The 144,179-nt window shown below is 45.0% G+C and overlaps 3 protein-coding genes across 4 annotated transcripts; 1 reads left to right on the top strand and 2 right to left on the bottom strand.

Moving 5' to 3' along the window:
- Positions 1–57,528: 57,528 nt before the first annotated feature.
- On the bottom strand, positions 57,529–80,787 carry LOC142184127 (RNA-binding protein Nova-2-like). Its single transcript, XM_075258849.1, has 4 exons — positions 80,243–80,787; positions 71,952–72,095; positions 61,012–61,178; positions 57,529–60,607 (listed from the first exon to the last, which is right to left on the bottom strand). The coding sequence occupies exons 1-4, from the start codon at positions 80,391–80,393 to the stop codon at positions 59,765–59,767; spliced, it is 1,305 nt and encodes a 434-aa protein (XP_075114950.1). The 5' UTR covers positions 80,394–80,787; the 3' UTR covers positions 57,529–59,764.
- On the bottom strand, positions 72,247–74,018 carry LOC142184713 (uncharacterized). The gene is made up of 2 exons (XM_075259764.1): positions 73,297–74,018; positions 72,247–72,689 (listed from the first exon to the last, which is right to left on the bottom strand). The coding sequence occupies exons 1-2, from the start codon at positions 73,946–73,948 to the stop codon at positions 72,247–72,249; spliced, it is 1,095 nt and encodes a 364-aa protein (XP_075115865.1). The 5' UTR covers positions 73,949–74,018.
- Positions 80,788–93,861: 13,074 nt separating the features above from the next.
- Positions 93,862–123,677, top strand: EXOC3L2 (exocyst complex component 3 like 2). Of its 2 annotated transcripts, none has more exons than XM_075259255.1 (12): positions 93,862–94,120; positions 115,416–115,882; positions 116,696–117,129; positions 118,201–118,355; positions 118,443–118,668; positions 118,877–118,977; positions 120,314–120,424; positions 121,714–121,849; positions 122,456–122,578; positions 122,664–122,819; positions 122,933–123,054; positions 123,148–123,677. In XM_075259255.1, the coding sequence occupies exons 2-12, from the start codon at positions 115,426–115,428 to the stop codon at positions 123,446–123,448; spliced, it is 2,322 nt and encodes a 773-aa protein (XP_075115356.1). In that variant the 5' UTR covers positions 93,862–94,120; positions 115,416–115,425; the 3' UTR covers positions 123,449–123,677. The 2 variants fall into 2 exon arrangements, with proteins under 2 accessions (XP_075115356.1, XP_075115355.1); XM_075259254.1 differs by lacking the exon at positions 93,862–94,120 and adding an exon at positions 102,572–102,611.
- Positions 123,678–144,179: the final 20,502 nt, after the last annotated feature.

Here is a 144,179-nt window from a genome sequence, read left to right as displayed (position 1 = left end):
TGAGAGGTCAGAGCCAGAATTAGTATGAGAGGTCAGAGCCGGAATCAGTATGAGAGGTCACAGCCAGAATCAGTATGAGAGGTCAGAGCCAGAAGCAGTAACAAAGGTCAGAGCCAAAATCAGTCTGAGAGATCAGAGCAAGAATCAGTCTGAGAGGTCAGAGCCAGAATCAGTATGAGAGGTCAGAGCCAGAATCAGTATGAGAGGTCAGAGCCAGAATCAGTATGAGAGGTCAGAGCCAGAATCAGTATGAGAGGTCAGAGCCAGAATCAGTATGAGAGTTCAGAGCCAGAATCAGTCTGAGAGGTCAGAGCCAGAATCAGTATGAGAGGTCAGAGCCAGAATCAGTATGAGAGTTCAGAGCCAGAATCAGTCTGAGAGGTAAGAGCCAGACGTAGTCTGAGAAGTCAGAGCCAAAATCAGTCTGAGAGGTCAGAGCCAGAAGTATGAGATGTCAGAGCCAGAAGCAGTCTGAAAGGTCAGAGCCAGAATCAGTATGAGAGGTCAGAGCCAGAATCAGTCTGAGAGATCAGAGCCAGAATCAATCTGAGATGTCAGAGCCAGAAGCAGTATGAGAGGTCAGAGCCGGAATCAGACTGAGAGGTCAGAGCCGGAATCAGACTGAGAGGTCAGAGCCAGAAGCAGTATGAGAGGTCAGAGCCAGAATCAGTCTGAGAGGTCAGAGCCAGAATTAGTTTGAGAGGTTAGAGCAAGGATCAGTCTGAGAGGTCAGAGCCAGAATCAGTCTGAGAGGTCAGAGCCAGAATCAGTCTGAGAGGTCAGAGCCGGAATCAGTATGAGAGATCAGAGCCAGAATCAGTCTGAGCGGTCAGAGCCAGAATCAGTCTGAGAGGTCAGAACCGGAATCAGTATGAGAGATCAGAGCCAGAATCAGTCTGAGAGGTCAGAGCCAGAATCAGTCTGAGAGGTCAGAGCCGGAATCAGTATGAGAGATCAGAGCCAGAATCAGTCTGAGAGGTCAGAGCCAGAATCAGTATGAGAGGTTAGAGCCAGGATTAGTCTGAGAGTTCAGAGCCAGAATCAGTATGAGAGGTCAGAGCAAGAATCAGTCTGAGAGTTCAGAGCCAGAATCAGTCTGAGAGGTGAGAGCCAGAATCAGTATGAGAGGTCAGAGCCAGAATCAGTCTGAGAAGTCAGAGCCAGAATCAGTCTGAGAGGTCAGAGCCAGAATCAGTATGAGAGGTCAGAGTCTGAATTAGTATGAGGTCAGAGCCAGAATCAGTCTGAGACGTCAGAGCCAGAATCAGTATGAAAGGTATCAGTATGAGAGGTCAGAGCCAGAATCAGTCTGAGAGGTCAGAGCCAGAAACAGTCTGAGAGGTCAGAGCCAGAATCAGTATGAGAGGTCAGAGCCAGAATCAGTCTGAAAGGTCAGAGCCAGAAACAGTCTGAGAGGTCAGAGCCAGAATCAGTATGAGAGGTCAGAGCCAGAATCAGTATGAAAGGTCAGAGCCAGAATCAGACTGAGAGGTCAGAGCCAGAGTCAGTCTGAGAGGTCAGAGCCAGACTCAGTATGAGAGGTCAGAGCCAGAATAAGTCTGAGAAGTCAGAGCCAGAATCAGTCTGAGAGGTCAGAGCCAGAATCAGTCTGAGAGGTCAGATCCAGAATCGGTATGAGAGGTCATAGCCAGAACCAGTATGAGAGGTCAGAGCCAGAATCAGTATGAGAGGTCAGAGCCAGAATTAGTATGAGAGGTCAGAGCCGGAATCAGTATGAGAGGTCACAGCCAGAATCAGTATGAGAGGTCAGAGCCAGAAGCAGTAACAAAGGTCAGAGCCAAAATCAGTCTGAGAGATCAGAGCAAGAATCAGTCTGAGAGGTCAGAGCCAGAATCAGTATGAGAGGTCAGAGCAAGAATCAGTATGAGAGGTCAGAGCCAGAATCAGTATGAGAGGTCAGAGCCAGAATCAGTATGAGAGTTCAGAGCCAGAATCAGTCTGAGAGGTAAGAGCCAGACGTAGTCTGAGAAGTCAGAGCCAAAATCAGTCTGAGAGGTCAGAGCCAGAAGTATGAGATGTCAGAGCCAGAAGCAGTCTGAAAGGTCAGAGCCAGAATCAGTATGAGAGGTCAGAGCCAGAATCAGTCTGAGAGATCAGAGCCAGAATCAATCTGAGAGGTCAGAGCCAGAAGCAGTATGAGAGGTCAGAGCCGGAATCAGACTGAGAGGTCAGAGCCGGAATCAGACTGAGAGGTCAGAGCCAGAAGCAGTATGAGAGGTCAGAGCCAGAATCAGTCTGAGAGGTCAGAGCCAGAATTAGTATGAGAGGTTAGAGCCAGGATCAGTCTGAGAGGTCAGAGCCAGAATCAGTCTGAGAGGTCAGAGCCAGAATCAGTCTGAGAGGTCAGAGCCGGAATCAGTATGAGAGATCAGAGCCAGAATCAGTCTGAGAGGTCAGAGCCAGAATCAGTCTGAGAGGTCAGAGCCAGAATCAGTCTGAGAGGTCGGAACCGGAATCAGCATGTGAGATCAGAGCCAGAATCAGTCTGAGAGGTCAGAGCCAGAATCAGTCTGAGAGGTCAGAGCCAGAATCAGTATGAGAGATCAGAGCCAGAATCAGTCTGAGAGGTCAGAGCCAGAATCAGTATGAGAGGTTAGAGCCAAGATTAGTCTGAGAGTTCAGAGCCAGAATCAGTATGAGAGGTTAGAGCAAGAATCAGTCTGAGAGTTCAGAGCCAGAATCAGTCTGAGAGGTCAGAGCCAGAATCAGTATGAGAGGTCAGAGCCAGAATCAGTCTGAGAGGTCAGAGCCAGAATCAGTCTGAGAGGTCAGAGCCAGAATCAGTATGAGAGGTCAGAGGAAGAATTAGTATGAGGTCAGAGCCCGAATCAGTCTGAGAGGTCAGAGCCAGAATCAGTATGAAAAGTATCAGTATGAGAGGTCAGAGCCAGAATCAGTCTGAGAGGTCAGAGCCAGAATCAGTCTGAGAGGTCAGAGCCAGAATCAGTATGAGAGGTCAGAGCCAGAATCAGTCTAAAAGGTCAGAGCCAGAAACAGTCTGAGAGGTCAGAGCCAGAATCAGTATGAGAGGTCAGAGTCAGAATCAGTATGAAAGGTCAGAGCCAGAATCAGACTGAGAGATCAGAGCCAGAGTCAGTCTGAGAGGTCAGAGCCAGACTCAGTATGAGAGGTCAAAGCCAGAATAAGTCTGAGAGGTCAGAGCCAGAATCAGTCTGAGAGGTCAGAGCCAGAATCAGTCTGAGAGGTCAGAGCCAGAATCGGTATGAGAGGTCATAGCCAGAAGCAGTATGAGAGGTCAGAGCCAGAATCAGTATGAGAGGTCAGAGCCAGAATTAGTATGAGAGGTAAGAGCCGGAATCAGTATGAGAGGTCACAGCCAGAATCAGTATGAGAGGTCAGAGCCAGAAGCAGTAACAAAGGTCAGAGCCAAAATCAGTCTGAGAGATCAGAGCCAGAATCAGTCTGAGAGGTCAGAGCCAGAATCAGTATGAGAGGTCAGAGCCAGAATCAGTCTGAGAGGTCAGAGCCAGAATCAGTCTGAGAGGTCAGAGCTAGAATTAGTCTGAGAGGTCAGAGCCAGAATCAGTCTGAGATGTCAGAGCCAGAATCAGTCTGAGAGGTCAGAGCTAGAATTAGTATGAGAGGTCAGAGCCAGAATCAGTCTGAGAGGTCAGAGCTAGAATCAGTCTGAGAGGTCAGTGCCAGAATCAGTATGAGAGATCAGAGCCAGAATCAGTATGAAAGGTCAGAGCCAGAATCAGTTTGAGAGGTCAGAGCCAGAATCAGTCTAAGAGGTCAGAGCCAGAATCAGTATGAGAAGTCAGAGCCGGAATCAGTCTGAGAGGTCAGAGCCAGAAGCAGTATGAGATGTCAGAGCGAGAATCAGTCTGAGAGGTCAGAGCTAGAATTAGTATGAGATGTCAGAGCCAGAGTCAGTCTGAGAGGTCAGAGCCAGAATCAGTCTGAGAGGTCAGATCCAGAATCAGTCTGAAAGGTCAGAGCCAGAATCAGTCTGAGAGGTCAGAGCCAGAATCAGACTGAGAGGTCAGAGCCAGAATCAGTATGAGAGGTCAGAGCCAGAATCAGTATGAGAGGTCAGAGCCAGAATCAGTATGAGAGGTCAGAGCCAGAATCAGTCTGAGAGGTCAGAGCCAGAATCAGACTGAGAGGTCAGAGCCAGAATCAGTATGAGAGGTCAGAGCCAGAATCAGTATGAGAGGTCAGAGCTAGAATCAGTATGAGAGGTCAGAGCCAGAATCAGTCTGAGAGGTAAGAGCCAGACGTAGTTTGAGAAGTCAGAGCCAAAATCAGTCTGAGAGGTCAGAGCCAGAAGTATGAGATGTCAGAGCCAGAAGCAGTCTGAAAGGTCAGAGCCAGAATCAGTATGAGAGTTCAGAGCCAGAGTCAGTCTGAGAGATCAGAGCCAGAATCAATCTGAGAGGTCAGAGCCAGAAGCAGTATGAGAGGTCAGAGCCGGAATCAGACTGAGAGGTCAGAGCCGGAATCAGACTGAGAGGTCAGAGCCAGAAGCAGTCTGAGAGGTCAGAGCCAGAATTAGTATGAGAGGTTAGAGCCAGGATCAGTCTGAGAGGTCAGAGCCAGAAACAGTCTGAGAGGTCAGAGCCAGAATCAGTCTGAGAGGTCAGAGCCGGAATCAGTATGAGAGGTCAGAGCCAGAATTAGTATGAGAGGTTAGAGCCAGGATCAGTCTGAGAGGTCAGAGCCAGAATCAGTCTGAGAGGTCAGAGCCAGAATCAGTCTGAGAGGTCAGAGACGGAATCAGTATGAGAGATCAGAGCCAGAATCAGTCTGAGAGGTCAGAGCCAGAATCAGTCTGAGAGGTCAGAGCCAGAATCAGTCTGAGAGGTCAGAGCCGGAATCAGTATGAGAGATCAGAGCCAGAACCAGTCTGAGAGGTCAGAGCCAGAATCAGTCTGAGAGGTCAGAGCCGGAATCAGTATGAGAGGTTAGATCCAGGATTAGTCTGAGAGTTCAGAGCCAGAATCAGTCTGAGAGGTCAGAGCCAGAATCAGTATGAGAGGTCAGAGCCAGAAACGGTATGAGAGGTCAGAGCCAGAAACAGTATGAGATGTCAGAGCCAGAATCAGTCTGAGAGGTCAGAGCTAGAATTAGTATGAGAGGTCAGAGCCAGAATCAGTCTGAGAGGTCAGAGCCAGAATCAGTCTGAGAGGTCAGAGCCAGAATCAGTCTGAGAGGTTAGAGCCAGAATCGGTATGAGAGGTCATAGCCAGAACCAGTATGAGAGGTCAGAGCCAGAATCAGTATGAGAGGTCAGAGCCCGGAATCAGACTGAGAGGTCAGAGCCAGAATCAGACTGAGAGGTCAGAGCCAGAATCAGTATGAGAGGTCAAAGCCAGAATCAGTATGAGAGGTGAGAGCCAGAATCAGTATGAGAGGTGAGAGCCAGAATCAGTCTGAGAGGTCAGAGCCAGAATCAGTATGAGAGGTCAGAGCCATAATCAGTATGAGAGGTCAGAGCCAGAAATAGTATGAAAGGTCAGAGCCAGAATCAGTTTGAGAGGTCAGAGCCATAATCAGTATGAGAAGTCAGAGCCGGAATCAGTCTGAGAGGTCAGAGCCAGAAGCAGTATGAGATGTCAGAGCCAGAATCAGACTGAGAGGTCAGAGCTAGAATTAGTCTGAGAGGTCAGAGCCAGAATCAGTCTGAGAGGTCAGAGCCAGAAACAGTCTGAGAGGTCAGAGCCAGAAACAGTCTGAGAGGTCAGAGCCAGAATCAGTATGAGAGGTCAGAGCCAGAATCAGTCTGAAAGGTCAGAGCCAGAAACAGTCTGAGAGGTCAGAGCCAGAATCAGTATGAGAGGTCAGAGTCAGAATCAGTATGAAAGGTCAGAGCCAGAATCAGACTGAGAGGTCAGAGCCAGAGTAAGTCTGAGAGGTCAGAGCCAGACTCAGTATGAGAGGTCAGAGCCAGAATAAGTCTGAGAGGTCAGAGCCAGAATCAGTCTGAGAGGTCAGAGCCAGAATCAGTCTGAGAGGTCAGAGCCAGAATCGGTATGAGAGGTCATAGCCAGAATCAGTATGAGAAGTCAGAGCCAGAATCAGTATGAGAGGTCAGAGCCAGAATTAGTATGAGAGGTCAGAGCCGGAATCAGTATGAGAGGTCACAGCCAGAATTAGTATGAGAGGTCAGAGCCAGAAGCAGTAACAAAGGTCAGAGCCAAAATCAGTCTGAGAGATCAGAGCAAGAATCAGTCTGAGAGGTCAGAGCCACAATCAGTATGAGAGGTCAGAGCCAGAATCAGTATGAGAGGTCAGAGCCAGAATCAGTATGAGAGGTCAGAGCCAGAATCAGTATGAGAGGTCAGAGCCAGAATCAGTATGAGAGGTCAGAGCCAGAATCAGTCTGAGAGGTAAGAGCCAGACGTAGTCTGAGAAGTCAGAGCCAAAATCAGTCTGAGAGGTCAGAGCCAGAAGTATGAGATGTCAGAGCCAGAAGCAGTCTGAAAGGTCAGAGCCAGAATCAGTATGAGAGGTCAGAGCCAGAATCAGTCTGAGAGATCAGAGCCAGAATCAATCTGAGAGGTCAGAGCCAGAAGCAGTATGAGAGGTCAGAGCCGGAATCAGACTGAGAGGTCAGAGCCGGAATCAGACTGAGAGGTCAGAGCCAGAAGCAGTATGAGAGGTCAGAGCCAGAATCAGTCTGAGAGGTCAGAGCCAGAATTAGTATGAGAGGTTAGAGCCAGGATCAGTCTGAGAGGTCAGAGCCAGAATCAGTCTGAGAGGTCAGAGCCAGAATCAGTCTGAGAGGTCAGAGCCAAAAACAGTCTGAGAGGTCAGAGCCAGAATCAGTCTGAAAGGTCAGAGCCAGAATTAGTATGAGAGGTCAGATCCAGAATCAGTATGAGAGGTCAGAGCCAGAATCAGTCTGAGAGGTCAGAGCCAGAATCAGTCTGAGAGGTCAGAGCCAGAATCAGTATGAGAGATCAGAGCCAGAATCAGTATGAGAGGTCAGAGCCAGAATCAGTCTGAGAGGTCAGAGCCAGAATCGGTCTGAGAGTTCAGAGCCAGAATCAGTCTGAAAGGTCAGAGCCAGAATCAGTATGAGAGGTCAGAGCCAGAATCAGTATGAGAGGTCAGAGCCAGAATCAGTATGAAAGGTCAGAGCCAGAATCAGTCTGAAAGGTCAGAGCCAGAAACAGTATGAAAGGTGAGAGCCAGAATCAGTATGAGAGGTCAGAGCCAGAATCAGTCTGAGAGGTCAGAGCCAGAATCAGTATGAGAGGTCAGAGCCAGAATCAGTCTGAGAGGTCAGAGCCAGAATCAGTCTGAGAGGTCAGAGCCAGAATCGGTATGAGAGGTCAGAGCCAGAAGCAGTATGAGAGGTCAGAGCCAGAATCAGTATGAGAGGTCAGAGCCAGAAGCAGTATGAGATGTCAGAGCCAGAATCAGTCTGAGAGGTCAGAGCTAGAATTAGTATGAGAGGTCAGAGCCAGAATCAGTCTGAGAGGTCAGAGCTAGAATCAGTCTGAGAGGTCAGAGCCAGAATCAGTCTGAGAGGTTAGAGCCAGAAACGGTATGAGAGGTCATAGCCAGAAGCAGTATGAGAGGTCAGAGCCAGAATCAGTATGAGAGGTCAGAGCCCGGAATCAGACTGAGAGGTCAGAGCCAGAATCAGACTCAGAGGTCAAAGCCAGAATCAGTATGATAGGTCAGAGCCAGAATCAGTATGAGAGGTCAGAGCCAGAATCAGTTTAAAAGGTGAGAGCCAGAATCAGTCTGAGAGGTCAGAGCCAGAATCAGTATAAGAGGTCAGAGCCAGAATCAGTATGAGAGGTCAGAGCCAGAATCAGTATGAAAGGTCAGAACCAGAATCAGTTTGAGAGGTCAGAGCCAGAATCAGTCTGAGAGGTCAGAGCCAGAATAAGTATGAGAAGTCAGAGCTGGAATCAGTCTGAGAAGTCAGAGCCAGAAGCAGTATGAGATGTCAGAGCCAGAAGCAGTCTGAGAGGTCAGAGCTAGAATTAGTATGAGATGTCAGAGCCAGAGTCATTCTGAGAGGTCAGAGCCAGAATCAGTCTGAGAGGTCAGAGCCAGAATCAGTCTGAAAGGTCAGAGCCAGAATCAGTCTGAGAGGTCAGAGCCAGAATCAGTCTGAGAGGTCAGAGCCAGAATCAGTCTGAGAGGTCAGAGCCAGAAACAGTCTGAGAGGTCAGAGCCAGAATCAGTATGAGAGGTCAGAGCCAGAATCAGTCTGAAAGGTCAGAGCCAGAAACAGTCTGAGAGGTCAGAGCCAGAAACAGTCTGAGAGGTCAGAGCCAGAATCAGTATGAGAGGTCAAAGTCAAAATCAGTATGAAAGGTCAGAGCCAGAATCAGACTGAGAGGTCAGAGCCGGAGTCAGTCTGAGAGGTCAGAGCCAGACTCAGTATGAGAGGTCAGAGCCAGAATAAGTCTGAGAGGTCAGAGCCAGAATCAGTCTGAGAGGTCAGAACCAGAATCAGTCTGAGAGGTCAGATCCAGAATCTGTATGAGAGGTCATAGCCAGAAGCAGTATGAGAGGTCAGAGCCAGAATCTGTATGAGAGGTCATAGCCAGAAGCAGTATGAGAGGTCAGAGCCAGAATTAGTATGAGAGGTTAGAGCCGGAATCAGTATGAGAGGTCACAGCCAGAATTAGTATGAGAGGTCAGAGCCAGAAGCAGTAACAAAGGTCAGAGCCAAAATCAGTCTGAGAGATCAGAGCAAGAATCAGTCTGAGAGGTCAGAGCCACAATCAGTATGAGAGGTCAGAGCCAGAATCAGTATGAGAGGTCAGAGCCAGAATCAGTATGAGAGGTCAGAGCCAGAATCAGTATGAGAGGTCAGAGCCAGAATCAGTATGAGAGGTCAGAGCCAGAATCAGTCTGAGAGGTAAGAGCCAGACGTAGTCTGAGAAGTCAGAGAAAAAATCAGTCTGAGAGGTCAGAGCCAGAAGTATGAGATGTCAGAGCCAGAAGCAGTCTGAAAGGTCAGAGCCAGAATCAGTATGAGAGGTCAGAGCCAGAATCAGTCTGAGAGATCAGAGCCAGAATCAATCTGAGAGGTCAGAGCCAGAAGCAGTATGAGAGGTCAGAGCCGGAATCAGACTGAGAGGTCAGAGCCGGAATCAGACTGAGAGGTCAGAGCCAGAAGCAGTATGAGAGGTCAGAGCCAGAATCAGTCTGAGAGGTCAGAGCCAGAATTAGTATGAGAGGTTAGAGCCAGGATCAGTCTGAGAGGTCAGAGCCAGAATCAGTCTGAGAGGTCAGAGCCAGAATCAGTCTGAGAGGTCAGAGCCAAAAACAGTCTGAGAGGTCAGAGCCAGAATCAGTCTGAAAGGTCAGAGCCAGAATTAGTATGAGAGGTCAGATCCAGAATCAGTATGAGAGGTCAGAGCCAGAATCAGTCTGAGAGGTCAGAGCCAGAATCAGTCTGAGAGGTCAGAGCCAGAATCAGTATGAGAGATCAGAGCCAGAATCAGTATGAGAGGTCAGAGCCAGAATCAGTCTGAGAGGTCAGAGCCAGAATCGGTCTGAGAGTTCAGAGCCAGAATCAGTCTGAAAGGTCAGAGCCAGAATCAGTATGAGAGGTCAGAGCCAGAATCAGTATGAGAGGTCAGAGCCAGAATCAGTATGAAAGGTCAGAGCCAGAATCAGTCTGAAAGGTCAGAGCCAGAAACAGTATGAAAGGTCAGAGCCAGAATCAGTATGAGAGGTCAGAGCCAGAATCAGTCTGAGAGGTCAGAGCCAGAATCAGTATGAGAGGTCAGAGCCAGAATCAGTCTGAGAGGTCAGAGCCAGAATCAGTCTGAGAGGTCAGAGCCAGAATCGGTATGAGAGGTCAGAGCCAGAAGCAGTATGAGAGGTCAGAGCCAGAATCAGTATGAGAGGTCAGAGCCAGAAGCAGTATGAGATGTCAGAGCCAGAATCAGTCTGAGAGGTCAGAGCTAGAATTAGTATGAGAGGTCAGAGCCAGAATCAGTCTGAGAGGTCAGAGCTAGAATCAGTCTGAGAGGTCAGAGCCAGAATCAGTCTGAGAGGTTAGAGCCAGAAACGGTATGAGAGGTCATAGCCAGAAGCAGTATGAGAGGTCAGAGCCAGAATCAGTATGAGAGGTCAGAGCCCGGAATCAGACTGAGAGGTCAGAGCCAGAATCAGACTCAGAGGTCAAAGCCAGAATCAGTATGATAGGTCAGAGCCAGAATCAGTATGAGAGGTCAGAGCCAGAATCAGTTTAAAAGGTGAGAGCCAGAATCAGTCTGAGAGGTCAGAGCCAGAATCAGTATAAGAGGTCAGAGCCAGAATCAGTATGAGAGGTCAGAGCCAGAATCAGTATGAAAGGTCAGAACCAGAATCAGTTTGAGAGGTCAGAGCCAGAATCAGTCTGAGAGGTCAGAGCCAGAATAAGTATGAGAAGTCAGAGCTGGAATCAGTCTGAGAAGTCAGAGCCAGAAGCAGTATGAGATGTCAGAGCCAGAAGCAGTCTGAGAGGTCAGAGCTAGAATTAGTATGAGATGTCAGAGCCAGAGTCATTCTGAGAGGTCAGAGCCAGAATCAGTCTGAGAGGTCAGAGCCAGAATCAGTCTGAAAGGTCAGAGCCAGAATCAGTCTGAGAGGTCAGAGCCAGAATCAGTCTGAGAGGTCAGAGCCAGAATCAGTCTGAGAGGTCAGAGCCAGAAACAGTCTGAGAGGTCAGAGCCAGAATCAGTATGAGAGGTCAGAGCCAGAATCAGTCTGAAAGGTCAGAGCCAGAAACAGTCTGAGAGGTCAGAGCCAGAAACAGTCTGAGAGGTCAGAGCCAGAATCAGTATGAGAGGTCAAAGTCAAAATCAGTATGAAAGGTCAGAGCCAGAATCAGACTGAGAGGTCAGAGCCGGAGTCAGTCTGAGAGGTCAGAGCCAGACTCAGTATGAGAGGTCAGAGCCAGAATAAGTCTGAGAGGTCAGAGCCAGAATCAGTCTGAGAGGTCAGAACCAGAATCAGTCTGAGAGGTCAGATCCAGAATCTGTATGAGAGGTCATAGCCAGAAGCAGTATGAGAGGTCAGAGCCAGAATCAGTATGAGAGGTCAGAGCCAGAATTAGTATGAGAGGTCAGAGCCGGAATCAGTATGAGAGGTCACAGCCAGAATCAGTATGAGAGGTCAGAGCCAGAAGCAGTAACAAATGTCAGAGCCAAAATCAGTCTGAGAGATCAGAGCAAGAATCAGTCTGAGAGGTCAGAGCCAGAATCAGTATGAGAGGTCAGAGCCAGAATCAGTATGAGAGGTCAGAGCCAGAATCAGTATGAGAGGTCAGAGCCAGAATCAGTATGAGAGTTCAGAGCCAGAATCAGTCTGAGAGGTAAGAGCCAGACGTAGTCTGAGAAGTCAGAGCCAAAATCAGTCTGAGAGGTCAGAGCCAGAAGTATGAGATGTCAGAGCCAGAAGCAGTCTGAAAGGTCAGAGCCAGAATCAGTATGAGAGGTCAGAGCCAGAATCAGTCTGAGAGATCAGAGCCAGAATCAATTTAAGAGGTCAGAGCCGGAATCAGACTGAGAGGTCAGAGCCGGAATCAGACTGAGAGGTCAGAGCCAGAAGCAGTATGAGAGGTCAGAGCCAGAATCAGTGTGAGAGGTCAGAGCCAGAATTAGTATGAGAGATTAGAGCCAGGATCAGTCTGAGAGGTCAGAGCCAGAATCAGTCTGAGAGGTCAGAGCCAGAATCAGTCTGAGAGGTCAGAGCCGGAATCAGTATGAGAGATCAGAGCCAGAATCAGTCTGAGAGGTCAGAGCCAGAATCAGTCTGAGAGGTCAGAGCCAGAAGTATGAGAGGTCAGAGCCAGAAGCAGTCTGAAAGGTCAGAGCCAGAATCAGTATGAGAGGTCAGAGCCAGAATCAGTCTGAGAGATCAGAGCCAGAATCAATTTGAGAGGTCAGAGCCGGAATCAGACTGAGAGGTCAGAGCCGGAATCAGACTGAGAGGTCAGAGCCAGAAGCAGTATGAGAGGTCAGAGCCAGAATCAGTGTGAGAGGTCAGAGCCAGAATTAGTATGAGAGATTAGAGCCAGGATCAGTCTGAGAGGTCAGAGCCAGAATCAGTCTGAGAGGTCAGAGCCAGAATCAGTCTGAGAGGTCAGAGCCGGAATCAGTATGAGAGATCAGAGCCAGAATCAGTCTGAGAGGTCAGAGCCAGAATCAGTCTGAGAGGTCAGAGCCAGAATCAGTCTGAGAGGTCAGAGCCGGAATCAGTATGAGAGATCAGAGCCAGAATCAGTCTGAGAGGTCAGAGCCAGAATCAGTATGAGAGGTTAGAGCCAGGATTAGTCTGAGAGTTCAGAGCCAGAATCAGTATGAGAGGTCAGAGCAAGAATCAGTCTGAGAGTTCAGAGCCAGAATCAGTCTGAGAGGTCAGAGCCAGAATCAGTATGAGGTCAGAGCCAGAATCAGTCTGAGAGGTCAGAGCCAGAATCAGTCTGAGAGGTCAGAGCCAGAATCAGTATGAGAGGTCAGAGGCAGAATTAGTATGAGGTCAGAGCCCGAATCAGTCTGAGAGGTCAGAGCCAGAATCAGTATGAAAGGTATCAGTATGAGAGGTCAGAGCCAGAATCAGTCTGAGAGGTCAGAGCCAGAAACAGTCTGAGATATCAGAGCCAGAATCAGTATGAGAGGTCAGAGCCAGAATCAGTCTGAAAGGTCAGAGCCAGAAACAGTCTGAGAGGTCAGAGCCAGAATCAGTATGAGAGGTCAGAGTCAGAATCAGTATGAAAGGTCAGAGCCAGAATCAGACTGAGAGGTCAGAGCCAGAGTCAGTCTGAGAGGTCAGAGCCAGACTCAGTATGAGAGGTCAAAGCCAGAATCAGTCTGAGAGGTCAGAGCCAGAATCAGTCTGAGAGGTCAGAGCCAGAATCGGTATGAGAGGTCATAGCCAGAAGCAGTATGAGAGGTCAGAGCCAGAATCAGTATGAGAGGTCAGAGCCAGAATTAGTATGAGAGGTCAGAGCCGGAATCAGTATGAGAGGTCACAGCCAGAATCAGTATGAGAGGTCAGAGCCAGAAGCAGTAACAAAGGTCAGAGCCAAAATCAGTCTGAGAGATCAGAGCAAGAATCAGTCTGAGAGGTCAGAGCCAGAATCAGTATGAGAGGTCAGAGCCAGAATCAGTCTGAGAGGTCAGAGCTAGAATTAGTCTGAGAGGTCAGAGCCAGAATCAGTCTGAGATGTCAGAGCCAGAATCAGTCTGAGAGGTCAGAGCTAGAATTAGTATGAGAGGTCAGAGCCAGAATCAGTCTGAGAGGTCAGAGCTAGAATCAGTCTGAGAGGTCAGTGCCAGAATCAGTATGAGAGGTCAGAGCCAGAATCAGTATGAAAGGTCGGAGCCAGAATCAGTTTGAGAGGTCAGAGCCAGAATCAGTCTGAGAGGTCAGAGCCAGAATCAGTATGAGAAGTCAGAGCCGGAATCAGTCTGAGAGGTCAGAGCCAGAAGCAGTATGAGATGTCAGAGCCAGAATCAGTCTGAGAGGTCAGAGCTAGAATTAGTATGAGATGTCAGAGCCAGAGTCACTCTGAGAGGTCAGAGCCAGAATCAGTCTGAGAGGTCAGATCCAGAATCAGTCTGAAAGGTCAGAGCCAGAATCAGTCTGAGAGGTCAGAGCGAGAATCAGACTGAGAGGTCAGAGCCGGAATCAGTATGAGAGGTCAGAGCCAGAATTAGTATGAGAGGTTAGAGCCAGGATCAGTCTGAGAGGTCAGAGCCAGAATCAGTCTGAGAGGTCAGAGCCAGAATCAGTATGAGAGGTCAGAGCCAGAATCAGTCTGAGAGGTCAGAGCTGGAATCAGTATGAGAGATCAGAGACAGAACCAGTCTGAGAGGTCAGAGCCAGAATCAGTCTGAGAGGTCAGAGCCGGAATCAGTATGAGAGATCAGAGCCAGAATCAGTCTGAGAGGTCAGAGCCAGAATCAGTATGAGAGGTTAGATCCAGGATTAGTCTGAGAGTTCAGAGCCAGAATCAGTCTGAGAGGTCAGAGCCAGAATCAGACTGAGAGGTCAGAGCCAGAATCAGTATGAGAGGTCAGAGCCAGAATCAGTATGAGAGGTCAGAGCCAGAATCAGTATGAGAGGTCAGAACCAGAATCAGTCTGAGAGGTAAGAGCTAGACGTAGTCTGAGAAGTCAGAGCCAAAATCAGTCTGAGAGGTCAGAGCCAGAAGTATGAGATGTCAGAGCCAGAAGCAGTCTGAAAGGTCAGAGCCAGAATCAGTATGAGAGGTCAGAGCCAGAATCAGTCTGAGAGGTCAGAGCCAGAATCAGTATGAGAGGTCAGAGTCAGAATCAGTATGAAAGGTCAGAGCCAGAATCAGACTGAGAGGTCAGAGCCAGAGTCAGTCTGAGAGGTCAGAGCCAGACTCAGTATGAGAGGTCAGAGCCAGAATAAGTCTGAGAGGTCAGAGCCAGAATCAGTCTGAGAGGTCAGAGCCAGAATCAGTCTGAGAGGTCAGATCCAGAATCGGTATGAGAGGTCATAGCCAGAAGCAGTATGAGAGGTCAGAGCCAGAATCAGTATGAGAGGTCAGAGCCAGAATTAGTATGAGAGGTCAGAGCCGGAATCAGTATGAGAGGTCACAGCCAGAATCAGTATGAGAGGTCAGAGCCAGAAGCAGTAACAAAGGTCAGAGCCAAAATCAGTCTGAGAGATCAGAGCAAGAATCAGTCTGAGAGGTCAGAGCCAGAATCAGTATGAGAGGTCAGAGCCAGAATCAGTATGAGAGGTCAGAGCCAGAATCAGTATGAGAGGTCAGAGCCAGAATCAGTATGAGAGGTCAGAGCCAGAATCAGTATGAGAGTTCAGAGCCAGAATCAGTCTGAGAGGTAAGAGCCAGACGTAGTCTGAGAAGTCAGAGCCAAAATCAGTCTGAGAGGTCAGAGCCAGAAGTATGAGATGTCAGAGCCAGAAGCAGTCTGAAAGGTCAGAGCCAGAATCAGTATGAGAGGTCAGAGCCAGAATCAGTCTGAGAGATCAGAGCCAGAATCAATCTGAGAGGTCAGAGCCAGAAGCAGTATGAGAGGTCAGAGCCGGAATCAGACTGAGAGGTCAGAGCCGGAATCAGACTGAGAGATCAGAGCCAGAAGCAGTATGAGAGGTCAGAGCCAGAATCAGTCTGAGAGGTCAGAGCCAGAATTAGTATGAGAGGTTAGAGCCAGGATCAGTCTGAGAGGTCAGAGCCAGAATCAGTCTGAGAGATCAGAGCCAGAATCAGTCTGAGAGGTCAGAGCCGGAATCAGTATAAGAGATCAGAGCCAGAATCAGTCTGAGAGGTCAGAGCCAGAATCAGTCTGAGAGGTCAGAACCGGAATCAGTATGAGAGATCAGAGCCAGAATCAGTATGAGAGGTCAGAGCCAGAATCAGTCTGAGAGGTCAGAGCCGGAATCAGTATGAGAGATCAGAGCCAGAATCAGTCTGAGAGGTCAGAGCCAGAATCAGTATGAGAGGTTAGAGCCAGGATTAGTCTGAGAGTTCAGAGCCAGAATCAGTATGAGAGGTCAGAGCAAGAATCAGTCTGAGAGTTCAGAGCCAGAATCAGTCTGAGAGGTCAGAGCCAGAATCAGTATGAGAGGTCAGAGCCAGAATCAGTCTGAGAGGTCAGAGCCAGAATCAGTCTGAGAGGTCAGAGCCAGAATCAGTATGAGTGGTCAGAGGCAGAATTAGTATGAGAGGTCAGAGTCAGAATCAGTATGAAAGGTATCAGTATGAGAGGTCAGAGCCAGAATTAGTCTGAGAGGTCAGAGCCAGAAACAGTCTGAGAGGTCAGAGCCAGAATTAGTATGAGAGGTCAGAGCCAGAATCAGTCTGAAAGGTCAGAGCCAGAAACAGTCTGAGAGGTCAGAGCCTGAATCAGTATGAGAGGTCAGAGTCAGAATCAGTATGAAAGGTCAGAGCCAGAATCAGACTGAGAGGTCAGAGCCAGAGTCAGTCTGAGAGGTCAGAGCCAGACTCAGTATGAGAGGTCAGAGCCAGAATAAGTCTGAGAGGTCAGAGCCAGAATCAGTCTGAGAGGTCAGAGCCAGAATCAGTCTGAGAGGTCAGAGCCAGAATCGGTATGAGAGGTCATAGCCAGAAGCAGTATGAGAGGTCAGAGCCAGAATCAGTATGAGAGGTCAGAGCCAGAATTAGTATGAGAGGTCAGAGCCGGAATCAGTATGAGAGGTCACAGCCAGAATCAGTATGAGAGGTCAGAGCCAGAAGCAGTAAAAAAGGTCAGAGCCAAAATCAGTCTGAGAGATCAGAGCAAGAATCAGTCTGAGAGGTCAGAGCCAGAATCAGTATGAGAGGTCAGAGCCAGAATCAGTATGAGAGGTCAGAGCCAGAATCAGTATGAGAGGTCAGAGCCAGAATCAGTATGAGAGGTCAGAGCCAGAATCAGTGTGAGAGGTCAGAGCCAGAATCAGTCTGAGAGGTAAGAGCCAGACGTAGTCTGAGAAGTCAGAGCCAAAATCAGTCTGAGAGGTCAGAGCCAGAAGTTTGAGATGTCAGAGCCAGAAGCAGTCTGAAAGGTCAGAGCCAGAATCAGTATGAGAGGTCAGAGCCAGAATCAGTCTGAGAGATCAGAGCCAGAATCAATCTGAGAGGTCAGAGCCAGAAGCAGTATGAGAGGTCAGAGCCGGAATCAGACTGAGAGGTCAGAGCCGGAATCAGACTGAGAAGTCAGAGCCAGAAGCAGTATGAGAGGTCAGAGCCAGAATCAGTCTGAGAGGTCAGAGCCTGAATTAGTATGAGAGGTTAGAGCCAGGATCAGTCTGAGAGGTCAGAGCCAGAATCAGTCTGAGAGGTTAGAGCCAGAATCAGTCTGAGAGGTCAGAGCCGGAATCAGTATGAGAGATCAGAGCCAGTATCAGTCTGAGAGGTCAGAGCAAGAATCAGTCTGAGAGGTCAGAGCCAGAATCAGTCTGAGAGGTCAGAGCCGGAATCAGTATGAGAGATCAGAGCCAGAATCAGTCTGAGAGGTCAGAGCCAGAATCAGTCTGAGAGGTCAGAGCCGGAATCAGTATGAGAGATCAGAGCCAGAATCAGTCTGAGAGGTCAGAGCCAGAATCAGTATGAGAGGTTAGAGCCAGGATTAGTCTGAGAGTTCAGAGCCAGAATCAGTATGAGAGGTCAGAGCAAGAATCAGTCTGAGAGTTCAGAGCCAGAATCAGTCTGAGAGGTCAGAGCCAGAATCAGTATGAGAGGTCAGAGCCAGAATCAGTCTGAGAGGTCAGAGCCAGAATCAGTCTGAGAGGTCAGAGCCAGAATCAGTATGAGAGGTCAGAGGCAGAATTAGTATGAGGTCAGAGCCAGAATCAGTCTGAGAGGTCAGAGCCAGAATCAGTATGAAAGGTATCAGTATGAGAGGTCAGAGCCAGAATCAGTCTGAGAGGTCAGAGCCAGAAACAGTCTGAGAGGTCAGAGCCAGAATCAGTATGAGAGGTCAGAGCCAGAATCAGTCTGAAAGGTCAGAGCCAGAAACAGTCTGAGAGGTCAGAGCCAGAATCAGTATGAGAGGTCAGAGTCAGAATCAGTATGAAAGGTCAGAGCCAGAATCAGACTGAGAGGTCAGAGCCAGAGTCAGTCTGAGAGGTCAGAGCCAGACTCAGTATGAGAGGTCAGAGCCAGAATAAGTCTGAGAGGTCAGAGCCAGAATCAGTCTGAGAGGTCAGAGCCAGAATCAGTCTGAGAGGTCAGAGCCAGAATCGGTATGAGAGGTCATAGCCAGAAGCAGTATGAGAGGTCAGAGCCAGAATCAGTATGAGAGGTCAGAGCCAGAATTAGTATGAGAGGTCAGAGCCGGAATCAGTATGAGAGGTCACAGCCAGAATCAGTATGAGAGGTCAGAGCCAGAAGCAGTAAAAAAGGTCAGAGCCAAAATCAGTCTGAGAGATCAGAGCAAGAATCAGTCTGAGAGGTCAGAGCCAGAATCAGTATGAGAGGTCAGAGCCAGAATCAGTATGAGAGGTCAGAGCCAGAATCAGTATGAGAGGTCAGAGCCAGAATCAGTATGAGAGGTCAGAGCCAGAATCAGTGTGAGAGGTCAGAGCCAGAATCAGTCTGAGAGGTAAGAGCCAGACGTAGTCTGAGAAGTCAGAGCCAAAATCAGTCTGAGAGGTCAGAGCCAGAAGTTTGAGATGTCAGAGCCAGAAGCAGTCTGAAAGGTCAGAGCCAGAATCAGTATGAGAGGTCAGAGCCAGAATCAGTCTGAGAGATCAGAGCCAGAATCAATCTGAGAGGTCAGAGCCAGAAGCAGTATGAGAGGTCAGAGCCGGAATCAGACTGAGAGGTCAGAGCCGGAATCAGACTGAGAAGTCAGAGCCAGAAGCAGTATGAGAGGTCAGAGCCAGAATCAGTCTGAGAGGTCAGAGCCTGAATTAGTATGAGAGGTTAGAGCCAGGATCAGTCTGAGAGGTCAGAGCCAGAATCAGTCTGAGAGGTTAGAGCCAGAATCAGTCTGAGAGGTCAGAGCCGGAATCAGTATGAGAGATCAGAGCCAGTATCAGTCTGAGAGGTCAGAGCAAGAATCAGTCTGAGAGGTCAGAGCCAGAATCAGTCTGAGAGGTCAGAGCCGGAATCAGTATGAGAGATCAGAGCCAGAATCAGTCTGAGAGGTCAGAGCCAGAATCAGTCTGAGAGGTCAGAGCCGGAATCAGTATGAGAGATCAGAGCCAGAATCAGTCTGAGAGGTCAGAGCCAGAATCAGTATGAGAGGTTAGAGCCAGGATTAGTCTGAGAGTTCAGAGCCAGAATCAGTATGAGAGGTCAGAGCAAGAATCAGTCTGAGAGTTCAGAGCCAGAATCAGTCTGAGAGGTCAGAGCCAGAATCAGTATGAGAGGTCAGAGCCAGAATCAGTCTGAGAGGTCAGAGCCAGAATCAGTCTGAGAGGTCAGAGCCAGAATCAGTATGAGAGGTCAGAGGCAGAATTAGTATGAGGTCAGAGCCAGAATCAGTCTGAGAGGTCAGAGCCAGAATCAGTATGAAAGGTATCAGTATGAGAGGTCAGAGCCAGAATCAGTCTGAGAGGTCAGAGCCAGAAACAGTCTGAGAGGTCAGAGCCAGAATCAGTATGAGAGGTCAGAGCCAGAATCAGTCTGAAAGGTCAGAGCCAGAAACAGTCTGAGAGGTCAGAGCCAGAATCAGTATGAGAGGTCAGAGTCAGAATCAGTATGAAAGGTCAGAGCCAGAATCAGACTGAGAGGTCAGAGCCAGAGTCAGTCTGAGAGGTCAGAGCCAGACTCAGTATGAGAGGTCAGAGCCAGAATAAGTCTGAGAGGTCAGAGCCAGAATCAGTCTGAGAGGTCAGAGCCAGAATCAGTCTGAGAGGTCAGAGCCAGAATCGGTATGAGAGGTCATAGCCAGAAGCAGTATGAGAGGTCAGAGCCAGAATCAGTATGAGAGGTCAGAGCCAGAATTAGTATGAGAGGTCAGAGCCGGAATCAGTATGAGAGGTCACAGCCAGAATCAGTATGAGAGGTCAGAGCCAGAAGCAGTAACAAAGGTCAGAGCCAAAATCAGTCTGAGAGATCAGAGCAAGAATCAGTCTGAGAGGTCAGAGCCAGAATCAGTATGAGAGGTCAGAGCCAGAATCAGTATGAGAGGTCAGAGCCAGAATCAGTATGAGAGGTCAGAGCCAGAATCAGTATGAGAGGTCAGAGCCAGAATCAGTCTGAGAGGTAAGAGCCAGACGTAGTCTGAGAAGTCAGAGCTAAAATCAGTCTGAGAGGGCAGAGCCAGAAGTATGAGATGTCAGAGCCAGAAGCAGTCTGAAAGGTCAGAGCCAGAATCAGTATGAGAGGTCAGAGCCAGAATCAGTCTGAGAGATCAGAGCCAGAATCAATCTGAGAGGTCAGAGCCAGAAGCAGTATGAGAGGTCAGAGCCGGAATCAGACTGAGAGGTCAGAGCCGGAATCAGACTGAGAGGTCAGAGCCAGAAGCAGTATGAGAGGTCAGAGCCAGAATCAGTCTGAGGGTGCATTCAGACTACGTAACGCCGGGCGTGTATGAGAGCCGTACACGCCGGCATTACGGCAGACTGCCGAACACTTCCCATTCACTTCAATGGGAGCGCTCGTAAACGCCGCTGTTACGAGCGCTCCCATTGAAGTGTATGGGAAGTGTTCGGCAGTCTGCCGTAATGCCGGCGTGTACGGCTCTCATACACGCCCGGCGTTACGTAGTCTGAATGCACCCTGAGAGGTCAGAGCCAGAATTAGTATGAGAGGTTAGAGCCAGGATCAGTCTGAGAGGTCAGAGCCAGAATCAGTCTGAGAGGTCAGAGCCAGAATCAGTCTGAGAGGTCAGAGCCAAAAACAGTCTGAGAGGTCAGAGCCAGAATCAGTCTGAAAGGTCAGAGCCAGAATTAGTATGAGAGGTCAGATCCAGAATCAGTATGAGAGGTCAGAGCCAGAATCAGTCTGAGAGGTCAGAGCCAGAATCAGTCTGAGAGGTCAGAGCCAGAATCAGTCTGAGAGGTCAGAGCCAGAATCAGTCTGAGAGGTCAGAGCCAGAATCAGTCTGAGAGGTCAGAGCCAGAATCGGTCTGAGAGGTCAGAGCCAGAATCGGTCTGAGAGTTCAGAGCCAGAATCAGTCTGAAAGGTCAGAGCCAGAATCAGTATGAGAGGTCAGAGCCAGAATCAGTATGAGAGGTCAGAGCCAGAATCAGTATGAAAGGTCAGAGCCAGAATCAGTCTGAAAGGTCAGAGCCAGAAACAGTATGAAAGGTCAGAGCCAGAATCAGTATGAGAGGTCAGAGCCAGAATCAGTCTGAGAGGTCAGAGCCAGAATCAGTCTGAGAGGTCAGAGCCAGAATCAGTCTGAGAGGTCAGAGCCAGAATCAGTCTGAGAGGTCAGAGCCAGAATCGGTATGAGAGGTCAGAGCCAGAAGCAGTATGAGAGGTCAGAGCCAGAATCAGTATGAGAGGTCAGAGCCAGAAGCAGTATGAGATGTCAGAGCCAGAATGAGTCTGAGAGGTCAGAGCTAGAATTAGTATGAGAGGTCAGAGCCAGAATCAGTCTGAGAGGTCAGAGCTAGAATCAGTCTGAGAGGTCAGAGCCAGAATCAGTCTGAGAGGTCAGAGCCAGAATCGGTATGAGAGGTCATAGCCAGAAGCAGTATGAGAGGTCAGAGCCAGAATCAGTATGAGAGGTAAGAGCCCGGAATCAGACTGAGAGGTCAGAGCCAGAATCAGACTCAGAGGTCAGAGCCAGAATCAGTATGAGAGGTCAGAGCCAGAATCAGTATGAGAGGTCAGAGCCAGAATCAGAATGAGACGTCAGAGCCAGAATCAGTCTGAGAGGTCAGAGCCAGAATCAGTATGAGAGGTCAGAGCCAGAATCAGTATGAGACGTCAGAGCCAGAATCAGTATGAAAGGTCAGAGCCAGAATCAGTCTGAGAGGTCAGAGCCAGAATCGGTCTGAGAGTTCAGAGCCAGAATCAGTCTGAAAGGTCAGAGCCAGAATCAGTATGAGAGGTCAGAGCCAGAATCAGTATGAGAGGTCAGAGCCAGAATCAGTATGAAAGGTCAGAGCCAGAATCAGTCTGAAAGGTCAGAGCCAGAAACAGTATGAAAGGTCAGAGCCAGAATCAGTATGAGAGGTCAGAGCCAGAATCAGTCTGAGAGGTCAGAGCCAGAATCAGTCTGAGAGGTCAGAGCCAGAATCAGTCTGAGAGGTCAGAGCCAGAATCAGTCTGAGAGGTCAGAGCCAGAATCGGTATGAGAGGTCAGAGCCAGAAGCAGTATGAGAGGTCAGAGCCAGAATCAGTATGAGAGGTCAGAGCCAGAAGCAGTATGAGATGTCAGAGCCAGAATGAGTCTGAGAGGTCAGAGCTAGAATTAGTATGAGAGGTCAGAGCCAGAATCAGTCTGAGAGGTCAGAGCTAGAATCAGTCTGAGAGGTCAGAGCCAGAATCAGTCTGAGAGGTCAGAGCCAGAATCGGTATGAGAGGTCATAGCCAGAAGCAGTATGAGAGGTCAGAGCCAGAATCAGTATGAGAGGTAAGAGCCCGGAATCAGACTGAGAGGTCAGAGCCAGAATCAGACTCAGAGGTCAGAGCCAGAATCAGTATGAGAGGTCAGAGCCAGAATCAGTATGAGAGGTCAGAGCCAGAATCAGTATGAGACGTCAGAGCCAGAATCAGTCTGAGAGGTCAGAGCCAGAATCAGTATGAGAGGTCAGAGCCAGAATCAGTCTGAGAGGTCAGAGCCAGAATCAGTATGAGAAGTCAGAGCCGGAATCAGTCTGAGAGGTCAGAGCCAGAAGCAGTATGAGATGTCAGAGCCAGAATCAGTCTGAGAGGTCAGAGATAGAATTAGTATGAGATGTCAGAGCCAGAGTCAGTCTGAGAGGTCAGAGCTAGAATCAGTCTGAGAGGTCAGAGCCAGAATCAGTCTGAAAGGTCAGAGCCAGAATCAGTCTGAGAGGTCAGAGCCAGAATCAGTCTGAGAGGTCAGAGCCAGAATCAGTCTGAGAGGTCAGAGCCAGAAACAGTCTGAGAGGTCAGAGCCAGAATCAGTATAAGAGGTCAGAGCCAGAATCAGTCTGAAAGGTCAGAGCCAGAAACAGTCTGAGAGGTCAGAGCCAGAATCAGTATGAGAGGTCAGAGTCAGAATCAGTATGAAAGGTCAGAGCCAAAATCAGACTGAGAGGTCAGAGCCAGAGTCAGTCTGAGAGGTCAGAGCCAGACTCAGTATGAGAGGTCAGAGCCAGAATAAGTCTGAGAGGTCAGAGCCAGAATCAGTCTGAGAGGTCAGAGCCAGAATCAGTCTGAGAGGTCAGAGCCAGAATCGGTATGAGAGGTCATAGCCAGAAGCAGTATGAGAGGTCAGAGCCAGAATCAGTATGAGAGGTCAGAGCCAGAATCAGTATGAGAGGTCAGAGCCGGAATCAGTATGAGAGGTCACAGCCAGAATCAGTATGAGAGGTCAGAGCCAGAAGCAGTAACAAAGGTCAGAGCCAAAATCAGACTCAGAGGTCAGAGCCAGAATCAGTATGAGAGGTCAGAGCCAGAATCAGTATGAGAGGTCAGAGCCAGAATCAGTATGAGACGTCAGAGCCAGAATCAGTCTGAGAGGTCAGAGCCAGAATCAGTATGAGAGGTCAGAGCCAGAATCAGTATGAGACGTCAGAGCCAGAATCAGTATGAAAGGTCAGAGCCAGAATCAGTTTGAGAGGTCAGAGCCAGAATCAGTCTGAGAGGTCAGAGCCAGAATCAGTATGAGAAGTCAGAGCCGGAATCAGTCTGAGAGGTCAGAGCCAGAAGCAGTATGAGATGTCAGAGCCAGAATCAGTCTGAGAGGTCAGAGATAGAATTAGTATGAGATGTCAGAGCCAGAGTCAGTCTGAGAGGTCAGAGCTAGAATCAGTCTGAGAGGTCAGAGCCAGAATCAGTCTGAAAGGTCAGAGCCAGAATCAGTCTGAGAGGTCAGAGCCAGAATCAGTCTGAGAGGTCAGAGCCAGAATCAGTCTGAGAGGTCAGAGCCAGAAACAGTCTGAGAGGTCAGAGCCAGAATCAGTATAAGAGGTCAGAGCCAGAATCAGTCTGAAAGGTCAGAGCCAGAAACAGTCTGAGAGGTCAGAGCCAGAATCAGTATGAGAGGTCAGAGTCAGAATCAGTATGAAAGGTCAGAGCCAAAATCAGACTGAGAGGTCAGAGCCAGAGTCAGTCTGAGAGGTCAGAGCCAGACTCAGTATGAGAGGTCAGAGCCAGAATAAGTCTGAGAGGTCAGAGCCAGAATCAGTCTGAGAGGTCAGAGCCAGAATCAGTCTGAGAGGTCAGAGCCAGAATCGGTATGAGAGGTCATAGCCAGAAGCAGTATGAGAGGTCAGAGCCAGAATCAGTATGAGAGGTCAGAGCCAGAATCAGTATGAGAGGTCAGAGCCGGAATCAGTATGAGAGGTCACAGCCAGAATCAGTATGAGAGGTCAGAGCCAGAAGCAGTAACAAAGCTCAGAGCCAAAATCAGTCTGAGAGATCAGAGCAAGAATCAGTCTGAGAGGTCAGAGCCAGAATCAGTATGAGAGGTCAGAGCCAGAATCAGTATGAGAGGTCAGAGCCAGAATCAGTCTGAGAGGTCAGAGCCAGAATCAGTATGAGAGGTCAGAGCCAGAATCAGTATGAGACGTCAGAGCCAGAATCAGTATGAAAGGTCAGAGCCAGAATCAGTTTGAGAGGTCAGAGCCAGAATCATTCTGAGAGGTCAGAGCCAGAATCAGTATGAGAAGTCAGAGCCGGAATCAGTCTGAGAGGTCAGAGCCAGAAGCAGTATGAGATGTCAGAGCCAGAATCAGTCTGAGAGGTCAGAGATAGAATTAGTATGAGATGTCAGAGCCAGAGTCAGTCTGAGAGGTCAGAGCCAGAATCAGTCTGAGAGGTCAGAGCCAGAATCAGTCTGAAAGGTCAGAGCCAGAATCAGTCTGAGAGGTCAGAGCCAGAATCAGTCTGAGAGGTCAGAGCCAGAATCAGTCTGAGAGGTCAGAGCCAGAAACAGTCTGAGAGGTCAGAGCCAGAATCAGTCTGAAAGGTCAGAGCCAGAAACAGTCTGAGAGGTCAGAGCCAGAATCAGTATGAGAGGTCAGAGTCAGAATCAGTATGAAAGGTCAGAGCCAGAATCAGACTGAGAGGTCAGAGCCAGAGTCAGTCTGAGAGGTCAGAGCCAGACTCAGTATGAGAGGTCAGAGCCAGAATAAGTCTGAGAGGTCAGAGCCAGAATCAGTCTGAGAGGTCAGAGCCAGAATCAGTCTGAGAGGTCAGAGCCAGAATCGGTATGAGAGGTCATAGCCAGAAGCAGTATGAGAGGTCAGAGCCAGAATCAGTATGAGAGGTCAGAGCCAGAATTAGTATGAGAGGTCAGAGCCGGAATCAGTATGAGAGGTCACAGCCAGAATCAGTATGAGAGGTCAGAGCCAGAAGCAGTAAAAAAGGTCAGAGCCAAAATCAGTCTGAGAGATCAGAGCAAGAATCAGTCTGAGAGGTCAGAGCCAGAATCAGTATGAGAGGTCAGAGCCAGAATCAGTATGAGAGGTCAGAGCCAGAATCAGTATGAGAGGTCAGAGCCAGAATCAGTATGAGAGGTCAGAGCCAGAATCAGTATGAGAGGTCAGAGCCAGAATCAGTCTGAGAGGTAAGAGCCAGACGTAGTCTGAGAAGTCAGAGCCAAAATCAGTCTGAGAGGTCAGAGCCAGAAGTATGAGATGTCAGAGCCAGAAGCAGTCTGAAAGGTCAGAGCCAGAATCAGTATGAGAGGTCAGAGCCAGAATCAGTCTGAGAGATCAGAGCCAGAATCAATCTGAGAGGTCAGAGCCAGAAGCAGTATGAGAGGTCAGAGCCGGAATCAGACTGAGAGGTCAGAGCCGGAATCAGACTGAGAGGTCAGAGCCAGAAGCAGTATGAGAGGTCAGAGCCAGAATCAGTCTGAGAGGTCAGAGCCTGAATTAGTATGAGAGGTTAGAGCCAGGATCAGTCTGAGAGGTCAGAGTCAGAATCAGTCTGAGAGGTCAGAGCCAGAATTAGTATGAGAGGTTAGAGCCAGGATCAGTCTGAGAGGTCAGAGCCAGAATCAGTCTGAGAGGTCAGAGCCAAAATCAGTCTGAGAGGTCAGAGCCGGAATCAGTATGAGAGATCAGAGCCAGTATCAGTCTGAGAGGTCAGAGCAAGAATCAGTCTGAGAGGTCAGAGCCAGAATCAGTCTGAGAGGTCAGAGCCGGAATCAGTATGAGAGATCAGAGCCAGAATCAGTCTGAGAGGTCAGAGCCAGAATCAGTCTGAGAGGTCAGAGCCGGAATCAGTATGAGAGATCAGAGCCAGAATCAGTCTGAGAGGTCAGAGCCAGAAGCAGTAACAAAGGTCAGAGCCAAAATCAGACTCAGAGGTCAGAGCCAGAATCAGTATGAGAGGTCAGAGCCAGAATCAGTATGAGAGGTCAGAGCCAGAATCAGTATGAGACGTCAGAGCCAGAATCAGTCTGAGAGGTCAGAGCCAGAATCAGTATGAGAGGTCAGAGCCAGAATCAGTATGAGACGTCAGAGCCAGAATCAGTATGAAAGGTCAGAGCCAGAATCAGTTTGAGAGGTCAGAGCCAGAATCAGTCTGAGAGGTCAGAGCCAGAATCAGTATGAGAAGTCAGAGCCGGAATCAGTCTGAGAGGTCAGAGCCAGAAGCAGTATGAGATGTCAGAGCCAGAATCAGTCTGAGAGGTCAGAGATAGAATTAGTATGAGATGTCAGAGCCAGAGTCAGTCTGAGAGGTCAGAGCTAGAATCAGTCTGAGAGGTCAGAGCCAGAATCAGTCTGAAAGGTCAGAGCCAGAATCAGTCTGAGAGGTCAGAGCCAGAATCAGTCTGAGAGGTCAGAGCCAGAATCAGTCTGAGAGGTCAGAGCCAGAAACAGTCTGAGAGGTCAGAGCCAGAATCAGTATAAGAGGTCAGAGCCAGAATCAGTCTGAAAGGTCAGAGCCAGAAACAGTCTGAGAGGTCAGAGCCAGAATCAGTATGAGAGGTCAGAGTCAGAATCAGTATGAAAGGTCAGAGCCAAAATCAGACTGAGAGGTCAGAGCCAGAGTCAGTCTGAGAGGTCAGAGCCAGACTCAGTATGAGAGGTCAGAGCCAGAATAAGTCTGAGAGGTCAGAGCCAGAATCAGTCTGAGAGGTCAGAGCCAGAATCAGTCTGAGAGGTCAGAGCCAGAATCGGTATGAGAGGTCATAGCCAGAAGCAGTATGAGAGGTCAGAGCCAGAATCAGTATGAGAGGTCAGAGCCAGAATCAGTATGAGAGGTCAGAGCCGGAATCAGTATGAGAGGTCACAGCCAGAATCAGTATGAGAGGTCAGAGCCAGAAGCAGTAACAAAGGTCAGAGCCAAAATCAGTCTGAGAGATCAGAGCAAGAATCAGTCTGAGAGGTCAGAGCCAGAATCAGTATGAGAGGTCAGAGCCAGAATCAGTATGAGAGGTCAGAGCCAGAATCAGTATGAGAGGTCAGAGCCAGAATCAGTCTGAGAGGTCAGAGCCAGAATCAGTATGAGAGGTCAGAGCCAGAATCAGTATGAGACGTCAGAGCCAGAATCAGTATGAAAGGTCAGAGCCAGAATCAGTTTGAGAGGTCAGAGCCAGAATCATTCTGAGAGGTCAGAGCCAGAATCAGTATGAGAAGTCAGAGCCGGAATCAGTCTGAGAGGTCAGAGCCAGAAGCAGTATGAGATGTCAGAGCCAGAATCAGTCTGAGAGGTCAGAGATAGAATTAGTATGAGATGTCAGAGCCAGAGTCAGTCTGAGAGGTCAGAGCCAGAATCAGTCTGAGAGGTCAGAGCCAGAATCAGTCTGAAAGGTCAGAGCCAGAATCAGTCTGAGAGGTCAGAGCCAGAATCAGTCTGAGAGGTCAGAGCCAGAATCAGTCTGAGAGGTCAGAGCCAGAAACAGTCTGAGAGGTCAGAGCCAGAATCAGTCTGAAAGGTCAGAGCCAGAAACAGTCTGAGAGGTCAGAGCCAGAATCAGTATGAGAGGTCAGAGTCAGAATCAGTATGAAAGGTCAGAGCCAGAATCAGACTGAGAGGTCAGAGCCAGAGTCAGTCTGAGAGGTCAGAGCCAGACTCAGTATGAGAGGTCAGAGCCAGAATAAGTCTGAGAGGTCAGAGCCAGAATCAGTCTGAGAGGTCAGAGCCAGAATCAGTCTGAGAGGTCAGAGCCAGAATCGGTATGAGAGGTCATAGCCAGAAGCAGTATGAGAGGTCAGAGCCAGAATCAGTATGAGAGGTCAGAGCCAGAATTAGTATGAGAGGTCAGAGCCGGAATCAGTATGAGAGGTCACAGCCAGAATCAGTATGAGAGGTCAGAGCCAGAAGCAGTAAAAAAGGTCAGAGCCAAAATCAGTCTGAGAGATCAGAGCAAGAATCAGTCTGAGAGGTCAGAGCCAGAATCAGTATGAGAGGTCAGAGCCAGAATCAGTATGAGAGGTCAGAGCCAGAATCAGTATGAGAGGTCAGAGCCAGAATCAGTATGAGAGGTCAGAGCCAGAATCAGTATGAGAGGTCAGAGCCAGAATCAGTCTGAGAGGTAAGAGCCAAACGTAGTCTGAGAAGTCAGAGCCAAAATCAGTCTGAGAGGTCAGAGCCAGAAGTATGAGATGTCAGAGCCAGAAGCAGTCTGAAAGGTCAGAGCCAGAATCAGTATGAGAGGTCAGAGCCAGAATCAGTCTGAGAGATCAGAGCCAGAATCAATCTGAGAGGTCAGAGCCAGAAGCAGTATGAGAGGTCAGAGCCGGAATCAGACTGAGAGGTCAGAGCCGGAATCAGACTGAGAGGTCAGAGCCAGAAGCAGTATGAGAGGTCAGAGCCAGAATCAGTCTGAGAGGTCAGAGCCTGAATTAGTATGAGAGGTTAGAGCCAGGATCAGTCTGAGAGGTCAGAGTCAGAATCAGTCTGAGAGGTCAGAGCCAGAATTAGTATGAGAGGTTAGAGCCAGGATCAGTCTGAGAGGTCAGAGCCAGAATCAGTCTGAGAGGTCAGAGCCAAAATCAGTCTGAGAGGTCAGAGCCGGAATCAGTATGAGAGATCAGAGCCAGTATCAGTCTGAGAGGTCAGAGCAAGAATCAGTCTGAGAGGTCAGAGCCAGAATCAGTCTGAGAGGTCAGAGCCGGAATCAGTATGAGAGATCAGAGCCAGAATCAGTCTGAGAGGTCAGAGCCAGAATCAGTCTGAGAGGTCAGAGCCGGAATCAGTATGAGAGATCAGAGCCAGAATCAGTCTGAGAGGTCAGAGCCAGAATCAGTATGAGAGGTTAGAGCCAGGATTAGTCTGAGAGTTCAGAGCCAGAATCAGTATGAGAGGTCAGAGCAAGAATCAGTCTGAGAGTTCAGAGCCAGAATCAGTCTGAGAGGTCAGAGCCAGAATCAGTATGAGAGGTCAGAGCCAGAAGCAGTCTGAGAGGTCAGAGCCAGAATCAGTCTGAGAGGTCAGAGCCAGAATCAGTATGAGAGGTCAGAGGCAGAATTAGTATGAGGTCAGAGCCAGAATCAGTCTGAGAGGTCAGAGCCAGAATCAGTCTGAGAGGTCAGAGCCAGAATCGGTATGAGAGGTCATAGCCAGAAGCAGTATGAGAGGTCAGAGCCAGAATCAGTATGAGAGGTCAGAGCCAGAATCAGTATGAGAGGTCAGAGCCGGAATCAGTATGAGAGGTCACAGCCAGAATCAGTATGAGAGGTCAGAGCCAGAAGCAGTAACAAAGGTCAGAGCCAAAATCAGTCTGAGAGATCAGAGCAAGAATCAGTCTGAGAGGTCAGAGCCAGAATCAGTATGAGAGGTCAGAGCCAGAATCAGTATGAGAGGTCAGAGCCAGAATCAGTATGAGAGGTCAGAGCCAGAATCAGTCTGAGAGGTCAGAGCCAGAATCAGTATGAGAGGTCAGAGCCAGAATCAGTATGAGACGTCAGAGCCAGAATCAGTATGAAAGGTCAGAGCCAGAATCAGTTTGAGAGGTCAGAGCCAGAATCATTCTGAGAGGTCAGAGCCAGAATCAGTATGAGAAGTCAGAGCCGGAATCAGTCTGAGAGGTCAGAGCCAGAAGCAGTATGAGATGTCAGAGCCAGAATCAGTCTGAGAGGTCAGAGATAGAATTAGTATGAGATGTCAGAGCCAGAGTCAGTCTGAGAGGTCAGAGCCAGAATCAGTCTGAGAGGTCAGAGCCAGAATCAGTCTGAAAGGTCAGAGCCAGAATCAGTCTGAGAGGTCAGAGCCAGAATCAGTCTGAGAGGTCAGAGCCAGAATCAGTCTGAGAGGTCAGAGCCAGAAACAGTCTGAGAGGTCAGAGCCAGAATCAGTCTGAAAGGTCAGAGCCAGAAACAGTCTGAGAGGTCAGAGCCAGATTCAGTATGAGAGGTCAGAGTCAGAATCAGTATGAAAGGTCAGAGCCAGAATCAGACTGAGAGGTCAGAGCCAGAGTCAGTCTGAGAGGTCAGAGCCAGACTCAGTATGAGAGGTCAGAGCCAGAATAAGTGTGAGAGGTCAGAGCCAGAATCAGTCTGAGAGGTCAGAGCCAGAATCAGTCTGAGAGGTCAGAGCCAGAATCGGTATGAGAGGTCATAGCCAGAAGCAGTATGAGAGGTCAGAGCCAGAATCAGTATGAGAGGTCAGAGCCAGAATCAGTATGAGAGGTCAGAGCCGGAATCAGTATGAGAGGTCACAGCCAGAATCAGTATGAGAGGTCAGATCCAGAAGCAGTAACAAAGGTCAGAGCCAAAATCAGTCTGAGAGATCAGAGCAAGAATCAGTCTGAGAGGTCAGAGCCAGAATCAGTATGAGAGGTCAGAGCCAGAATCAGTATGAGAGGTCAGAGCCAGAATCAGTATGAGGGGTCAGAGCCAGAATCAGTATGAGAGGTCAGAGCCAGAATCAGTCTGAGAGGTAAGAGCCAGACGTAGTCTGAGAAGTCAGAGCCAAAATCAGTCTGAGAGGTCAGAGCCAGAAGTATGAGATGTCAGAGCCAGAAGCAGTCTGAAAGGTCAGAGCCAGAATCAGTATGAGAGGTCAGAGCCAGAATCAGTCTGAGAGATCAGAGCCAGAATCAATCTGAGAGGTCAGAGCCAGAAGCAGTATGAGAGGTCAGAGCCGGAATCAGACTGAGAGGTCAGAGCCGGAATCAGACTGAGAGGTCAGAGCCAGAAGCAGTATGAGAGGTCAGAGCCAGAATCAGTCTGAGAGGTCAGAGCCAGAATTAGTATGAGAGGTTAGAGCCAGGATCAGTCTGAGAGGTCAGAGCCAGAATCAGTATGAGAGGTTAGAGCCAGGATTAGTCTGAGAGTTCAGAGCCAGAATCAGTATGAGAGGTCAGAGCAAGAATCAGTCTGAGAGGTCAGAGCCAGAATCAGTCTGAGAGGTCAGAGCCAGAATCAGTCTGAGAGGTCAGAGCCAGAATCAGTATGAGAGGTCAGAGCCAGAATCAGTCTGAGAGGTCAGAGCCAGAATCAGTCTGAGAGGTCAGAGCTAGAATCTGTATGAGAGGTCAGAGGCAGAATTAGTATGAGGTCAGAGCCAGAATCAGTCTGAGAGGTCAGAGCCAGAATCAGTATGAAAGGTATCAGTATGAGAGGTCAGAGCCAGAATCAGTCTGAGAGGTCAGAGCCAGAATCAGTCTGAGAGGTCAGAGCCAGAATCAGTCTGAGAGGTCAGAGCCAGAATCAGTATGAGAGATCAGAGCCAGAATCAGTCTGAGAGGTCAGAGCCAGAATCAGTATGAGAGGTCAGAGCCAGAATCAGTATGAGAGATCAGAGCCAGAATCAGTCTGAGAGGTCAGAGCCAGAATCAGTATGAGAGGTCAGAGCCAGAATCAGTCTGAGAGGTCAGAGGCAGAATTAGTATGAGGTCAGAGCCAGAATCAGTCTGAGAGGTCAGAGGCAGAATTAGTATGAGGTCAGAGCCAGAATCAGTATGAGAGGTCAGAGCCAGAATCAATATGAGAGGTCAGAGCCAAAATCAGCATGAGAGATCAGAGCCAGAATCAGTCTGAGAGGTCAGAGCCAGAATCAGTATGAGAAGTCAGAGCCAGAATCTGTCTGAGAGGTCAGAGGCAGAATTAGTATGAGGTCAGAGCCAGAATCAGTCTGAGAGGTCAGAGCCAGAATCAGTATGAAAGGTCAGAGCCAGAATCAGTATGAGAGGTCAGAGCCAGAATCAGTATGAGAGATCAGAGCCAGAAGAAGTATGAGATGTCAGAGCCAGAATCAGTCTGAAAGGTCAGAGCCAGAATCAGTATGAGGTCAGAGCCAGAATCAGACTGAGAGGTCAGAGCCGGAATCAGTCTGAGAGGTCAGAGCCGGAATCAGTCTGAGAGGTGAGAGCCAGAAGCAGTCTGAGAAGTCAGAGCCAGAATCAGTCTGAGAGGTGAGAGCCAGAATTAGTACGAGAGGTCAGAGCCAGAATCTGTCTGAGAGGTCAGAGCCAGAATCAGTCTGAGAGGTCAGAGCCAGAATCAGTCTGAGAGGTCAGAGCCAGAATCAGTCTGAGAGGTCAGAGCCAGAATCAGTCTGAGAGGTCAGAGCCAGAATCAGTCTGAGAGGTCAGAGCCAGAATCAGTATGAGAGTTCAGAGCCAGAATCAGTCTGAGAGGTCAGAGCCAGAATCAGTATGAGGTCAGAGCCAGAATCAGTCTGAGAGGTCAGAGGCAGAATTAATATGAGGTCAGAGCCAGAATCAGTCTGAGAGGTCAGAGCCAGAATCAGTATGAGTTAAGAACCAGAATCAGTATGAGAGGTCAGAGCCAAAATCAGTCTGAGAGGTCAGAGCCAGAAGAAGTTTGAGATGTCAGAGCCAGAATCAGTCTGAGAGGTCAGAGCCAGAATCAGTATGAGGTCAGAGCCAGAATCAGACTGAGAGGTCAGAGCCGGAATCAGTCTGAGAGGTCAGAGCTGGAATCAGTCTGAGAGGTGAGAGCCAGAAGCAGTCTGAGAAGTCAGAGCCAGAATCAGTCTGAGAGGTGAGAGCCAGAATTAGTATGAGAGGCCAGAGCCAGAATCTGTCTGAGAGGTCAGAGCCAGAATCAGTCTGAGAGGTCAGAGCCAGAATCAGTGTGAGAGGTCAGAGCCAGAATCAGTCTGAGAGGTCAGAGCCAGAATCAGTCTGAGAGGTCAGAGCCAGAATCAGTATGAGAGATCAGAGCCAGAATCAGTCTGAGAGGTCAGAGCCAGAATCAGTATGAGAGGTTAGAGCCAGAATCAGTCTGAGAGGTCAGAGGCAGAATTAGTATGAGGTCAGAGCCAGAATCAGTCTGAGAGGTCAGAGCCAGAATCAGTATGAGTTAAGAACCAGAATCAGTATGAGAGGTCAGAGCCAGAATCAATATGAGAGGTCAGAGCCAGAATCACTCTGAGAGGTCAGAGCCAGAAGCAGTCTGAGAGGTCAGAGCCAGAATCAGTCTGAGAGGTCAGAGCCAGAATCAGTCTGAGAGGTCAGAGCCAGAATCAGTCTGAGAGGTCAGAGCCAGAATCAGTCTGAGAGGTCAGAGCCAGAATCAGTCTGAGAGGTCAGAGCCAGAATCAGTCTGAGAGGTCAGAGCCAGAATCAGTCTGAGAGGTCAGAGCCAGAATCAGTCTGAGAAGTCAGAGCCAGAAGCAGTATGAAAGGTCAGAACCGGAATCAGTATGAGAGGTCAGAGCCAGAATCGGTATGAGAGGTCAGAGCCAGATTCAGTCTGAGATATGTATGCGAGCGCATAAATATGTGCTCTCAAGTACAGGGTGTCCAAAAAAAACGCGCGTGCACATGGGCGCGTGTGTCCCATATATATACGTGCAAATATACAGGGTCTTGCATAAATATGCGCGCTTATATATAGGGTGTCCCATATATATGCGCGCGCATATACAGGGTGTCCCAAAAAAATGTATACACATTTTAGCAGCTGATAACTCAATTATTTATTCTTTCTTTACAGACTGAATCCATTACGAGCGCTCCCATTGAAGTTAAAGGAAAGTGTTCGGCAGCCTGCCGTAGTGCTGGCGTGTACAGCTGTGATACACGCTCGGCGTTACTCTGTGTGAATGTTTCCTTACACGTGGTTGTGCACGTCAGTTTCACAACCTGAACAGGTGAGAGGCCATCGGGTCTAAATAGATATTATTACTTTTTATACTTTTTTTGTACCAACCATATTTTAAAAATTACTACACTATCATCGGTTTTTGCTCGGTGCTGTTTTGTTTTGTGTTCTCTTTGAGGTTTAATATGATGGAAGTTCTTGGTTGTCCTGATCTCGTCCTAGTCTTCGCTGAAGTTCTCGCTTGTCTTGGATTGTGTTCAGTCCTGGTCTTGGGTTGTGTCTGGCCTTGTACTGGATTGTGTCTGGCCTTGTCCTGGATTGTGTCTATTCCTGTCCTTGGGCTGTATCTAGTCCTGTATTGGGCTGTGTGTAGCCTGGTCTTGGGCTGTGTCTGACCCTGTCCTGGATTGGGTCTAGTCCTGTCTTGGACTGTATCTAGTCCTGGTCTTGGGCTATGTCTGACCTTGTCCTGGATTGATTCTAGTCCTGTCCTTGGACTGTATCTAGTCCTGGTCTTCGGCTGTATCTAATCCTGTCTTGGACTGTATCTAGTCCTGTATTGGGCCGTGTCTAGACCTATTCTTGGGCTGTGTCTGACCCTGTCCTAGATTGTGTCTAGTCCTGTCTTGGGCTGTATCTAGTTCTGACCTAGGGCTCTGTTTAGCCTGGTCTTTGGATGCTTCTTAGTCTTGTCTTGGGCTCCGTATACTCCTGATCTAATATTATCTATAGTCAGAGTGTTTTGAGCATGCATTATCCCTAGCCTCACACAGCGGGGACTCAGTAGTTAGCACTGCTACATCTGTCAGACCCCATAGGAATGTTATTATCCATATTCTGCACCGATTCTATGCTGACGGCTTAAAGTGACAGAGCAGACTTTCATATAACTTTCATGGAGTGCATCTGTCAGGGGTTTGTGTGATGCTGCGGTGCCGCACGTGTCTCATTCAGTCCATTCTTTGTTACACACATATATATATATATATATATATATACAGTCCTATGAAAAAGTTTGGGCACCCCTATTAATCTTAATCATTTTTAGTTCTAAATATTTTGGTGTTTGCAACAGCCATTTCAGTTTGATATATCTAATAACTGATGGACACAGTAATATTTCAGGATTGAAATGAGGTTTATTGTACTAACAGAAAATGCGCAATATGCATTAAACCAAAATTTGACCGGTGCAAAAGTATGGGCACCCTTATCATTTTATTGATTTGAATACTCCTAACTACTTTTTACTGACTTACTGAAGCACAAAATTGGTTTTGTAACCTCAGTGAGCTTTGAACTTCATAGCCAGGTGTATCCAATCATGAGAAAAGGTATTTAAGGTGGCCAATTGCAAGTTGTTCTACTATTTGAATCTCCTCTGAAGAGTGGCATCATGGGCTACTCAAAACAACTCTCAAATGATCTGAAAACAAAGATTGTTCAACATAGTTGTTCAGCGGAAGGATACAAAAAGCTGTCTCAGAGATTTAACCTGTCAGTTTCCACTGTGAGGAACATAGTAAGGAAATGGAAGACCACAGGGACAGTTCTTGTTAAGCCCAGAAGTGGCAGGCCAAGAAAAATATCAGAAAGGCAGAGAAGAAGAATGGTGAGAACAGTCAAGGACAATCCACAGACCACCTCCAAAGAGCTACAGCATCATCTTGCTGCAGATGGTGTCACTGTGCATCGGTCAACTATACAGCGCACTTTGCACAAATAGAAGCTGTATGGGAGAGTGATGAGAAAGAAGCCGTTTCTGCACGTACGCCACAAATAGAGTTGCCTGAGGTATGAAAAAGCACATTTGGACAAGGCAGCTTCATTTTGGAAACAAAAATTGAGTTGTTTGGTTATAAAAAAAAGGCGTTATGCATGGCGTCCAAAAAGAAACAGCATTCCAAGAAAAACACTTGCTACCCACTGTAAAATTTGGTGGAGGTTCCATCATGCTTTGGGGCTGTGTGGCCAATGCCGGCATCGGGAATCTTGTTAAAGTTGAGGGTCGCATGGATTCCACACAGTATCAGCAGATTCTTGAGAATAATGTTCAAGAATCAGTGACGAAGTTAAAGTTACGCCGGGGATGGATATTTCAGCAAGACAATGATCCAAAACACCGCTCCAAATCAACTCAGGCATTCATGCAGAGGAACAATTACAATGTTCTGGAATGGCCATCCCAGTCCCCAGACCTGAACATCATTGAACATCTGTGGGATGATTTGAAGCGGGCTGTCCATGCTCGGCGACCATCTAACTTAACTGAACTTGAATTGTTTGTCCAAAATACCTTTATCCAGGATCCAGGAACTGATTAAAAGCTACAGGAAGCGACTAGAGGCTGTTATCTTTGCAAAAGGAGGATGTACTAAATATTAATGTCACTTTTCTGTTGAGGTGCCCATACTTTTGCACCGGTCAAATTTTGGTTTAATGCATATTGCGCATTTTCTGTTAGTACAATAAACCTCATTTCAATCCTGAAATATTACTGTGTCCATCAGTTATTAGATATATCAAACTGAAATGGCTGTTGCAAATACCAAAATATGTAGAACTAAAAATGATTAAGATTAATAGGGGTGCCCAAACTTTTTCATAGGACTGTATATATATATATATATATATATACACACTGTACATATCATGGAGGCTTCAGACCCGGGAGGTCAATTATTACCATCTCCCAGTACATGCTCGGCGTTCTACCTCCCAGAGGACACAATCCGCAATAGAACCATCACCCAATTATATCGACAACCCAGCAGGAGCCACAATTATTATTTCTTTCTAGTCACGTCCAATGTAAGCATTATAAAAAAAGTATTTGCCCCCTTCCAGAATCATTATTTATGAGTGTAAATGTACTTCAGTACTTTCCTCCTGTATTTGTAGTGCAGAAGTCTCGCCCCTGGCCATTGGGGGTAGCTGGTTCCATAGATCCAAAAAGCCCCAAGATGTCTCCGTAGGACAGAGGCAGGGTCTTCAGTATGGCACCTGTGAACCGAGTAGGGTCCAGTACGTAGACAATGGGGCTGAGCCACAGAACTACCATTGGAGAGGCTAGACAATGTTGCAGACAGAAAAATGGAAAAGAGTCCATGTTGCTAGTTGGGATGGGTACAGCACAGATCCAGTTGTGAACCCTCAACAACATGGAAGACGTCATCTTATCAAGAGACTGAGTTGGCCTGGAACCTGGAGGACAAACCTGGGTTTGTCCTTGTAACGTAAGAGACCAGCTTGTAGGCCGTGGGTTGAAGACCAGAGGCAAAGACAGCAGAGACACTGCACTTATTTGGAGATCCCTGGGTGGAAGTGGTGATCCTGACACCGCCAAAAACGGCCTATAGAGTCACCTGTAGGGGTGGGATGAAGCCGCTTCTCCCCAGTTCTGTTGATCTACTTGTTAAATATTTGGCAGGTTTGCAAAGACAGTGATAAAAGGTTCCACCGATGTGATTCTGAGCCTCCGGTAGAGCAGGAAGCCATAGGCCTCCTGCCCTACCACTCTGATATATAGGTTAAAAGTACCCTGCAGTCTACAAGGTGCGAGGAAAACAGACAAGTTACGTGTCCTGGTGCAGGTGGTGGAATAATCACTGCCTTGTGTCCCCCGTGTCGGGTCACATGTCCTCTCAGAACTCCCGGTACCTTGTATGTGGCTCACAATCTGGAAGAAGAAGCAGCGTCACCGCAGGATGGCGGAGGTGAGTATAATATTCACACATCGGGGGGTTATAATAAGGGGACATTGTGGGGGATTATATTATTGGGGGAATCAGGTTACATTACAGGAGGGTATAAAAACATGGTGGCAGCAGGTGACATTGATGGTCTTAGAGCACATTGGGGGGATTGGTTATATCATGGGGGTATCAGGGGATATTGGGGGAATATTAATACAAAGAGACACCATTTATATCAGGCTATAGTCATACTATATAAACTATGTATAAAGGTAGGCGACTTCATGATTGGCTACACCACATCATGTGATCTCTAAGAAAACAACACGTGTCTGTCTAGCATTTTAACAGAGGAGATTTTCTGTAGAAATACCCATAGGGGATAGGCAATCCTCTGATTGGTCACTTCAATCACATATATACTATGGACTAAGGTAGGCGACTTTATCATTGGCCACACAACATCATGTGTTCCTTAGGAAAACAACTTAGCAGCCTCCCATAATAAAATCCATAGGAAATAGGCACCTACGTGATTGGCCACAGACATCCTCATATACATTATAGAGAGAAGTAGGCTATTCCATGATTGGCCACAGACATCCCTATAAGGATCACAGAGACAAGTAGGCTACTCTGTGATAGGCTAAATAATAGACACGTGACCTATTTCAACACAGTACCAAACAGGTTCTCTTTCAGGTCCGATAGATATCATTAACATTTCCAGTCATAGTGGGAGTATCTTTCTCATGTCATTCAAATAGTAGCCAACCTCTCTATTGGCTGACAGTACCCACACACATTGTAATGGGATGAACAGATTTACACATGAACATTCATATATAATAAAATCCATAGGGAGTAGGCACCTCTGTGATTGGCCACAAACATTCCATATACATACAATGGTAAAAAGTAGGCTACTCTGTGATAGGTTACTTAAAAAACACGTGACCTCTTTCAGCACTGGACTGAATGAGTACATACAGCCTGGCAGCCCTCCATAATAAAATTCATAGGAAGTAGGCACCTCTGTGATTGGCCACAGACTTTCCATATACATACAATGGTGAAAAGTAGGCCACTCTGTGATAGGTTACCTAACAAACACGTGACCTCTCTCAGCACTGGACTGAATGAGTTCTCCTTCAGGTCCGATAGACATGTTTAGCATTTCAGTCATAGTAGGAGTGTCCTTCCCATGTCACTCAAACAGTAGGCAGCCTTTTAATTGGCTGCAAGTTCAGCACTGGACTGAATGAGTACATATAGCCTGGCAGCCCTCCATAATAAAATCCATAGGAAGTAGGCACCTCTGTTATTGGCCACAGACTTTCCATATACATACAATGGTGAAAAGTAGGCTACTCTGTGATAGGTTACTTAACAAACACGTGACCTCTCTCAGCACTGGACTGAATGAGTTCTCCTTCAGGTCCGATAGACATGTTCAGCATTTTCAGTTATAGTAGGAGTGTCCTTCCCATGTCACTCAAACAGTAGGCAGCCTTTTAATTGGCTGCAAGTTTTCGTATGTATTATAGTGGAACAAACGGGTCCACAAAAGACAGGTTAGATAGACATACTATGTTAAGACCTCCTGTCTTCCTTCAGGTCCGCTGCAACATGTAATAGGGGCGGAGCCTGCATCGGTCCGTCTCTTTTCTGATTGGTGCAAAGTTTTCTTAATATATCATGATTTTTTTCGCATTATTTTTTGATTGTATATCTGCCTATCTCATAAATCATCCAACACAACACTAGTAAAAATAGTTTATTCAACATATAATTATTGAATTAAACATAATCTCAGATACCTTAAGAGCCAATATGATTAAACAAAGTTTAACATAATGTTTTTGTCATTCTCTCACACTATTGTTCTAAAAAACCATTTTTCACTGTTAACATATTTTTATTATTTCATATCCTTTAGTACTGCCTTCTTTTTGAAGATAAATATGAGGGTACAAAATACTCTGACTTTTCTCTGTAATATTAGTATTCACAGTATATGTTCACACGTAGCGATTATTGTCTCCAGTAACATCTGTATTTCGGAGAAATGAAGGAAAATATTAAACAAATAGCAAACATGGAAATGCTTATAATTTATCTTTGTTTATTTAGCACTTATTTTACGTGTAATGGTGACTACTTCCGTTGTGATGCAGCAGGGAGGTACTTCCTTGTTTTTAACCCTTTTGTACATATGCATATGTTTGTTCTTTTAGTATAAAAGCCTGTATCACGAGGTTACCAACATGCCATGACTAAGGTGCTACGGCACTGAAACGCGTTGGCGTTTAGACAGTACCACCTCTGCATATGGACTACAATACTTTAATATGTCCAAATTTTTAATGAAAAAATAAAAGCGAAGTTTTAAATTTACTATTTTCCACGAGAGTTCTGGGTGCTGGATCCTCTACTTCCTTTTCTACTATAGTCATACTACCTTCTTTCTATCTTGAAACACTATGCTAAAAAAGCACAATGCCACAAAAAATGTTTAACAAAAATATATCAGACTTTATTTAAATACATGTTAAAACATATATAAGAAAAGAGATAATGAGGTGGTACAACCATACAAAAAATGGAGGCCCAATTGAGATAATACTATATATTAGTAAGTAAATGACACTCTCATTGCATACATATAAGAATATATACAATATCCATAATTTTTAGAGTGCAAATACAACATAGAATTATCATACTACAAAAATATTAATTATCTATGGGAAGACCTCCATATAGTAAACGCACCCCAGGGACCTCCAAACAAGGACACAGGTCGCAGCATGGGCATGTTATACTGTATGGGGGAGCACTGCTGGGCTTGCTATACTGTGGGGGGACACACTGCTGGGCATATAATACTGTGGGGGGACACAGTGCTGGGCATGAAATACTGTGGGGGGACACACTGCTGGGCATATAATACTGTGGGGGGACACACTGCTGGGCATGAAATACTGTGTGTGGGGGGGGGGCACTGCTGAGCATGAAATACTGTGCACGCCACTGCCCTCCCCCTTAGATGCAGCAGTACCCCCAAAGATCTCCTGCTCCCCCTTAAATGCCAGAAACACCCAAAGAACCCTGTCTCCCTCCATGCCAACGACTCCTATACCACCCTAAACATCAATCCAATCCCCCAGACCCTCCAGGATACAGTCCCATATAAAACATCACTCTCTTTTCAGCCTCATCCAACATGCAGTCCCGTGTAACTACATAACTCACCCCCCCAGCCTTACCCAATGTGCAGCCCCATGTAACTAACTCACTCCCCCCTCATCCAATGTGCAGTCCCATGTAACTACATCACTCCCCCCTCAGCCTCATCCAACATGCAGTCCCATGTAACTACACCACTCCTTCCCTCAGCCTCATCCAACATGCAGCCCCATGTAACTACATCACTCCCCCTCAGCCTCATCCAACGTGCAGTCCCATGTAACTATATCACTTGCTTCCCTCAGCCTCATCCAACGTGCAGTCCCATGTAACTACATCACTCCCCCCTCAGCCTCATCCAACGTGCAGTCCCATGTAACTACATCACTTGTTTCCCTCAGCCTCATCCAACGTGCAGTCCCATGTAACTACATCACTCCTTCCCTCAGCCTCATCCAACATGCAGCCCCATGTAACTACATCACTTGCTTCCCTCAGCCTCATCCAACATGCAGCCCCATGTAACTACATCACTCCTTCCCTCAGCCTCATCCAACGTGCAGTCCCATGTAACTACATCACTCCCCCCTCAGCCTCATCCAATGTGCAGCCCCATGTAACTACATCACTCCCCCCTCAGCCTCATCCAACGTGCAGTCCCATGTAACTACATCACTCCCCCCTCATCCAATGTGCAGCCCCATGTAACTACATCACTCCCCCCTCAGCCTCATCCAACGTGCAGTCCCATGTAACTACATCACTCGCTTCCCTCAGCCTCGTCGAACATGCAGTCCTATGTCACTACATCACTCTCTCCCCTCAGCCTAATCTAACATGCAGTCCCAAGTAACTACATCAATCCTTCCCTCAGCCTCATCCAACACGCAGTCCCATGTAACTACATCACTCCTTACCTCAGCCTCATCCAACGTGCAGGCCCATGTAACTACATCACTCTCTTCCCCCTCAGCCTAATCTAACGTGCAGTCCCATGTAACTACATCACTCCTTACCTCAGCCTCATTGAATGTGCAGTCCCATGTAACTACATCACTCCCCCCTCAGCCTAATCCAACATGCCGTCTCATGTAAAACAAACCTGTCTCTCCCCTTCCATCCTCCATTACCACGCTACAATCCCCTCTGCTTTCTGTTCTCCAACTCCATGTGCTTCGGCTTCCTCTACACAGCACAGAGCAGTGAGGCCGAAACTCCGCCCTCCTCTGAGAGGCCACGCCCCTTCCTTTAACATCACACCTACCAGGAGCAGCTCCACTCTAGTCACGACCCAGGTAGCATACCTGGAGAGTCAAGATGTGCAGAACACTATGAGGCAGATAGACTAATGGGGACAGATAGCTTAATACTGCCCCTATTACTCTATGTACAGTATATGCTGTTTGATCACTCTGGTGCACTTTTACACGCCTTAGTCTAAGCTAGGGCTACACGGTGAGTTTGCCGTGACTACTGTTATATTGCAACTCCAAGAGTGTCACAACCACGACTCTATGAGTAACCAGGAACCACATGCACCCTGTATACACAACCACGTGATTCCTGCCCCCTGTATACACAACCACGTGATTCCTGCCCCCTGTATATACCACGTCACTCCTGTCCCCTGTATACACAACATAACTCCTGCTCCCTGTATATACCACGTCCCTCCTGTCCCCTGTATATACCAGAGTGACTCCTTCCGCCTTTATACACAATGTAACTCCTGCCCCCTGTATATACCATGTGACTCCTTCCCCCTGTATATACAAACATCACTCCTGTCCCCTGAAGACACAACGTAACTCCTGCCCCCTGTATATACCACGTCACTCCTATATATACAATGTAACTCCTGCCCCCTGTATATACCACGTGACTCCTTCCTCTTGTATATACCATGTGATTCCTTCCCCCTGTATACACAATGTAACTCCTGCCTCCTGTATATACCACATCACTCCTTCCTCCTGTATATACCACGTGACTCCTGCCCCCTGTATATACCACGTCACTCCTTCCTCCTGTATATACCACGTGACTCCTGCCCCCTGTATATACCACGTCACTCCTTCCTCCTGTATATACCATGTGACTCCTTTCCCCTGTATACACAACGTAACTGTTGCCCCCTGTATATACCATGTGACTCCTTCCCCCTGTATACACAACGTAACTGTTGCCCCCTGTATATACCATGTGACTCCTTCCCCCTGTATACACAACGTAACTCCTGCCCCCTGTATATACCACGTCACTCCTGTATATACAACGTAACTCCTGCCCCCTGTATATACCACGTGACTCCTTCCTCTTGTATATACCATGTGACTCCTTCCCCCTGTATACAAAAGGTAACTCCTGCCCCCTGTATATACCACATCACTCCTTCCTCCTGTATATACCATGTGACTCCTTCCCCCTGTATACACAACGTAACTGTTGCCCCCTGTATATACCATGTGACTCCTTCCCCCTGTATACACAACGTAACTGTTGCCCCCTGTATACACCATGTGACTCCTTCCCTCTGTATACACAACGTAACTCCTGCCCCCTGTATATACCATGTCACTCCTGTATATACCATGTGACTCCTTCCCCCTGTATACACAACGTAACTGTTGCCCCCTGTATACACCATGTGACTCCTTCCCTCTGTATACACAACGTAACTCCTGCCCCCTGTATATACCAATTGACTCCTTCCCCCTGTATACACAACGTAACTCATGCCACCTGTATATACCACGTGACTCCTGCACTTGTGTATACCATGTGACTCCCGCCCCCCTGTATATACCACGTGACTCCTGCTCCCTGTATAAACCATACAACTCCTACCTCTGTATACCAGATAACTCCATGGACTGTTATACCCCAAACCACCCGCCCCACCCCACCTCCCCATATAGCGGTCACCAACTAAGAGGAAGATGAGACTCCACGGACTGTTATACCCCAAACCACCCACCCAACCCCATACTCTCCCCCTCGACTCCAACTCCACACACACACACACACTTTACTAGCTTTGGCAATGCCAAATATCTATTCAGACGTGCCAATAAAGCCGATTTGATTTGATTTGAACTCTTCCCCTGCTGTATATACCATGTGATTCCTGCCCCCCCTCTCCATTTATACCACATAACTCTTCTCCTTCTGTATACTGTATAGTATGTGACTCCAGGAGATCAGTGGAAATGTTGTTTTAAGCTGTTCACAGCCCTTGTGTCACGAGAAGACCTGGGTTATCCAAGGATTTTTTTTTTTTTTACTTACTTTCTGCCCAGGATCATTTTCTTTCAAATCTTGGGTTCTGGGATGGCTCAGACTCGGGGTCACGTGCAGCGCCTGCCACCCACATTGCTTCCTCCCTTCTCTTTATTCCCAGTGGTATTACTTGTACTATGGGCACAGGCAGACCAGGTCATTGTAGTAGTATAGCCAGTCCCCATGATACACATGTACGTCAGTATATACCATATAGTACACCCTATACATCAGTATATATCTTATACATTACAATATATCCTATATATCAGTATATATCATATTTATTACAGTATATCCTATACATCAGTGTATCTCTCTATATACAATGCATTATATAGGACAGTACAATACTATATAGAGACCTATATATACAATGCATTATATAGGACAGTACAATACTATATATAGATATCTGTATACAATACATTATATACATTGCGGAAAATTGTCAAGGTGGACCTCAGCCAGCTCAGGTAGGCAAGACTTTAGCAACGTCAGATACGGGATCAATATGGTGGAGACCGGCATATCCACACTAGAAGAAGTTGTCATCTCCTTGTCAAATCAAATCAAATCAAATCAAAAAATGCTTTATTGGCACGTCCGAATAGGTATTTGGCATTGCCAAAGCTAGTAAAGTGGGTGGGTGGGGGGGGGAGTTGGGTTGGGTGGGTGGTGGGTGGGTGGTGGGTATGGGGGGGGGGGGGGGGTTCGGTTATAACAGTCCATGGAGTCTCATCTTCCTCTTCGTTGGTGACTGCTATATGGGGAGGTGGGGGTGGGTGGGGGTGGGTGGGGCGGGTGTATTGGGATAAATATAACAGTCCATGGAGTCTCATCTTCCTCTTGTTTGGTGACAGCTGGACACGTATTGGGCAGCGATCTCCACAGTGGCCTCTTCTTCTCCCAGTAGGATGTAGAGTTTCCTCTTCTCATCTGCAGATATGAAGTCTGGGATGTGGGCAGAGAGTCTTTGGTAGTAGACGGCCCTCATAGCTGAGTATTTGGTGCAGTGTAGCAGGAAGTGGGTCTCGTCTTCTAGGACCCCCTGGTCACAGTGCTGGCACAGTCTCTTCTCCCGTGGCTTGTACGTCTGTCTGTATCGCCCCGTCTCTATCTCTAGGTTGTGGGCGCTCAGTCTGTATCGGTTCAGGGTCTGTCTGTGCTTGGGGTGGCGTATTCTCTCCAGGTAGGTGGCCATGGTGTAGTCCCTTTGTAGGGATTGGTACACGGTGAGTTTCTTGGAGTTATTTATTTCGTTTCTCCATTCTTCAATGTACCGCTCTCTGTTTGCCTCTGTGGTCGCCTTTATTTCGGCCTTGGTTATCATCTGTTGGAGTTTTTGGTTTGGTGGTTGGCTGCTGTTTGGTTGTTGAATGTCTGGTTTGCTCAGGTGGCTTAGCCATGCTTGGTGGTGGTAGGAGTCAGGCTTGCTCCCCTGGATGTGTGCCTGGAAAGCTAGCGCCCTCTTCTGTATGGTGAGCCATAGGGGGAGTCTGCCTAGCTCTGCCCTGCAGGCCATGTTGGTGGTGTTGCGATGGACATGTAGCAGGTATTTGCAGAACTCCAGGTGGAAGTTCTCTGTTGGGCTGGAATCCCACCTTGACTGGTCTGGGTAGGTGGCTGGGCCCCAAACCTCACTGCCATAGAGAAGGATCGGGGAGATGACAGCGTCAAATATCTTCATCCAGACCCTCACCGGTGGTTTGAGGTGGTACAGTTGTCTTCTGATGGCGTAGAAGGTTCTGCAGGCTTTTGCTTTCAGGGTTTCTATTGCTGCTTTGAAGCTTCCTGATTGGCTGAGCTCCAGCCCCAGGTAGGTGTAGCTGTTGGTTTTCTCCAGTGTGGAGCCGTTCAGTGTGAATTGTGAGGTGGTGGAGGCTTTATTGTGGCCCTTCTTCTGGAATACCATGATTTTGGTCTTCTTCTGGTTGATGGGTAGGGCCCATGTGGTGCTGAATTTTTCCAGCACTGACAGGCTTTCTTGGAGGTCTTTCTCGGTGGGGGCCAGGAGTAGGAGGTCATCGGCGTATAGCAGGAACTTCACCTCTCGATTGTTCAGGGTGAGGCCTGGGGTTGGTGAGGCCTCCAGGGCTGTAGCCAGTTCATTGATATAGATGTTGAAGAGCGTTGGGCTCAGGCTACAGCCTTGTCTGACCCCTCGGGCCTGTTGGAAGTATGCTGTCCTTTTCCCATTCACCTTCACACTGCACTGGTTTCCGGTGTAGGAGCTCTTGATGACGTCGTACGTTCTTCCTCCTATTCCACTCTCTAGGAGTTTTAGAAGTAGGCCTGGGTGCCATACTGAATCAAACGCCTTCTTAAAGTCCACGAAGCAGGCGAATATCTTGCCTCTTCTGGTGTTGTGGACGTGCGTCTTGATGAGGCTGTGCAGGGTGTAGATATGGTCTGTGGTGCGGTGGTTTGGCATGAACCCTGCTTGGCTCTTGCTGAGGACCCCGTGTTGTGTGAGGAAGGTGAGGATTCTGTTATTGATGATGCTGTTGAACAGTTTCCCTAGCGTGCTGCTGACGCAGATCCCTCTGTAGTTGTTGGGGTCATATTGGTCCCCATTCTTGTAGATGGGGGTTATGAGCCCTTTGTTCCAGTCTTCGGGGAAGTGTCCAGCGTTGAGCACGAGGGTGAATAGCTTTGCCAGTGCCGCGTGTATTGCTGGAGGGCTGTATTTGATCATCTCTGGTAGGATGCCGTCAGGGCCACTGGCCTTTTTGCCTTTCAGCAGGACAATTCTTTCCTGTATATCTTTTATGGTGATTGGCGAGTCCAGAGGGTTCTGGAAGTCTTTGATGACTTTCTCCATGTCCCTCAGTTTGGTGATTATCTGTTGCTGTTCTGGAGTTAGTTCTTCTTCTGGGATGTTTTTGTAGAGACCTCTGAAGTAGTTGAGCCAGATATTGCCATTTTGGATGTGGAGAGAGTTTTTCTTGGGCTTTGTGCCCATGTGGTGCCAGGTCTCCCAGAATGAGCTGTCCTGGAGGGAGTCCTCTAGTTGCTCAATTTTGTGGGAGAGGTATCTCTGTTTCTTCTCTCTGAGGGTGCCCTTGTATTGCTTGCATAGATTGCTGTAGGCTTCCCTCACCTCCTTGTTGTTGGGGTCCCTGTGTTTTTGGTTGGAGGCTGTTCTTAGGGTATGGCGTAGTGCTTTGCAGTCGCTGTCGAACCATTTGTGGGACTGTTTGTTGGTTTGTCTTATGGGTTTGGTTCGTTTCAGGCCTGCTAGTTCTGCTGTGGTCTGTAGGATGTACTTGAGATCCTTCACAGCTCTGGTGACTCCCTGTTGGTCTGGCTGATAGTTGTTTGTATGGAAGTTTGTGAGCAGTGTCTTGATTTCGGGTCGGTTGGTTGCGTTGCTATATTCTATGGCCTGGCGGTTGGCCCATGTGAAATGTCTTGGTAGGTTGTAGAGGCCGGACTGTTGGGGCTCATGTGTGGGTGTTTTGTTCCTGGTTCTCATGTATAGTAGGATCTGGTTGTGGTCTGATAGATGGGAGTCAGGTGCGATTGTGAAGTCTTCAATGTCTGACAGGTCTGCGTCTGTAATGGCATAGTCCACCACGCTGTTGCCCACTTGAGAGTTTAGTGTGAAGCGTCCTCTGGGATCGCCTGTGGTGTGTCCGTTTATTATGTACAGTCCTAGGCTTCGGCACATGTTCAGCAGTTGTCTCCCACTCTTGTTGACAATTCTGTCTTGGCTGTTTCTTCTTGTCTGTGTGGGTTCTGGGTGGTGGATCTCACTACCGTGCGTATGTGGGTTGTCGTCAGGAGGCAGGTAGTCTAACTCTGTGCCTGTCCTTGCATTCAGGTCTCCGCATATTAGTACTCTGCCTTTGGGTTGGAAGTGGACAGCTTCCCTTTGTAGGACCTCGTAAGTGTCGGGGTCGTGGTAGGGGGACCCTGGTGGGGGCATATATACTGCACAGAGATAGATGTCCTGCTGGCCGCTGAGGATGGAGCTGCTTATTTTTATCCATATGTGATTAGTTCCACGTTTGGTAGCTTTTACGTGTTCTTTGAGCTCCTCCTTGTACCATATTAATATGCCTCCTGAGTGGCGGCCATGTTTGGTGGTCTTATTTTTCTGGGCGGGCACTGAGAATTCCTTGTAGCCCATGGGTGTTAGGGACTCGTCATCTGCCCGGGTCCATGTCTCTAGGAGGATTTGAATGTCTATGTTTTTTAGTCTGTCTATGAAGTCTGGATCTTTTGATTTAGATCCAAAGGCTGAGGCGTTCAGCCCTTGTATGTTCCAACTACTGATAGTTAGTGATTTCATCTTCAGTGTGTAAACCTTGTAATGAGCTGTCCTGCAGAGGACGGGCTGGGTTCTTGGTTGGTTGCAGTGTGGCCAGGTATTGGTTTATGTGCATTGCTGTTGTGGCCATTGTAGTGACCGCATGCTCTATTCTCTTTATTGTCTCTATGTTGGTGCTCTGGGTTGCTCTGGTTGGCTTTTTCTTGATAGGTGGCATCTTTGGGGGGTTCTGTCTTGGATATTGGCGGTTGTCGGGTATTATTTCCATGGTTCTTTGTCTTGTTTGTTGTCTAGGCCCGGGGGCTCTGTTGAGCACTAAGTCTTTGAATTCCTTCGCTAGGAGGCTGACGCCATGTTTATTGAGGTGTTTGTCATCATATAGGTGACGCTTATCTATGGAGGGGTGTTGTGCCAGGGTGATGCCTGATGTTTGTCTGATTCTGGTCGCCAGCTCTTTGTTGATCCCCATGATGGTAGCTTCAGAGATGTCTTCTCGTGGGAGCAGAGATGACAGGATGATACTACTGTCTGGGAACTGTTGCTTTGCTTTCTCTGCTAGTTGGACCAGTTGGCCCGCTGTCTGTTGGGGCTGGTCAGTGAGATCTTCTGTGCTTGTGTGTATGACAATGTGTTTCGGGGTAGTGAAGAAAGGCTTGCAAATGACGGTATTGGCTTTTTCAATGGTTGGGCTGTGGATTTTCTTGACTCTTTGCCGTGGGAAGAGCTTTCTTGTATTAATGTACTTGCCATTGGAGTCTATGATCAGGACTATATCTGGGTTTGAGGTTCTCGTTGTTTGGGTTCTCTCTGGCTCTATGTCTGGGGTGATGGGCAGTTCTGGGCTTTCTTGTGATGTGTGAGGCATTTCTGTCTTATTGATACCTTGATCAGAGACTGTTGTGTTTTCCTCCCCCTCTTCCTTAGATCTTATCTCTTGTGCCTGTAGTTTCAGGCCTGATAACTCTTCCTTTAGTTCTGTGATTTCTTGTAGGCACTGTGTCATTTTATCCCACAGCTTGACATTCTCTTGCTGGCAGGCTGCTATCTCTTTTCTCAGATTTGTGTTTTCCTGGATAAGTTTGTGGATGGCTTTTGTGTCGCCATTTGTGCTGGACAGTTCGTTGACATTACAGTTTCTGTTATAATTGTGTTTATAGATAGTAAAATCTCTCTCCAGCCGGGATACAATCTCTGTGAGGGACTCTACTGAGAGGTGTGAGGAGTCGGGGGAGGGCTTGCTGGCTTGTGTACTGGCAGTGTTGGGGGATGTCACGGGTAATTCACCTGAGTCAGTGGGTGATCCTGTGTCTGTGCCCCTTTTTAGTTGTGCCTGATTCTTGATTTCTGGGAATTTTTCTATATATTGGTGAAGCCTATCTTCTCTTCCTTGAATCATTAAAGTCCCATTATTAAAAATGGTTGTTGTGAGAATCACTTCGCCGGCCCCTTGTGGGTTTTTTATTCTGATTGTTATTTTGCCTGTATCCGCCTCTTCTGTTGTTGTACTCTTGTAGCAGTCACATATTGCATGTTGCCAGTCTCTTATGTAATCGGTGTGCATAATGAGGTTAGTCAACACAAGTCAACACACTTGTCAGAGTAAGTTATCGCCTTGAAAAAGAAAGGTGACTTGTAACATCAGAAATGCGATGACCTGGAAAATCTGCTGAATTCCTAGAAAAATGGGCCGTTCTGTCATTCAAACACAGAGACATTTCCGGAATCATTTCAACATTAGACGCCATGGTCGTGTTCCGAAGATGACACGATAATGAAGTGGGTGAATCACTTTCAACGAACAGGTTCTTTGAGACCCGGAACTGCATGAGGAGGTGACCGAACGGTACGGACCCCGAAAACATCAAAAGGGTGCGTCAAGCAGTTAAAGCCAGGCCTCGCCGTTCAGCCATAAGCAATGTTTTAATTTCTTTTTTCTTTTGTTTTTCTTTGATTTTTGTAATGGCAACATCCAAGCTACACATTGAAAAAATAAAATTTGAGTTTTGTTGAAAAATGAGTGTGTAACTGTTATTTCATATGATCCATACCTCCCTGCCTAACCCTGTATATGCCACACTGTAGAGGGCATGAAAGGTCCTCTTTAAGATTAGTAAGACTTGTAGAGAACATCCAAATTCTAAATAGGAGTCATAGACTCACTGCTTTTACAGCAAAGAATCTCCATCTACATTGCTGACGAAATATTGTTTCTTTTAGACGTAGAGAACGTCCCTTTGTCACTGATCATTCTAGCTGTAGAGGATGTTCCTTGTCACTGTCACCGGCCTAGGTGTAGATCATGCTCCCTTGTCACTGTCACTGGCCTAGGTGTAGAGGACATCCCCTTGTCACTGTCACTGGCCTAGGTGTAGAGGACATCCCCTTGTCACTGTCACTGGCCTAGGTGTAGATCATGCTCCTTGTCACTGTCACCGGCCTAGGTGTAGAGGACGTCCACTTGTCACTGTCACTGGCCTAGGTGTAGAGGACATCCCCTTGTCACTGTCACTGGCCTAGGTGTAGATCATGCTCCTTGTCACTGTCACCGGCCTAGGTGTAGAGGACGTCCACTTGTCACTGTCACTGGCCTAGGTGTAGAGGACATCCCCTTGTCACTGTCACTGGCCTAGGTGTAGATCATGCTCCTTGTCACTTTCACCGGCCTAGGTGTAGAGGACGTCCACTTGCCACTGTCACTGGCCTAGGTGTAGAGGACATCCCCTTGTCACTGTCACTGGCCTAGGTGTAGATCATGCTCCTTGTCACTGTCACCGGCCTAGGTGTAGAGGACGTCCACTTGCCACTGTCACTGGCCTAGGTGTCGGGATTTGCCCTTTGTTACTGTCACCATTCTAGGAGTAAAAAGATCATTAGAAAGTTCTTGCTGCTGTACCTTCATGTATTCTCCCCAGAGATGTCTATTTTTTTCTAAACTGAATAACAACCCCCATTCGGTTAATCTGTCTCTTGTCCTCCAGTCCACCCATTCCCCTGATTATAATGGTCTCCTTCTCTGTACTCTCTCTAGTTCAGTTATGTCTTTCTTGTCACTGATCACTGTGGCTCCTTCAATACGAACCCCTGTGGCACCTCCAATACTGACTGTGACCCTTCCAATACTGACCCCTGTGGCACCGCACTGGTGATTATGACCCAGTTTGAGTATTTACCATTAACAAGTACCCTCTGTTTCCTATCAATAAGCCAGTTTTGAACACAAATGCATATGTTTTCTCCCAATGCCAACATTCTTATTTTACAGATCAAACTTTTATGCTGTACAGTATCCAAAACCATTGAAAAGTCCTGATATAGTACATTTACCGCATTACCCATGTCCAGATATACATCTACCGCATTACGCACACGATGTAATGAGGCGTTGATTCTGACACGTAAACTCGTGTCAGAATCAGTGCTTCAAAACGGAATCCCATTTACTTCAATGGGTTCTATTTAACATGCGTAATACATTGGAATCAATGGGTTAAAAAGCTTCCCATTGATTTCAATGTGTAGCGCGCCTAAGATGGAACCCATTGAACTCAATGGGATTCTGTTTTGCAGCGCTTGATTCTGACACAAATTTACGTGTCAGAATCAATGCCGCATTACATTGTGTGCACGGGCCCTAAAGGTCTATCTGAATTCCAGGGTGTAAGGGGACATTCACACGATGTAACGCAGCGTTGATTCTGACACGATAACTCATGTCAGAATCAGCGCTGCAAAACAGAATCCCATTGACTTCAATGGGTTCTGTTTAGCGCACGTAACCCATTGATTTCAATGTGTCGCGCGCTAAACGGAACCCATTGAAGTCAATGGGATTCTGTTTTGCAGCGCTGATTTTTACACGAGTTATCGTGTCAGCATCAACGCCACGTTACATCATGTGAATGCCCCCTAAACCATCTGGACCTGGCAATCTCACTATTTTAGTGTTTTGAAGGCGGTGCCGCACTTTCCCTGGGTTAAACAGATGACATTAAATGGAGAGTTAACATTACCCCAATTCATGTTGCTGGCCATTGGATATTCTTGTGTAGACACCATAGAGAACAAGGCATTTAGTAGTTGTGCCTTTTCCTCACCCTCCTCCACCATTACACCCAGATTATTTTTGAGAGGACCGACATTGTCTCTTTTTATTTTCTGATTCATTTCAATTGGATTTGATCTGTTGTACATTAATGTTCATTTTCACCACAATTGTCACATGTCCGGGGTTTTTTTTTTAAGCTAAACCTTTAGACTTTTTTTTTTTTTTTTTTTTTAAAAACATCATTTTCTATGGCTGTCCGTTATACTGTGTTATTACTCTCCATTTTTCTGCACTTGCTCAGAAAGCAGAACAAAAAAAATGGCAAAAAACAGAGTATAAAAACGGACATTAAATCAGTTAGAAAAACAGACAGATTAACATTAGTTAGGGCGGGTTCACACCTACTCCCGGTCTCCGATTTGTGGGTTTCAAGTCTTCTGCCAGAGAAACTGGACAGGAGACAGAAACCCGGCAGTCAGTGTCCGCCCGTGAGCGTCTTGTGCGTCTCCGCGGTGAAACCGTTTTTTTTTTTAAAAGGACACAAAGTCCTGCAGGTCTGACTTTGTGTCCAGTTAAAAAAAACAGTTTCACCGCGGACAGTACAAAATGCTCACGGGCGGTCACTTTGCAAACCCATTCAAGTGAATGGGTTGTAAAACTGACTGCCGGTTTCCCTCTCCTGTCCAGTTTCTCGGGCAGAAGACGGAAACCTGCAAAGCGGAGACCGGACGCAGGTGTGAACCCGCCCTTAGTGTCCATAATTGAATCCCCTCTCCCCCACCACTAGCACCTGTCTAGTCTGCTCTGCACTCTTATGCCCCTTCTTACTGGAGCATACATTCCCTTGGCTGTTAGAGGTAGTGTCTGGCTGCAGCAGTGTTACCCCTGTACTAGCATCCCCCTCATCCACCAATTTAGGGTGTGTGCCAGTTCAGGACCATCCTTCCTGGCACTCTACCCTCTACCCAGCTGCTGTTTGTCACCCAGCTAGCTGCCTCATGTTCCTGCACCTCCCTTTTGCACTTACCTCAGCAAGTCCTTGTTCTGTAAGCAACAAACTCCTTTCCAACTTTTCAATGGATCTCAGTCTTGCAATTTATTCATCCATGATCTGGGCTTCCAAGTGTGCAACGTGCTGACATCTTGCACAGCAGTACACTTTATCACTTAGCTTTTACAGCTACTCTCAGATGCACTGACCGCTGCAACTGATTCCTCTGGTTGCAAAAGAGTACCCATGCCAATATGAGAGCTTACCTGGAGGGTATCTATTTTCTGCAGCTGGCAATGGAGGACCAGCAATCGTTACATCCGGATATCACTCTGATAGAAGTAGAACTGACAATTTTTTACATGGGCAATGGCAATCAACAGGTAACGATGATCTTTAGAGATACACACTGTACTCCAGATATTTTGAACATTTGGGCCTGCCTCTCCTCAAGATTTTCTGGGCCTCTTTTTAGTGTTCTGCCCTCCCAGACTCCCTCTATGAGGCTACCCTTGTGGTGCTTTTGAGATGTGACAAAAATCTCATATATTGGCCCATTTCATCATTGAGCATTGACTATATAAGATAGATCCTCAACATATAATTATCCTGACCAATATGACTTCATGCTGGGAAATGGTATCACAGGCAGCATATAAGGGCTTCAGGATGTCTCTCAGGTGGGTGTCTCCAGAGAGAAGTGTGAACTTGGCCCTACTTGAATCAGCCCAGGCCTTTGACTTTGCAGAATGGCCATATTTGCTGGAGGTACTGGCCAATTTTGGCCTAGGTAATTTTTTCTTTTTTAATGAAGTATTTTTTATTAAGAATTTTGTAGCAATATAAAAACAGCAGGAAAAACGAAACAAAATAAAACCGCCATCCTGACCAACCTCAAAAAAAACCCAAAACCCTGATATATCCTCCCTTCTAGAGGCGCACAGACAATAGCATTACATCATATCATAGGCAGTATCGCTAACAGGCAACACCAGAGTTATCCAACACAATACAAATTTGTGAGAGTGGGGAGGGGGTAAAGAGACTGAAAACATACGCCCAATACTTTATGTAGATTGTGAGCCCCATATGGGGGTCACAATGTACTTTTTTTCCCTATCAGTATGCCTTTGTACAATGGAGGAAATCCACGCAAACATGGGGAGAACATACAAACTCCTTGCAGATGTTGTTCCTGGCAGGATTCAAACCCAGTGCTACAAGGCTGCAGTGCTACAACTGAGCCACCGTGTTGCGTCATCCGCCCAATACCCTCAAGTGACTTATATGATTCAGTGGGGTACCCTACCCACTCCGTCAAAAAGGGGATCTTCTCAAAGATGGGAACCCTGGGGTGTCTATTCATGAACCCCATATTTTTTAAAATTTCGTGTTTGAATTCCTTTTTCTAGCCTAATGGCATTGTTCAGTCTCGCCATGTATTTTGGCATGGATGGAGGGGAGTGCTGAATCCACTGCTGGGTGATCAGCTTTTTTGCCTGATACAGCAATCTAGCAATGCCCGACTGTCCTCCATTCTCATCACCCTCACCCTCCATTAGGCCCAAGACACAAGCCACAAGCCTTGGATTTGGCAACCAGACCAACACCATCAACCTACCTCAATAAAGCCAGAACCCCTTTCAAAAGCGTCCAAGGTCCTTACTTTTTACTCGGGTATCTACTGTATACAAAAAGCCTGGGGCAGATATCCTGATGAATAGCCAATGCTCCCTTTTCTTTGACCTCAACCAGGGCACCCCACACAGGTGTTTCCTGGTGCCTCCATTATTTGCCCTTGGCTCTATGCATTAGCCAATACCTCATATACCATGAAATCACTCTAGGTACTAGAAAAGATAAAATCATTGGCAAGTAAACCTATGAAATCTTATGTACAACAGATCTAGACAGTCCTCTGACCAAGACTATCAACCTTCTGGAGGAGTGTGGCCCACGCTCAAGTCTCCATATCAAGTGGAGTATTTCTGCACCCATGCTATTATGTGATGCTGAATGGCCAGCAGAGCACTATGCTTGGAAATATACATTAAAGTACCTCAAAAATCCATTATTATTCCTGAGCTATGTACAGTATATTTGCTTGGTGCGGAGGATTTGGGCAAAATGATCCTTCTTCCCAAGGGTTTTTACCTTCTAGAGTAGACCATGCTGCAGGCCTTCTCCCTAAGATTAAATTCATGTGACCAAGCCAAAGACTTAGCCGTGAGAGCGTAGAATTAAATTTCCTGATGGACAGTTGTGGTTTCCCCACATTATGACACGGCCCATAAATCCAGCTTGTACAGAATACTGCCTAGTTGTTTCACTGGGGGTTGGCACTCCATGTCCGGTTTTGGAAATACTGAGCCTTTTCCCATGTTGCCTGCCATGACCAGCAATTCGGGTGTGGTGTGCAGTGACTTTACCTTCTGGATCTCAAATTATGCAGAAATCAGGGGGCAAAGATTTCTCTGCAGAAAATTTTTAAGTCAGTTGACCTCGAGATCTTTAATGGATGGGGATAAATAGGAAAGAGAACAACCCCTATAGAGACGAAGTCGAAGACCCTGGTTTTATCGGTAGTGGTCTATTCCTGTACCTGACTGTAAAAGCAAGAATACATCCGTCCCTGGCACTAATAGTCACCAGAGTAACTAAGAGGCTGGGCCTTATTCTAGCACATGTAGGCTGCTGGCCCGATGCTGGCGCCCTGTCTCTAGTAGTCAGTACATCGATGCTCCCATCCATCCTCCTAGTGCTACCCCCCAGCTCTCCTTACATCTGCCCCGTACCCCCTCTCCCCGCCACATGACTAGGCCTCACCTCGGCGCTCTCAATCTGGCTGTTCGGGTTCAGGAGGAAAGAAAGACGCTCGCACTGGAAGCCATGGCTGGTACCGAGAACAGAGACCAGAAGGAAGAAAACACACATCGGGGCTCAATAAAGAGTCCTGAAAGTGGTGGCGGAGATTCAGGGATGCACCGACCATAGTAACGGCGGGGAGCTACGGCGACCCGGAGGGACAAACTTCCTGCAGCGTCCCAGCGACTAGTAGTGTCGGTCAGACCTAGTTGTGTGGCGGGGAGAGGAGTATGGGGCAGATGGAAGGAGAGCTGGGCACAAGCATCTGGCCAGCAGTCAGTCCTCAGATGTCATTCCCGATGCTGAAATGCTGACTGCTGCTGTCCCGATGCTGGTGCTGAACAGCTTTGCTGGCCCAATAACAGAATAGTACCAAAAACTGTTTGCCCCTCTAAAATGCAAACCTGGATCTCCTGAAAGTTACATAACTCTACATGAACACATATGCAGAGTGAACAGAGGCCATATTTTATCATTATCCCTTTAACCCTTCTTCTCCATGGGTGGTAGTAGAGATCTAATTAGGTTTTTCCTGCACCTGGGGCATTTAGATTCAGATTTCCTTCCCCCACCTCATCCATCTGAATCTTAACTATACTTGCTTGTACAGTCAAAGAACTGTGCACACCAGGGAGAGGGTCCATTCACATAGAGGTTTTTTTTGGAGCTGATTTTGGCGCGGAATCTGCGTCAGAATCAGCGTGGAAAAAGAAGTCTCTCATTGACTTTAATGGGTTCCCTTTTCCGCTGGGAACCCATTGAAATCAATAGGAGGCTTTTTTTCCCCATTCATATGAATGGGATCCACGCGGAAAATGGATCCCATTGAAGTTAATGGGAGACTTTTTTTCCACGCTGATTCTGACGCGGATTCCGCACCAAAATAAGCGCAAAAAAACTCCGTATGAATGGACCAGGAAAGCAGATCCGAAGGTTCACAGCATGATGAGGGTCCAGAGAGACTGAACAAACATCAGCTGCACAAAGCAAGGGGACAGATCATAGACCTCCAGGTGTCCTCATATCGTCACATCGCCACTCTGGGACTCACCTGGAGGGCGGAGTGAGATGTGGTTGTAGAGTTCTATATCTTGTATGTTCTGAATTGTCAGGGAAGTGAAGTGATCACCAGTGTTGGGCAGGGCCGCAATTGTCATCTCTAGATAAGTAAAACAACTACATGCTCCTGCTGCTGCCCCAACTACAGCGGCAAACAGCTCTTTTATTTCATGGACAGAATAATCCACATAGCTTTTATCAATAATACATTACCATTAAACTGTATTCTAACAGTATATACTGCTTTGTTATTTTCTTGCAATATTCACATCTCCACTTTTCCCTCTGGAATTTAGTTATTTGGTCTCACTCTGCACCAACCTTACTGGAAGGAGACCTGAGAGGGAGAAAGATCAGATAACAAGACCATGGTGGTAAGTGGGCCCATTGTGTAGCCTTGTAAGAATTAATTATATGTTACTTGCCCAAATTCCTTGAAGGGGTTTGTCCACAAAGGACATTTATGGCTTATCCACAGGATGACAGGTTCATGTTAGAGATCGTTGGAGGTCCCGGAGATGGGACTCTTATTATCAGACATTTATGGCATATTTTATGGGTATGCCATAAATACTTTTTGTGCGCAAACCCCTTTAAGGTTGCTCCATCATTTGTAATGGGAAATGGCCAGAAATTTGTTAAAACTTTTCAAGATTTTTTCAAGTCATCTTAGTGTTGAAAGTCTTTTGTCTAGAAAGGTTACCAATGGATATTACCTTGAATGCAGGCACTTTCCATGGTGGTCGGGTTATCTTCTCATACATGTAGTGTCTCTGTCTGATAACCCGGCCACAATTAGGAATGCATGACTTTTATTCACTATGAGATAGATTCTGTGTAGAGGACAGGTTAGCTCTGTGTGTTGAGAAGGTAAGCTCAGTGTAACTGGCTGTGTATTGGGAAGGCTGGCTCTGTGTGTTGGGCAGGTTGGCTCTGTTTTGGGCAGGTTGGCTCTATGTATTGGGACGTTTAGCTCTGTGTAATGGGCAGGCTGGCTCTGTGTATTGGGCAGGTTGGCTCTATGTGTTGAGAAGGTAAGCACTGTGTAACTGGCTGTGTATTGGGAAGGTTAGCTCTGTGTTTTAGGCAGGCTGGCTCTGTGTGTTGGGCAGGCTGGCTCTGTGTGTTGGGCAGGTTGGCTTTGTGTGTTGGGCAGGTTGGCTTTGTGTGTTGGGCAGGTTGGCCCTGTGTGTTGGGCAGGTTGGCCCTGTGTGTTGGGCAGGTTGACTTTGTGTGTTGGGCAGGTTGGCTCTGTGTGTTGGGTAGGTTGGCTCTATGTATTGGGAAGTTTAGCTCTGTGCATTGGGCAGGTTGGCTCTATGTGTTGAGAAGGTAAGCACTGTGTAACTGGCTATGTATTGGGAAGGTTAGCTCTGTGTTTTAGGCAGGCTGGATCTGTGAGTTGGGCAGGTTGGCTTTGTGTGTTGGGCAGGTTGGCTCTGTTTTGGGCAGGTTGGCTCTGTGTCTTGGGCAGGTTGGCTCTGTGTAATGGCAGGGTGGCTCTATGTATCGGGCAGGTTGGCTCTGTGTATTGGGCAGGTTGGCTCTATGTATTGGGCAGGTTAGCTCTGTGTATTTGGCAGGCTGGCTCTATATAATGGGCAGGTGTATAGAGATTAGTTTGTCTTTTTGTGACAGGTAAATTGTCTCTGTGTAATGGGCAGGTTATCTCTATTTGACATTGGATTGGCTCTGGTGTTTTGGGCAGGTTAACCCTCTGTAAAGGGTGGCTTCTTCAGCAACAACTGTAACTGCAGCAACTACCTGCCATGTAGAGCCATGCCTATCTACAACACAGAGCTCCTCTGCCAACCGAATAAAACAGTCACCTCTGACCGAGGTGCTCAAGGTATCATGCAGCTGCTGCAACAACCAGCTATTGCTATGGTATGTTGGAGCCCTTTTCCAGCCTTATGTGCAGCCACCTAGGTGTGTAGCAATGTGAGGTGCTGTTACTGTTCACTAGACCCAAGACCCTTTACCCCTTACCGTTATTTTGTCTGGCACACGTCTCCCTGGATTCCCCTTGGCTTGCTACCAATGAGCCCACATCCCGATAACCATACACTATAAACACTGCTAGAATTCATTTTTTTATACTTTATGCAACAATTAGGAGATATTTCTACCACTTGCAGCTGATTTCATTGGCCCTTTGCTTTAAACATTGGTAACAAATCTACATCTGCAGTAATAGGAGTCATTTTGGCCCTTTCTTCATGTTACCACATAAGCAGCTGAGGGGATAACATTGTCCAGTCTCTGTCATTGCCCCAGAGGAATTCTATCTACGAGGCTTGCATTGTGCAGGGCTCCCAGCGAGGGCAGGACGGTGGATTTGGCACTAGTTCTATGTAGGTTTTGGCACATATGACTATATGAGATGTTGACTTGTGATGGTCCAGTTCCTGTCACTATGTGATATGTTCACATAATTCAGCATCCTTGTTTTCAGCTGATATCATGTGTCTTGCTTCTGTATCATCCATGGGTCAGGTCCAGGGGGGTTGTGAGTGGACTGTTCTTTGCAGTGCAAAATCTGCTCTTATTGCTTATGTTCCTGTTTAATATTTGAGTCTTCACATTTTTAGGGGTTATATTTTTAGCAAATGTTGCCTTATGACCTTCCTTATCTGGCTGCTGATTTATGGAACCTCCAAGGGGCAATAACAAAACCCATTTGTTTCTGTTCCCTGACATTATGGCACCATCATCAAGTCTTTCCCAATATCCTGAAGGTAGTCATTTCTGAAGTCGTTATTGAACCCAAAAAGACAAATAAATGACATCTGCTTGTCTCTATGATCCCATTCACACCCCCCATTCATCATCCTCTTTACCCACCACATTCAGAAGCATTTTATCCCACTTTTTGTGGGTTGCTTGATCGCACACCTTGCTCATATGCCACTCTCTGCCCGATGAGATACTGTGCTGCTTGTGTAGCACCTGGTGGTCCAGTAATGGTCACTTTCCTGCTTCTTGTTCCTGGAACGAATTCCCCCTTCTTTGAGATTTGTATTCGCGCTCCAGTCAGCTCTTGATATTCCACCAGTGTCTTTCCACCTTTGCCCAGTATTGCACCCACTAATGTCTCCGGCACAGCCATCTCTAGTGTTTCTTTGCCTGTAACGCTTTCTGCAGCCAACTTGTCCATTAGAATCCCTCCACCCCCAAGCCCTATAGCTGGACCGGCTTCACCTGTGTAAGATGTGAGAAGACTGATAGCTGCTGGATGGACACCACTCACCAAGGGGTTAAATCCCAAGCCTGTGCTGTAACCATAACTGGCCAGTGTATTTAGGGCAGTAGAGATGGCCAAAAGATCTCCACCAGAAATGGTTGGAGCAGTCGGTGTTGCAGTAGGAAAGGGGGCAATAGCTGGTTCTGCTGTCCCACCAGCATAAGGGGATCCTGTAGGATTTGAGTTAGCCACAGGACCCTGGGAGTTGATATAACTGATGTTGAGATGGGCCGTGCCCTGAGGAGGATCCTCTCGCGCTTTGTGTATGATGCTTCGTATGGCTCGATGAACCTGACTTGGCTCCCCACTCACTGTCACCACCCGTTCGTGGAGATTTGGTCCTGCAGGTTTCTGGGAGAGCTGGACCCATGCCCCTGACTCTTCCATAATGCTGCGAACAGTGGATCCACCCTTGCCAATGATCAGGCCAGCTGTTGTATTAGGGACGATTAGTTTGGCCTAAAAAAAAAGTAAAATGAGAGAGATTTTTCAGTCCAGATGATAAACATTAATTAGGAATGGGATTGGTGTGGTGTATATATGGGCAGGGATATGATCAGACTGGTAACTATTGAGCAGGGATGGGACAAACTGGTAAATATTGGGCAGGCACTGGATATGGCTGGTAAGTATTGGGCAGAGTTGGGAACAGGGTGAAAAATTTTGGGCAGAGATGTGACTAGGCAGGTAAATATTGTGAAGAAATTGAATCATGGTGGTTGGTATTGGGCAGGTTTTCGACTGAGGGCACATTTTTACTGCAATATAAGATAAGATGATCCTTTAATAGTCCAATCATGGGGAAATGCAGTTGAAGAGTGAAACTAAAATGTAATGCGCACAGTTCAGTATTTGGCACACACCTGCTTGGCCCGCTCGGCACTAATGTTGTTCTGGGTAGGGATAAGTACACCCAGGTCGGTCTTGGCTCCTCCTTGCGGCACCTCCCGCACCTTCTCTGCTATGAAGTTATGTACAGACAGTAGCGCCTCTGCAGTTCCCTGCACCAAACACACACGCTCCGTTGTCCCTATGGCAAACGACAAACAGCATGAATAACAAGGAAAAACATGACATACATTGAGAAGATCAGAAGCCACCCATCTGGACTACTCTCCACCAGAAGCCTCATCAGGGAATAGTCTACAGTTCATTGCACCTATTGCTATAATGCACTTGTGTTACAGCGCAGGGGAAAAGGCTGCGGGAAGCCCAATTGACTCTGTTCTCGGGGTGACAACAGAGGAAAGCATGATAGCAGTGAGGAGGAGAGAAGAGTAGAAGAGGATGGATAGTCGATGGAGGAGAAGATGACATCAGTGAGGGGGATCTCATAGTAGAAGCGGATAGTAGAGGAGAGGATGACCGTAGAGTGGGGTAGCAGAGAAGAAGAGGATAGTAGATGGGTAATAGTAGAGGAGAAGATAATCAGCGAGAGGGATAGTAGAGGAGAGGGAGTGGGGTAGGAGAGGAGGAGGTGACAGCTATGAGGAGGATAGCAGACGAGGAGAACAATATGTACATTTGGTGATGTGGGAACCTCTGTCCAAGTGGTGCCCCTCGGTCGTAGCTTTTTTCAGATCTGCTGCTTATCTCTGCAGTTTCCAGTCTAAAGGGAGTGAGTACTGTTTTACTAGCGGTGTGGGGTCTGTTGGTGAGCGTCCATGGACAGTCCTGGCCTCCTATCACACTGATATAATAAATGTCCCAATGACAGTTAATTCCCCACAGGTCACAGCCGATGATTTATGGACACAGATGGAAGATTCGTCCCCATAAGGCCTTATTCACACGTCTGTGGTCGTTTTGCGGATGCAAAAAGATGGACCGTTTTTCATTCAAGTTCTGCGTCTGCAAAGGTTATCGTTTAGAAGGTTTTTTGTCCACAGTTGAACCATGTTTTTAACAGTCTTCAATGCCTTGGATATGCGTATCTGTGACCAAATTGTTTTGCGTGATGTCCATGGAGAACACAGACTGCAAATAATTCACAGAATAAGGCCTAAGGCTGGGTTCACAAAACTGCATTGGGCTTTAAAACACATATGAATGCAGCCTAACATTACAGAAATGTTGAAATTATATGACACATCGATGACTAATCCAGCCAGCACGCTGCAGAGTCCTATGATGGTGATGTCACTGGCACTGGCAATTACCCAGTGATGTCACTTTCTCTTGCAATGTCACTTACCCCAGTGATGTTACATACCCTAATAATGGTTACTACTCTTGCCATGGCGGTTACCCCAGTAATGTCACTTAATTCGGCAATGATGTCACAAGTGTCATGATGTCAACCCTTGTGATATCATTAAACCTGACAATGTTTGGTGAGTCGGGGCGCTGAAGACACTACTCCATGACAAACGTGGATTATGAGGATTGATGAGCAGATGCCATATCAGGAACTCTGTTCCAAAGTTCACATATATATTACTTACTGAATACATCTCTATATTATCATGCATTATTTTATTTCTAATTGTTTTCTATGTTCTAGTTGTAGATGGGACAGCCATCTTGCCTGGGCTGCAGCTTTGTTCACAGCAGTTCAGAGATTGCTTTACAGCAGCCACATAGACATTTATTCCAGTAGGATGGATTTTGTGGCCCGTCTGGGTAAAGGGTATTTCTTTGCAAGTTCCTAGGGACATGATTTTTGGGTTCACCTGTCATTGATGTGTAAAGGTCATTGCTATCTATTGCCTTAAAGATGTCAAATCCTTCAGTGTGATCCCGATGTGAACCCCAGTTTTGGCCACTTGGGGTGACTATGGAGAGTGTGACATGAGCATGAAATGTTGTGCATGACTTGGGGTGCACTCCTTCACTCATGTATCATTTTGGGGATGGGAAGGTACCTGTCGAGCGCCACACACTTTAGTGCGACATTCGCAGCCGGTGTGGAAGTTACTGACTCCAGGAGGATTTAGGGATTGCTTATAATCTACCTAGAAAAATAAAGCAGCAAAAGTCGGAAAACGGAGACAAAGAAATGATTTATCATATGTCTTTAGTGGCTGGATTCGCCGTACCCCCCCCCCCCCCCCCCACCGCAGTGTTCCAGCTTCTCTGTGCCTGGTGCCGGCTAACATTGAGGTTTCCATGGTGAAACTAAGGCTCAGTGGTTACGATGGAAACAGTGAAAAGTCTGAGGCACAGCCCATTACACACTGGGCAACACTTCGCTATCAGCCATCGACACAACAACAGGGACCTGCAGTGTTCTGTAGAGTCTGACTGGCTGGGAGGCGTCACCATGGAAACTTTTGTAGCCAGGCTTCGGCCTAGTAGGACCAGGCTATGCCCATGCTGCCCCCAATAGCCAGTGCCACCTCAGAAACATATGATTGTTCAACTAACATTATAAAAGGATCTCAAGTGATAGCCCAATTCTATCTTACCGCCAGACCCTTGGGTGGCTGAGCCTTGCTCTGCTCCACTCTTCCCTCTATACTCTCTTGGACTGGGGTGCCTAGGGCCCACCAGTAAAATACATTCTGGGGATGCACTATACAGCTACAGGCAAATATCGCCTGATACTCATTCTCAAATTCCTAAAATGTCGACCACCTAAATGTATTTTTCAGCAGTGTTTACTGCCTCGCCCTTGCCTCTGATTCTGTCCTGGAGTCCTGTCAGTACCCGGCTGCCTGGCTCATGTCTCTGTCTTTGGGCTCCGTCACAGGTCTTTGGCTTTTCTATTGGACTAGAGGCCACTTAGCTCCATCAGAAGAAAGACTTTGCAAGATGGCTGGTTATCGGGCCCCTACACTGTGCTTGAGAAGATGAGGCCTGGTGTTTAGCCAGATTCTGCACCTAGATGTCATCTCAGTCCAGATCTGCGATGCCAGGTTGAGCTGGGAGCCCACCTGGTGAAGGGGCCCACTGGGGGATTCACCTGTGAGACAGTCTGAGCCTGCCTTAAAGGGATCCTATCATTAAAACTCAATTTTTTCTGCCTACCATGTACGAATAGCCTTAAGGGCTATTCTTCTCTTACCTTTAGATGCCTTCTCTGTGCCGCCATTCAGTATATAATCCTTTTTTCGTCGGTATGCAAATGAGTTCTCTCGCAGCACTGGGGGCGGTCCTCAGCACTCAAACAGCACTGGGAGCATCCCCAATGCTGAGAGAGAATTCTCCAGCGCCGCCTCCATCTTCTTCAGGAACGGGTCTTCTTTCGGCGGTGGCTTCAAACTTCTAGGCCTCGGGCAGCCGACTGCGCATGCCTGCAGCCACAAGAAAAATGGCCAATACTGTGTAAGCAGCCATTCTCTTGTGGCCGGCAGGCATGCGCAGTCGGCTTTGCCCTAAGGTAGGCAGAAAAAAATTGAGTTTTAATGATATGATCCCTTTAATGCCCCATCACTATTAGGGCTGCTGTGCCTTCAGTAAAAGGAATTAAAGCAACAATCTGGTGAGCGACACTTAATCATGTAAACTGGAGACAGTCGCCAAATCTAAGACCTCGTCCTCCAGTCATAAGTATGGAATAAGGTTTCAGCTGGTGTAGCAAGAAAGAGGGAAGGTCGGCTGTGATGGAAAAACTGCCAACCAATTCGTCAGAGACAGTGACAAGTAGAAATTCCAGGTATTCTACAAGTTCCCATGTCACCTGAGACCTGTCACATTCACTCGCAGTCTGGATCTTTCCTTAGTCACCTATTGCAGATTCTTCCAGTACACCTTACAAAAGTTTCCACACCCCAGCAGGACGTGAAGACAAAAGTATCAGAAGATGTTTTCATATAAACAATGTGTCAAGATACATCTCTCAGATACATATGTTGGATACTACTCTGTGCCTTGATTTCTAAGCTGGTGAATGAGAACATTGTGCATACCTCCAAATTAGATGGTGTCCCATACCATCATACAGTCCTATGAAAAAGTTTGGGCACCCCTATTAATCTTAATCATTTTTAGTTCTAAATATTTTGGTGTTTGCAACAGCCATTTCAGTTTGATATATCTAATAACTAATGGACACAGTAATATTTCAGGATTGAAATGAGGTTTATTGTACTAACAGAAAATGCGCAATATGCATTAAACCAAAATTTGACCGGTGCAAAAATATGGGCACCTCAACAGAAAAGTGACATTAATATTTAGTACATCCTCCTTTTGCAAAGATAACAGCCTCTAGTTGCTTCCTGTAGCTTTTAATCAGTTCCTGGATCCTGGATGAAGGTATTTTGGACCATTTCTTTCTACAAAACAATTCAAGTTCAGTTAAGTTTGATGGTGGCCGAACATGGACAGCCCGCTCTCAAATGATCTGAAAACAAAGATTGTTCAACATAGTTGTTCAGGGGAAGGATACAAAACGTTGTCTCAGAGATTTAACCTGTCAGTTTCCACTGTGAGGAACATAGTAAGGAAATGGAAGACCACAGGGACAGTTCTTGTTAAGCCCAGAAGTGGCAGGCCAAGAAAAATATCAGAAAGGCAGAGAAGAAGAATGGTGAGAACAGTCAAGGACAATCCACAGACCACCTCCAAAGAGCTGCAGCATCATCTTGCTGCAGATGGTGTCACTGTGCACCGGTCAACAATACAGCGCACTTTGCACAAGGAGAAGCTGTATGGGAGAGTGATGAGAAAGAAGCCGTTTCTGCACGTATGCCACAAATAGAGTTGCCTGAGGTATGCAAAAGCACATTTGGAGAAGCCAACTTCATTTTGGAAACAAAGATTGAGTTGTTTGGTTATAAAAAAAAAGGCGTTATGCATGGTGTCCAAAAAGAAACAGCATTCCAAGAAAAACACTTGCTACCCACTGTAAAATTTGGTGGAGGTTCCATCATGCTTTGGGGCTGTGTGGCCAATACCGGCACCGGGAATGTTGGTAAAGTTGAGGGTCGCATGGATTCCACTCAGTATCAGCAGATTCTTGAGAATAATGTTCAAGAATCAGTGACGAAGTTGAAGTTACGCCGGGGATGGATATTTCAGCAAGACAATGATCCAAAACACTGCTCCAAATCAACTTAGGCATTCATGCAGAGGAACAATTACAATGTTCTGGAATGGCCATCCCAGTCCCCAGACCTGAATATCATTGAACATCTGTGGGATGATTTGAAGCGGGCTGTCCATGCTCGGCGACCATCTAACTTAACTGAACTTGAATTGTTTGTCCAAAATACCTTTATCCAGGAACTGATTAAAAGCTACAGGAAGCGACTAGAGGCTGTTATCTTTGCAAAAGGAGGATCTACTAAATATTAATGTCACTTTTCTGTTGAGGTGCCCATACTTTTGCACCGGTCAAATTTTGGTTTAATGCATATTGCACATTTTCTGTTAGTACAATACACCTCATTTCAATCCTGAAATATTACTGTGTCCATCAGTTATTAGATATATCAAACTGAAATGGCTGTTGCAAATACCAAAATATTTAGAACTAAAAATGATTAAGATTAATAGGGGTGCCCAAACTTTTTCATAGGACTGTATCTAATGGAGCCAAGGCATAGTCTCTACTGGATACCACATGATACAAAGAGACCATTATGACATATTCTTAGGTGGATGGATACACTCATTGTCCAGGCATTCACTTGAGGTTCACTGGGGATATGTGTAACATTCTGTACCTGGACACTAATAATATGAAGGTAGTATATTAGCTGATTCTTTACTGTAACAGCTGTACATTTGTTGAATAGACTCCTTATGAGCTTGTTCTTTACTGTAAGAGCTGTGAAATAGACACCTCAGGAGCTTCTTCTTTACTACAAGAACTTAATATGTGGAGTAGTCACCTCATGAAATGGTTCTCTACTGTAACAGTTGTAAGTCTGTGCAATACGTTGCTCAAGTGCAATTTTTTTTGCTACCGTAAAATGTGAATTGGTGGAATACTTCTTTATAGTAAGAGCTCTGATATGTGGATTCACCAGCTCAGGAGCTGGTTCTTTATCAGAGCTGTGAAGTTGTAGAATAGTTACATTATGAGCTAGTTCTTAAAGGGGTTTTCCTGGCAATTTTTTTTTAAAGGTCTGATATTGCTATTAATGGGTTAATAAGTGCACTTGTATACTTTTAGCAGAGTTTGAGTGATTTCTGGGTGTCTCTGGGAGTGCCTGGCATCTTCTGCATTTGTTTACTTGGTGTAGCTTCCTGCTGCCTTAGTTGATGCAATGCATTATGGTAGTTGTAGGCTCCCACACCATCTCCCACTCACTCCTACCCCCTCCCTCTCTAACACCCCCTCCCTGTCTCCCTAGCTATTCTGATGCCAAAGATGGAAGAGGAGCCGTTCCTGCAGAAGAAAACCTATACAGAAAGAAGATAGGTATGATTGGGTGGCTTGAGGGGCCAGGAGAGTAGTAGGGGCGTTCCGGTTCTGTAAAACGGGAAACAGATCGTCACCAGATAATCAGAAAATGTCCCTGGGATATGGGTAAATATACATTCTTGATTAATTATGTAATTTATAAAGTGGGGGGGGGGGGTTTAGATTAGGGAGTTAGATTTATCCCAGACAACCCCTTTAACTGTAAGAGCTCTGAATCAGAGAATAGATACCTCGGGAATTGGTTCTTTACTGTACGATCTGTGGAGTTATCAGGAGGTGGAAGTCAATGCTTTTGCTATCTGAGAGTGGGCAACTTACATTGCAAGCTAGTGAAGCAGTTGGGTGAGTGGTTGTTGGGGCAACAGCCAATAACTAAAGGAGGCAATGTAAGGTGGCGGAAGTCAAAACTTTGGATACTTAAGATTTGATGTCCGAAACTGTATAACTATACTATCGTTGACCTGTTGTTGTATTCCTGGTGCTTTGCTTGCCACCGCATGGATTCATATTGCATATTGCAGGACTTTTCTCTCCACATTTTTCTTGTGGAAACCCGGTGGACCCCATTATTTGGGATCCATGGGTAACTGCTCTTTAAGTGGATTGGGTTTCTGTTTTCCAGATCCCAAAGTGGACCCGAAGAACGGAGACCCGAATGCTAGCGTAAGCTTTCTGGTGAAGAATTTATCTCAAGTGGGAAAAGGCAACCATGGTTATCAACGCTTGGAGGTGACATGTGGTGAGTTGTTCTTTGTCACAGGAAGAAGAGTGGAGAGGAGAAACATGTCATCAGCAGCAAGCAAACCAAGGCTGCTCGTGAAAAAATGTTCTTCTAGGTGGGTGTTGGGAACTATGACTCCCGAGGTTTGGAGAGGAAGGAGAACACTGATGATTTCCCTGTTGGTCACGCCAACCAGACAAACAATGCGGTGGTAACTTATCTTCCTGCAGGCCTAGCTTACCGTCTACAAGTCTGTTTCTATAACAATAGGCTGTAGGCCAGCAATGACATCCTGTGAGGGAGGAGTGACATCATATTTTAACTGGATAGTGCATTGTTGAAGTGTTTATCGAGTTGTTATTTGGAAGACCACCCTTAGCGCTGACTAAGGAAACATGCAAGGACCATCAGATTTAGATGTTCATTAGTTGTTTAGGCCCTATAGGGTATGTTCACACGGTGGAAACCAAATTCTGCTATGTGAACTCTCCATTCGGCTAGCCACAACGGGATGCAGTGTACCGGCATTCAGTCGTGGCATTCCGCTCCGGATTAGGCCTGAATGAATGGGTGTAATCGGGAGGGAGTCTCACGCCACGGCTGTCTCAGCGAGCAATCTGCAGGAAGAAGGGCATCTCGCTGGTGGGAAAAAAAATGCAAGCGGCTCCCTTTCAAATGAATTGGCAGCCTTTTATGCAGGCGGATATTGAGCTGGATTTCGTGTCAAAATCCACCTGCAAAAAAAAAATTCCATGTGAACATACCCTTAGGTAGACAAGGGTGACCTGGTCAGTAACTGACCTGTGAGTAGCTTGGATCTGGTGCTCTTAGGCCCTCTGTAGAGCTTGGACCTTGTGAGTGGTGTTGGGTGAACTTAACAAGATTCATCCTATGAGTAGCCACAAGGTTCACCCAGTTCACATCATGGCATTGGTGCTCCCCATTCTCTGCATTCCCCAACCTTTTGTGTTCCAAGGTCCACAATTATGCAAGTCAATTTTCCTGTGACCCGTCAAGGGATGATATGGAGAGAGCTCCCTTAATAAAGTATGGATAAAGCAGGGGGGACCATCACTCGCATATAGTGCCCTAATATTCCCCCCACACACTGGTAATGTTATTAACTGTTGGGTGGGGCATTATAACTGTAGACATAATAGTGCCCCCCCCCCCCAACAAGTAATAGTCTGTCTCCCCACACGCACAGTGGAGGAACACTATTACTGTAATAGTAGCCTAATGGTGCCTATTCATGGGTAATAATCCCCCCCACACACACCTACTGTTACTATATTTACATTATACTTACAGATCACTAATGCATCTCCCATGACCTGTTCTTGCACACAGGACGTGTGCTCCTTCTATTCGGTTCCGCGGTCACAGCAACACCAGGTTCAATAAGGTGAAGGTTCTGGGAGCAGAATAGAAGATGCACACATACGGTGTGCAAGAACAGGTCCCAGGAGCTGCATTAGTAACCTGGTGTAAGTTACAGAGATCTTCTAGGCCCGGGTCGGCCCCGTACCAAGTAATTCATGGCCCAGCAATGGGGACCTCTGCTTTAGAGGACACAGAGGAGGAGTCTGGAGTGTACTGGACAGGGTGTACATCTCATCCAGTTTGTTGAGTTGGGTATGATGAGGAATCTGGGAAAATTGGGTTTCTCAGCAAACCTAGTTCCCTGAGAGTATTTTTTTTATGTTTCTCTGTTGGGCTGTATTTTTTATGGAATGGCAGGTAGGTTGGCAGTAGGACTTGTTATTTCCATTCCCTATAGTGCATAGCTTATGGAAGGGCTTGTTGTAATTACCGTAATCAGTTATAAAAGGTTTCTACCCCCAGCAGACAGAACCAGAGAGCCTATAAGGCACACCTTGTGCTTGTAGTGAACACTCTGATCTTTTGGATTCTGAATAATTTCTGTGTAGGTACAGTAACTATATATGTCTATTTGGGGCCTGGACGGGCAAGTTTTTGTTTCGTTATTTGAATTTAATACTCAAAGTGATGGTTTAACTTTGATTCCTCTGGCTGGATTGGACAAAAATCACACTGGACTTTTAAACCTGTGAACCTGCCTATAAAACATAGTGTATGACACTGTCAGGACTCCTAGGACTATATATATCTATAATACATAGTGTATGACACTGTCAGGACTCCTAGGACTATATATATCTATAATACATAGTGTATGACACTGTCAGGGCTCCTAGGACTATATATCTATAAAACATAGTGTATGACACTGTCAGGACTCCTAGGACTATATATATCTATAATACATAGTGTATGACACTGTCAGGACTCCTAGGACTATATATATCTATAATACATAGTGTATGACACTGTCAGGGCTCCTAGGACTATATATCTATAAAACATAGTGTATAACACTGTCAGGGCTCCTAGGACTATATATCTATAAAACATAGTGTATGACACTGTCAGGGCTCCTCGGATTATATCTATAATACATAGTGTATGACACTGTCAGGGCTCCTAGGACTATATATCTATAATACATAGTGTATAACACTGTCAGGGCTCCTAGGGCTATATATCTATAATACATAGTGTATGACACTGTCAGGGCTCCTAGGACTATATATCTATAATACATAGTGTATGACACTGTCAGGGCTCCTTGGACTCTATCCAATTTCAAGCTCCCTAAGGCAAACACAGCCAAAGATATCTCAAAGTGAAAATGACACCCAGGGAAGGTGAAATGAATTTTAAAAAAACATTCTCACATTCCTTTACCTGCTTTGGGCCTCTTCATAGCATCAGGACTCTCTCAGCCTCATCGGTGACATGGGCAGGCTGAGCATCATGATGTTGTGATGATCAGCATGCCCATGTGATCACTGGTGGCCCATCACAGACTCGGCTGTGACCCAGGACCGGGAGAGCTCTGGAGGCCCAAAAGAGGTGAGGGAAGGTGAGCATAAATGTTAATTAATTTTTTTCACCTCTCCTCGGCCTTCTCAGGTCTGAAGAAATCCCAGAGTATAATGCAATGTCCATTTCAGTTCTTCATTTGTTCAGTTTTGTGAAAAAAAAAAACTATGTATAGACATTTCATAGGAACCATTAAATTATAGAAAACAGAAGGACTAATAACAGTGGCAGAAGTAACATCTCCTGGAGTCTCAGTCCCTTTCAGTCTTAGGCCCATGACCCATTCCCTGCTAAAGGCATGGTGCCTGTGTTACAGGGCTCTAAAGTCATATACAGTATAAATTCCATACACTATGTACATCCTATGTACCTTATATAAACTTATACATAGTTGCCACAGTGTATATCGTGTGTATATAAATATACCAGAGCAGTTTATTACAGTTCTAACAAGGTAGCAATTATGCAGTGATAAATTTGAAGCAAATCAAATTAACATACATGATTATGGGAAAGCTGGGTAACAAGAGCTGTGCAGCTTTTCTAGAGACCACAATGGGTATACAGTATATGTACACGCATAACACATAGGGCAGCAATGTGTACACTATATGTATGTAAGAATATCCATGTAGCAGCTTGTCCTCGTAGTCTACCCAGTCTCCATCTGAGTTGTGTCTCATAAACTGTCCTTGTCCATAGGAGCTCTTTCTCATAGACAGTCCATCTCCATAGGAGATATGTCTCATAAACTGCCCTATGTGCCTATAGATTAGAATAACCTCCCGGACAGTTTTCATCTGTCGACGTACACACATAACATATAACAGAGCTGCCATGTCCATAGCGCAAACACTAACCTGGGTAGAAGTCTTTAGACTTGGACAGTTTGATGGTGGCCCCCGTCTCCCGCTGCAACTGGACGATGGTTTGGCCACCTTTTCCGATAATGGAGCCTGCAGCGTAACTTGGTATCAGCACCTTCAGGAAAAGTTCACTGTCATCTGCAAAAAAAACACAGCACAGCACTGCTAATTTACATTTTAGTGATGGAAATGACCATCAAACCCTTCCTGTGCGAATCTGCATGTGTAAGCTCTCAGGTATAGCATACCATAATCTCTGAGTGATGTTGTAGAGACAATGTCTAACCACTTATATGTGGTGTAGTATATAGAGGACCTGTCCTGTGTGGTGTAGTACATAGAGGACCTGTCCTCTCTCCTGTGTGGTGTAGTATATAGAGGATCTGTCCTCTCTCCTGTGTGGTGTAGTATATAGAGGACCTGTCCTTTGTGGTGTAGTATATAGAGGATCTGTCCTGTGTGGTGTAGTATACAGAGGATCTGTTCTCTCTCCTGTGTGGTGTAGTATATAGAGGATCTGTCCTCTCTCCTGTGTGGTGTAGTATATAGAGGATCTGTCCTGTGTGGTGTAGTATACAGAGGATCTGTTCTCTCTCCTGTGTGGTGTAGTATATAGAGGACCTGTCCTCTCTCCTGTGTGGTGTAGTATATAGAAGACCTGTCCTCTCTCCCGTGTGGCGTAGTATATAGAGGATCTGTCCTCTCTCCTGTGTGGCGTAGTATATAGAGGATCTGTCCTGTGTTGTGTAGTATATAGAGGATGAGCTCTCCTGTGTGGTGTAGTATATAGAAGACCTGTCCTCTCTCCTGTGTGGTGTAGTATATAGAAGACCTGTCCTCTCTCCTGTGTGGTGTAGTATATAGAGGACCTGTCCTCTCTCCTGTGTGGTGTAGTATATAGAGGACCTGTCCTGTGTGGTGTAGTATATAGAGGATTTGTCCTGTGTGGTGTAGTATATAGAGGATCTGTTCTCTCTCCTGTGTGGTGTAGTATACAGAGGACCTGTCCTCTCTCCTGTGTGGAGTAGTATATAGAGGACCTGAGCCGAGAAGAAGGGCCGTATAGCGCCCGAAACGCGTAGCCTTGTACCACACTAACCTGTACAGTTACATCTGTATCTTTTTTAACATGGAAGAATAAAGAGTTAATTTTTAACCTTGTGGATCCTTGATCTAAATTGGCACCTTGGATGCAGCTGGCGTTTCTTATTGTTGTCTACTAGTATATAGAGGACCTGTCCTCTTTCCTGTGTGGTGTAGTATATAGAGGATCTGTCCTCTCTCCTGTGTGGTGTAGTATATAGAGGACCTGTCCTGTGTGGTGTAGTATATAGAGGACCTGTCCTGTGTGGTGTAGTATATAGAGGACCTGTTAGCTCTCCTGTGTGCTGTAGTATATAGAGGATCTGTCCTGTGTGGTGTAGTATACAGAGGACCTGTCCTCTCTCCTGTGTGGTGTAGTATATAGAGGACCTGTCCTCTCTCCTGTGTGGTGTAGTATATAGAAGACCTGTCTTCTCTCCTGTGTGGTGTAGTATATAGAAGACCTGTCCTCTCTCCTGTGTGGTGTAGTATATAGAGGATCTGTTCTCTCTCCCGTGTGGCGTAGTATATAGAGGATCTGTTCTCTCTACTGTGTGGTGTAGTATATAGAGGATCTGTCCTCTCTCCTGTGTGGTGTAGTATATAGAGGATCTGTCCTGTGTGGTGTAGTATACAGAGGACCTGTCCTCTCTCCTGTGTGGTGTAGTATATAGAAGACCTGTCTTCTCTCCTGTGTGGTGTAGTATATAGAAGACCTGTCCTCTCTCCCGTGTGGCATAGTATATAGAGGATCTGTTGTCTCTACTGTGTGGTGTAGTATATAGAGGATCTGTTCTCTCTCCTGTGTGGTGTAGTATATAGAGGATCTGTCCTCTCTCCTGTGTGGTGTAGTATATAGAGGATCTGTCCTGTGTGGTGTAGTATACAGAGGACCTGTCCTCTCTCATGTGCGGTGTAGTATATAGAGGACCTGTCCTCTCACCTGTGTGGTGTAGTATATAGAGGATGTGTCCTGTGTGGTGTAGTATACAGAGGACCTGTCCTCTCTCCTGTGTGGTGTAGTATATAGAGGATCTGTTCTCTCTCCTGTGTGATGTAGTATATAGAGGACCTGTCCTCTCTCCTGTGTGGTGTAGTATATAGAGGACCTGTCCTGTGTGGTGTAGTATATAGAGGATCTGTCAGCTCTCTTGTATGGTGTAGTATATAGAGAATCTGCCGTCTCCCCTGTGTGGTGTAATACAGAGGATCTACCAGCTTTCCAGATTGGTATAGTATTGAGCAGTGGTTCTGAACCCACGGTATGTGTACCCAGACACTGCCACAGGTGCCATCCTTACTTTACAAGTGCAATGAGCTCTTCAGTCAATACTGATGGAGGCCGGTGTTGTAGGTACCAGCGCCCCTGGTAAGTTGTGTCCTGTACACCCACCACTGTCCTCCTCTCTGCTCCAGGAGCCAAGTGCTGACGTCACAGCAAGCCCCAAGGGGGAGAAATAGCATGAAGCAGAGTGATATGTAATGAATGCTGCTTACCACTTACTCCTTATTTATTGAACATGGGGGCAGGGTAGGGTGCCATTATTTTATATGTGGGGGCACTGCGGAGGGCCATTATGTTACATGTGGGGACACTGTGGGGCGCTATTATATGACATGTGGCGGCACTGACGAGGAGGCCATTATTTTAGCTGTGGGGGCACTGAGCGGACTTGTAGCACACAGGGCTAGGCATAAAACTGGTGTTAGGGCACACCCATAATAAGTAAGCATAGGGTTAGGGGTATAACTAGTGTTAAGGCGCACCCAATAATGAGTAAACACAGGGGGTATTTCTTTATAGACATGAAACAGATCCATGAGGGATCCTCTTGGACTAGTTCACACAGGGATAAGCCCCGCTTATTTTGGTCCTGATTCTGATGTGGGAAGCCGCATCAGAATTGGACCAAAATGCGCCTGCCATGACAGTTGCGGTTGTCCCCTCCGGAGTAGGCTCAAATGAACGGACCTAGCGCAGAGGGTGCTGCCGCGAGGCGGACGCCGGGGCTGAATCAGCCACGGAGTCCACCTGAAGAATGGACAACTCGTTTCTTTTTTCCGTGAGCCGGAACATACCACTCACGGAAAAAAGAACTCTAGCGGTCTATATAGACCTCCATTGTGAAAGGGCAGATTCTGAGGTGGATTCGGCATCAGGATCCGCCCCGTGTGAACGAGCCCAAAATGTCTATCATGGAGAATTCTCTCCCTCGCTCTACAATTCCTGAGGGCTGAAGGAGCTCTCTCTGAAAGGTCATGGCTAGAGGTGACCAGAGAAGATCAGAGATGACTGCAGGTGTCCACACTCTAGACATGACTACAGCTGACTAGAGATAATTGGAAATGTACTGCGGGGGTGATAATGGAGATGACCAGGGATTCACTGCACAGATAACTAGTGAGTTGGATTTTCCTGAAGGGAGGCTCCACAGGTCCCCCCTCCCATGTAGCTGCACCACCCATCCTGAAGAAGGTCATCATTCAGGAGAGCAGTTGCGGGCCAGGGTCAGCAAGGGTGGGGGGATTTGTAAGTTAGATTACCGCTAGTGCTCACCATTGCCTAAAGGTGAATCCTCATTCACTAGCAAATTTGACAGTCTCAATCATAAAGGTGGTGAGAGTGTTTGCTCTGCACTGACTCTCGTCAAAACACGATTTAAGGGGCGAGTCCCTCAAATCATGGAATGAGGAGGTGGGATAAATCTGGACTCAGTTTGCAGATATGATTGTGGGCAGATTGTACCCTGGAGGTGTTGAGGTGTCATTATGACTCCTGAGTGCCCTATAATGTGGTGCAATCCATTCTCAGACGCCTCATAATTATGTCTGTTGATATCATCTAAATTGTTCTGTGGATGTATTCACACGCTGCAGTTGGACGCCGTTAAAGTTGTATAGAAAGTGGAATTTGTATGCTGTTTTCAGTCTAGTTTCTTCATTTTACAGATGAAACACATTTATTTCATACTTAAAGGGATTCTACCTTTAAAATGAAAATTTTTCTCACTTACACGTAGGAATAGCCTCAAGAAAGTCTATTCTTCTCCTACATTTAGATGTCTTCTATGTGCCGCCGTTCAGTAGAAATGCCAGTTTTTGTCTGTATTCAAATGAGTTCTCTACTAAAAGTAGTTGAGCACCCCTGCACCATTACATGTATACTACCTACATAAGTACACCCGCACTTGTCCTTTCACCTTTCCACAATCTTGTGCACTCACTCAGGTACAGAGATGTCACCTGTAGATCCCTCTGAATGTGACCTGTTGAAATGCAACCTACTGGATTCTTTCTTTATCTCATATCTATCAATAGGAGGTGGGGGGGCAGGACAATTTAGATCCTTAAAGGGATCCTATCATTGGATACTTTTTTCTTATTAACACGTAGGAATAGACTTTCTTAAGGCTATTCGTCTCCTACCGTTCGGTAGAAATGCCGGTTTTCGTCAGTATGCAAATGAGTTCTCTCGCAGCACTGGGGGCGGGCCCCAGCGCTCAAACAGCACCGGGGACGTCCCCAATGCTGCAAGAGAACTCTCCAGTGCCGCCTCCATCATCTCTCAGTCTCTCTGAGCGTCTTCTTTGAGCATTGAGAACGCCCCTAGTGCTGTTTTAGCGCTGGGGCCCGCCCCCAGTGCTGCGAGAGAACTCATTTGCATACCGACGAAAACCGGCATTTCTACCGAACGGCAGCTCGGAGAAGACATCTAAAGGTAGGAGACGAATAGACTTTCTTAAGGCTATTCCTACGTGTTAATAAGAAAAAAGTATCCAGTGTAAGGATCCCTTTAAGGATCTACATTGTCCTGCCCCCCCACCTCCTATTGATAGATATGAGATAAAGAAAAAATCCAGTAGGTTGCATTTCAACAGGTCACATTCAGAGGGATCTACAGGTGACAGTCATCTCTGTACCTGAGCGAGTGCACAAGATTGTGGAAAGGTGAAAGGACAAGTGCGAGTGTCCTTATGTAGGTAGTATACATGTAATGGTGCAGGGGTACTCAACTATTTTTAGTAAAGGTCCATTGGCTGGTCCATTTATACAGCTCTTATATTACATTGCATGTATCTGATATGTATATATACAGCATGTGTGTTCATATACTGTATTACATCATATGTATGTATATATACAGTATTATGTATATTTACTCCCATCTATGCATAGCTGCACGCCTAGAAGATTCTGCCATAGAAGTCAATAGGTTTGCTCCAGACTATTGTGTCTATGGCTGATGGTCCATCTCCAGGAAATAGTAAGTCACAGGTTTTTTAAAGCTTAGTGGCCAAAGTTGGAATTGCAGTAATAAATATTCCTCTTGATTTCCCATCGCCTTATTCAGCTTTGGTCTAGCCTTGACGAGATACCCATGCAGGGCTTTCTGCTGCTGATTAGGCCAAGATGAATGGCACCGAATCTGTGGCAAGGTCGAGCAGGACGCTTATTTTTTCAGTGTCCTGCTGTGATCTCTGCATCCCATTAAAAACAATGGGATACAGATTTGGGGCGGAATACGTCCCCAAATCTGAGGCAAATTTCTCCTTGTGAACATACCCTAAAATAATGTTGTTTTGCAGGAGGGAACTGAATTTGTGAGGCCCAGAAAAAAAGGTTCCTGAGGCCCGGTTCCCCCCTGAACGGAAACCTATACGGATAGAAAAGCAGTTACCTGTGAAAACACGCAGACTCCATAGACTATAATGGGGTCTGTGTGGTTTCAGCTTGGTTTCCACATGGTTTCCTGCAAGCAGCACTTTTCTCTCCGCATGCTTCATGCGGAAACCAAATGGAAACCACACTACAGTCTATGGGGTCCACGTATTTTCCCAAGTAACCGCTGCAAAACAGATGACAGATGAGTGGACGATAGCCAAGTAGTAGCATTGCTGGCCGCTGAGGATAGTACCAATGTGACGGAGTTAGTGGTGTAATAGTGCGCAGCGTCACATGTACAATATCCCCTCCGATCCCTGCAGAAGGCATAAGAACAGGACTCTGTCCGCAGGTTGAACATGAAAGCTTTCAGGTAGCCAACCAAGGGCCACACGGTGGCTCACTGGTTAGCGCTTCAGCCTTGCAGTGTTGGGTCCTGGTGTTCAAATCCTGCCAAGGGCAAAAAAACATCTGCAAGGAGTTTGTATGTTCTCCCCGTGTTTGCATGGATTTCCATCCCATATTTCAAAAAGACGAACTGATAGGGAAAAAAATGTACTTTGGGAGCTCTATGTGGGGCTCACAATCTACATTTAAAAGAAATAGGTAGCCACCTGTGTAGAGGATGTTCTCAGCAGATATATATATGTGTATGTTCACTGTTTTTGATAAGTCCGTATATAATACTGTATTATTATATTGTGCTGCTGTCACTTTAGATTCAGAACTTTGGTGCCCTGTACCAAAAACTAATGGTGCAACACCTTGGGGATAGCTCTGGATAGCAGAGTCCGGGACTGTTTGGTGGACATCCACTGTGTGAATGGGACTGTGACTGACTTCTCTGCGGACATTACGATTCCGACTCTGATGCTGAGAGGCGTCAATTACAACTGTTGGGACTTCACTGTGAAGCCATTCAACTACCTCAAGTAAAGTACTCAATGATACCAAACCCTGAAAGGGTCTGAGGGCCTTGCAAACCTTGGCAGCCATGATCTACACCACTGAGTTAGCTTGCATGGAAAGGGTGCTGCTGCCCTGCCTTATGACCTCACTGAAGAGGCCATTGATCTCCTCAACATTTCAAGGCTCAGGTGCATGAAAATGATAAATCGTATAGGGGAGAACATGTAAATGTCACCACCAACTGGGCATCTTGGATTGGGCCTTATATTTAACAGGATCATTTATAATGATGAATGATTATAATGATTTATGGTTTGTCCTCCACCTGAGGCCCCAAATTGCAGAAACAAAGCTTATTGTGTTGCATATTTTGTAGTGTTTTTTGAGCCAAAGCTAAGAATGGCTACGAAAGGAATCGGAAATATATAAGAAGCTCTTATACTTGTCCCTTCTGCTCAATCCACTCTTGGCTTTGACTCAAAAAAACGCAACAAAATCTGCAACAAAAAAAGCTGCGTTTCCACAATGTGGGGCCTCAGCCTAAAGCCTTGTCTAGATGATGCTCATAATGTAATAAATACACCGGGCCCCATTGTCCCTCAGACTCTATTAGCGGATGTAAAACGATCGGCAAAATTGCACAACTGGTGCAATGTAATGGCGACAAGATTCTCAGACCCGACCACTAAAATAAGGTTGAACTCTCCAAGCACAGCAGGCTCTCTGCTCCATCACGTCGGGGGATTCAGGCCCTATACTCGGTTGCCCTTGACTTATAGCCCCCCCCCCCCCCCCCATCTCCTAATCCTCTATGAGCCTCCATTGTAGGCTTGGATGGTTGGAGTTGCTGTCATAGGCTTTGGGCCTTGCGTTCCTCTCCCTGAACCTTCGGCATTGATGTGCAGCCTCTGCTCTGCCCTTTATGTGCAGGATGATATACGGTGTGTGATATTTGTGGAGATAACCTATGGATATACTGGTACATATCTCCTCATCGTCCTGAGCAAAGTGTCAGCATCTCACATCTCGTATGACCAATCGGTATCAGTCACTACTGGGCCCTGAAACCCCAGGGGGCCCAAAGACCTTTCTACAACACAAGAAGACATCCATATTAGAGACTCTACTTGATAAGTAGGGGCCCCCAGTTACATATTTTGCATTGGGACCCAATTGCATCGTGTCACACCTCGCCCACAAACATTGCTTTGTATTGAGATTGACAGACATGGCGTCATTTCTGAGGATCTTCAGAAATCAGTCCACGGTGGGAAGAGCGACATGAGGGACCCTCACATCTGCACGCACGATGTAAGGACAGTGAAGGTTGTGTGGGATTAGTGGAGGTGACCCTGAAGGTCCTCACTATGCAGACAATAAAAGGGTTAATGAACTGAGATGTCAGGGAGGAGCGCACGATCCTTCAGTGCTGACAGGCAGGAGGACACAAATCTTTATCATCTTCAACACCGTCAGACTTTCAATATATATATATGTACACAATGTCGTAAGGTCACGACCACTGCCCCCCATTCCTGAGCTGAGGTTCCCCTATGAACAACCCTCTCCTTCCCCCAGAAAATAAGGCCCCATCATTGCCATGTCCATATACACCATATAACTGGACTGACCTGCTGTGTTGGACCTCTTGGTACTGGAAGCCTCAGTTGGGGTCTCCAGGGGTCTCTTCCTTGAATCTGAAGCCTCAGTCTCCATTTGTGGGGTCTGCTGCTGCTGTGCAGGCGGATAGGGAGCGTTCTGGTGGAGAGACCCTCCAGCCATTGTGGTCCTGCGACTGAGGAATAGACTAGAAAGCTGGAGAGCAGAGCAAGGGGGTGGGGGTCTCACAGTTCCATTAAGGCAGAGGGTCTCCTGGTCTATGGCGATGGCGGAGCCCCCGTCTGTGTCCTTACAGCCTCTCTTATTGCTCTTTCTTCATTTCATATTATCCCTCCCCCACAGCTGAGGACAAAAAAAATCAGGGATGGAAAAGACAAAGGGAGGAAGGAAATGGGATGTGTGCGGGTTTATACTGAGAAGAGGATGAGAGGGGGAGGGGGCCGCAGGGAAGAGGGGTGGTAGATTTGGGGGTCTCAATCTGATCAGATCCTGGAATTAAGATGAGGGGATCAGTCCTGGACCAGGCACAGAATTAGCATCTCTATAGAAAGGAGCTGGGGGCAGAGGGCCAGGGGCTGACGTCAGGATGCTGAGCCTGGAATTGGTCAGGAGCAGCCCCCCTCCCCACACACCCCCGGCCCCTGATAGGCAGATACTCTCCAGGCTTTATTCTAAGGATGAGGATAAAACAGCAAGTGCATCCCAGCACAGAAAGTGAAGATGAGGCCACCGGCCCTGGGTGCAACCTGAGCCCAGCAATCCAGCGGCCAAAGTGTGGAGACAGCAGAGCAGGGAGAAGCAAAATCATGGGGTCACAATGTAGACGATGGATAAAGTTTGGGGGGGCTCAGTGTTGAAGGAGGTCCCAGTCTTGGGGTGTTACAGTGAGAATGGAGTCACAGTTTTAGGGTCATTGTGTATAAGGGGGTCACAGCACTGAAAGTCAGCGTAATCATAAGGTTCACAGTGTAAATGGGGTCACAGTGTAGAAGAAGGTCACTGTTTGGGGGGGTCAGTGTTGAAGGAGGTCAGTTATTTTTAAGGGGGTCACTTTCTGGAGGGGGTCAAGGTGTAGAATAGAGTCAGTTTAGGGGTTCGTGATGTCGAAGGAGGTCACAGTCTCTGTGTGTGTGTGGGGGGTGAAATCCATCAAATCATAAGGTTCATAGTGTAAAAGGGTCACAGTCTGATGGGGACCACAGTGTCTGCCACAGGATTTACACTGTAGAAGAGAGTCACAGTTTAGGAAATGTCACCGTCTAGGGGGGGTCACACAGCTGGGAGCCATCAAAATCATAGGCTTCACAGTGTAGAAGGTGGTCACAGTCCACAGGGGGGGGGGGGTTACAGTCAGTGAAGGAGTCACAATTTAAAGGAAGTCGCAATCTAAGCAAAAAGTTTGGGGAGACATCACAAAGGGGCCCCCAGGATCCAGAGCAGCAGGCTTTCAGCCTCATGACTTGAATCAGCTGTGCTCATACCGATACTGTTTAAACCTATGCCCGAGTAGGGATCTGAAAAGTCCCTGCTCTGCCAAAGACTGACAGTAACTCACATGACGTTGCTGTGCAGGTGGCATGATGGAGCCCCTGCATTACACCACCTATGCCAGTCCTACAGGGAGACACTGTTCAATTCATCCTGGGATCATGGTAAGTCCAGTAAAAGTTTTATTATTTTCTGGAATGGGGATGTATAACAGAGAAGAAGGCTGTTATAAGGTGTGTGGGGGGGGAGTATTATTTATAGTGGGGCAACTCTTATTTATAAGGGTAGTTATTATAAGAAAATAACTATTATATATAAGAGGGAGCTGCAGTATATAAATGTTCCACCTTATAACAGTCCCCTTATATATTATAGTTCCTCCCTTATAAATAACAGCACTTTTATAAATAATAGTTCCGCCTTATAAGGGGAGAACTATTACAAGGGGGCTATTATAAGGACAAAACTATTATAAATAAGTGATTAACTATTATTTATAAGGGGCTATTATAATGGGGAGATTACATAGATATATGTAGGATATAATGGAGAGACTGTAATATATAAGGGGGTGTGGGGAAGTTAGCTCAGTAGAAGCAGTGGTGCGGACCCAAACAGTCAAGACAGGGACACAAAATATGCAGCAAACTGGTTTATTCAGCAAAAAAACAAAACAGGAAAATAAATAAATAAATAAACCTTCAGGCACAAAATGAACAAAACAAAATACAGCCTTAACTTCAGGCAAAAACAAAATAAAAACCTGCTCGTTTGAGCAACTAACTAAACAGTACTGATAACTATACGTGTGGCTTACTTCCAGCCACACAAACAATAGAGTAGCAATATAGTCTCACCGGACTCAGGGTTACAGGACAGAATCATACACCTTCTTTCACCCTGTGGAACTGCCCTGCAATAAAGGATCTGCAGTAATGAGCCAAGATCCTACATACCTCCCAACTTTCAAAGAACAGAAAGAGGTACAAAATGTGTGGCGCGTCATGCGTGCCACAGTAAATTTAGCCCCACCCACTTTTACATTGACTTCGCCCATTCTCAGCCATTTTTCATCTACCCCCACACAGTATAATGCTCCTACAGTCACCCATACATTATATGTTCCCACATTATAATGTTCCCTTTCAACTGCCCCACAGTATTAAGTCCCTCTCCTGGTGCCCCCAGTTTAAAGTGGGGGAAACTAGAGGGGGACAAGAAACTGGGGCAGCTGGAGGGGGACATTAAACAGCGGGGTTAGTTAGAGGTGGAAAACTACGTAAACGCCCCTCCATCTGCCTCCAGTTTCATGTCCCCCTTAATCTGCCCCCAGTTTAATATTCCCCCTCCAGCTCTGCTAGCAGTTTAATGTCCTCCTCAATCTGCCCTCCCCCCACTTCATCTGCCCCTAGTTTTATGTGCCCCCTTCATCATGTTCCCCCTCAATTTTCCCACAAATTTTAACATAAAAAAACACTGATACTCACCTTTCCTTGTTCCCCTGCTGTTCTGTCTGCAGTCTCAGTCATGGAGCTGTAAGCGCGATGTGAGTGATGTCATCACATTGCTCCTACAGCTCCAGGGGCCAAAGGACTGCGAAGTCAACAGCTCCTGTTTCATTCACCAGTGTATTCAACTCATCTGCATCCTCCGGGGCTGATATATCTGGACCTAATAAAGGGGAAATTATCATATATATGAGGCAGCTATTATAAGGGGGGAAGCTTTTTATGTATAAGAAGGAAACTTTATAAGGGGGGGGGGGGTGAAATTGTTAAAGGAGCCATTTCTATTCTTTACCTGTACTGAGGCCTGAGCCTTCTCCTGTTGATTGGGCTGGCTTAAATTTCATTGACACATTATATAGCCTATACCGCCTACAGTTTAGCTATGGCACCGAAATCTGCACATAGATTGGCTCACTGAAATATACAGTAAATCCTCTATTAAAGCAGAGCCAAGCACTCAGCTGGTTAAAACTAGGTCCATACAAAATAATATTTCATGGTAAACAATAGAGAAGAGCATGACGGTACTGAAACCACAGGCTTTAGATTTTGGAAGGGTCGCAGGAAGGTGTAGGTCTGGAGTATAATGAAGCAGATTAGAGGAAATATTAACTGGTGTTACAATGTAATGTACTCATCGAGGATCTGACAGCACAAGTGGGAACAGCTTGTAAGGATATAATAATACTTCAGGATACTTTGTGAATGGCAGAAGAGATTGGAGGAGTGGAAGATGTCTGACATGAAAAAACATATGCACAGCCTGGAGAAGGGAAATACTGAGTTCAGAAATAAGCTAACTGATATGGAGGACAGAGCTGGAAGGAAGAATCTTTGATAAGTTGGATTTCCAGAAGGAATTTATTCAGAATTGGTTATTGGTCAGAGAGAAACATTTGTCTACACTATTTCCTGCGGAACGAGTATCTCTAAATCCAAAAGATAAGGCTTTATCCTGTCGATAGGTTCGGACTAGGGTTGAGCGATCGTGTTCGTAAAAGATCGGATTCCGATCGGCGATCAAGAAAATTTCACGATCGCGATCGGAATTCCGAACACGATCTTTTTATGTGGGATCGAGATTGATGATCTTTTCCCACAATGCTTTGCTTAGCCTTCACACTGAGTATACGCTGTATACTCAGTGTGAAGGCTCCGCTGCAGTTCCATAGGAATGAATTCGAATGGGAGGCTAAACTAAACATCTCTAGCAGCTACTTACCTCTAGAGATGGCTGCTCCGGTGCCCTCTTTCTTCTTGTCTTCGCTGCCGCTCCGCGCTGCAGTCTTCTTGCCTCACTGCCTCGCCTCCCAGGTTAGTGTTTAAAGCGCTAGGTAGGCGGGGCTTGTGGCTTAGGAGAGTGTGGGCAGGTACAGGGTGGGGAGACATGACGTCTCCCCTCCCAGTACCCGCCCACACTCTCCTAACCCGCCCACACTCTCCTAACCTGGCAGGGAGGGGGCAGCAAAGGGAGAAGACTGCAGCGTGGAGCAGCAGCGAGGACAAGAAGAAGGAAGGCACCGGGCACCGGACCAGCCATCTCTGGAGGTAAGTGGACACCAGGGGGGGACTAAGTAGCCAGAGGATTTAAAAAAAATCCTCTGGCTACTTTAGTGATTCACTACACTGCGTGGATTCTAACAATTCTTAGATTCCATGCTGTATAGTGAATAGGATTGCTTTTAAAATCCGATCTCCGATTAATAAAAAAATCCCATTGACTTGCATTGGGATCGGAATTGGGATCGAGATCGGGTTCGAATGAAAAATGATCGGAAATCGGATTTTAAAATCGATCCTGAAAAGTCAAGATCGGCTCAACCTTAGTTCGGACATATGTTAGTGGGTCACAAGAGGCATGGGAGAGTTGATGCCCTTATTGTAGAGTCCCACAATATATATTAGTGGGTCCGGAGGGGTTGGGGAGTGGGTGATGCCCTTGTAGTGACACGTGTTATATTGATTATTGGTGGCAGAGCTATGGAGGGAACAAAGATTTTTTCCTGCCTTAAGTTATGGCCCCATGTAGCAAGCTGCAGCCAAAAAAAGTCTATAGAGAATACCGCAACGTAAATGCATCATGTTTTTTCCACAGCATTTTTCACAGAAAGTCCATAGAGTTTTCATCTGTGCACTTTCTTCACCTATTATACCTACATGGAGAATGCCGACGTTTCTATAGGTATAATTGACTTATCGATTTACAAAAACAAGAGCAATTTTGAATCTGCATTTCCGCTGTGGATTTTTTTCCAGCAATGTGTGGATCGGATTAGCCAGAATCCCATCCGCTTTGCAGGTAATGTAAAACATGGTGTTTTTTTCATTTTCACAACATGGGGCCCCTGTCTTAGTCACTTGCATAAATCTATGTCAGGGATTGATCCATCTCTGGTTAGTGACGTTGGCTCGGACAATGTGTTATGAACTGAATGTGGTTTCTGATCACTCTTGAAGTCGCTTGTAGGGATATGTAGGACACTAAAGTTTCTACAAATAGAATTTTCAAATTTAATCCTCACTGGTTCCAAGTTTTGGATGGAGTGGAGTGAATGGAGAAAAAAAATATGTAGCTTTTTAAGTTGTTGTTTGGGACACTCTTATGGCTTTTTTGAGAAGTTTACCACTAGCCTAGCTGCAAGAATATGGCTAAGGAAAATGCCCCCAAGTGGACCTAAACCACAGATACCCAAGCAGAGGTGTGAACATAGAGTTAGGTGATTTTTTTTTTATCTAGACATGTTAGGAGTCTGTGTCTTAGAGGAAATGAAGGCTCTATCAGAGGCGCCTCTTTCTCAGAGAGAACTGAAAGCAGCAATGTCTTCCAATTTCTGTGAATACACCGCCAAGGACTGATGAGTTCCTTTTGAGATTTACAGAAGGTATGGAGTTAGTTGCTCCCCATCCTATTGGAAGTTTTTGACAAGGCTATGAGGGAAGGTCTCAAAATCTCTGCTTTCTAGTGGACTAGTAAGCATATAACCTGTGCAATCACGTAGTATGATACTCCTGTTGCCTCTGCTCTCAGAAGTACTAGTAAGCATATAACCTGTGTGATTGTGTAGTATGTTACTCCTGTTGCCTCTACTCTCAGATGTCCTAGTAAGCCTATAACCTGTCGGATCATGTTGTATGTTACTCCTGTTTCCTCTGCTCTCAGATATACTAGTAAACCTATAACCTGTGGGAACGTGTAGTATGTTACTTCTGTTGCCTCTGCCTCTCAGATATACTAGTAAGCATATAACTTGCGGGATCTTTTAGTATGTTACTCCTGTTTCTTCTGCTCTCAGATGTACTAGTAAACCTATAACCTGTGGGATCATGCTGTGTGTTACTTCTGATGCCTATGCTCTCAGATGTACTAGTAAGCATATAACTTGCGGGATCATGTAGTGTGTTACTTCTATTTCCTCTGCTCTCAGAAGTACTAGTAAACCTATAACCTGTGGGATCATGCTGTGTGTTACTTCTGATGCCTATGCTCTCAGATGTACTAGTAAGCATATAACTTATGAGATCATTCAATATGTTACTCCTGATGCCTCTGCTTTCAGATGTACTAATAAGCATATAAGATGTGGGATAATACAGTATGTTACTCCTGTTGCCTCTGCTCTAGATGTTAATGAGCAGATGATGATTTCTGTGTCTTTTACTCCTAGTTATGCGCCGCAATCAGAGAGGACAATTCCCAGTGTGTAGAAGCTGGATCTTTTCCTATCATAGTTTACTAAATGTCTACCACAGGTAAGGCAGATTCTATTATTAGAATCCCTTTATCTACAAATACCACGTTGGGATAGCCTTTTGATAGACTATTCTTCTCCTACCTTTGTTATTCTCTTCCGTACCGCCGTTCCTGAAAAAATTCTTATTTCTTCCTTATGCAAATGATTTTCCAAAAGCACAGGGGGCGTTCCCCCAGCACTCAGACAGCACAGGGGGCGTCTCCGAAGACTCTCCAGCGATGCCTCTGTCTTTTTTTGCCGATGTCTCTCCACTGTGTCATTAGTCGAGTCATCAGCTGGAAGAGCCAACTGCGCACGTCTGTTCAGCAATTCTCCTGTGGCCTCTTACACGAGCATCCGTTTCGCCACAAGAAAATGGCCGAACTGACATGCCTCAACCCCTCTCTGTTACACTGTCTACTTGCTCAACTGAGAGGATACTGGTCGGCCACTGATGCTCTCCTTTGGACCCAAGCCTATCTTTGAAACCTTCAAGTCAACATTCTGTATGAATGTAACAGATCTCAAGATTCCTAAATACTCCGATTTTTCTCTCATCATGCATAGAGAACATACTTGGACTCTATAAGGAACAATGAGCTTCCTGCTCTCCATTTAATATCAAACCCAAATCCATACAAAAAAACTTTTGCTTCTTATCATGGCCGGGTCACTCTGTGCCCATAGATGAACTATTCATCAACTGGACAGGAAATTTTTTGTATCTTCAATTTTTTCAATTCAGAATTCTCATGAAGATGGTGGACAGGCATGTGGATGCCAAAGTTATAATGTTATTCTCTCTTACGGTCAGTCCTTATATTGAGGAAGAGATGTTGAGAACTTCCAGTTCAGTAGGATCTTCTCTTTAAGCAAGGGCTGCTTCCACGCATATCAACAATCTCCATCTTACATCTCTGAGTCCGAGCAAGAAAATGTGATGAAATCTGGCCTGTCCCTCTACAATATCGCATGGACTTTTCATCCGTTATTCGACTTTTACAGGAAGTTTCAATAAAAGTGTGTTGTAATCTCTTACAGCTTTCTTCCTAAATCGAGAAGACCATTGTCGAGGGACCTCACACATGCTGAAGAGCGCTTTACTGAACTGTCCTCAGGTTAACAAACCATACCAAGGATCTTCTCCATACAGTTTTATGGACAAGAGTCCCAGATTCATCTCTCACTCATGCTTTACATGAACGTCTTGGTTAGCGTTAGGTCAAGTCTCTTTGAACCAGTTCTGTAGAAAAGTGAGTAGACGTCACTTTCAGCGATTACAGAGTGAATATCCTTACGTGGCAGTACAGCGCTAATAAAAGCCTATCTAAGTCTGCCCAGATCATCACTACTTTACAGATCCCATAGGTGTGCTGCCAGAGGATCAACAGCACTGGTAAAATTTACTTACCAAAATTTTCATGTCGTGGCGTCTGGAGGCAGCACAACTTTCTCACTCATAAATATATATTTTCTTTTGTTACATATAAGTTTGGTGCGGATTCTCCAGTCTTTATAGGCGGTCTGCCCTTACTTGATTTATTACTCTTAATTACTGCTTATTAACCTGTCTCATCTAATTGTATCCAGGGAGATATTAACCCAGTGGTGTGCCTTCCTCTGGATTCCAGGAAATGAAAATCTCTGTAAGCAAATTTTACCAATATCATACAGTAAGTATCAGTGAATATCACATATATCAGTGCATATCAAACATATTAGTAGATTTCACTTATATCAACAATTATATCAGTGAACTGAATAACATATATATTAGTGTATATCATTATATCAGCGTATATTGGTATACTGTATATATCAGTATCTACCACTAATATCTGCGGATATCAAGTATGTCGGTGAATATTGTGTATCTATCACATCTAACATTGAATTTCATTATACTGTATATGATGTATATCAGTGAACGGAATACCATATATATTAGTGTATACCACAGATCGTGAGCCAAATATGTTGGCGCGACACGATATATAAGAAAGAGAAATAAATAAATAACAGTGCATATTATATATATATCAGTGTATGAAGAAAATTTTATTTTCTCTTATATATATAGTCTGTGCTGCCTACGGATAAAGAGGAAATATGTACCGTATGTATTGAGGTATGCCATATATGTCATGTATATTTCAGGTATCGTTTATGTAAGTGTAACTGTGTATACCAATGTACATCCCATGTATCACAGGGTGCTTCCCATTTGTTTCTGGGTACATCCCATACAGGGTACTTCCCGTGTATGACAGATCTGTATTACGTCATGAACTTTAAGTCAGTTCTGATGGGAGGTAAAAGGATAGGAGTACATCTACAGGGGCTAATGAGATTTGGAAGGGGGTTGCACAGACAAAGAACCATGCATCAATAGAGTGGAGGAGGCAGGGAAAGTCTGAGTGTGGGGAGGGGGAAGCCCCGCTGAGGGGCAAGATGCATCCTGAATGTTAAGTTCTAGTTTTCTTTGTATAAGATCCCATCTGTGCTCCCCCCATCTATTCACCTATTGTTCGGTCACATCTGCATTACTAGTGCCCACATGCCAGACGCATAGGTCCATTAGTGATAAATTTGTGTATGTACATGTCAGTAAAATATACGTATTCAAGCATATGCAGCACCCGATCATTTACATACTGTAAGCTACAGACTCTATATATAGGACATATGACTGTCTGCAGTACTACATGACCCCTTCCTCCCCCACCAAGAATACCCCTAACATCACTAGGGATATCCTAGACTCACATCACTGGGATACCCAGAGCATCACTAGGGATGTCTTTGACTCACATCACTGGCATACCCATAACATCACTAGGGATGTCCCTGAGTGACATCACTGGGATACCCATAACATCAGTAGGCATGTCCCTGAGTGACATCACTGGGATACCCATAACATCACTAGGGATGTCCATGACTCACATCCCCGGGATGCTCATAACATCACTAGGGATATCCTGACTCATATGATAGGGGATACCCATAATATTACTAGGGATATCCCCGCTCACATCCCCGGGATACCCATAAAATCACTAGGGATGTTCCTGACTCACATCACTGGGAAACCCATAATATCACTATGGATATCCCAGACTCGCATGATAAGGGGACACCCATAGGGATGTCCCTGACTCACATCACTGGGATACCCATAATATCACTAGGGACATCCCTAACTCACAGGAATACCCATAACATTACTAGGCATATCCCTGACTCACATCATAAAGGCTACCCATAACACCATCGGGGCTCCTAGGATGCTGCAGATTTGGGATAAGATACTTACACATGTTTTTTTTTTCTTTCATACACATTGTAGTTATGTTGGAAAAGTAATGGATTTTACAATAAAAACCTTGTTTCAGGGACTTGTAAGTGCAACAAGTTAGTTATTGTAGAGAGAAACTCTTGGAAATTTTGAAACATTTCCCACCTGGTCAATGATCGCCGTCCACAGCAGCACTGGGAATGTATTTGCCTTTGTCACAGTACCCTATCCTATCCTCGAGCGACTGCAATAAAAGAGCTTTTACACTTGTGTTCTGCTGTGTTCACCCTAAACATCTATTCATCCCAACGTCATTGCTTCCTTTTTTTCTGCGCTCTGGAGTCAAAAAAGCACGAAATCGTTTAATGCGACGGTGGCAGAAGCAGCATCATCGCCTAAAGTTTCACAACAATAACGCTGAACAATAATGCCTAATAAGCTCTCAAACTCCCAGTATGTAAAGTATGTGAAATTGTGAGAGCGATAACGTTTTTGGCCATGAGCATGCGCAGTAGTACTGTTGTGTTTGCGCGCAAACATAACCTTTAAAGTGAACACTCCACGACCATACAGGAGTTGTTCCACGCACAATTACGCACTTCGGGTCCCTGCAGGAAGCTTGTCAGTTGACAGCCTGTGAGGATACTCGTGTGTATTGATTGTACACTTGATAAAGGGGTAATCCCCGAAACGCTGTTCTAAGCGTCCTATGTGAAAATTCAATAAAGTGCGTGTTTATCCAACACCCACGGAGTTAGCGCAGTGTCTATCCCATCTTCTGGTCGTTTATTGTATCGTACCCTATCCTATGTCACTTCTACTTCCACTGCCAACAATCATAAATTCCACCTCTGTCTCTTCTACATCAAAATATTGCTGACTATTCTCATCCAACTGATGAAGATGAAGACACCAATGATCTTTCAGTGCCACATCAGTAGTAGGGATCAATGTCAGTGAAGATGAACACATGGTTAACAAAAAGAAAAGCTGTTGGTAAATTAAGTATCACAACAGCAGAGGAGGAGGAACACAAAAAATCCTGACTGAAAGTGACTGCATCACTGTCAGATGTAACTTCCTGCTGTGAGTGAGATGAGCCAAACAAGTAATCAAAAAATTCAACTTCATTCTCAGAGACTACTGGAGGCTCTACCAAGACCAGACGCAGTGTTGCTGTTGCCACCCACATTCTTAATGTTACTTGCAGTAGTGGATGGCATGACAGTAGCATGAATGTTTCCTATTCCTTTACCCTGAATTCTAGCGTACACATAGTATACTCCACTGAATGTGACAGTTAAAAATAAATTGATTTGGCACTCAGAGGATGACCTGGCCAACTGGACTGATGTAAGACAGTGGACAGTCACAGTACAGAGCAGTAGAGCTCTGTCCTCCCTTGTGAAATTAAATATGTGTAACTGTGCACCAGAGTCTTCTCTTATAATTCTGTAGTACCAAAGCACTGATGTTGGGTTTTTTTTATACAATCACAAAATAAATCATCTGTCTGTGACAAGCTGTTATGCTGACAGATCATCACTGTGACCTCTCCATCTACCACTCATTGGCTGAGAACTTGTAAGGTGAGGGTCACAGACCATGTGATCCTCTTCCACTATGCCACTGTGCTCTTTTACCTCATTTTATCATGTCGAAAGCCACTTTATAGTTTTGTCTATGAACAAATTGCAAAATTCAGGTAGAATCTGGTTCATTATCTTTTTGTGCATCTCTGCATTTATTCACTCCCCCTTCCCTTCCTGACCATACCTTTGCTCCTCTCATTTCCACCCTTAGTACCCTCTACAGCTCTGCTTATTTAATTTTCACCCTTTGTAGCCTCCTACACCCTTTGTAGCCTCACAATTCACCAAATTACGGCTCTGCTCCTATCTTTTCCACCCGTTTTAGCCCCTTTACTCACCCTAACAGCTCTGTTCCTCTCATTTTCACCCTCTGTAGCCTCTCTACTCACCCCCCCTACAGGTCTGCTTTTCTCGTGTCCCCATTTTGTATCATTTATGCTCACCCTCTACAGTTCTGATACTTTCATTTCAACCCTTTGTAGCCTTTTTTGTCACTCCTAGCTCTGTTTCTCTAATTTCTACCCTTTGAGCACATACGAGTATTTGCACCATGTGATGTATCCTATAACTATTAAAGGAACAAGCTCTTTACGCATCTTCTTCTGGCGTCGGGTAGAGCCGACTGCGCTTGCCTGCGGCCACAAGAAAAATTGCCGCCTACACAGTAAGTAAGCGGCCATTTTCTTGTGGCCTGTGGTCATGTGCAGTTGGCTTTGCACGAGGCCTAGAAGTTTGACCCCAGCGCCGGAAGAAGACGCGTGAAGAGGCTGTTCCTGAAGAAGATGGAGGCGGCGCTGGAGAGTTCTCTCGCAGCATTGGGGACGCCCCCAGTGCTGCGATAGAACTCATTTGCATACTAACGAAAACCGGGAATTCAACCAAACGGCGGCTCAGAGAAGACATCTAAAGGTAGGAGAAGAATAGGCTTTCTAAAGGCTATTCCTACCTGTTAGTCACAAAAAAATAGCTTTTTAATGATAGGATCCCTTTAAGCAACTGCATCTCTCAGGAGTGCAGGACAGTCTGGGCTTTCTATCCTCAATCCCTCAGTTGGAGAGAGCAGAGAAACATGAAAGTGAAACCAGGCAGCACTTAGCAGGGGCAGGACAAGCAATCAGAGGGGGTGGACAAAGTGTGTCTACCATCTCACAGCCACTGGTGGATATTACTATGGTAGCCATATAGAAGAAGTTCTTCACATCATAGAATGATATGTGAGCAGCGATCTTGAGTTTGCTTTGTTATTAGTAATGTTTCGACTCTAGGTTTGACATCTTGTTTCTTTTAATAGAAATATCCTTTAAGACGCTTTATAGGAGTCAGGTCACCTGTCATTATATTCACGGTGTGTGGAAACAAAGCCCTCAATAATCTGGCTAGGTTCAGTAGACTCCTTGCAGATGTGACCGTGATGTGACACACATATGGTTATTGTACCACACTCTGTTTTCTAAAGGTGCCAGTCAAGGGCGCTACCACCAGTCCATGTTCTAGAGAGATTATTGGCACACAGTCCAACATAGTGCTGCATCCAGCACTACTAGTCATCCAGGCGGGAGATGTATCCACACTAGAAATTGTCCCCAGAGGTTTCAGTCGAATGTCCTTTATGAATGGGTTATCAATGAGGAAGTGACGGGATCAGAGAAGAGGAGCCAAATCTCCATGTCAGGTGAGAGTCTTTTGTGTCTGTCCTTTCGTTTCAGTGGAGACAATGGTGGACAACCAGATCATAGAAGCCAGGGTGTAGGAGTCAACGAATTCTGACTTTTATCGGACAACATGTTTCAGCACCGGATTGTGCGTCATTGATCTATTGATCTTTCTAGAACTCTGGTGTCCGAGTTTTCCAGCTCTACCAGTAGGTGGCCCTGCCATGTCATACTTGCACATTCTTCCCACTTCTCCCCGCAGCAGCAGCAGCAGTTTCCTACATGACACTCTGTCACATAATAAAGTCTAACTGCATATTAATGAAGCTCCAGGGTTCTGCCGACTTCCTGCGCTGTGTGGCCTGTGCCCTAGTGATAAATATTTAACTTTTATGGTAAGTGCTATGCAGCCAGTTTATCACCCCCTGCAGCTGCTGCTCGTGACCAACGTGGAAGTCTTACGTCCTGCTTATGGGGGAGACACTGGCGAATGCGCAATCCAGGGTATTGGTGGAGCAGGACTGAGTGAAGCTCCTGCCTGTCATTCTGTTCTCAGTGGACAGGTCCAAAGTCCAGGCTGCACAGAACAGGGGCAGAGGGCGGATGTTGCAGTGCTAAAGGTAAGGACTGAGATCAGGAAGGTGTAGAGGTCATCTGCCATGTTACATAGAGTGCTGCGTTCAGCGTATGACTCTTCATGTATGGAGCTCTATGTGGAACTCCACCACATACCAGGCTGTCTATCTTCAGGATAGAACTGAGCCTAATATCAGATATTGGATCAGACACTTCAGAGATCCAGCACCAATAAAAAAAATTACACAGAAAACCGTCCATGACTGCGCAGGCGAGAAAAGCATCAACGCCATCCATGATTATGATCATTTATAATGGAATATAGAGAACTACGTGAGACTTGTAGGAAGGGGATGACAAGTCTATAAAATTCACCACACTATAGTTTCCCTATACTGCATCCTCTATACACATAAGTATATCATATAAGTAATGTAATGTATGAACACTGACTGCACAAGCAGAATAGTGAGCGCAGCTCTGGAGTATAATACAGGATGTAACTCAGAATCAGTACAGGATAAGTAATGTAATGTATGTACACAGTGACTACACCAGCAGAATAGTGAGTGCAGATCTGGAGTATAATACAGGATGTAACTCAGGATCAGTACAGGATAAGTAATGTATGTACACAGTGACTGTACCAGCAGAATAGTGAGTACAGCTCTGGAGTATAATACAGGATGTAACTCAAGATCAGTACAGGATAAGTAATGTAATGTATGTACACAGTGACTGCACCAGCAGAATAGTGAGAGCAGCTCTGGAGTATAATACAGGACGTAACTCAGGATCAGTACAGGATAAGTAATGTATGTACACAGTGACTCTACCAGCAGAATAGTGAGCGTAGCTCTGGAGTATAATACAGGATGTAACTCAGGATCAGTACATGATAAGTAATGTAATGTATGTACACAGTGACTGCACCAGCAGAATAGTGAGCGCAGCTCTGGGGTATAATACAGGATGTAACTCAGAATCAGTACAGGATAAGTAATGTATGTACACAGTGACTGTACCAGCAGAATAGTGAGCGCAGCTCTGGAGTATAAGATGGGATGCAACTCAGGCTCTATCTACCTCTCTGTGCTTCCCTTTGGTCACCACCTGTTTGTCGATAGGTGTATATTGGAGGCCACTCTGGCCCCTTCCCTGCCTTATATCTTGGTGCTAACCAACCTCTCCCTCCTGTTCACCTAATATACAATTTTGGTCTTTACCCTCTTCTTTTATCCCCCTCTTGGTGTATATGCTGATGTTTTGTATCACATATTGTTGCCCCCTTTGTGGGAGTTGGTTGCCAGTTTGTGCCATATCTTTCCCTTGTGTTAATTCCTAAATAAAGTCTTTTTAAGCTATAACTTGACTGATGTCGCATTCCGCTCACCATTCCCCTGCCGCTTGCATTGCTGGAACTTCCAACCCACAAGTAATGCCCGCTCAGCCAATCAATGACCACAGTGGTGACCCATCTCTGTCAGTCATTTGCTGAGCTGGCATTTCTGTTGTGTTCCAATGGGACCAGAAAGAAGAGACCGGTGGGGTCCAGTAAACATTGGAAGGGAATAATGAGGGATTGGACAGCATTGCTAAGCAGTTTTATTTTAGCTTTTAGCCTGTGTCAAATTTATTGCCCAACCACTTTTCCCCATCCAAAGAGGAACTTGTCAGTGGTGTCCATTAACATCCCTTCTTCGTAATTTGGCCATAGTCCCATTGACAACATTTACCCTCCTTTTCAAATATAAAGACAGTCTCCCTTGAGCCTGAGGCAAAGGAATTGGTCTATGCTGACTATCTACTGCTCTGCATAGTCGACCCTAAGACTGCAATTCCTGATATAATGCGCTCACTTGGGTGTGAATTTGGACAAACATCTGAATTTTTGTTACTTATGATAAAGCTGAAGCTTCCTGTGTTCTGGCTGGACCACCGCCTTTCCATTCAAATGGCATCCAACTTCTCTAACTTATCTGGGTGTTAAACTGCCCTCTGACCTGCATCAGCTATATATATACTGCCCCCAGCCCCAGTCTGAGTTATGTGCTCTCATTCCTGTCTCACTGGAAGTGTTTTTACCTCTCCTATGCAGAACACTGCCATTTCTAAGATGAAAAATGACTATTCATGTATTTTAGACTATTTGTCTAGAAGGGGATTTGGACAAAATAAGGTTCAGTGCACACAGAGTGGTAAGGCTGATAAGGTCAGAGTCGTGTTTATGACTAATTGACCAATAATCCCGGGTAACTGTCGTTGTCATAATTAATTAGGCTGAGTGCCAGGCGGTCAAGAAATCACACCACTCTATGTATTGGTATTCATCCTTCTCTCAGCAAAAATGTATGCTGACGCAATTTTTATTGAGACCACAGAGTTAAATAGTATCAGAGAAAGGAAGTGATATAACAACAACGTAAGTTTTCCTATTCATTCCTGATTGGTATGACGCATCTCAATCAAACAGAAAAAGTTTAAGCAGTTCCATATATAGCCAGCTAGTCCCGCTCCAAGCATCTGTTTTTCTTGCACCCATCTTGGATACCGGCGCCATCTTATCACATAACATTATACCGGTTTCAAGCATAAATAACTATATCTCGCATTCAGCTTTAAAGGATAACAATGTTTTTCATACATTACATGATTATAAACTTCACAAACTTCCGCCTCAAAATCAGCCTCCAAAAGGGTTGATGTTAGGATGTTTGTTAGTGTTTCTTGGCTGAGGGTTTGTATGACGGTTAGGGTTTTTTATGTTGTCATGACAGATGGGCAAACTTGTTCAGATAGAACTGGAAGTGTTATTATTATAATTGGTGAAGGTGAGTAAAATTAATATCACTTATTCTTGCCTTACCTCTCCTGGGTACCCTTATGGTGCCCAGAGGTCCTCAGTGTTATCTTCATGTCTCTTCTGGCCTCAGTCTGATGTCACAAGTCCAGAGGAGCGTAACATCAGCCAGAGGACAGAAGAGGCCTAAAGAGAATGTTGGTAGACCGCTGGAGACCCAGGAGAGGTGAGGCAAGGTGAGTATAAGTGTTTGTTATTTTCCCTCACCTTATTATCTGGAGACCCCAGATACTAGTATTTTGTGTGTGACAAAAATGAAAAATTTTGTATTTGGGTGAACCCAAAACTGTGGGTAATTTTGGGTCGAATCCAATTCTAAACAAATGAGTTAGCCCATCCCTTGTTGTCATGTCTGATGTCTAAAATTTCAGTGCAACATCCAAGAGCTCCACTTACTAATGAAAGGACTAAAACTCTATGCACTTAATGCAAATGTGGTATCTGAACGCAAGCCAAGGTCCCAGCCTCCAGATCATGCATCATAAGAGTTAATAGTTCACACCCTAACCATAGCGAATCCTACTAGACCTGTTATAGTACTGCCATCTGGTGCCACCACTGTATATAGCAGTGAGTTCATGGGGACAAGAACTAGACTTAGGAGCTTTACAGTATAGACCCAGTTGAAAAGTCGAATCTGGAGACAAGGGCTACAATACCCAACTCCCAATATATTACGGTATATACAGGGAACCTTCATGGTTCACCTGTAATGTATGGGGGGGACTCAAAATTCAGTATGTGTGAAACCACTTTTTAATAACAATATTTTCATATGGTTCAGGACTCCTAGTACTATATATCTATAAAACATAGTGTATGACACTGTCAGGGCTCCTAGGACGATATATCTATAAAACATAGTGTATGACACTGTCAGGACTCCTAGGACTATATATCTATAAAACATAGTGTATGACACTGTCAGGGCTCCTAGGACTATATATCTATAAAACATGGTGTATGACACTGTCAGGGCTCCTAGGACTCTTTCTTTAAAACATAGTGTATGACACTGTCAGGGCTCCTAGGACTCTTTCTATAACACATAGTGTATGACCCTAACAGAAGTGTTAATAGATAATTTTGTCAAATTATGTAACAAAATTAAAGGGGTATTCCCACCTCACATACTCATCAGTCTTTACTGCTGTAAAATCTTCTTTCTTCCTGGTTTCCTGCATCATTTGGTGAGCGGGGTTTCACATGCAACCTGCCGTTTAGCTCCGTCCCCAAATTCGCGTGTAGCTCCGCCACCCATATTGGACTATGAAGTACAGGCAGCAGCAACTCCATTCTGTGTTACATACAGAGACTGCCTGTCTCTGCCATAATGAACACAACTGAATTAGCTAGCCTGATAACTGGGAGAACAGAAGAAATGAAAGCAGCTCCTCTCCCCTATCTGTAGACACAGGAATAGCTAGATACACAGGCTCGCTCCCGTGCACTTAGCCCCTCCTCCCTCCCCCCTCAGAGCAGCAGATACATCACTTGACTCATGAGCAGCTAAGTCAGGGCTGTGGCCACAAAGAATTGAATAAAGTAAGATAGTGGACAAACAAAGCAGTTTTGCTGAAGCAATGTATTTAGGAAAAGTCTTACATCCACATAAACAAGCAGTATAGATAGGATCCTTGTGATGGGACAACCCCTTTAAGTGAATGAACAAAAGATAGATCTAAATCCCATCAATATTTGATATTGATGCACTTCATACAATACACTGACACTTCAGAAAATCCACCAACATTGCATACAACCTAATGAACACTGCAGACAACCCACTAGCACAGCAGATAATCCGTTGTCACCACTGATAATACCCACCAACACTGCAGATGAGAAATGACCCTGCAAAAACCCCAAGAAAACCGCAGATAATCCATCAAGAATACAGACAAACAGTGACACTGCAGATAAATTACCAGCACTGCAAATAATGCACAGACACTGCAGATAGTCCGCCATCATTGCAGATGAATCACTAACACTGCAGATAATCTACTGACACTATAGATAAATTACTGACACTGTAGATAATCCGCAAGCATTGCCTATAACCCACTGACATTGTAGATAAATCATTGACACTGCAGATATAACAATTACACTGTGGATAACCCATTGACACTGCACATAATCCTTTGACACTGCAGATAAAAACAATGACACTGTGAATAGCCCACCAACATTGCAGATAACCCAATGAAACTGCAAACAACCCAGGCACTTCAGATAACTCATTGGCATTACTGATAACCCACCATAATTGTAGATGACACAATGACCGTGCAACAAAACCAAGAAAACTGCAGATAACCCAACAATAATATAGACAGTGAGACACTGCAGAATAAACAATGACACTGTAGAAAATCCATTAACTCTAAAAAAAAAAAAAAAAAAAATTCCACCAATACTGCAGAAAATCCGCAAATAATCCAGATAAAACAGAGACACTGCAGATAATACTATCAAGAAGCGGAGGTGGCCATTGGTCTGTGGTAGCTGTGGTGGTAATGGTACTTGGGGCAGATACACAGTCCAATCACATTTATGTGACCACCTATCAAAATCCAGAATAACCCCCTTTGGCAGAGTGGACCGCTGCGAGACGTGCAGGAAGAGGGGGATGTTGTGATGATGTCACTGGGATGTTGAGCCATGCTGACTCCAGTGCCATGGCCAGCTGCGCTAGGTTACGCAGTTGAGCATCCATGGCACGAACAGCCTGATCAAGGTGGTCCCACAGATTCTCGATTGGGTTCAAATCCGGGGAATTTTCTGGCCAAGGGAGTACAGTAAACTCATCCTGGTCCTCCTCGAACCACACACGTACACTGCGAGCTTTATGTCAGGTCGCATTGTCCTGCTAGTAGATGCCATCATCCTGAGGAAAAACAATTCACATGTAGGGGTGAACATGGTCCACAAGGATAGATGCATACTTGTGTTAATCCATCGTTCCTTCCGCAATGATGAGCGCGCCCAGATGGCTGATGACATGTGCTTTCTGTGATTGGTTATTTAATGTTGACGTCAAAAGTAGGCGGTGGTCACATTAATAAGACTGGACTGTGTATAATGGTGTCAGTCATGGAGTGGGGGGGGGGTAAAAAAGAGAATGTGACATAGTCTGAAAAAGTGTTGGGGATGACACAATGTTTGCCATGACCAACCAAGACACTCCCACTGCAGAGAATGAAACAACTGGGACCACAGACATTCTTGGTCGCTTATATACTGACACGTGTATTGATAGCATCAAGCTAAGAGATGACTTCTGAAAGGGAGGTAAAATATTACAAGGATAAGGTCTGTAGCCAGTGTGCCAAACTCTATGTCTGACCAGGCTAACTGCCCCCTGCCAACACGCCACTGCTACTGCCAGCGCTACCTTTACAAACACTGCTACAGATTGTGGAACATAATGCTAAAGCAACCTGACACACATCAGGAAACAGACACGCACTGCCTGAACAATCAGGGTTGGGTTGTGCCTTTTCTCCAGCAAATACCCTGACCCCATAGACTTCTGGGTCACAAGATTACACCAGTGTCAGGAACTGGCTTATCTATCCTCCAGTGTATTGTCAGAGATGGCATTCCGTACGACCGTCACATTGGCGCACCAAAGTGTACATGAGTGTCCTCCACAAGAATATAAATGAATCAGGCATAGATCGTGAGGATTTCTACACACCGCCAGTGGATGCCAATGAATAAATCTGCTGTTACTGAAGTGCAGGCTCGATATTTACCACCAGCCCAATGACGTCATGTCTGCCTGTTAGTTATGCTCCATACTGCGCTGCTGCTGCACTACTACCACCCCTACACAGCTGCACCTCTCCTGCCTTATCCATCATGATGACATTGCAAACTGTTTAATCTACCAACGTCGCAGATAATCCATTGACAGTAATTACTGTGTAATCCACTGACACTGAAATTAATCCATTGACACTGCATACTGTGTAATTCAACAACACTGCAGATAATGCGCTGATACTACAACCTTTATAATCTACTAAAACAGTAGACAATCTACTGACACTAAATACTGTATAATCCATTGACGCTAAATACTGTATAATCCATTTACACTATCTACTGACACTGCACACTGTATATTCCACCGACACGACACTGCAGGTAATCCACTGACACTGCAGGTAATCCACTAGCACTGCAGATAATTCACTGACACTAAATACTGTATAATCCATTTACACTGTAGACAATCCATTGACAATACAGACTATATATTTCACCAACACTGCAAATAACCACTGTCATTGCACATAGTATAATCCACCAACACTGCAGATAATCCATTAACACTGCACATAGTATAATCCACCAACACTGCAGATGATCCAGTAACACTGCACATAGTATAATCCACCAACACTGCAGATAATCCAATGACACTAAATACTGTATAATTTACCAACACTGTAGATAATCCACTGACCCTGTATACTGTATAATCCATTTACACTGTAGACAATCCACAGACACTACATATTGTATAATTCACCAACATTGCAGATAATCCATTTACACTGCATATTGTATAATCCAGGAACACTGAGGATAAAACAATGACATGTCAGATAAGACCCGATTCACATCTGTATTCAGGTCTCCGTTCGGGGAGTCTGTTTAGGAACCCCCTGAACGTAAACCAATACGCATTAAAAAGTGGTTACCTAAAGGAAACCTGAGGACCCCATAGCTATAATTGGGGTCCGTGTGGTTTCCACTCAGTTTCCGCACAAAACATGCGGAGAAAAAAGTGCCGCTTACATTATAGTCTATGGGGTCCGCGTGTTTTCCGGGTAAACGCTTTTTAATGCATATAGCTTTCCATTCGGGGGGGTTCCCAATTGGACTCCCCGAACGTAAACCCGAATGCAGATGTGAACCAGGCCTAACCCAATGGCACTGCAGATAAACCACCAACACAGCAGAATATCCTTCAGCACTGTGGATGAAGGGACATACAGCTGATATTTTGTCTTTTGCTTTTGTTACTCGCACACATCATCTCGCTTTTGACATTTTCATTCGGAATGTGTTTGGTCGGGACATGGTGGCTGGTATCTGTGGTGCCACCGACTCCTCTCACTACGTGGCATCTCCCAGCACGTTGGATATGTATCACATGGCGGCTGCCCCTGCAGGGTACAGGGGAGGTCACAGCTTTTTGCTATAATGCAGTCCATGGTCATCCCATCAGAACCAGCAGGACACAGAGGTGACATGTCCACAGTGATCCAATATAGCCAATGAAAACAAAGCAGGGGCGACATGAACCCGGGGCCCACACTTAAGATAAGAGGTGCAATAAATTCTGGGCACAGATGGTAAACAATCATTTTCTGTGTTTTCCTTTCTAAATGTGTTTTTCGTGCCTCCGCATTCCTCTCACTTCCTCAGCGATGTATTTAAAGATGGCGGCCACCAGGTCAAGAGACCTTGGCATTTCCTTGAGACTGGCCAAGGTTTCCTGTAGATTGGGAGGGGAAAGAGGTGACAGGAATGGGATGGGATGGGAAGGGAGATTTCCTGTCTCCATTTATATCCCGCACACTTGAAGACACGCAGGAACGGCAGAGAGATGCAGTAGGATCAGGTCAGGACGTCGGCAGGCTGGTGTCAGCTGGGTGAGTGTCGCCATGTAGGTTGTACACACAGGTCTACGGGATTTGTACATTGTATATCTGTAATGGAGGTCGACGCCTCGCTCCATCTCTCACACATGCGGCCTTATGTTCTCCAGACCTTTCTGTTGTCTGTGAGATGAGGAAACCCTAAAGCTTGTGGCCCTAAATGTCACTGAGTAATAGAAAGGAAGACAATAATAGCTCGAGCCATAAGAGACATGCAGCACATAGCTGGACGTACAGTATACTGCTGGACATAACACAGCAAGGTATAATACAGGGAGTAATGTAGGGTATAATACAGGGTATGCTATACAGGATAGTAGAGGGGATAATGCTGGGTATAATATAGAGGATAGTAAAGGGGATAATGTAGGGTATAATACACGTTATAGGGACAGTATATGGGATAATGCTGGGTATAATATAGGTGATAGTAAGGGGAATAATGTAGGGTATAATACAGGGTATGCTATACAGGATAGTAGAGGGGATAATGCTGGGTATAATACAGGGGGTAATGTAGGGTATAATACAGGGTATGCTATACGGGATAGTAGAGGGGATAATGCTGGGTATAATATACAGGATAGTAAAGGGGATAATGTAGGGTATAATACAGGTTAAGCTATACGGGATAGTAGAGGGGATAATGCTGGATATAATATAGGGGATAGTATATGGGATAATGCTGGGTATAATATAGGGGATAGTAATGGGGATAATGTAAGGTATAATGCTGGGTATAATACAGAGTGCACTATAAGGCAGTAGTTCTTATCCTGTGCTATGTGTACCCCAATGGGGTACTCCATGGAGTCTCAGGGGCTATGAGCCATACCTGGGAACCAGTGCTCTGAAAGCCTCAGTTTTATTGATTGCTCAGGTTATGAGGGTCCTGGGGTCTGGTGCCACCCAAACCCCCACCATCTCCAAATACTAAGGCCCAGCAGCTTCCAAGCAGAGGCCGACATCAGAAGAATTTGGGTAAGGACTACAGCAGTGGTTTGCCTGTGCTGAATAGACAAGTAGCCCCTGATCTGATGAGTGAAAAGCTAAAAGACCATTAGACATTTTACTGTGTATTTGGCACAGGTGACCCTGCAAAAGGAAAAGGATTTGCTTGGCACACTGTCCACGCCAGGTATTGTTTGCCACTGGACCAGGATCTGTCATATGATGGACAACATAGTGTCCTTTGGGGTACTCGTTTGGAACTTTTTTCATAAGAGGGAACTTGGCTTGAAAAGGTTGAAAAACACTGCTATAGGGAATAATATATGGTATAATACAGGGGATATTATAGGGTATAATAGATAGGATGATGTTGAGAATAATGAAGGGTATACATTAAGAGATAGTAAAGGTGATAATGTAGGGTGTAATGCAGGAATATTCTGGACATCTCCAGTATATAATTATATATGTACAGCTGGAATAAGTTATATATCTTGTATATAGTGATATGAACCATGCTGGTATAACCTGGGTATATACTGTATATAATTATAAATATACAGCTGGTATAAGTTATACATCTTGTATATAGTGATATGGGCTATGCCAGTATAACCTGGGTATATACTGTATATAATATATATGTACAGCTGGTATAAGTTATACATCTTGTATATAGTGAGATGGACCATGCTGGTATAACCTGGGTATATAGTGTATATAATATATATGTACAGCTGGTACAAGTTATACATCTTGTATATAGTGATATGGACCATGCTGGTATAACCTGGGTATATACTGTATATAAGTCTATATGTACAGCTGGTATAAGTTATACATCTTGTATATAGTGATATGGACCATGCTGGTATAACCTGGGTATATAGTGTATATAATATATATGTACAGCTGGTACAAGTTATACATCTTGTATATAGTGATATGGACCATGCTGGTATAACCTGGGTATCTCCTGTATATAATTATATATGTACAGCTGGTATAACCTGGGTATATACGGTATATAATTATATATGTACAGCTGGTATATATTATACATCTCCTTGTATATAGTTATATGGACCATGCTGGTATAACCTGGGTATCTCCTGTATATAATTATATATGTACAGCTGGTATAACCTGGGTATATACGGTATATAATTATATATGTACAGCTGGTATATATTATACATCTCCTTGTATATAGTTATATGGACCATGCTGGTATAACCTGCTTATATGAACCTGTAGTGTAAATGATGGCTTGTTGGTGATGATATTAGGTGTCCGTGGGGGTCAGACTTTACCATGATAGCTGGCCATTTCAGAGATATATAGGGGGTCCCACTCCGAGACATTTCTGACCCTGAGGTATACACAGCAGATAAACCTGAAATAAGATTTACTCATCAAGGAGCCACTAATATGGCAGTGACTGTCTAACTGGAGGTAACGGGCTTAATGGTTGTAAAGTTAGCAGGGGGGCCACTACATTCTGGTTACTGAACAGTCTCTTAATGAAGTCACATTTTATAGCAGGGAGCATAGCCTTCCTGAAAGTCTTTGTAACATTTTTAGTTTGGTTAGATGCCCCCATAGTTGCATTTGGACATTTATTATGAATACAGTTCCATTATGTTATGTCCCAGCAGTACCTATATGAAGCCAACACCTTATATATTGCCTGGGTTATTATGGAAAACAGGTGTAAAACAAAAAATGGCTGGGACCCTGATCGAATATTGTGTGTATGTCAGTGAGGCTAAGGATGAAGAACCTGCAAGCTACTATTGGCTAATATGGCTCATGTGATGATATATGGAGGCAGATCATTGATATGGAAGCCACGGCTACCATATTAGTATTTGTAAGGGGCCACCAGATATGTCAACTCACCTGGATGTCACGGGAGTGTCACAGTTCTCAAGCCACAACACCCAGCCATAGCCGCCAGGTCCCTGCTGTATTATATAACAGGGATCCAATGGCCGTGTTGGCGATCAGAGCTTGCATTAACCCTTCTGATGCCTAACTCAAAGCTGACCCAGGCACTGGTGCTCGACAACTTTGGGGTGACTCTAGGCAGCCTGTAGTAGAAGTATAGTATTTTACAATCCATATAACCCCCTGGGGTTCAAGCCTAAGAGGGGGGGAAAAAAGAATAAAAAAAAAAAAAAAAAAAAGGAAAAAAAAAATAAAAAAATCACCCCCCTTTCCTAAATCAGGTATGAAAATAAATTAATTAATTAAACACACATTCAGTATCCCTGTGTCCAAAAACACTAAGTCTATGTCTTTTTTGCCTCTGATAAAAATTTGAAAAAAAAGCGAGGGGTACAATATTATGATTATTATTTACTATTATTATTTTTTATTATTATTATTATTATTTATTTATTTATTTTATTATTATTATTATTATTATTATTATTATTATTTGGCGTCTTAGTCCATTTAGCTGTGCTGTTTTATTAAGGCCATTCGTCCTCATCACCCTTTGAAGAGGTTCACATCTCTGGGGCGCCCAGTTCTGGCTATTGCTATGACACTCCATTATAGCTATATGTACCCCTGCTTTTGAGCAATGTTTAAAAATTTCTGTAGAAATGTCATCCTCCTGGAAATTATTTAGCACTACAAAATAAACATATTTGATCCAGAGCTCCACATGAGTTTTGCAGCAGCATTTCCATTATGGATGTGGTTTCGACCTTATACTATGTAGCATTGGTCTAGCCTGGGGCTCTAACATCTGTATTGTAAATATTATAGCACATGGCATTCGATTAGCTCACAGCTCTAACGTCTGTACTAGATTCAGTCAATTCAGGGTCCAGGTGTATGACACTGTCAGGGCTTCTAGGACTACAGTATATCTCTATAAAACATAGCGTATGACACTGTCAGGGCTCCTAGGACTATATATCTATAATACATAGTGTATGACACTGTCAGGGCTCCTAGGACGATATATCTATTAAACATAGTATATGACACTGTCAGGACTACTAGGACTATATATCTATAAAACATAGTGTATGACACTGTCAGGATTGCTAGGACTATATATCTATAAAACATAGTGTATGACACTGTCTGGGCTCCTAAGACTATATATCTATAAAACATAGCGTATGACACTGTCAGGGATCCTAGGAATATATATCTATAATGCATAGTGTATGACACTGTCAGGACTCCTAGGACTATATATCTATAAAACATAGTGTATGACACTGTCAGGACTCCTAGGACTATATACCTATAATGCATAGTGTATGACACTGTCAGCACTCCTAGGACTATATATCTATAAAACATAGTGTATGACACTGGCAGGACTCCTAGGACTATATATCTATAAAACATAGTGTATGACACTGGCAGGACTCCTAGGACTATATATCTATAAAACATAGTGTATGACACGGACAGGGCTCCTAGGACTATATATCTATAAAACATAGCGTATGACACTGTCAGGGATCCTAGGACTATATATCTATAAAACATAGCGTATGACACTGTCAGGGCTCCTAGGACTATATATATATAAAACATAGTGAATGACACTGTCAGTGCTGCTAGGACTATATATATAAAACATAGTGTATGACACTGTCAGTGCTGCTAGGACTATATTTCTCTATAATACATAGTGTATGACACTGTCTGGGCTCCTAGGACTATATCTCTGTAAAACATAGTGTATGACACTGTCAGGGCTCCTAGGACTATATATCTATAAAACATAGCGTATGACACTGTCAGGGATCCTAGGACTATATATCTATAAAACATAGCGTATGACACTGTCAGGGCTCCTAGGACTATATATATATAAAACATAGTGAATGACACTGTCAGTGCTGCTAGGACTATATATATAAAACATAGTGTATGACACTGTCAGTGCTGCTAGGACTATATTTCTCTATAATACATAGTGTATGACACTGTCTGGGCTCCTAGGACTATATCTCTGTAAAACATAGTGTATGACACTGTCAGGGCTCCTAGGACTATATACATGTATCTATAAAACATAGTGTATGACACTGTCAGGGCTCCTAGGACTATATCTATAAAACATAGTATATGACACTGTCAGGGCTTCTAGGACTATATCTATAAAACATAGTGTATGACACTGTCAGGGCTCCTAGGACTAAATATCTATAAAACATAGTGTATGACACTGTCAGGACTCCTAGGACTATATATCTATAAAACATAGTGTATGACACTGTCAGGACTCCTAGGACTATATATCTATAATGCATAGTGTATGACACTGTCAGGACTCCTAGGACTATATATCTATAAAACATAGTGTATGACACTGTCAGGACTGCAAGGACTATATATTTATAAAACATAGTGTATGACACTGCCAGGACTCCTAGGACTATATATCTATAATACATAGTGTATGACACTATCAGGACTCCTAGGACTATATATCTATAAAACATAGTGTATGACACTGTCAGGACTCCTAGGACTATATCTATAATACATAGTGTATGACACTGTCAGGACTCCTAGGACTATATATCAATAATACATAGTGTATGACACTGTCAGGACTGCTAGGACTATATATCTATAATACATAGTGTATGACACTGTCAGGACTACTAGGATTATATATCTATAAAACATAGTGTATGACACTGTCTGGGCTCCTAAGACTATATATCTATAAAACATAGCTTATGACACTGTCAGGGATCCTAGGACTATATATCTATAATGCATAGTGTATGACACTGTCAGGACTCCTAGGACTATATATCTATAATACATAGTGTATAACACTGTCAGGACTCCTAGGACTATATATCTATAAAACATAGTGTATGACACTGGCAGGACTCCTAGGACTATATATCTATAATACATAGTGTATAACACTGTCAGGACTCCTAGGACTATATATATCTATAAAACATAGTGTATGACACTGTCAGGACTCCTAGGACTATATATCTATAATAAACAGTGTATGACACTGTCAGGACTCCTAGGACTATATATCTATAATACATAGTGTATGACACTGTCAGGGCTCCTAGGACTATATATCTATAATGCATAGTGTATGACACTGTCAGGACTCCTAGGACTATATATCTATAAAACATAGTGTATGACACTGTCAGGACTCCTAGGACTTTATATCTATAATGCATAGTGTATGACACTGTCAGGACTGCTAGGACTATATATCTATAAAACATAGTGTGTAACACTGTCAGTGCTGCTAGGACTATATCTCTATAAAACATAGTGTATGACACTGTCAGGGCTCCTAGGACTATATCTATAAAACATAGTATTTGACACTGTCAGGGCTTCTAGGACTATATCTATAAAACATAGTGTATGACACTGTCAGGGCTCCTAGGACTACATATCTATAAAACATAGTGTATGACACTGTCAGGGCTCCTAGGACTATATCTATAAAACATAGTGTTTGACACTGTCTGGGCTCCTAAGACTATATATCTATAAAACATAGCGTATGACACTGTCAGGGATCCTAGGACTATATATCTATAATGCATAGTGTATGACACTGTCAGGACTCCTAGGACTATATATCTATAATACATAGTGTATGACACTGTCAGGGCTCCTAGGACTATATATCTATAATGCATAGTGTATGACACTGTCAGGACTCCTAGGACTATATATCTATAAAACATAGTGTATGACACTGTCAGGACTCCTAGGACTATATATTTATAATGCATAGTGTATGACACTGTCAGGACTCCTAGGACTATATATCTATAAAACATAGTGTATGACACTGTCAGGACTGCTAGGACTATATATTTATAAAACATAGTGTATGACACTGCCAGGACTTCTAGGACTATATATCTATAATACATAGTGTATGACACTGTCAGTACTCCTAGGACTATATATCTATAAAACATAGTGTATGACACTGTCAGGACTCCAGGACTATATATCTATAATACATAGTGTATGACACTGTCAGGACTCCTAGGACTATATATCTATAATACATAGTGTATGACACTGTCAGGACTGCTAGGACTATATATCTATAATACATAGTGTATGACACTGTCAGGACTGCTAGGACTATATATCTATAAAACATAGTGTATGACACTGTCTGGGTTCCTAAGACTCTATATCTATAAAACACAGCGTATGACACTGTCAGGGATCCTAGGACTATATGTCTATAAAACATAGCGTATGACACTGTCAGGGCTCCTAGGACTATATCTATAAATCATAGTGTATGACACTGTCAGGACTGCTAGGACTATATATCTATAAAACATAGTGTATGACACTGGCAGGACTCCCAGGACTGTATATCTATAAAACATAGTGTATGACCCTGACAGGGCTCCTAGGACTATATATCTATAAAACATAGCGTATGACACTGTCAGGGCTCCTAGGACTATATATATATATATATATATATATATATATATATATGAAACATAGTGAATGACACTGTCAGTGCTGCTAGGACTATATATATAAAACATAGTGTATGACACTGTCAGTGCTGCTAGGACTATATTTCTCTATAATACATAGTGTATGACACTGTCTGGGCTCCTAGGACTATATCTCTGTAAAACATAGTGTATTACACTGTCAGGGCTCCTAGGACTATATATCTATAAAACATAGTGTATGACACTGTCAGGGCTCCTAGGACTATATATCTATAAAACATAGTGTATGACACTGGCAGGACTCCTAGGACTATATCTCTATAATACATAGTGTATGACACTGTCAGGGCTCCTAGGACTATATATCTATAAAACATAGTGTGTAACACTGTCAGTGCTGCTAGGACTATATATCTATAAAACATAGTGTATGACACTGTCACTGCTGCTAGGACTATAACTCTATAAAACATAGTGTATGACACTGTCAGGGCTCCTAGGACTATATCTATAAAACATAGTATATGACACTGTCAGGGCTTCTAGGACTATATCTATAAAACATAGTGTATGACACTGTCAGGGCTCCTAGGACTACATATCTATAAAACATAGTGTATGACACTGTCAGGGCTCCTAGGACTATATCTATAAAACATAGTGTATGACACTGTCTGGGCTCCTAGGACTATATCTCTGTAAAACATAGTGTATTACACTGTCAGGGCTCCTAGGACTATATATCTATAAAACATAGTGTATGACACTGGCAGGACTCCTAGGACTATATATCTATAAAACATAGTGTATGACACTGTCAGGGCTCCTAGGACTATATATCTATAAAACATAGTGTATGACACTGGCAGGACTCCTAGGACTATATCTCTATAATACATAGTGTATGACACTGTCAGGGCTCCTAGGACTATATATCTATAAAACATAGTGTGTAACACTGTCAGTGCTGCTAGGACTATATATCTATAAAACATAGTGTATGACACTGTCACTGCTGCTAGGACTATATCTCTATAAAACATAGTGTATGACACTGTCAGGGCTCCTAGGACTATATCTATAAAACATAGTATATGACACTGTCAGGGCTTCTAGAACTATATCTATAAAACATAGTGTATGACACTGTCAGGGCTCCTAGGACTATATCTACAAAACATAGTGTATGACACTGTCAGGGCTCCTAGGACTATATCTATAAAACATAGTGTATGACACTGTCAGGGCTCCTAGGACTACATATCTATAAAACATAGTATATGACACTGTCAGGACTCCTAGGACTATATATCTATAAAATTAATGTATGATACTGTCAGGGCTCCTAGGACTATATATCTATAAAACATAGTGTATGACACTGTCAGGGCTCCTAGGACTATATATCTATAAAACATAGTGTATGACACTGGCAGGACTCCTAGGACTATATATCTATAAAACATAGTGTATGACACTGTCAGGGCTCCTAGGACTATATATCTATAAAACATAGTGTATGACACTGGCAGGACTCCTAGGACTATATCTCTATAATACATAGTGTATGACACTGTCAGGGCTCCTAGGACTATATATCTATAAAACATAGTGTGTAACACTGTCAGTGCTGCTAGGACTATATATCTATAAAACATAGTGTATGACACTGTCACTGCTGCTAGGACTATATCTCTATAAAACATAGTGTATGACACTGTCAGGGCTCCTAGGACTATATCTATAAAACATAGTATATGACACTGTCAGGGCTTCTAGGACTATATCTATAAAACATAGTGTATGACACTGTCAGGGCTCCTAGGACTATATCTACAAAACATAGTGTATGACACTGTCAGGGCTCCTAGGACTATATCTATAAAACATAGTGTATGACACTGTCAGGGCTCCTAGGACTACATATCTATAAAACATAGTATATGACACTGTCAGGACTCGTAGGACTATATATCTATAAAACTTAGTGTATGACACTGTCAGGACTGCTAGGACTATATATCTATAAAACATAGTGTATGACACTGGCAGGACTCCCAGGACTATATATCTATAAAACATAGTGTATGACCCTGACAGGGCTCCTAGGACTATATATCTATAAAACATAGCGTATGACACTGTCAGGGCTCCTAGGACTATATATATATATATATATATATATATATATATATATATATATATATATATGAAACATAGTGAATGACACTGTCAGTGCTGCTAGGACTATATATATAAAACATAGTGTATGACACTGTCAGTGCTGCTAGGACTATATTTCTCTATAATACATAGTGTATGACACTGTCTGGGCTCCTAGGACTATATCTCTGTAAAACATAGTGTATTACACTGTCAGGGCTCCTAGGACTATATATCTATAAAACATAGTGTATGACACTGTCAGGGCTCCTAGGACTATATATCTATAAAACATAGTGTTTGACACTGGCAGGACTCCTAGGACTATATCTCTATAATACATAGTGTATGACACTGTCAGGGCTCCTAGGACTATATATCTATAAAACATAGTGTGTAACACTGTCAGTGCTGCTAGGACTATATATCTATAAAACATAGTGTATGACACTGTCACTGCTGCTAGGACTATAACTCTATAAAACATAGTGTATGACACTGTCAGGGCTCCTAGGACTATATCTATAAAACATAGTATATGACACTGTCAGGGCTTCTAGGACTATATCTATAAAACATAGTGTATGACACTGTCAGGGCTCCTAGGACTACATATCTATAAAACATAGTGTATGACACTGTCAGGGCTCCTAGGACTATATCTATAAAACATAGTGTATGACACTGTCTGGGCTCCTAGGACTATATCTCTGTAAAACATAGTGTATTACACTGTCAGGGCTCCTAGGACTATATATCTATAAAACATAGTGTATGACACTGGCAGGACTCCTAGGACTATATATCTATAAAACATAGTGTATGACACTGTCAGGGCTCCTAGGACTATATATCTATAAAACATAGTGTATGACACTGGCAGGACTCCTAGGACTATATCTCTATAATACATAGTGTATGACAGTGTCAGGGCTCCTAGGACTATATATCTATAAAACATAGTGTGTAACACACTGTCAGTGCTGCTAGGACTATATATCTATAAAACATAGTGTATGACACTGTCACTGCTGCTAGGACTATATCTCTATAAAACATAGTGTATGACACTGTCAGGGCTCCTAGGACTATATCTATAAAACATAGTATATGACACTGTCAGGGCTTCTAGAACTATATCTATAAAACATAGTGTATGACACTGTCAGGGCTCCTAGGACTATATCTACAAAACATAGTGTATGACACTGTCAGGGCTCCTAGGACTATATCTATAAAACATAGTGTATGACACTGTCAGGGCTCCTAGGACTACATATCTATAAAACATAGTATATGACACTGTCAGGACTCCTAGGACTATATATCTATAAAACTTAATGTATGATACTGTCAGGGCTCCTAGGACTATATATCTATAAAACATAGTGTATGACACTGTCAGGGCTCCTAGGACTATATATCTATAAAACATAGTGTATGACACTGGCAGGACTCCTAGGACTATATCTCTATAATACATAGTGTATGACACTGTCAGGGCTAGTAGGACTATATATCTATAAAACATAGTGTGTAACACTGTCACTGCTGCTAGGACTATATATCTATAAAACATAGTGTATGACACTGTCACTGCTGCTAGGACTATATCTCTATAAAACATAGTGTATGACACTGTCAGGGCTCCTAGGACTATATCTATAAAACATAGTATATGACACTGTCAGGGCTTCTAGGACTATATCTATAAAACATAGTGTATGACACTGTCAGGGCTCCTAGGACTATATCTACAAAACATAGTGTATGACACTGTCAGGGCTCCTAGGACTATATCTATAAAACATAGTGTATGACACTGTCAGGGCTCCTAGGACTACATATCTATAAAACATATTATATGACACTGTCAGGACTCCTAGGACTATATATCTATAAAACTTAATGTATGATACTGTCAGGGCTCCTAGGACTATATATCTATAAAACATAGTGTATGACACTGTCAGGGCTCCTAGGACTATATATCTATAAAACATAGTGTATGACACTGGCAGGACTCCTAGGACTATATATCTATAAAACATAGTGTATGACACTGTCAGGGCTCCTAGGACTATATATCTATAAAACATAGTGTATGACACTGGCAGGACTCCTAGGACTATATCTCTATAATACATAGTGTATGACACTGTCAGGGCTCCTAGGACTATATATCTATAAAACATAGTGTGTAACACTGTCAGTGCTGCTAGGACTATATATCTATAAAACATAGTGTATGACACTGTCACTGCTGCTAGGACTATAACTCTATAAAACATAGTGTATGACACTGTCAGGGCTCCTAGGACTATATCTATAAAACATAGTATATGACACTGTCAGGGCTTCTAGGACTATATCTATAAAACATAGTGTATGACACTGTCAGGGCTCCTAGGACTACATATCTATAAAACATAGTGTATGACACTGTCAGGGCTCCTAGGACTATATCTATAAAACATAGTGTATGACACTGTCAGGGCTCCTAGGACTATATCTATAAAACATAGTGTATGACACTGTCAGGGCTCCTAGGACTACATATCTATAAAACATAGTATATGACACTGTCAGGACTCCTAGGACTATATATCTATAAAACTTAATGTATGATACTGTCAGGGCTCCTAGGACTATATATCTATAAAACATAGTGTATGACACTGTCAGGGCTCCTAGAACTATATATCTATAAAACATAGTGTATGACACTGTCAGGACTCCTAGGACTATATATCTATAATACATAGTGTATAACACTGTCAGGACTCCTAGGACGATATATCTATAATATATAGTGTATGACACTGGCAGGACTCCTAGGAACCTATCTATAAAACATAGTGTATGACACTGTCAGGGCTCCTAGGACTATATATCTTTAATACATAGTGTATGACACTGTCAGGGCTCCTAGGACTATATATCTATAAAACATAGTGTATGGCACTGTCAGGGTTTCTATTTCTTACTCTGTTCTTTGTATCTTTTATGCCTTGCCTTCTTTACCTCTCAATATCATCTCTTTTCCCATCGGTCTGCAGCAGCCCTCCACCTCTCAGCTGCAGCTCTGCTCTTGGATTTGCTTGGTACTTGTGGCATTTGTATAATTACAGATTTCCCGGTTGCAGAACTTTCCCTTCATTTGGAATTTTATTATGATTTGTGGACATTGAAGTTGTTTCTGTTTCTTTAGAACTGAGACCATGCCGGTCACCGCACCTAATCCATTTGATGAGCACACACCCTTGGACCGGCCAGCCCCTGAGGGAGGCAATCCATTTCTTGATGATGAAGTGGAGTGTAAGAGGGAACCTTTAGGATCAGATGCAAAACGTCGAGGAACACTTGAGAAAATTGCTGGACTTTCACCTTTCTGGAAAGGAGGGAAAAGTCTTTTAGGAGTAAGAGGAGCACCTGAAAAAAAGCGGGGTAGAAGGAAATCAGAGGATGTCAGTCTCTTGTCTCTTGGGCGTAAAAAAGACAGTGGAGATGAAGAAGCCAGTGGTCCTGCTGGAGGAGTCAAGCGCCTCTCCTTTCTATGGCTTGGCAGCAGTGGTGGAAATGTGGGGAACCGCTCTCGGAGGGAGTCTATGGTGGAAGTGGTTCCTGAACGGAATGAGATCTCCAAAGAAGCAGAGAAACCTCGAGAGCCTTTATCTGGTGAGTTTCCATAGTGTTCCCTTGTGATGTGACCCCAGTTATTAGTAATGTGAATACAGGGGGCTCTGCTCATGAAATCTTGGATGAGGAATTAGTAGGATACAAGGATTCTTGAGACACATTTTAAGCTTTGATATTTTGGTTATATATGGGTATCTGTGTCCATTGGAGAGCTCTACAACGACCCCCTACATTGACAGGCATAAACCAGTGGAGGGCGCCATTGGAAATTAACAGAATTTCATATTCTTATAAGCTCAGGCTACATGGAAAACAACATTTGTGTAAAAAATTTCCCAATATTCTGTATGGGGTGAAGAAGCCACAAATGACTTTGTCTTAGTGTTGTAATTTCTTTAGTGTCAAGGTCACCAGAAAGTTTTTTCTCCTGGATGAAATAATTGAATTTGCTTTGTAATCATGTTTTTTCTGTGACTTTTATTTGCTGTGTAGACTGGGCCTTACCTATGCCCAGATATTGTAGACCTTATGGTGCATCCTGCATTGGCTTACCAATCTTCTCACAAAGTGTTAATGGAGAGAAATAGATTATTATCACAAAGATATTCAGGGTAATGATAATATGCCAGGATAAGAGGAAAGCTCTGGTGTGGAGGGAGCAGTGGTGTGGGCATGGAGCCTACTATCTGGAGCAAAAGCCCTAGGTTCTAGCAAGGCCTTCCCGCCTGATATCCAGGTGCATGCACGGTGCACTATCCGCAGATGTAGGGGGCACATATACATACATGTATTACCTGATAACTAAACACAAGGTTCCTACAGTTTCATGATCTCACTTTCTCTTGGATCCAGTACTGGAGATCCTACAACTAATCCAGCGCCGGGAGCTGAGATCAGCCGACCAACATATTATAGAACTGGAAGCTGAATGTGACGGAGACTTGAGTCCTGTGAGTCTGAAGAGCCCAGGCCGACAGGCCAAAGATGTGACTCTACTGTACGAGGCGCTGATGAAGGAGATGTGGACAGTGGTGGATGAGTCCCTCAACAATAAAGGGAAGCATCTAAAACTGAATGAGGTCATTGGTGTCATCCAGCAAGAGGAGACTCGGGTAAACTCTCCTGGCAACAAAAACATGAAGGCACATTGGGTGGAGGCCGTGCAGAGGAGTGTGAATCAGAGGTTAAAAAACAACCTAGAGGGCAAAATGGGCTCCCTGCCATCTCAAGCCGACAGGGTTAAGAGAATTGTGGTGGAGGACCTGACCTCAGTGAAGAACTATCTGGTAAGTGGATGAATATACCTGTCCAGGTGTAAATGTTCTTGTCCAGGCAGATGAATATGGTTATCCAAGAACATGAACGTCCCTGTCCACATGGATGAATGTACCTGTACAGGTGTATAGTTTTTTTGTCCAGGTGGATAAATGTACCTGTTCATGTGGCTGAATGTACTTCTCCAGGCTGATGAGTGTACCTGGCAAGGTGTATACATTTATCTTTTCAGGGAGATGAAAGTACCAGTTCAGGTGTATATAGATACGGGTTCATGTGGGTGCATGTACCTGTCCAGACAGATGAATGTGTCTCTTGATTCATGACTGTACCTGTCCACATAGATGAATGTATCTGTCCAAATAGATGTATGTAGTAGTTAAGGTGTATGCATGCACCTGTCCGTGTGGTTGACTACCTGTTTAGGGGCTAGAATATACCTGTCCAGGCTGGTAAATGTACCAGAATGAATGTACCATTTCATGTGAATACATGCACCGGTCCATCAGGTATATTGTGTCTGTCTATTGGGAATATTGTACCTGTCCATCAGGAATATTGTACCTGAATTTTGGGAATATTTTACCTATCCATTGGGAATTTTGTACCTTTCCATTGGGAATATTGTACCTGTCCGTTGGGAGTATTGCATCGGTCCATGGGGAATATTGTACCTGTCCATAGGGAACATTGGACCTGTCCATCGGGAATATTTTACCTGTCTATTGGGAATATTGTACCTGTCCATAGGGAATATTGCACCTGTCCGTCGGGAATATTGTACCTGTCCATAGGGAATAATTTTCCTCTTCAGGGTTTACACAAAGAGAAGTTCTTCTTATAGTTCCACAAATAATTATCCAGTGAGTGAATATAAGATTGTCGCAGCTTCACCCCATCATGTGTCAATGGCTGTGCCTGCGATGAGTTTAGAGTTCAGTCTCACACCCTTTGGGTTAGTTTGATGTGGCCCCATTGAGTGCACCATCAATCAGGAGTGGGGTCTCAGCAGCCTCCCCATCCCCTGTAACTGAGGTGAGCTTATTGAGTCTTCAAGAAGATGAGAGAGTTTTCTTTTCCAGGTTTGTTCGTATCCTAGGGACTTTGAGGTCTTCCGCATCTACCTTTCTGCCTACCACCAAGAAGTAGCCGAGTGGCTGAGTACGGCGGCCCAACGTGATCTGGAGACCAATGATATCTACTTCATTCTAGACTGGAACAGCAATGTCTACTGCAGGTGAGGGTTGGAACAGGTGATGTTGCGGCAGGTAGGGGATGATGGGCTGAACGCGGGGGATGGAATGACTGTAGCCTTTTTGTACAGGGACATCCTTTCCAGACCAGAGATTTCCCCACTTGTCAATCCTTATGAGTTGGGGCCCCTGCTGACCAGTGACACACGGACTATGCTGGAGCAACGGTATGCTGACCTTGTACAGCAACGCGTCTCGCACAGATTGGAGGAAGAGCTGAAAGTGGAGGAAAATCGCTGGATCCAGATGATGAGAAATGAGGATCTTCTCTCTGGCTTCAGCGGGAAGGTGATTCAGGTAAATCTTTTGTTTCTTACAATTTTTTATTCACTGACTTATGTCTCAGACGTCTGTCCGCAAACTGTTCTCTGACTGCTCTCCATTACCTGTTCTCTGTCCGTTGTCCATTATCCGTTCTCTGACCAACGTACATTATCCGTTCTCTGACCAGTCCATTACCTGATCTATATCTCTCTTTCACCATTTTCTGACCTGTTCCTCTTAGATCATGAAGCCGCATATTGACCGAGCGCCGCTGATCAGTGAAGGTTTCGGGGTTATGCTGGCTCTGTCCTGCCTTGGCTGCTTCTCTGATTTCCTGTGCAGGTACTTTTTCATTGTGATGTGCAGTATACGAGACAACAATTGTGAGGCCTGGACATGACCTGTGTTACCATAAAATGTCACAAATCTCATATCTATCTATCTGATATCTATCTATCTATTGTGGGGAAGTTAGCTTGGTAGAAGCAGTGGTGCGGACCCAAACAGTCAAGACACGGACACAAAATATGCAACAATCTGATTTAGTTAGGAAAAAGCAGGAAAATAAACAGACACAAAACGAGCAAACCAAAATACAGCCTTAACTACAGGCAAAAACAAAATAAAAAACCTGCTTGTGTGAGCAACTAGCTAAAAAGAACTGATAACCTAACTATACATGTGGCTTACTAACAGCCACACGAACAAAACAAGCACAATATTGTCTCACCGGACTCAGGGTTACAGGACAGAACCATACACCTCCTTTCACCTCATGGAAATGCACACAATGCAGGATCTGCAGCCTTTTTCTGGATCAGTAATGAGCCCAGGATCTACACCTGGGCTCCAGATCCGCCCTGGACCACACATATGTCAGAAACCTTGGCCTGATATACCTGGACTCTAGTACTCTGCCGTCACCTTCTCATACTATCTATCTATCTATCTATCTATCTATCTATCTATCTCCTATCTATCTATCTATCTATCTCCTATCTATCTATCTATCTATCTATTATCTATCTATCGATCTATCTATCTCCCATCTATCTGTCACCTTCTCTATCTATCTATCTACCTATCTATCTATCTATCTATCTATCTACCTATATCTCTGAATTTCATATCTATCTATCTCTACATACAGGAAATGGCGCTTATCCAATTACTACCTGCCTGGTGTCACTCCTTTGGTCAGTGATACCCCCTTGCACTTATCAGCACATCTATGCCTCTGGCGATATATATGAATAAATACTTCCTGTAATTTAACCATACAGTGCCGTACTATGCAGATCTCCACTGCCATCCCCACTTTTGTGTGTACCTATGTCTGCTTCTGCCACTATGTCTATGCCATTGCTCGCGCCTGCACTTGCTCTGTGTCTGTGCATGCACTTGTGTTGTGTCTGCGCCTGCACCTGTCTTCCCCTGGGTCTTTGCCTGCACCTGTGTTTATTTCTATGCTTTCATCTGTGTCTAGGGGTCACTATACACATTATACTCCATTTTTTTCACTATTATTCTGCTACCTAGGACTGCCCTTAGATTAGAGATGAGCCTGTGGGTCAGTCCGAGCCTGCTTGTGCCTGTGACTGTGGGAGGGTCTTCCTGGAGGTTATATGCGGCCATGCTGACATCTTCACATCTTTCCTTCTCTTCTTTCTTCCATCAGATTCCACAAATCCGTACAGAAATTTTATTTGGAGCAGGAAGGGCTGACTGACACAACAGAGGCTGTCATCTACCGAATCATCACTATCGTCAACTGCTGTCCCCCATTTCGGTGAGTGACCCTCACTTACAGAATAAGAAAGGCAGGAGGAATATGACCATAAGGGTGCATTCACACTGAGTAAACGCTAGCTTATTCTGAACGTAAAACACGTTCAGAATAAGCGGCGTCTAAAGCAGCTCCATTCATTTCTATGGGAGCCGGGGATACGAGCGCTCCCCATAGAAATGAATGGGCTGCTTCTTTCACTCCGTGCAGTCCCATTGAAGTGAATGGGGAGTGCCGGCGTGTACGCTCCGGCATGAGCAGAGCTTGCCGTATACGCCGGCACTCCTCATTCACTTCAATGGGACTGCACGGAGTGAAAGAAGCAGCCCATTCATTTCTATGGGGAGCGCTCGTATCCCCGCTCCCATAGAAATGAATGGAGCTGCTTTAGACGCCGCTTATTCTGAACGTGTTTTACGTTCAGAATAAGCTAGCGTTTACTCAGTGTGAATTCACCCTAAGCAAGGTATATGGAAAGCAAAGGCAGTGTACAGCACATCGCCACCTAATGGCAGGAGGAGCAAAATATAATCAATGTACAGGAATAACATCACTGATATAAACAATATACAGCACAGCGCCACCTAATGGAAGGAGAAGTAAACTATAACCAGTACATACCATCACTGATACAATGTACAGCACAGCACCACCTAATGGTAGAAATAAACTATAACCAATACATAACATCACTGATATAAACAATATACAGCACAGCGCCACCTAATGGCAAGAGAAGTAAACTATAACCAATACATATCATCACTGATATAGACAATGTGAAGCCCTGCGCCACCTAATGGCAAGAGGACAAAATATAATTAATATATAACATCACTGATATAATCTATATACAGCACAGCGCCACCTAATGGCAGGAGAAGTAAAATACAACCAACACATAACATCACTAATTCAGTGTGCTTGCTATAGAGGGCAGCATAACAGAGGCATTGTCTCCCTGTTTACATCTTGGGAGACAGATTTGCATATTCTTCCCACATCACTAATATAGACAATGTACAGCACAGCGCCACCTAATGGCAGAAGTAAACTATAACCAACACATAACGTCCCTAAATATAGACAATGTGCAGCACAGTGCCACCTAATGGCAGGAGGAGTAAAATATAATCAATACATAACATCATCAATTAAGACAATATCAGAGCGATATCCACATTTTCTATAAATTCCATTCCTCGCTGACTAAATAGAAATTATTTGTGCATTTGATACATAAAAATAAATTAGTTTTTTGCAGCTCCTAAGTCTGAAATCTTCTGTCTTAGGGAATTTGCCAGTCGCATGGCGCAGCTCGCTAAAGGAGATGGTGGGGATCTTCTGCGTCAAGCTGAAGGCTCTCTGGACCGGATCACTGCTCTTGCCACACGGGCCATCTCTGACTTGATTCTGCATGACATAAAGGTACAGCCCGTCATGGTTTGGCTTCTTTCTTCAGCATACACTTTGGTGCCCATTGTGCATCCTGCTAGCCAACATTGGGCCAGTATGCAAAGACTTTGGTTTTGCCAAGTTTTCTCATACAGCACATTAAATCTATTTACTCGATAATGGAGGGCAATACCTGTGAGGGCATTTTACATATATGGACGCCAAGCGTAGAGCCTAAACATGGTGTGAACAGAGTCTTTATAGTAGGACTGGGATCATTTGTGGAATAGACCTTCTGTACTTTGCCCTTCCAGTTCTCCGCTGCCATCCCCACCAAGGAGCTGTAAGAAGCTCAGATAAGTTTTCTTCATCTGACCTAGACATTCACTAGTTGGATCCTCCATTCACCTCCAGTTGTATCCTCCATTCACCTCCAGTTGGATCCTCCATTCACCCCATCGTGGTGGCACTTACCACCGTGTGCAGTGGCAGTGAACTCATTGCTTTCATTCTCCATATAGCACAGGGAATGAGATCTTGGCTTTGATCGATGGGACCCCCATTTCACCTGCTCCTCATAAACTATCTCTCAGCCTCCATCAGAACTTTTCTCACTTTTTGTAATTTATCCCATGACAGCCATTTTCCAAGAAGCTCCTGGGTCGCCGATGGCTGAACAATTCAGAGGCATGCGATGGGATTGTGTCCATCTTGGGGGAACGGACAGCTGCTCTGCGCAAACTAAGCCAAGGACCTTATCAGGTATGAGGGGTAGCCGTGCATCTATACCTCCCTGCACCAGGTAAACATCCCTGCACTGATGATGATGTTCTGCACTTCTCCATAGGCTGCCATATCAGAGCTTCACCGCAGAATATTGCTGGAACTGGTTCGCCCGCTTGTGCAAGGCAAAATGTCATGCACCACTTCAAAGACCCGGAGAAAAGTGGCCTCCAAGCTGAGAGAAGAGTCTAAGCAGCTGGGGCAGATCTTCAGCAGGCTGGTAAGTGATGTTTTTTTCCGCTATGATCTGAGCCAGGGCTCCATTGTAATATATGACTGTGCCCATACGTAGTCATATATCACGGCTTCATAGATCATGACTTCTATATTTAGGAATCTCCCCAAATCGCCCTGGACCAGGTCATCCCCCGTCTTACTGAGATCCTTGTCCTAGAGGATACAGCATCTATCCAGATGGAAGTTGGAATGCTGGTGTCTGACTTCCCAGATTTTAGGTTAGTGCGTGGTCCTAACTTAAAGTTCTCTATATTCCCTCTGCCCGACATTATTCTATCATCATTGCTGACCCTTTCATTTTCCTCCCTTAGGAAGCGTCATCTGTCTTCTCTATTGGATGTTCGTGGGTTATGGGACCCAAACTCCAGGCAGCAGATCTTGGGGGTCCTCCATGACTTAGAAGGTGCAGAAGCTTTGCCTCCTTGCCGGAGTGCTCAAGGCTTCTTCTCTGACATCAGTATCACTCGAGACACACGTTGCATAAATATCAGTCTCTCCAGGGCCTCTCAGTTTGGTCGCAGGACATTGAGTCGGCTCAGCCATCGAGGAAGAAACATTTCAAGCTCTTCTGGTAATGGTGTAGGTAACGCAGAGGAGGACACACAGCTCTAGAGACCCACAACTATGTATGGCCGCGGTCGTGGATAATGAAGCAGCAAATATGGAGAAATCATGAAAGCTTTGTGGAGCTGCAAATACAAGAGGAACAGATACAAGCCCTCTCCTTGTGTACATGTCACGTACATCACCAGGGATGGCAGGAGCTCAGCCACCAGCACTTTGACCACTACCTGTAGGACATTCCATGCTTCTTGAGTGGCGTCTCCTGGAGTTTGATAAGACTGAGGCTTCCAGCAGACGCCCTCCATGTATATGTAGTATATATTCTGATGATTCATTGATAATAAAGATTAATTTAACAGAAGACAATGGTCTCATCATTTCCCAGAAGACACAACACATAAAATATCCAAGGCCTTGATAATAGGATCCACTGTAGTAAGGAAAAGGATTGAATGTACTCGAGGACATCTAAGAATCCCCTGACCTTAAATGAATTCACAGGACTCTGAACGCCATGACCCAGATATAGTAGCTGGACACATGTAAACCTAGACTGGCAGTTTGAAACCACACCAGATTTATCACAGTGACTGATGCCAGATCAGTCCAGTCCATGTTTCCACCACTTTTATTTGGCTTACCGTGAGACAGAATTTCATGGTACAATTTTGGCACATTTCAGAATCCACACCCACATATCTAGCAAGTCAAATTTTTTTAGCCCAAACTCGACTTACCATGGTGCACCAAAGTTATGCCACAGTTACACCAGTGTCTAGTCATGACCACAATAGTAAATATGGCCGGAGGGTTCCTCTGTAAGCCGCCATAGCAAAAAAACACCCCAAATTGGGCACGGCTCACTTGCAGATTTCTCTGTGAAACCTACGGCACTGACTGACATGCTTCAGGTGACTTTAGGCCACAGATTTCATCCAGTGTGATGCTACAGTAGGTCACAGCGAGTTAGCCATCAGCTAGTTTGCAGTAGCCCGGTCTGTGTGGTGACTTAGAGGTCAGGGAGTTAACAGTGTACAGCAAACGTTAATAAATCTGGTGTGAGCCATAGGTGCTGGAGACTTATATATGGAGTCTGGATCTGGATCTATTCTGGATTCTCAGATATTCAAGATCATTACATATTTTGGATTCTCAGATATTCTGTGTCATTATGTCTTTCCTATTTTTAGATATTAAGGAATGTCATTGTGCAAATTTACAATCACTGTAAAAGATAAATGGTTACAAGACTCATGAGATCCCACAGTAATAAATCCTCCTGTCCATTGTGATTTACTACTGAGAGTCCCTCCAACCAATATGCTTGGCCTCGGAGTCACTCCTGTTCTGATTACCTAGAGGACTGAGACTGAGCACCTTCCTCTAAATACCAGATGGGGCTCATAGATGAAGGTTCTTCACTTTCCTGGCTTGTTACCATATAGCGCACCGATACAGTCATGGCACGGCAGAGGTTCTTCAGACGCCCCATCCAGCCCTTCCTATACACCAGACAGTCAGACTGGTGATGGCTGTTACAATAAAAACAATCATGTGACTCCTGAGGTAAGTAATCTCAGACATATCACTAGAAGGTTTTGGGTACTGATGCAAAATCTATAAGAGCCCCCACCCCTCCTCCTACCCATCATATGCCAATCCTTTAAAGGAATACTGTCTGAAGGACCACCCCCTCAATTTAATAGTATCTTCTTAGCATCTTTTCTTATCTTGCTTTTCACCTTCTTTAATAAGTCACATGATCACATTGAGACCTCTTCTTTCTAGCATGGCTTGCTGTGTAAACATTAGATCTGCCTGCAAATACTATTGAGAACTAAAGTCTTGCCCCTTGTTCTTCTTCCCTAGTCCTATGGTCAAAATTAATCACTGTTCTTCCTCTGCCTCTCATCTACAGTAACCTGCTCTATATTGCTCTCTATCATATCATTTGCTTCCTATAGCCCCCCTCATATAATCTGTTCTCTACAGCCCTGCTTATACACTGAGTGGTCAAAAGTCATGGGAAGGTACCGAATGCTCCATTATTAGCGGGTTGCCCCTCCGTGAGCCCTGATAACTGCAGCAAGACGACAAGGCATGGACTCCACAAGGTGTTGGAAGAGTTCTGGAGGGATACTGATCCACACAGTATGCACTGCAGCCCACAATTGGTCCTGTGTAGTTGGCACTGGATCCATGGAGCGGACACTGGTATCCACAGCATCCCATAAATGCTCTGTGGGGTTGAGGTTGGGCAAGCAGGCAGGCCAATCGAGGGTCGTGAGGTCACTAGTGTGTTCATTAAACCAGTCCCGTGCAAGCAACGAGCAATGACATGTTGCATTGTCCTGTTGGTACACGGCATCCCCATCAAGGAACTCTAACACCAGAAAGGGGTGCAGATGGTCTGCCATAAGTTGCATGTATCAAGCACTGGTCATTGATCCCTACACCCGGACAATAAGGCCCAATTGAAACCATGTCAACATGACCCAGACCATGACGGAGCCACCTCCTGCCTGGACACATCCCTGTTGACATGCAGGATCCACGACTTCATGGGTCATATGCCAAACTCTCACATGCCCATCAGCTCTGTACAACTAGAACTGTGATTCATCAGACCATGCCACATGCCGCCACTGTTCAATAGTCCAATGACGATGGTCGCAGGCCCATGCCAGTCTTCGAGCTCTGTGTTGCGGCATCAGCAAAGGGACACAGGTCAGGCGTCGACTGTTGAAGCCTATGCGGTACAGTTCTCGGTGTACGGTCCTGGTGGAAATGGGGTCCTGGCACCCCACATTCAAATCATTGGAGATTTGACCTACAGTAGACATGTCGACCGTCGACTCTGTGGACGCGATGTCCGTTCATCAAACACTCGTGGTCGACCGGTGTGCCAGTTTACGTGGCTGCCAAAATTGTCTCTGCAATATTGCAAGTCCACCCGAGACTCTGTTGAACCCGGAAACCCAAATTCCTGGGTAATCTCCAAAATGCTATGCCCTATGCGTCTTGCACCAATACTCATCTCACGTTCAAAGTCCCTTAACTCGCAACGTGCTGCCATTTTCATGAGACACCTGTCTGCATCAGACTGCTCAGATATCCTGGTGACACTAGCGCCATAGGCCGCATCGTGAGCGTCATATACGACACAACCGGCACTGGGACAAGTTTTCCCGTGACTTTTGGCCACTGAGTGTATAATCAGCTTCCTACAGCCCACTTCATATAATCTGCTCCCTCTAGCCCCCCAGGTGACAGGTACTAGATATGGGTCACAGTACTAGGCATGGGTGACAGGTATTAGATATAGGTCACAGTACTGGGCATGGGCACAGGTACCAAACATGGGTGACAGGTATTAGATATGGGTGATAGCATCAGCAATAGCAGATTTGGAATCTACTTTGATGACTGCCTTGCATTGCTATATAAAATAATGCTGGAGCATCACTTTAAATGGTGTCTTATGTGACAAAGAGACCTGAGGGCATCATCCTTCTCCTGGCCCTGGGGACACCTCTGCACCCTCTATCGTCTGCAATGGCTTCCTCTGCTGTAGATTCCCTAGAACTACACTGCACAATACTCTTACTCACCAGAAGCAGAGGTCAAGGGGAGGTCTTGGAAGAAGTTTATGACAGAGTTTTATGGGTTTTGGAATGTTCTCCCCAAAATGACAGGGAAGTGTCAAAGAGGGGATGCAGTAAAACAAACAGGATACCGGAGGGAACAGGCGGCAGAGGTCACTGGCACATCCTGTTTAGATGGCTGCTGATGGGCCCATGGCCATGTGCACAGAGTTAACCCCAACAGTGGAAGAAAAGTGACACCTGAGAGATGAAATAACACTATTATATACTAGGAGTATGGTTACTACCAATGTATACTGCAGTGATGGAGGGGCAGTCACTATTATTATATACTACAGAGATAGAGGAGCAGTCAGTATTATATACTGCAGTGATGGAGGAGCAGTCACTATTATTATATACTGCAGTGACAGAGGAGAACTCACTATTGCATACCTCCCAACCGTCCCGATTTCCGCAGGACATTCACAGATTCGGTGTCCTGTCCCGCGGTCCCGGTCGGCAGGAGGTATGTCCCGGTTTCAACTCATCGGTGTCCGGAGGACATGTCAACTCACCTGTTTTCCTGATTTCATTTGTTACACTGAGAGCTGTGAGGGGAGATGTACCGTACGGAGTGGACTAGTGAGGTCAACTGAACAGACGTACCTCAGAAAGTGGACTGGTGAGGTCAGCCGCACAGATGTACCGCAGGCAGCAGACTGGTGAGGACAGCTGCACAGACATACTGTATATACTCGAGTATAAGCCGAATTTTTCAGCACAGATTTTGTGCTGAAAAAGCCCCCTCGGCTTATACTCGAGTCAAGCAAAAAAAAAAAATATTGTTTTTTTTTATTTTTTTGGGGAGGGAGGGGGGGGGGTTTATGACCATCCACAATAGTAATGTATAGAATCTCTCATAAAATAATGAGAAAAAAAAGAAGCTTTAAAAAAAAATATAATAAAAAATAAAGTAAATAAAAGTTCTAAATCCCTCCTTTCCCTAGAATGTATATAAAAACAGAAAATGACACACATACACATTAGGTATCCCTGTGTCTGAAAGTGCCCGGTCTACTGTATATAGGGGATCTGCAGTGCTCCTGTTCTGTCAGGAAGGGGTTAATAGGAGCACTGCAGATATCCTATATTCAGCCAGACTGAATTCCAAGTGGGGGAAGAAAAAGCAGTCCTCAAGCTCAGGAAAGGGGCAGACAGACAACCAAAACACCCCCTCCCCTTCCCCAGCACCCAGCAACTACTGCACCCAAAACTCCGACCATTTTAATTTTTGAAATTTTCCAGTAGCTGCTGCATTTCCCCCCTCGGCTTATACTCGACTCAATAAATTTTCCCAGTTTTTTGTGGTAAAATTAGGGGCCTCAGCTTATATTCGGGTCGGCTTATACTCGAGTATATACGGTATTTTGGTGCCCTACGCACATTACAAAAATTGAAAAATCAAATCCCAAAATTAATCCAGAGCTCATATGGAGTGAGGTGATGAGATGTTCTATGGAGTGAGAAAGATATCAAGGTGTTATATACAGTAGTTATGGATCAGTGATGATTTATATGGAATAAGGGTGATAGCGATGACCTATATGGAGGGAGGGGATCAGTGATGTAATAGAAAGTGAGGGTAGCGTGAGGTGCCATAGGGGTTGTTATATAAAGTTAGGAATTATGTGGAGTAAGGGGGCAATAAGTTAGGAGCAGTGAGGTGTTATACGGAATAGATAGATAGATAGATAGATAGATAGATAGATGATAGATAGATAGATAGATAGATAGATAGATAGATAGATAGATAGATAAATAGGAGATAGATAGACAGATAGAGAGATAGATAGATAGATAGATAGATAGATAGATAGATAGATAGATAGATAGGAGATAGATAGATAGACAGATAGATAGATAGATAGATAGATAGATAGATGATAGATAGATAGATAGATAGATAGGAGATAGATAGATAGATAGATAGATAGATAGATAGATAGGAGATATATAGATAAGAAATAGATAGATAGATAGATAGATAGATAGATAGATGATAGATAGATAAGAGATAGATAGATAGATAGATAGATAGATAGATAGATAGATAGATAGATAGATAGATATGTGATAGATACGTGATAGATACATGATAGATAGATAGATAGATAGATAGATAGATAGATAGATAGATAGGAGATAGATAGATAAATAGATAAGAGATAGATAGATAGATAGATAGATAGATAGATAGATAGATAGGTGATGTGAGTGGGGCAGAGTCGTGTTATATGGAAGGAGAAGATAGTAAGGCGTTATATCACCTATTATCTGTATACAGTGCATTAGGGGTGAGGGGATTCCATGCTGGAGCAGCAGCACAAGCCTCAGGTCAGTGTGCACAATGCCAAGCATGTAAAGTACTTAGTCGATGAACTTCAGAGTGATGAATCCTTCTCCCTATCTGGCAGTCTGGTGATGGATTAATCTGGATTTAGCAGAGAACACTGCCCCCTGGAAAGCGTAATGCTTACTGTAGAATCTGGTGGAGGAGCTCATGGTCTGGGCTTCTATTCAGGGTTTGGTCTTTATTCTAGTGAAGGCATAAAACTGCAACACACGCAAAGATGTTTTACACAATTGTGGCTTTGTGACAAGGTCCTGACTGTGCCTAATAAAGATTTGGGGTCATGAGTTTGGTATGGAGAGTGGCGGCAGCAAGTCTAGAACATGACCCCATACAACATCTCTGAGATGAACTGGAACCTTATGGACCTTCTCCCCAGCATCAGTGCCTGACGTCACAGGGTAACAAACTCTCACAGACAACACAAACTCTTGTGATAGTCAGCCTCCAATAGAAGGGTTTGCACCTTCATATTGACACCCACATCTCACTACCAGGACCCCCAAATGTCCTGAGACTGATAGGTGATTGAATGAAATGTTCAGAGAAGACTTCCCGGCACTGCTGTTGGGCAGGTTTGCGAATCCAGTGCCGCAGCAACATCATTCTCAAAATTGGTGCTGAACTAAGCAATAGGAACCCCAATGTTAAGAAAGCTGTGGTATATACTAGAGATATACATTCTTCTGCGCAGACTACCTCATTTATTGCGGGGTATATTATTAGGACAATGTATGATACACCATGGTGCAATGGTCAAGAGAAGGATCAGCAGTGGGCACCTACTGACCTAAGGCTGGCCCTACTGGTGACAGAAGGGTTAATTGTTTAAGAGGTTCCCAGACCTGATTCCTGGAATAAACCATTTCCTGCCTGTTTTGCTGGTGATATAATTAGTCTTAATATCCCCTCCCGCAACGCCCGAGCTGTTGATGGTTTTTCTCCGGAAAATGCTTGTTTCTTGTTTATGTAGTGAAATTGGCAGGCGACAGGGAGGGGATGAGCACGGGAAGCAGTCTGTGTCAGGCCGGTCATTAAGTACATGGCAGGTATATATAGCAGCGGAGGTCTGGCTTCAGCTATTATCAGGGGATGGCGACCCCCGTCTTCTCGGTCACTCACAGACACTTGATTCATTGCCAAGAAGTAATAGGATGTCCATCAATCCCACCCTGTTTATGTGGGATTAACGCCCTCCATATGATATGTATGTATCATGTGGCACTATATGTATGTGTACGGTATATGTATGTATCATGCGGGACTATATGTATGTGTACGGTATATGTATGTATCATGTGGGACTATATGTACTGTGAAAGAAATAAGCATTTGATTCAGTGGGGTAACTACCGGGGTAACAGGGGTAGTGGCTGCCACAGGGCCTGGGACATTAGGGGCCCGGCGACAGCCGCTACCGCCACGTCTTTTTGCTTTTCTTAATAGGCCATTACCGGCTGGAGTTACTGCAGCCGGTAACGGGCCCTATTTACTTGCCGATCCTGGCAGTAGGTAAGTTGGTAAGTGATGCCACGGGCCCCACAAACATCATTATTATACTCGGGGGTCTTTTCAGACCCCCGAGTATAATGATCGGAGATCCAGGGGAGGTAAAGTAACATAAAAAAAAGTGTTACTTACCTTTCCACGCTCCGGGCAGGTTCGGGCCTACTTCTGCACGTTCTCTGACGTCACATGGCCGGGACGCAGGTCCCGGACATCATTAAAGAAGGCCGTCGCCACCGAGGACTGCAGCGGAGCCGGGAGATAGGTAGGTAACATTGTTTTTTATGTTTGTATTCCTTCTCGGTCTCCAATTATTATACTCTGGGGTCTGAAAAGGATGTCGGAGACAAAATCATAGACATGCACAAGGCTGGAATGGTTCTACAAAACCATAAGTAAGACGCTGGCTGAGAAGAGGACAACTGTTGGTGCAATAGGAAGAAAATGGAAGAAATACAAAATGACTGTCAATCGAGGAAAAAGTGAAGACGAAATCCAGCAACTATGGATTCTAAAATCCAGTTTTATTTATTTGTTATGAAAATAAAACATAAATATTTCTAAATGGCTATAGTAATTCCCATTGAATAAAGAGAGCGTCCTGGCTGACGTGTTTCGGAAGTAATATTCCTTAGTCATAGCCTACCCTCTCATTGTCAATCGACATTGATCTGGGGCTCCATGCATCATACCTCATGGGGTGTCCTTGATCATGAGGAAGGTGAGAGATCAGCCTAAAACTACACAGGGGAACTTGTTAATGATCTCAACAGGGCCGCTGATAGGGCAGTATTACCGCTACTGGTGTCAGGGGCCCGGCCAAATTGAAAAATGGGGGGGGCCACGGTTTTGGCCGGCCCCCTGGCGCCCGCAGAAGCAATTGTGCGCTGGGACGGCGTCACTATAGTATAGTCGGGCAAGTGCCGGGGCCCACAGAGACTCTTGGGGCCCCCCGGCACTTGCCTGTCCCGATTTCAGCTCATCGGCGTCCGTCGGACGCCGATGAGCTGAATACACAGGCGATTAAAGCAGGAGCTCAGCTCAGCTCCTGCTTTAATGCTGCGCCCGGCTTCGGCGTGTGTAGGTGCGATATGATGACGTCACATCGCGCTTACACCTGTCAGTGGAGTGAGAGGAGCGTCAGAGAGAGGAGCGGCGAGGGAGCGATGAAGGAAGGGGGTGAGTGTAAATAAGTGTTTGTTTTGTGTTTAACATAATGAAGGGGGCCCATGAAACTGGGGGGCAAATGAAGGGGAGGGGGGGAACGGCATGACACTGTGGAAGATGAAGGAGGTGGGGAGACAATGGCATGACACTGGGGCAGATGAAAGGGGGGGATGACATTACACTGGGGCAGATGAAAGGGGGGGGATGACATTACACTGGGGCAGATGAGGGGGGGAGAATGGCATTACACTGGGGCAGATGAAGGGGGGAGAATGGCATTACACTGGGGCAGATGAAGTGGGAGAATGGCATGAAACTCTGGGCAGTTGAAAGGGGGAGAACAGCATGAAACTGGGGACAGAGATGGAGGGGGGGACATGAAACTGGGGGCAGAGGAAGGGGAGGCATATAATTTACAGGTGACTGTAGGAGGATTATACTGTGTGGGAGCACATGAAAATGAATGAGAATGGGTGGAGTCAACAGAAAAGTGGGCGGAGTTACATTTTCTCCCTCTTACTACTCTTCAAAAGTTAGGAGGTAATACATAATTGGTATGTCACAAAATAAAGTGGTGTTAAAATGGCGGCGGGGGGGGGGGGCAGACACTTAGGGTGTATGGGGCCCCAAAATTCCTGGTGGCGGCCCTGGATCTCAATGCAGCTGGGACCACAGTCACAACCACACACAGAAAGGTAGGAGACGAATAGCCTTTCTTAAGGCTATTCCGAGGTGTTAGAAAAAAAGTGATTGAATGATAGGATCCCTTTAAGGTCATGGAGTGGCCTACACAGTCTCCAGACCTTAATCCCATAGAAAACTTATGGAGGGAGCTGAAGCTCCGAGTTGCCGAGTGACAGCCTCAAAATCTTAAAGGGGCTCTATCAGCAAAATCATGCTGATAGAGCCCCACATATGTGTGAATAGCCTTTAAAAAGGCTATTCAGGCACCATAAATGTTATATTAAACTACCCCCCAGTTTTAAAATAATAGCCTAAAAAAGAATGTGCTCTACTTACGGATCGTGCACGCTGGGCGGGCATTCAGGGTCCGCCGTCTTCTTCAGCCACGCCTCCTCTTCCTCCGATGTCCGACCCTTAAAATTATAGACTGTTCATGTCTTTGTCAGTGGGAAACTTACAAAATCAGCAAGGGATCAACTATTTCCTTCACTGTATGTGTACAGTATATGCATGTATTATGTAGGACTATATCTATGTCATCTACAGATCCCCATAACAGTGTCATCTACAGATCCCCCATAACAGTGTCATCTACAGATCCCCCATAACAGTGTCATCTACAGATCCCCCATAACAGTGTCATGTACAGATCCCCCATAACAGTGTCATCTACAGATCCCCCATAACAGTTTCATCTACAGATCCCCCATAACAGTGTCATCTACAGATCCCCCATAACAGTGTCATCTACAGATCCCCATAACAGTGTCATCTATAGATCCCCAATATTAGAGTTTCATCTACAGATCCTCCATAACAGTGTCATGTACAGATCTCCCATAACAGTGTCATCTACAGATCCCCCATAACAGTGTCATCTACAGATCTCCCATAACAGTGTCATCTACAGATCCGCCATAACAGTGTCATCTACAGATCCCCCATAACATTGTCATCTACAGATCCCCCATAACAGTGTCATCTACAGATCCCCCATAACAGTGTCATTTACAGATCCCCCATAACAGTGTCATCTACAGATCCCCGTAACAGTGTCATGTACAGATCCCCCATAACAGTGTCATCTACAGATCCCCCATAACAGTGTCATCTACAGATCCCCCATAACAGTGTCATCTACAGATCCCCATAACAGTGTCATCTACAGATCCCCCATAACAGTGTCATCTACAGATCCCCCATAACAGTGTCATCTACAGATCCCCCATAACAGTGTCATCTACAGATCCCCCATAACAGTGTCATCTACAGATCCCCATAACAGTGTCATCTACAGATCCCCCATAACAGTGTCATCTACAGATCCCCATAAGTGTCATCTATAGATCCCCAATATTAGAGTTTCATCTACAGATCCCCCATAACAGTGTCATGTACAGATCTCCCATAACAGTGTCATCTACAGATCCCTCATAACAGTGTCATCTACAGATCCCCCATAACAGTGTCATCTACAGATCCCCCATAACAGTGTCATCTACAGATCCCTCATAACAGTGTCATCTACAGATCCCAGGGGTGAACCTGCCCCTTTCGCCACCTGAGGCGAATGACAGAAAGCCGCCCCCCCCCCCCGGAGGAGGGGGCGGAGCGGAGGGGGCGTGGCAGATTGGAGGGGATGGGGCTAAGCGGAGGGGGTGGGGCTTAGCAGTGTTCGCAGGCAGAGAGCAGGCACAGAGAGGACCTGCTCTGTGCCTGAGCGTGAGGGGAGGCTGCTGGAGCTGCTCCAGTGGCCTCCCCAATCCACCGCTCAGTGCTAAGCCAGTCCAGGACAGCTTGTCCTGGACTGGCTTAGGTAAGCAAAAATGCCGCCCTCCCTGGGGACCTGACATAGCGCCGCCTGAAGCGGTCGCTTCAGGTCGCCTCATGGGAGGTGCGGCGCTGACAGATCCCCATAACAGTGTCATCTACAGATCCCCCATAACAGCGTCATCTACAGATCCCTCATACCTATGGATTACAAAATGTTATGGGGGATCTGTGGACACTGCTATCGGGTAACCTGATATTCCCAATACTGCAATGGAAAAGTTCATGTCTGTGACCAGCTGAGTCATTAGGAATTCATTTCCCTGTAAAATAAAAACAAGGATATCTTTAGAATATCATCTCCGGCTCCACCATCATGTGTCACTAAATATCTGGTGTATACTCAGGAAACAGAAATGTCTCATTATCTTATATCAGTGATGTCAGTAATAGGGGGCGGGGCTGTGACAACCTCTCAGACATGATATATACAAGTGGTTGTCAGTAGTAATGGATGAATAGCTGTACTGTAGTATAAGGTGTGCGGATCTTATATTTGATCATGTCAGTAAATTATATCAGTGATGTCAGTAACAGGGGGCGAAGCTGTGACTACCTCCCAGACATGAATAGCTGCACTGCAATATACAGGCTGGTTATATACTTTCTGCCAGTTTTCTGACATAGATGGGTGATAATGTGGCACATCTTTGGCATGTAGCCTTTCCTTGTGCCATAGATGTGTCACATCCCCCTTTCTGCGTCTCGCTCGGGACTGATTTATTTATTATACCTGTACAGTAAATTTAGGCCAATGTCTGGTGTAGATCTTTATTCTGGTGCACGGCCGCGCATCTATTTTACTACGTGGGCGGAGCTTCTTGATCATTCTGGGGTCACCGGTTGGGGCCTTCATTAGGACTGGTGGAGGAAACACCTTAGGTCTCTACACAAGACTGTAGTCGATTTATGGTCCACAAATACTGATCCATAAACCGCAGACACACAGCCACATTCACATTGCATCTGGTATGATTCCTATGCTTCATGACGTTCGGACCCCTTCTACGGCCCGGACACACAACTGCCATTGTGTATGCATGTCAGCAATAGTAGAAAATATGACGTTGGCATGCACAGGGCGTTAATACATTCCCCCCCAGTGTCCGCTTCACCCAGTCTGACACCCTCACTTTGATGGATCTGCTGCCACCATCTGGACAATTCGTGGTACTGCAAGGTAGATAATGGCTCAAGTTCTAAATGGTCACTTCTGCCGCTGCTTCATAAAGATTGAGTCTTCAGGAGTTGATACCTTTTTAATGGCTAACCAAAATGATGACAGATTGCAAGCTTTCCAGACTACTAGGTCTCCTCATCAGGCATTTCCCCCTTAACACCAAAATATTGATGTCATTGATGATATTATGATTTTGATTGCAGAAGTGTTTTGGCACGGGAAGGTCCATTCTCTGCTCTGTAATCGTGTGACGGTGCAAGTTCATCCACATCCTAAGTGTCTGGCCTGTCTCTCCTACATAAAGCCCCCCCGTGGGACACTTGGTACACATTATTAAAGAACCCACATTAGGTGTGCTGCAGGTGAAGGTACCTGGGATCTTGTAGTCCTGATGAGGTGGGGATCTTTATCTTGTCGGTGGTCAGTATTTGTTGGCATGTCTTGCACTTTTTCTGTTTGCACGGGAACATTCCTGTTATGGTCGGAGGTGACAGTGGGCTCCTAATGATCATGTTCCTGAGATTAGGTGGCTGTCCATAACACAGGAGAGGGAGGTCTGGAAATGTGGATTTTAGACGGTCACCTTTATGCAGTAGTGGATGTAATTTGCATGTGATTCCTCTCAGCATCTCCAGGTGTGGGTTATATGTGACGACCAAGGGCACCCGATTGTTCTCCTGTTTGGTATTGTATTTTAATAAATCGAATCTTCAGATTATGGTGGCCCTGGCTATTTGGTTTTGAGCTGTTCTTGGATGATAACCCTGTCTCATTAATGTATTTTTGAGGTCCCCCAGGTGTTTGTCCATATCTACAGGGGTTGAGCATATGCAATGGTATCTGAAAGCCTGGCTGTAGACAATGGAGAGCTTTACAGTCCTATGAAAAAGTTTGGGCCCCCCTATTAATCTTTATCATTTTTAGTTCTAAATATTTTGGTGTTTGCCGCAGCCATTTCAGTTTGATATATCTAATAACTGATGGACACAGTAATATTTCAGGATTGAAATGAGGTTTATTGTAGTAACAGAAAATGTACAATATGCATTAAACCAAAATTTGACCGGTGCAAAAGTATGGGCACCTCAACAGAAAAGTGACATTAAGATTTAGTAGATTCTCCTTTTGCCTCTAGTCGCTTCCTGTAGCTTTTAATCAGTTCCTGGATCCTGGATGAAGGGATTTTGGACCATTCCTCTTTACAAAACAATTCGCGTTCAGTTAAGTTTGATGGTCGCCGAGCATGGACAGCCCGCTTCCAATCATCCCACAGATGTTCAATGATATTCAGGTCTGGGGATTGGGATGGCCATTCCAGAACATTGTAATTGTTCCTCTGCATGAATGCCTGAGTCGATTTGGAGCAGTGTTTTGGATCATTGTCGTGCTGAAATATCCATCCCTGGCGTAACTTCAACTTCGTCACTGATTCTTGAACATTATTCTCAAGAATCTGCTGGTACTGAGTGGAATCCATGCGACCCTCAACTTTAACAAGATTCCCGATGCCAGCATTGACCACACAGCCCCAAAGCATGATGGAACCTCCACCAAATTTTACAATGGGTAGCAAGTGTTTTTCTTGTAATGCTGCTTTTTTTGGACGCCATGCATAACGCCTTTTTGTATGACCAAACAACTCAATCTTTGTTTCATCAGTCCACAGGACCTTCTTCCAAAATGAAGCTGGCTTCTCCAAATGTGCTTTTGCATACCTCAGGCGACTCAGCTTGTGGCGTGCTTGCAGAAGCGGCTTCTTTCTCATCACTCTCCCATACAGCTTCTCCTTGTGCAAAGTGCGCTGTATTGTTGACCGATGCACAGTGACACCATCTGCAGCAAGATGATGCTGCAGCTCTTTGGAGGTGGTCTGTAGATTGTCCTTGACTGTTCTCACCATTCTTCTTCTCTGCCTTTCTGATATTTTTCTTGGCCTGCCACTTCTGGGCTTAACAAGAACTGTCCCTGTGATCTTCCATCTCCTTACTATGTTCCTCACAGTGGAAACTGACAGGTTAAATCTCTCAGACAACTTTTTGTATCCTTCCTCTGAACAACTATGTTGAACAATCTTTGTTTTCAGATCATTTGAGAGTTGTTTTGAGTAGCCCATGATGCCACTCTTCAGAGGAGATTCAAATAGGAGAACAACTTGCAATTGGCCATCTTAAATACCTTTTCTCATGATTGGATACACCTGGCTATGAAGTTCTAAGCTCAGTGAGGTTACAAAACCAATTTTGTGCTTCAGTAAGTCAGTAAAAAGTAGTTAGGAATATTCAAATCAATAAAATGATAAGGGGACCAAAATTTTTGCACCGGTCAAATTTTGGTTGAATGCATATTGCACATTTTCTGTTAGTACAATAAACCTCATTTCACTCCTGAAACATTACTGTGTCCATCAGTTATTAGATAGATCAAACTGAAATGGCTGCTGCAAACACCAAAATATTTAGAACTAAAAATGATTAAGATTAATAGGGGCGCCCAAACTTTTTCATAGGACTGTATGTGTTTTGGATGAAAACTATCCCATCTCAGGTAGGTTGGGTGGTCAATTGGCTTCCCATACAGTGATGTCTGAACTTTGTTGCTCTGTAACTTGATGACAGTGTAAATACCTGCCAGGTCTTGATGGAAAAGCAAGGTATGAAGTAGGTAGCAGGACATATTAGGTAATGGGGTGACATAGGCTCTAGAAGATGGCGACATATTAGGTAATGGGGTGACGTAGGATGTAGCGGGGCGACATAGGAAGTAGCAGGAGGAGACACAGGGGTAGCAGGGGGCGACATATTAGGTAATGGGGTGACATAGGAGGTAGCAGGGGGCAACATATTAGGTAATGGGGTGACATAGCAGGTAGCATTTTTATACAGAAGTAATAGGTTTACTTTCTGTAAGGATCTGTTCACACTTCTTTCTTCACAGACAGGTTTCTGGGGGTATTTTTCAGCTATCTAGTAAAGGCAGAATCATTCATAAGACTGGTAATTTTCATTGTATCTATCACTGTTTCTCCTTCCCTTTTCTTCCTTCCTTCTTTTTGTTTCACTTCCCTTTAAGAACCCCCATCATGCTACACGTACACGACCATAATGGGTTTTTTTACTGATCCACAAAATACATGGTATGTCATGTGTAATTACTGACCTGCCAGAAAGATTTGTATGATCCCCTACACTTGTCTGTTCCACAAATGTGGCCCGGAATAGGACACTCTTCATGTTTGGTCCTTGCGTGGATACACAAGGTATGTCCTTACTGGGAGGCTCCCAGGCTTGTCATAGGAATATAGGTGGAGAATAAGAACTGTATTGCAAAGTATGGAACATACCCTTAGGGAGAGACTATGAGTCGAAGTCACTATCTACAAAGCAGAGATGGACAACAATAACTTTATTTCTGTAGTGTCAACATATTCCGTAGCACTTTACAAATCAGAGGACACATGAACAGACAATAGAGACATTAGAGTGTAAAAAAGAACTATATTAAACAATAGGAGTGAGGTCCCTGATCACAAGAGCTTACAGTCTATGAGGAGATTAAAGAACACAAGAGGTTGGAGGGCTTGTTTGGCACAATGGTCGAGCGATCTATTAATAAATAAGGTCATATAACTGAAGCTGTCTGAGCCGGCACCAACAAGTGTGTGTGATTATACAGATACTAAGCGCACGGAGTGCAGGGTAACTCCTAAATCAAGGAGTCACGAATAGAGGAAGAAGGACAGAATAGAATGTTAGCGTAGTGTGTGGAGATTTAGAACAATGCAGTTACGTGACAAGAAACAGTTGCAAGTCACTTTATGTATGAGATAGCCAAGATGATTGTCTATAACATGATGGTAGTTTCACGTGCAAAGCTGTAGTGGATGGTGAGATATGGTGCTTGAAAGTCAAAAGGTATAAATAAGCAGTGCTACCATTTTACACATCAGTGTAAGTAGTGTTGCTGTTGCCACCCAAAGTCTTAGCGTTACTAGCAGTTACTTAACTTACCTAGTTTATCAGTAGCTGTATCCTAAATAGGACCTGTAACTTTCTCATCGATGTGCGGTATTATATGCTGATAGAACGCTGACAGTACACTGAAATCACTGGTGCTGGAGATATTGGTGCCGTTAATTTCAGTTCTGATATTTCCTCACTTGCAGAAGGGCGGGCCATACAGTCTAGCATCATCTTTGGGCTGTGAGGAACGCCCCTCTTCCATAGACCCTGACCAATGCTCCCCTGACCGATAAAAGATTCCAGTTTCATTTTCATAAAGAGACATTTCAAGGTTCATCAGGATTGAGGACCGTATCCAGTGATTAGCTAAATATACAGCCAAAAAAAGAGAACATTTGAGGCAAGACCTGGCCCCATGATCTGAATTCTACCTCTGCCAGTCGCCACTCTCTCTATGTTTTATCAGTATTCTCTCCTTCCCCAAACCATCTCCTCTCCTCCTCTAAGGACCGTCTTTCTCCCTACATCCTCTGAGGACCATCTCCTCTCCTCCTCTTGTGTCTAGATGCTAAATAAGGTGCTCCCTGGTATGCCATGAATCCAGAAGGTGGCACTGCCCCTTGTGACTGTTAATATGAGGCACCACCCACTGAGTTTAAGAATTGCATATACTATAGGAGAGGCATAGACTCTACTTGGACCATGCAGCACCCTAAAATGCTGAGGCTGTGGGTGTGTTAGCACGCCACATCTTATTTTAGCCGCTCCACTCTAGACTCGGAGGTCCATCACCTCTCCTGCTATAAGGACCATCTCCTCTCCTCCAGGGCCATGTCCTCTCCTCCTCTGAGGACCACGTCCTCTTCTCCTCCAAGGCCATTTCCTCAACTCCTCTAAGGACCATCTTGTCTCCTCCTCCGGGGACATGGCTTCTCTTTTCTCCTCCTCTAAGAACCATCTCTTCTCCTCCTCCAGGGCCATGTCCTCTACTGCTCTAAGAACCATCTCCTCTTTTCCTCTGAGCCATCTTCCTATGGGGACACATCCTTTCCTCCTCTCAGAACAATCTCCTCTCTTTCTCCAAGGCCATGTCCTCTTTCCTCTAATAACCATCTCCTCTCCTCCTCAGAACCCTCTCCTCCTCCAGCACCAAGTCCTCTCCTGCCCTAAGAATCATCTCCTCTCCTCCTCTGAGGCCGAGTCATCTCTCCTCTTTTAACAACCATCTCCTTTCCTCTTCTGGAGATCATGACCTGGGGATTCCATGAATAATGGCAAAATGATAAACACTATAGAGCCTTCAGTCTCTGACACCCCCTCCCCCAGTCTGACTACAGCCACAAGCATCCAAATCCTAGTCAGTATACAGTGACACACATGATAGGATTAGATACATAGCTCAGCAGACAGTATCACACAGGATAGGATTAGATACACAGCTCAGCAGACAGTATCACACACGATAGGATTAGATACATAGCTCAGTAGACAGTATCACACATGATAGGATTAGATACATAGCTCAGTAGACAGTATCACACATGATGGGATTAGATACACAGTTCAGCAGACAGTATCACACAGGATAGGATTAGATACACAGCTCAGCAGGCAGTATCACACAGGATAGGATTAGATACACAGCTCAGGAATCAGTATCACACAGGATAGGATTAGATACACAGCTCAACAGACAGTATCACACAGGATAGGATTAGATACACAGCTCAGTATACAGTATCACACATGATAGGATTAGATACACAGCTCAGTGTACAGTATCACACATGATAGGATTAGATACATAGCTCAGCAGACAGTATCACACATGATATGATTAGATACACAGCTCAGCAGACAGTATCACACAGGATAGGACTAGATACACAGCTCAGCAGACAGTATCGCACATGATGGGATTAGATACACAGCTCTGCAGGCATTATCACACAGGATAGGATTAGATACACAGCTCAGCAGGCAGTATCACACAGGATAGGATTAGATACAGCTCAGCAGACAGTATCACACAGGATAGGATTAGATACACAGCTCAGCAGGCAGTATCACACATGATAGGATTAGATACACAGCTCAGGAATCAGTATCACACAGGATAGGATTAGATACACAGCTCAGCAGACAGTATCACACATGATAGGATTAGATACACAGCTCTGCAGGCAGTATCACACAGGATAGGATTAGATACACAGCTCAGGAATCAGTATCACACAGGATAGGATTAGATACACAGCTCAGGAATCAGTATCACACAGGATAGAATTAGATACAAAGCTCTGCAGACAGTATCACACACGATAGGATTAGATACATAGCTCAGCAGGCAGTATCACACATGATAGAATTAGATACACAGCTCAGGAATCAGTATCACACAGGATAGGATTAGATACACAACTCTGCAGACAGTATCACATATGATAGGATTAGATACACAGCTCAGCAGACAGTATCACACATTATAGGATTAGATACATAGCTCAGCAGACAGTATCACACAGGATAGGATTAGATACACAGCTCAGCAGACAGTATCACACAGGATAGGATTAGATACACAGCTCAGCAGACAGTATTACACACAATAGGATTAGATACATAGCTCAGCAGACAGTATCACACATGATAGGATTAGATACACAGCTCTGCAGACAGTATCACATATGATAGGATTAGATACATAGCTCAGCAGACAGTATCACACAGGATAGGATTAGATACATAGCTCAGCAGACAGTATCACACAGGATAGGATTAGATACACAGCTCAGCAGACAGTATCACACAGGATAGGATTAGATACACAGCTCAGCAGGCAGTATCGCACATGATAGGATTAGATACACAGCTCAGGAAACAGTATCACACAGGATAGGATTAGATACACAGCTCTGCAGACAGTATCACATATGATAGGATTAGATACATAGCTCAGCAGACAGTATCACACAGGATAGGATTAGATACATAGCTCAGCAGACAGTATCACACAGGATAGGATTAGATACATAGCTCAGCAGACAGTATCACACAGGATAGGATTAGATACACAGCTCAGCAGACAGTATCACACATGATAGGATTAGATACACAGCTCAGGAATCAGTATCACACAGGATAGGATTAGATACACAGCTCAGCAGGCAGTATCACACAGGATAGGATTAGATACAGCTCAGCAGACAGTATCACACAGGATAGGATTAGATACACAGCTCAGCAGACAGTATCACACATGATAGGATTAGATACACAGCTCAGCAGACAGTATCACACAGGATAGGATTAGATACACAGCTCAGCAGACAGTATCACACAGGATAGGATTAGATACAGCTCAGCAGACAGTATCACACAGGATAGGATTAGATACACAGCTCAGGAATCAGTATCACACAGGATAGGATTAGATACACAGCTCTGCAGACAGTATCACATATGATAGGATTAGATACACAGCTCAGCAGACAGTATCACACATTATAGGATTAGATACACAGCTCAGCAGACAGTATCACACAGGATAGGATTAGATACACAACTCTGCAGACAGTATCACATATGATAGGATTAGATACACAGCTCAGCAGACAGTATCACACATTATAGGATTAGATACATAGCTCAGCAGACAGTATCACACAGGATAGGATTAGATACACAGCTCAGCAGACAGTATCACACAGGATAGGATTAGATACACAGCTCAGCAGGCAGTATCACACATGATAGGATTAGATACACAGCTCAGGAATCAGTATCACACAGGATAGGATTAGATACACAGCTCTGCAGACAGTATCACATATGATAGGATTAGATACATAGCTCAGCAGACAGTATCACACAGGATAGGATTAGATACATAGCTCAGCAGACAGTATCACACAGGATAGGATTAGATACACAGCTCAGCAGACAGTATCACACAGGATAGGATTAGATACACAGCTCAGCAGATAGTATCACACAGGATAGGATTAGATACACAGCTCAGCAGAAAGTATCACACAGGATAGGATTAGATACACAGCTCAGGAATCAGTATCACACAGGATAGGATTAGATACACAGCTCTGCAGACAGTATCACATATGATAGGATTAGATACACAGCTCAGCAGACAGTATCACACAGGATAGGATTAGATACACAGCTCAGCAGACAGTATCACACAGGATAGGATTAGATACACAGCTCAGCAGACAGTATCACACAGGATAGGATTAGATACAGCTCAGCAGACAGTATCACACACGATAGGATTAGATACATAGCTCAGTAGACAGTATCACACATGATAGGATTAGATACATAGCTCAGTAGACAGTATCACACATGATGGGATTAGATACACAGTTCAGCAGACATTATCACACAGGATAGGATTAGATACACAGCTCAGCAGGCAGTATCACACAGGATAGGATTA

Source organism: Leptodactylus fuscus, chromosome 11 (genome assembly GCF_031893055.1).
Source record: "Leptodactylus fuscus isolate aLepFus1 chromosome 11, aLepFus1.hap2, whole genome shotgun sequence".
Classification (NCBI taxonomy): Eukaryota; Metazoa; Chordata; class Amphibia; order Anura; family Leptodactylidae; genus Leptodactylus; species Leptodactylus fuscus.
This window is presented reverse-complemented; position numbering and strand designations above follow the sequence as displayed.

Bases quoted from the DNA above. Each gene is read 5' to 3' on its own strand.
- LOC142184713 (XM_075259764.1), bottom strand. From the start codon at position 73,948: ATGAGAGAGGACAGGTCCTCTGTATACTACACCACACAGGACAGATCC. The intron at 72,690-73,296 runs GTCCTCTATATA...AACACAGGACAG, and splicing joins TACTACACCACACAGGACAG to ATCCTCTATATACTACGCCA.
- LOC142184127 (XM_075258849.1), bottom strand. From the start codon at position 80,393: ATGGCTGGAGGGTCTCTCCACCAGAACGCTCCCTATCCGCCTGCACAG. The intron at 72,096-80,242 runs GTCAGTCCAGTT...TTTTTTTTGCAG, and splicing joins CAAGAGGTCCAACACAGCAG to ATGACAGTGAACTTTTCCTG. The intron at 61,179-71,951 runs GTTAGTGTTTGC...CGTTTGCCATAG, and splicing joins GTCTAAAGACTTCTACCCAG to GGACAACGGAGCGTGTGTGT.
- EXOC3L2 (XM_075259255.1), top strand. From the start codon at position 115,426: ATGCCGGTCACCGCACCTAATCCATTTGATGAGCACACACCCTTGGAC. The intron at 117,130-118,200 runs GTAAGTGGATGA...TTTCTTTTCCAG, and splicing joins CCTCAGTGAAGAACTATCTG to GTTTGTTCGTATCCTAGGGA. The intron at 123,055-123,147 runs GTTAGTGCGTGG...TTCCTCCCTTAG, and splicing joins TCTGACTTCCCAGATTTTAG to GAAGCGTCATCTGTCTTCTC.